We start from the raw sequence: 121,896 nt of genomic DNA on the forward strand, positions 1-121,896 counted from the left end.
CAAGGTCCCACTCGACCGCCGCAGGTGTGACAGTGCGTCCAGGTCCCACTCGACCACCGCAGTTGTGACCCCGCGTCCACTTTTGAAACGTGGAGGTTTCAGTCACTCAGTGTTATTAGTAGAAATTCACATATAACAATACCTATATAGGTATATAAGACAACAAGAAATATCATCTATAGGGGATCAGGGGGCGTGTACCTGGGGTGTAGTGTATAATACCCTATCATTTGTCTTCAGTCCACCAATGACTGTTGACCACACCTAGTTGGACTCCCTTATACACATTCAGGATTTTATAGGTAATCCGTATACATTCACTCAAGTTTCCATTCAAGGAGCCTCATTGTAACATAAAACAGATATTTTATGGTGTTTTTAGTTATACAATTTTAAAAACCGGACAAATGGAAATGATACAAATTACCAGGAGACAAAATCCAATAAAGTACAGAAGGGAAAATACAACAAGGTACCGGAATAAAATATTTAAAAATTCATGTTATTTTGGGTTTCTTAATTAGTATTATGTTTTCTTGGTTTACATAGGTGACATCACCCATTATTAGTCTGCAGGTTATATAATATATACACTTGCTGTACTGTAATAACATAAGAGTACGTGCCCCCGATCAGGACCCGCTGTGTCCTAGACTCAGCGGGTCCTGACGTGCGGGGCAGAAATTCTCCTCCGCAGGAGAACGCAGGAGACCGCAGCGGCCCGTGCCCACAATCAGGGTTCAGGGCACTGCGGTCTTTCGCTTGCATTCTCCCTATGAAGGACACTTGCTACTCCGCAGTAAACAACTGATATGCTGCGGCTCAGGAAAGCCGCACAATGGGTCAGTTTTTACTGCGGGACGCACAGTAGGCACAGGATTTCTAGAAATCCCATCCACTGTGCTTGTTCCTGTACAACGCAGCGTTTTGGAGCAGGCTACATTCAGAACACTGCAAACACTGATCGTGGGCACGCAGCCTAAAACGGGCTGTACACGCTGCGACATCGCTAACGATATATCGTCGGGGTCATGGTGTTTGTGACGCACATCCGGCGTTGTTAGCGACATCGCAGCATGTAACACCTCTGAGCGACCTAAAACGATCGCAAAAGAGGTAAAAATCGTTGGTATTGGAGAGGTCGCTCCAACACCAAAAATCGTTGACAGGTGAGTAGCGAGATTGTTTGTCGTTCCTGCGGCAGCACACATCGCTATGTATGACACCGCAGGAACGAGGAAACTCACCGTACCTGCATCCACCGGCAATGAGGAAGGAAGGAGGTGGGTGGGATGTTCGTCCCGCTCATCTCCGCCCCTCCTCTGCTATTGGGCATCCACTTAATGACGTTGCTATGACGCCGAACGAACCGCTGTCTTAGAAAGGAGGCGGTTCGCCGGTCACAGCGACGTCGCTAGGCAGGTAAGTATGTGTGACGGGTGTTAGCGATGTTGTGCGCCACGGGCAGCGATTTGCCCGTGTCGCACAACCGACGGGGGCGGGTACGCTCGCTAGCGATATCAGTACCGATGTCGCAGCGTGTAAAGTGCCCTTAAGAGTTCATTCCTCAAGCAGTGTGCACCAGAAATTTTTAAAAGGGGAACTATTTACTTTAAAAGGGATTTCCTGTCGTGGACAATCATTTTAATATATTTAATATATAATAAAATGTAATTTTTGTCTTAAAGGAACTGCACTGTGCGCTGTGAGGATTCGCCTGTGCCGGTAGCGGGCAGTCATGTGACCACAAGTATGTGACTTGCATACATGCGTTCAGGTGCAGACACCGAGAACAACTGCAGACTGTTACCTCAAGCCTGGAAAAGCCCTTTATAACACCTGAATTAAAATTCTGAAAAAAAAATATTTACACATAGATTTTTTACAGGACTTATAACCAGAAACCTTATAATAAAAAATCGCTAATTGTTTTGCATATTTTACTCTGCACCCTGTACATGAGTCTCCCAAGGAGCTGAAGATACAGGGAGAAGTCACAAGAGACCCTGATTCCAGCGATGTGTCACTTACTGAGCTGTTTGCTGTCATTTTGATAAAATCAATGTTTTCTCTGCTGCAGATCTAGCAGTTATACAGAGCTCATGAATATGCTGGACTACCTGGTAGCACGCCAAGTAGTCCTGTAATGATAATCTCCTGCTGATTACACAGTGATTTTATCAAAACTTCACTAAGTAACCCAGTAATTGACACATCACTGGAATCAGGGTCTCTGCCCCTACGTTATGCAGATTAGGTTGCAACAACCTCCTGACAGATTCCCTTTAAAAGATGAGTCAAACTCATTAAGAGGAAATGAATTTGGTGCATCTTATTCCAACGGGCGCTTCCTGAAGGTTGGTATAGAAAAACACCAGCCTTGCTTAAACGCCACCAAAGGGTTACATGACATTAGCAGATACAGAGCAGGGGAGCGGTATACGTCACCAGGTTCACATCATGCTCCTGGGTCATCCTTCATCGGCTCTTTTTTCATTCTGATGAAAATGTAGCGTTCTTATCCTGTTTCTCTCCAAAAAGGCAATAAGGGTGCAGGGCTCCACGGTTTATAATCCAAAGGCTCCACGGTTTATAATCCAAAGGCTCCACGGTTTATAATCCAAAGGCTCCACGGTTTATAATCCAAAGGCTCCACGGTTTATAATCCAAAGGCTCGATCTTGTCCTTTGTCCTGTATAAGAAAGTAATATTGATGCAGGGCTCCAGGTTTATATTCCCAGAGCTGCACTTACGTCTTTCTGGCTGCCATGGTTCGCCACTATCGTCCTATCTCTATAGAAAAAAGTGAGAAATGGCTGTAAAGCTCCAAGGAGCGGTTTGTTTAGAGCCTTTGATCATTGTGACATCACAAAGTGATGACATAGGCAAGTGGGCGGGGCACCTTTATGTAGTCAGATGCAATTTGCATACTCTATGAAGTTGGTTGGAATTTGCATATTTCATGATGCCATAAACCTTTGATGTCACCACAATCAGAACAGACATGAACATTCCATTCGGGGCCCGGCCTTCATCATCTGAACCATTCATGACTGCGGTGCACAGATGTCGAGTTCAGTTTTCTTGTCTAGTTACAAAGCAGAGACTTAGTGCTATAAAAAGCAAATGTGCGATCAATGGTTCCCTGAATTCACAGCTCATGAGCCAAAGGATCAGCCACTAAGGATTCTGGGAAAATTCAGTGACAGATGTTAACATAAATAAAAACTCTGAATTTTTAGAAATCCGGGAGAGACCCCTGGAGATGTGATGGGGGCCGCGTCTTGTGTTATACAGCCTTGTATGAAAAACATAAAATATATGAATGGTACACTCCAATAAACGATATTGTGGTTGTAGTGTCTCACAAGTCTCCTTTTGGTGACTTTGGTCCTGCGGTCATGCTTTGCACAGTACATCTCCTCTCTTAGGCTGGTTTCACACTACGTCTTTTTAACATCCGTTGAAAACGTTTTTTTAACGGAAGTACGGATCCTGTGCAAATCCGTTTTGTGTTTAATGCATTTTCAATGGACTCACGTCCACTTCCGTTTGCATTCGTTTGCGTCCGTTAGACGCAGGATCCGTCATTTTGCGTTAATTTAACATGTTTCAAAAACGCAACATGTAGCGTTTTTTGGCTTTGTCAAATTAACGTATGTCACAGGATCCTTGACATTGCGCCGCGAGCTGCAATGCATGTCAATGAGTGCTGGATCCTGCCTACCAAAAGTCGTTCAGTTGCGTTATAACAGGATCCTGATTCTGTACTGAGCATGCCCGGTACAGGGACAGGGTCTCTCTCTCTCTCTCTCTCTCTGCAAACGTGCACGCAGCCCGGCTCTGCTATGTGCACGCAGCCCGGCTCTGCTATGTGCACGCAGCCCGGCTCTGCTATGTGCACGCAGCCCGGCTCTGCTATGTGCACGCAGCCCGGCTCTGCTATGTGCACGCAGCCCGGCTCTGCTATGTGCACGCAGCCCGGCTCTGCTATGTGCACGCAGCCCGGCTCTGCTATGTGCACGCAGCCCGGCTCTGCTATGTGCACGCAGCCCGGCTCTGCTATGTGCACGCAGCCCGGCTCTGCTAAGTGCACGCAGCCCGGCTCTGCTATGTGCACGCAGCCCGGCTCTGCTATGTGCACGCAGCCCGGCTCCTAGCAGCTGTAGACACTCGTAACCAAGGTAAATATCGGGTATCCAAGGCCGATGTTTACCTTGGTTACCAGCGTATGCAGCTGTCAGAAGCCTCCTCCCAGTCTAGCTCCCCTCAATCCCGATCACATGACTCCTTTGCCCGCCCCTAACATCCAGTGCAGGATCCTGCAAAATAACATATGCGTTTGCATACGTTATTTGCTGTAAAAGCAGGATCCGTACTTCCGCTAAAAAAACGTTTTCAGCGGATGTTAAAAAGACGTAGTGTGAAACTAGCCTTATCCCGTTATATACAGCCACTTACAACAGTACATCACTCCTCTCAGCCCCATCCTGCAGTACATGGCTCCTCTCATCTATATACAGCCTCCTCCTCTAATACATGGCTCCTCTCATCTATATATAGCCCCCTCCTCTAGTACATGGCTCCTCTCATCTATATACAGCCTCCTCCTCTAGTACATGGCTCCTCTCATCTATATACACCCTCCTTGTCTAGTACATGGCTCCTCTCATCTATATACAGCCTCCTCTAGTACATGGCTTCTCTCATCTATATACACCCTCCTTGTCTAGTACATGGCTCCTCTCATCTATATACAGCCTCCTCCTCTAGTACATGGCTCCTCTCATCTATATACAGCATCCTCCTCTATGTCTCCTCTCATCTCTATACAGCCTTCTCTAGTACATGGCTCCTCTCCTCTCTATACAGCCTCCTCTAGTACATGGCTTCTCTCATCTATATACAGCCTCCTCTAGTACAAGGCTTCTCTCATCTATATACAGCCTCATCCTCTAGTACAGGGGTGGGGAACCTCAGGCCCGCGGGCCGTATGCGGCCCGCGACGACTTTTTATATGGCCCCTGGGCACATTGCTGGTGACTACTCCCGCGGCAGCCACGATCATGTCGGCTGCCGGCCCTTTAAATCACACATTGTGGTGCGCATAGCATAGGCTCTCAGCACAGTGGCCTGTACCAGTGTTCTTCCGACGTACTTTGTGGGCGGGATAAACGTGAGATACGCTCACGCTGTGTGCTCCTGTCCCACAGAAGAAGAGGAGCAGCTTTACCGGATTCCCTGCTGTATGTGCTATCTTACTCCTGTCTCCCTGCTTTTCATGCCTCACCGGGCTGTGCGAGTCCTGCCTCCCTGTGCTGTGTGACTCATGCCTCCTTGCTGTGCATGCCTCACCATGCTGAGTTAATCCTGCCTCCCTGCTGTGCATGTCTCCTCGTGGTGTGCAAGTCCTGCCTCCCTGCTGTGCATGCCTCCCCGGGCTGTGTGACTCATGCCTCCCCGGGCTGTGTGACTCATGCCTCCCCGGGCTGTGTGACTCATGCCTCCCCGGGCTGTGTGACTCATGCCTCCCCGGGCTGTGTGACTCATGCCTCCCCGGGCTGTGTGACTCATGCCTCCCTGGGCTGTGTGAATCATGCCTCCTTGCTGTGCATGCCTCACCATGCTGAGTGTATCCTGCCTTCCCTGGCTGTGTGACTCATGCCTCCCTGCTGTGCATGTCTCCTCCTGCTGTGCAAATCCTGCCTCTCTGCTGTGCATGTCTCCCGGGCTGTGACTCCTGCCTCCCTGCTGTGCATGTCTCCCGGGCTGTGTGACTCCTGCCTCCCTGCTGTGCATGTCTCCCGGGCTGTGTGACTCCTGCCTCCCTGCTGTGCATGTCTCCTCCTGCTGTGCAAGTCCTGCCTCTCTGCTGTGCATGTCTCCCGGGCTGTGACTCCTGCCTCCCTGCTGTGCATGTCTCCTCGTGCTGTGCAAGTCCTGCCTCTCTGCTGTGCATGTCTCCCGGGCTGTGTGACTCCTGCCTCCCTGCTGTGCATGCCTCCCTGGGCTGTGTGACTCCTGCCTCCCTGCTGTGCATGCCTCCCTGGGCTGTGTGACTCCTGCCTCCCTGCTGTGCATGTCTCCTCGTGGTGTGCAAGTTCTGCCTCCCTGCTGTGCATGCCTCCCCGGGCTGTGTGACTCCTGCCTCCCTGCTGTGCATGCCTCCCTGGGCTGTGTGACTCATGCCTCCCTGGGCTGTGTGAATCATGCCTCCTTGCTGTGCATGCCTCACCATGCTGAGTGTATCCTGCCTTCCCTGGCTGTGTGACTCATGCCTCCCTGCTGTGCAGGTCTCCCGTGCTGTGTGACTCATGCCTTCTAGTGCTGTGTGAGCCCTAATTCTTGTGCTGTGTGACTCATACCTCTCCCTCCCTGCTGTGCATTTCTCCTGGTGCTGTGCAAGTCCTGCCTCCCTGCTGTGCATGCCTCCCCGGGCTGTGTGACTCCTGCCTCCCTGCTGTGCATGTCTCCTCCTGCTGTGTGACTCATGTCTTCTGTGCTGTGCAAGTCCTGCCTCCCTGCTGTGCATGCCTCCCCGGGCTGTGTGAGCCCTGATTCTTGTGCTGTGTGACTCATACCTCTCCCTCCCTGCTGTGCATGTCTCCTGGTGCTGTGCAAGTCCTGCCTCCCTGGGCTGTGTGACTTATGGCTTCCTGCAGTTTATGCCTCTCAGTGCTGTGTAACTCCTACCACCCCAGTGCTGTCTGTGTGTCCCCCCAGTGCAGTCCCAGCCCCTCCTGTGATGTGTATATACGCCCCCAGCCCCTCCTGTGATGTGTATATACGCCCCCAGCCCCTCCTGTGATGTGTATATACGCCCCCAGCCCCTCCTGTGATGTGTATATACGCCCCCAGCCCCTCCTGTGATGTGTATATACGCCCCCAGCCCCTCCTGTGATGTGTATATACGCCCCCAGCCCCTCCTGTGATGTTTATATACGTCCCCAGCCCCTCCTGTGATGTGTATATACGCCCCCAGCCCCTCCTGTGATGTTTATATACGTCCCCAGCCCCTCCTGTGATGTGTATATACGCCCCCAGCCCCTCCTGTGATGTGTATATACGCCCCCAGCCCCTCCTGTGATGTTTATGATTTACCCATTTGTTAACTGCGCTCCCGACTGAGACAAACCTGGAAAAGCAGTTGTGAGAAGCAGCATGTTCAATATCGCCGAATATCACAGCCACAACAAAGAAAAGCAGCTCTAGCCACCATAGTTGGGGTGTAGGGGTAAGTTAAATTGTTTGACCAAATATATTAGGGTAAATTTCAAGCTGTTAATTTTTTGCGGCCCCCGAAGGTTGGTAGAAATTTCCAAATGGCCCCCGGCAGAAAAAAGGTTCCCCACCCCTGCTCTAGTACATGGCTTCTCTCATCTATATACAGCCTCCTCCTCTAGTACATGGCTCCTCTCATCTATATTCAGCATCCTCCTCTATGGCTCCTCTCATCTCTATACAGCCTCCTCTAGTACATGGCTTCTCTCATCTATATACAGCATCCTCCTCTATGTCTCCTCTCATCTCTATACAGCCGACTCTAGTACATGGCTCCTCTCATTTCTATACAGCCTCCTCTAGTACATGGCTCCTCTCATCTCTATACAGCCTCCTCTAGTACAAGGCTTCCCTCATCTATATACAGCCTCATCCTCTAGTACATGGCTCCTCTCATCTATATACAGCCTCATTCTGCAGTACATGGATCCTCTCATCTATACAGCCTCCTCTAGTACATGGCTCCTCTCATCTATATACAGCCTCCTCCTCTATGTCTCCTCTCATCTCTATACAGCCTCCTCTAGTACATGGCTCCTCTCATCTCTATACAGCCACCTTTAGTACATGGCTTTTCTCATCTATATACAGCCTCCTCCTCTAGTACATGGCTCCTCTCATCTATATACAGCCTCATCCTGCAGTACATGGCTCCTCTCATCTATACAGCCTCCTCTAGTACATGACTCCTCTCATGTATATACAGCCTCCTCCTGTAATACATGGCTCCTCTCATCTCTATACAGCCTCATCCTCTAGTACACGGCTCCTCTCATCTCTATACAGCCTCATCCTCTAGTAAATGGATCCTCTCATCTTTATACAACCTCCTCCGGTACATGGCTCCTCTCATCTATATACAGCCTCATCCTGCAGTACATGGCTCCTCTCATCTATATACAGCCCCCTCCTCTAGCACATGGCTCCCTTGCCCAATCCTCCCCCTTTTGCAGGATAGCACCACTATCAGTTCCTCTTCAGAACAGTTGAGCCTGGCGCTGTGATACTGGAGGCTCCGCCCTCTTCTGCGACATCATCATCGTTGTAGCCACGACCGAGCTCCTGCACTGTTAGTTCACTTTCCAGTAGTAAAGGTGGCGGAGCATATAGACAGGACAGTTAGAGGGAAAAGTGAAGAAAACCTTCTCTATGATCTGCTGATAAACACAGAGTGGCCTCTGGACACAATGAGCAGGTGAGTGGCTGATACCAGAGAGTTTTGATCAGTCAGCAGCTGTTCCCAGTGCGGACAACACATTGGTGGATGGGACAGGACGCACAGTGATGAAATCACAGCAGTCTGGAAGTTGTAGTTCCAACCTGTGCCCATATGAAACATAGAAGTGTACACTTGGTCTGTGTATACTGTCTGTCTGTGTGTACTGTCTACTGTCTGTGTGTACTGTCTGTCTGTGTGTACTGTCTGTCCATCCTGTCTATCCTATCTATCCATCCTATCTGACTGACTCTATACCTATCTATCCATCCATTCTATCTATTTATACAAAATTCCATATGCCTCATTATGAAAGTGAACACATAGAACAATCGTTTATTTATTTTTTTCTGTGTGCGGCACGGTGGAGGGCTATATACTAGGATGAGTGGGCTAGTCACACATCAGATTGCATACACTTACACATCAGATCACACTCACACATTAGATCACACACCACATATTGCTCATACAATCTCACCAGCACACACTGGCCACATCCAGTGATACCACTTGCTTCCGGCCAGCAGGTCCTAAAAGATCCACTGCACAGGGTCACATGATGCCTTCCACCCGCAGGTCCTGGAAGCTCCACTGCACATTGCACAGCGTCACAGGTCCTTAAGTCACCCAGAAGCAATCAATATCGTTGGATGTGGTGAGTGTGTGTGTGTGTGTGTGTGTGATCTGATGTGTGTGTTCCGCCACAGGTCCAGATGCGTTCCACTGCTCCCGGTCGGTGTCTAGTGAGTATGATTGCTGGGTCTTTTTTTTTGGGGGGGTGTCTGCTTTCTATAATGAAGTGTCCTGCAGTATCTTTAACTGTTTTAGCTGCACGGACCCTTCATTACTGAACCACAACTAGGTCTTACTTTCGGGGGATGTCTGATATTTAGGCCTTGCTGAAAACTCCTGCTAGGTCTTATTTTAGGGGAGGTCTTATTTTCAGGGAAACACGGTAATACCACCACTGTGCCCCTTACATGGTAAAATGCCTCCTTTGTGCCCTCTAGATGGTAAAAAATATTAATGGTAGAAAATATTAATGCCCTGAGCAAGTGCCCTACAAAAGTGTCCACATTTTACTCCTAGGAAAGTGATAATACTGCCCAATGTGCTCCTTTGATGGTTACAATACCCTGAGTGCCCCTATAACAGTAATGGTTCTTAAGTGCCTTCTCACATTTAATAATGTCTCCTAAGTCTCCCCATGTACAGCTCCCCTATACACAGTATGATGCAACTACACCTCCCCTATAGACAGTATGATGGGTCCACAGCTCTCCCAAAAACAATAGTCCACACACTGTATAATGGCTACCACAGTAGCCGACACTGATTGTCCCAACAGTAGTCCCCACATTGTATAATGGCTTCTACAGTAGTCCCCACACTGTATGAGAACCCCCAAAGTAGTCCCCATAGTATAAGACAGCCCCCACATGAGCTCCTATCCTATATATATGCCTCCTACACTGTATAACTGGGAAGGGGATCTGCATTTCCTGGGGGGTAACTTACCCCAAACCATGTCTCCCCGAAAATAAGAACTAGTGCTTTTTTAGGGGCAAAAAATAAATAAATAAAAGTGTCTTATTTTCGGGGAGACACGGTATGTGGGGCAGTAAGAGGAGCACGCTTTTTGTGCCACACACCTCGTGCAGTAATAAGGACACATACGGCAGCAGCGGCTCAGTATTGGGGTATCAGGAGGATGAGGAGTTTGTGCAGGTTGGGAATAGGTGGGACGGGGTCGGAAATGTGAGGTCAAATGTGTCTTTTTTGTAATCTCTGCAGATGAGTTGTTCCTGGAAGACGTTATGTCAGACTGGACCAGATGGAAAAGATGGGAAAAGTGAACAATTCCATCCGAAAGAACGTCAGCTGTAAGTCACCATCTATAACTGCACTGTGACCTCTTGTATGTCCTGCAACACCGATATCTACCACAATATAGTCACCATATAACGGTAATATCAGTGTCATCTGCTGAGGTTCCCCTATACCCACGATTAGGCTGCGCTACTGTAGTAATCATGGTTACCTGGTTAGGGGCCCACTCTGATGTTTCCCCCCCCCTGAGCTGAACCCCTAGCTACCTCTATATTCTAATCATGAATCATGCATGGTATCTGTTAAAGGGGCCCACTGGGAATATTTCCCCCAGGGTTCACAAAAACCTGGAGCCGGCCCTGCATCTGGCATTTGCCAGAGTTGCTAGATGGCCATTCTGACCCTGATTACAGCTCCTGTCATTGTGCCCCTTTGCTATTGCACCTGACATTGTGCCCCTTGCTCCTGATACTGTCCCTGGCATTGTGCTCCTTGAGCCGCTGCTGCTGCGCCTGGCATTGTGACCCTTACCCCTTTGCTACTACGCATTGCATTGTGTCCCTCGCTTCTCCGCTACTGCGCCTGGCAATGTGCCAGTCTTTCACTAGTTGCGCCTGGAAGGGTGCCCCTCTGCTACTTGCGTATGGTAGGACGTCGCTCGCCCTTGTGCTATTTGCGCCAGGCAGCATTCCCCTTGCCCCTTCGCTTTGGTGTGGCAACTGGCAGCATGTCTCTGCTACTGCGCTGGGCAACGTGTCCCTTGCCTCTCTGCACCTGCAGCTGACAACGTGCTCCTCTGCTACTGCACCAGGCAGAGTGCCTCTCTGCTGTAGCACCTAGCAGCACACCACTCTGCTGCAGTGCCTGACAGCGCCCCCACCGCCCCTTACCCCTCTCCTACTGCACCTGGCAGCACACCACTTGCGCCTGGCAATGGTCCCCTTTCTTTCTGCTGCTTGAGCCTGGCACTGCAGCCCACACCCCTCTGCTACTGCGACGCACCACAGGTCCAGGGCTGCATCTACAGAGTAGCTGCTGGCCAAAAGAGCGAGCTTGAGGCTGGAGTGGCTGAATCAATCCTAAATGAAAAAACTGTCTACTGCGACTCTTTTGTTAGGATCTGTCTGAGGCCGTCGGCTCAAAAAGGCTTCCTAGGACAGACTTGACACTAGCCACTCTATCCTACAGGTTCCAAAGGAACTCTGGCCTTCACTTTTACACCCCTGTACGGAGATAGAGACTTACCACAGGCAATGGGTTGCATCTACAGAGTAGCTGCTGGCCGGAGGAGCGAGCTTGAGGCGAGTGGTTGATTCAACAATAAGTTAAACATAGCAAACGAAAAGGCAACAGTATTTATCTGCCCAGGTCACAAACTGATGCACTAACCGGATACAGCAGCCCTCCTTGATAAAGATCTAGGCAGCACAGGGGCAAAATACTGATGAGACAACCACTCACAACCTACCAATGCATGGAGGGGGTGATTGCTCAGTATTAAAATTGCACAGGTATTATGCTTGTATACGGGGCGGGTAATTTAGTGCACAGTGCACCTGGCTCACAGTCTATTACTGAAGCCCCTACTATTAGATCAAACGGACTACCCAGCACTCTATCATTGCACTCCGCCGAGACAGACACCCTACCCAGTACTCTATCATTGCACTCCACTCAAGTCCTTACTTGTATGTTCCTGAACTCTCCGTTTGTTGCTGTGTCTGTGGTAAAGGTGAAGAATGTGGAATCTTCACTTCTCCTGTGTTCACTGTACGGTGTGTAATCTGCACAGTCTTGGATCAGGTATCCGTTCTGTGTGCTCCACTGGGGTGAGTTCAGCAATACTCTTTCTCCCAGGAATGTTCCTCTGTGTAATCTGTCTCCTTTCCTCAGACCCTCACCTTAGGCCTGGAATTGGTCAGCGGATCCTGAGGTGAGCTGCCCCAGCTCCAACCTGCAGAGATCCTTCCTCCTCAGTCATCTGCACTGAACAAAAAAACTGAAACTCAACTGAAAACTGACCACTTCCTGTCCACACCAGAATATACAGGGAAGCAGCTTGGTCTCCCCCTTCTGGCCTGGAGGTCTTGGTGTTGTGTGTGGGGAGTTAACCCTTTGTGTTGTTACTGTGGCAACCCTGGGGTGCCACATTCCCCCTTAGTGAAGAACAGTACTCCGGGACTGTGAAAGAAACAAACAAATTATCAACAACAATTGTATGCATACAGAGTCTCAAAAGGAAAAATACAAAAACCCAAGAAGTTCAAAAATCAGTCTCTCCAGGGCTTAGTCTATTGCCTCCGGGGCTGATGAAAATGCACTCAGTCTTTACCACAACCAGTCCTGTGGTAGGTATGGTCCATATTTAATAAAAAAGGGAAATTGTTCAATAATATGTAAGTGTTCATACAGGATAGTCTCTGTAGGTACTGGGCTTATGGGTCTTAACGTTGCAATTATTTAAACATTTAAATAACCAAACGCTTCTTACAGGTGTCTCTACTCTGGTTGTAAGTGCAGCAGACCTCACGGCCCTCGGGCCACCACCCATGTGATCAAGTTGTAACTCTCCGTGCTGCCACCTTACACCACTCTTCTCTCGCCTTTTCTGTACACTAAACTGTTACGGTTTCTCATATAAACATTATAACATATGTACATTTTATATGCAATTTCACATTAGTCTTTCTATCGTGCTGGTATCTGACCCTGAGTACTACGCTGTGACCTGTGTACTGCTGGTGTACCGGGCGTACTTAGCATAATGGTGTTGGTGGAAGTGTACCTATTTGGTGTTTCTGGTAATTGTGAAGATGGGAGATTGACTGTAGGACTGGCAAGCCCACTGGGACCAGGAATCTGTTCTTCCTCTATGGGTTCAACTTCCAGTTCTTCTTGTCTTAGGACTTCTTGTGGTACGAGTTCTGATGCTGGTTCCACCACTTGAGGGAAGGCGATCATCGGGACTACTACTGCCCCATAGTAATTTGGCCAAGTTTTTGGGAAATCTCCTAAGACTGTATGGAACACATCTTCTTCCTCCTTGATGGGTTATACCTGTATGGGTAAGGTGACTTCTGGTGTCTTCAGGGTTTTAGGACATGGTTTGAGTTGATCTCTTGACACGACAGCTGATGTCCTTCCTTCATCCTTACTGATGAGACACTTTGGGATTATCCATACTTGATGGTAAGACTGTATATGGGGTGGTTTCCCACTGATTATCCAATTTGTTTGTGCGTCGTTTCCTCTTGAGAACTTGGTCACCAGGTTGCAATGGAGTTGCTAGATCATGCTGGTTAAAGGTTCTCTCTCGTCTTCCCCTAGCTTGTTGGAGACTTTTCTCTATGCACTCTTGTACTTGGCGATACTGTTGCTGACGTAGGGTATCCCAATTGGATTCTTGAACTTCTGCATCTGGCTTCAGAATTCCCATATCTAAATCAATTGGCAGTTTACCGGGCCTTGCACGCATGAGGTAAGCGAGGGTGCAGTTTGTAGAACTCACCGGGACATGATTGTACAAGTACACCAAGTCTGGCAATTTCTCTGGCCATTGATTTCTTTCTGACTCTGGTAAGGTCTTCAACAGGTCAATCACAATATGGTTCATCTTCTCACATAAGCCATTTGTTTGGGGATGGTATGCTGTTGTGCGGAGCTTTTTACAGCCATACATGTTGCAGAATTCTTGGAAGATTTGTGATTCAAAAGCTGGACCTTGATCTGCAAGGACTTGTTCTGGGTAACCATGGGGTCTGCAAAAGTACGTCTGGAATGCTTTAAATGCTGTTTTAGCTGTAAGGTTTTTCACGGGTACCACCACTAAGAAGTGTGAGTAATTGTCCACGATGGTTAAAGCATAGACATAGCCGGACCGGCTTGGTGACAACTTGACATGGTCTAATGCGACTAGCTCGAGTGGTTGCTTGGTTACTATGGACTAGAGTGGAGCTCTCTATTCCTTTCTTCTGAGGTTGCACGGGCCGCATTTTCTACACCAAACTTCAATTGATTTCCTCATGCCAACCCAGTAGAATCTTTCTCTTAAGAGCACTTCCAACTTTTTCCAATCAAAATGACCTGCACCGTCGTGGTAAGCTTCCAGAACCATCTTGACGTCTCTCTTGGGCACGATGATCTGCCAGACCAACTCATGTGTTTTTGGATTGGTGTGCCTTCTACAGAGCTTCCCTTGGTACAGGAATAATTTACCTCTCTCTTTCCAGAGATGTTGTGTCTCAGCTGGGGCATTCTGATTAGGGTAAGCACCTTGTTGTGTAAGCAGTTCTTTCACTAGCTTCCCAGCTGGATCGCTGTCTTGTGTGTCAGCCCATCTGTGGTGTGCTAACGGGTTGAGATTTGCCTGCGTTGTTTTTGGTAGACACTCGGTTGATACTGTCCCACCTTAGGAAGGTGAAAGGCCGGTAGCTCAATTTCATCCAGACCCTCCGGTTCCTCTTCCACGTCCCGCGAGTGCGGCATCCGGGATAAGGCATCTGCATTCCCATTCTTGTGACCTGCCCTGTATTTGATGACAAAGTTGTAGTTTGACAGTCGGGCTATCCATCGCTGTTCCAGAGCACCAAATTTTGCAGAGTCCAGGTGGATCAATGGATTGTTGTCAGTAAAGATGGTAAATTCTGCAGCTGCCAGGTAGTGTTTGAAACGCTCTGTTACAGCCCAAACTACTGCCAGTAGTTCTAACTTGAAGGAGCTGTAATTCTCAGGGTTTCTTTCTGTAGGCCGGAGCTTCCTGCTTGCAAAGGCAATAACTTTCTCCTTGCCTTCCTGCTTTTGAGACAATACTGCTCCCAGTCCTACGTTGCTGGCATCCGTGTACAGAATGAAGGGTTGATGGTCTTCTGAATATGCCAGGATCTCTTCTCCTGTCAGCGCCCACTTTAACTTCTTAAAGGACTCTTCTCTCTCATCACTCCACTGGAAAGGAGGATTCCGGGCTGCAGACTTCTTTGACTGTCCTACCAGGATGTCTTGTAGGGGAGCTGCTAACTTCGTGAACCCTTTTATAAATATTCTATAGTAGCCCACCAGTCCCAGGAATTGCCTCTCCTCTTTCATGCTGGTGGGTCTCGGCTAATCTCTTATCACGGTAACTTTTTCAGGATCTGGTGCTACCCCTTCTGAGCTCATGACATGTCCCAGGTACTGTACCTTTGGCTTTAGAAGGTGACACTTGGATGGCTTGATCTTCATGCTGTATCCGGATAAAGGTGGTGTCACACACAGCGACAACGACGTCGCTGCTACGTCACCATTTTCTGTGACGTTGCAGCGACGTCCCGTCGCTGTGTGTGACATCCAGCAACGAGCTGGCCCCTGCTGTGAGGTTGCCGCTCGTTGCTGAATGTCCAGCTTCATTTTTTGGTCGTCGCTCTCCCGCTGTGACGCACACATCGCTGTGTGTGACAGCGAGAGAGCAACGAAATGAAGCGAGCAGGGAGCAGGAGCCGGCGTCTGGCAGCTGCGGTAATCTGTAACCAAGGTAAACATCGGGTAACCAAGGTGGTTACCCGATATTTACCTTAGTTACCAGCCTCCGCCGTTCTCACGCTGCCAGCGCCGGCTCCTGCTCTCTGCACATGTAGCTGCAGTACACATCGTGTAATTAACCCCATGTGTACTGTAGCTAGGAGAGCAGGGAGCCAGCGCTCAGTGTGCACGGCTCCCTGCTCTCTGCACATGTTGCAGCACAGCGACGCGTGTTGTTATGATCGCTGCTTCGGCTGCTGTGTTTGACAGCTAAGCAGCGATCATAACAGCGACTTACAAGGTCGCTGGTACGTCACAGAAAATGGTGACGTAACAGCGACGTCGTTGTCGCTGTCGTTTAGTGTGACCCCAGCCTAAGGCTTCAAACACTTCTGCTAGGTCTTGTAGATGCTCTTCATAGGTCCTGGAGTAGACTATGATGTCATCCAGGTACAGGAGGACAGTTTCGAAGTTCTTATGTCCTAGGCAGCACTCCATCAGTCGCTGGAAGGTACTGGGCGCGTTGCAGAGTCCAAACGGCATACAATTGAACTCACAGAGGCCCATCGGCGTTGGAGGAATAAAGTTAACTCTCACTCAGTAGCTGGCTTTTAGTAACTGCTAAAACACTGTTTAAACTGTCATGTATAAAAAAAAAAAAAAAAAAAAGCTATTAACCTGCAGACATGTGGTTAATCTGCAGGATAATAGCTTTCTAACGCCATTTAACCACTGCATTGAGAGACCTGCTGCCGGGAGGAAATTAAATTTATTCCTTTGGGAAGCATCATGTCTGCAGTGCATGGTGAGCGGCGGCTGTAACAATGCCCTGACTGACCACAGGGTCATCAGGGCATTAAGAGAGCCAGTGGTCAGCCCGTGCCAGGGCATTGTTACAGCTGTCGCTCACTTTGCACAAAGCAGTGACTAGTATAAATGCTGCTAGAAGGAATAAAGTTAATTTCCTCCCGTCAGCGGGGCTCTGAATGTGACAGACAGTGTCAGAACTCTATTATCCTGCAGATTAACCCCATATGTACAGGTTAATAGCATTGTTTTTTACATGACAGGTTCCCTTTAAGTACTTTTGCCCTATATTCAGGCAAGTTCACATTGAATGCACTATAAATATAGGTTATTTAGCATAGAAATATGACATCTGGGTCACATTTAGATGGACACTTCTGCAAATTCGATGACATGGGTTATGTCTAGTGATTTTTCATTTCTGTTTGATGCACCACCTGCAAATGGGTACTTGAAAAATTGGTTGACTATTGGCCTAGTTACTATTACTGCCCCCCCTAAGGCCGGAGTTCCACTTGTGTATGACTTGTGCACGTCTCGCATCGCATCACCCTGCACGGCCACACTCTCTCGACAGGAGCAGGTCGACTACATGTATTTCTATGCAGCCGAGACGCTCGTGTGTGCCCGTGCCGGGTGATGCGATGCGAGACGTGCACAAGTCATGTGCAAGTATGGTAATGGTAACTGAGTGCTTGGCCATGCTAAGGCTGCACTAAACACCCCTCCTTTGTATATGAGGCACTGCTTTTTATGCACATCAACTTAGTCCAAATAGAAAAAAGATCTTTTGTGTAATAAATAGCTAAGTCTCGTCTGTAACCATGTAGTTAGCTGATAAGAGTTGCTGTACGATGACAGACTCCCTTTAAGGGTACGCTCACACGAGCGTGAAAATCGGACGAGTGCAATGCGAGAAAATCTCGCATTGCACTCTGACCAATGTTAGGCAATGAGGTTGAGCTGTTGGTCAGCTTTTCTCGCATCCAGATTCTGGATGCGAGAAAAGCGGCAGCATGCTGCGTTTTGCTGCTACCGCCGTATCTCTCGCACCCATTCAAGTGAATGGATGCGAGAGATACGTCGGACTGCACTCGGATGTTATCCCAGTGCAGTGCGATCTACGCACAGGCTGACAGTGGAGGAGATGGGAGGATTAACCCCTCCCTCTCCTCCGCAGCGCCTGCACTCAGCTTCACAGCTGTGACCCGATCGCAAGATCGGGTTACAGTCGCATGACACCCGGCTCACGCTCGCAGCAGAGCCTGAGCCGGGGGACATTAGCATATCGCATCCGATGCTCTTGCATCGGATGCCATACGCTCGTGTGAGTCCAGCCTAAAGGGAAGCTTACCAGTTATACGCTCCTTTATTTGTAGCTAACATAGAATTAGATTGGACAGTTTTATCTCTTGACCTCTTCAGTGCAGGAGAGAAGTGGGCGTTAATGCTGTATGGTCAGCAAAAAGAAGGAATCAACTTGATTTAATAGTTTTATTCCAGGTCTATGCATTTCAGGGTTCAAGACTCCTACTTCAGGACCAAAAAGAAAAATCAACAATACGTTTTTGTTTTTTTGGTCCTGAAGGGGTCTTGAACCCTGAAACGCGTAGACCTGGAATAAAACATTATTAAATCAACAATTTTATTCCTTGTTGGCGACAGCGCGGCATTAACCCCCACTTATCCTCTCCTGTGCTGAAGAGTCCTCCACGTGGGGCTGCGGCAGCCGCCATTGTCTTTATGCTTGCTTGGTGGTTGTGACCGTCACAACATCATAACAGTGAGTGTATACTGTTACATACCAGGGCTGTGGAGTTGTAGTCGGAGCTCATTTTGGTGGGGTCGGTATAAAATGCACCGACTCCGAAAATATATAATAAATTGGGGACAGTAGTGCAATGCAGAATGTGCTGAATATTTTACTAAATAACAACATTTAGTATAATGCTTATATTTAAGTGAAAAATTTATTGTAGTACAATGTGAACATCAGAGATTTAATTATTTTTATGATACAATAAATCAAGATATTTGTATAGAACATAAAATATATTTATTGGAATACAACTTTAGAACACAAAAAACTAATTGTAAATATGTAATACAATATGTAATATATATACATCTACACACACAAGATACACTATGTAATATACAGTAGATTACATATGTATTACATATTTACAATTTATTAGTTTTTTGTGTTCTAAAGTTGTATTCCAATAAATATATTTTATGTTCTATCCAAATATCTTGACTATTGTATCATAAAAATTATTAAATGTCTGATGTTCACATACACATGTTCATGTACAATAAATTTCTCACCTAACTATAAGCAATATATGTAGGAGTCGGAGGTTTGAGTCGGTGCAAGAGAAATTGAGGAGTCGGAGTCGAAGGTTTGGCTTACCGACTCCACAGCCCTGTTACATACCGCCATTTTAAATATCTGGTAAGACCCTATTTGCGCTCTTTGTCCTCAGCTTTAATTATCTCTTGACCTTTGCAATCTACAGTACATTTCATAAATTCTTCCTCCCCATCCATCATGGGGGCCTCGGTGGTCCTGAGTGTATAAAAGTAACAGCTTCCTCTCCTTTTCACAAATACAAAGGATGCTTTGCCCTTACACCTTTGTATGGGAGCTGCCATTTACCCCTTACACCTTTGTATGGGAGCTGCCATTTACCCCTTACACCTTTGTATGGGAGCTGCCATTTACCATCACAAAAGTTGATTTCTTTTATTTCTTCACTATATTTGGACAGAAGTATGTCAGCGGCAACAGATAATGAAATCGAAAACAGACAATGTGACACATGAATTTTATTTAACAGCAAATGCAATTAAATCCTATTAAATGACTCCATGTGTACTGTACTACATGAACCCCCAGCTGGAGTAATGAGCGAGTGACTCGCACAGGGCAGCTCCTGATCCCACACACAGAATTTAACATCAATTCTATGGTTTTGTATTCATTGCACCACTCCGTAATTTAGTAGTCATAGTCAGTCCATGGTGAGAGTCTTGTAACCTGCCGCTATTGCATCATTGAATATACAGCAGTTAGCATTTTGCTAGCGAGGAAAAAAAAACAACAATCTCTTTGTATAATGGAAGGCTCTGGCCTGGTTTTGGCACCACTTTTGTCCATTGGCTTTATCAAAAAGTACAGTTACCAGGAGAAAATAATTTTATTCCTTACAGGAGCCACCGGTTTTAGTCATGGAAGTGTGGAGCCACGGTCACTGCACTGCATAGTGAGCTGCAGATGTAAGCACGCCCCTGACACTGTGACTGACAGCTCGCTCTGCAGCACATCTGTAACTGAAAGCCGGCAGCTCCAGGGAAGAATAAGGTTAATTCTCTCTCAGTAGTTGGCTTTTAGTTAGGCGGCCATACAGTATTGTAAGGTTATTAACCATAGAGCTACCAGTTAAGTGTTTGGCGATCTGAGAGTCTCTTCAGGCCATGTACACACAGTGCATTTTTAATGTTTTTGAGTGCAAGTGTCACAAAACGTTTTGTGCACATATTGCCTTCTTTACACCCCCTCCCCCTTGCAGATTAAAATAAACTGCAGTATATCAATTCTTTTAGCATTTTTCCACCCCAACTGCATTAGAAAAAAAAACATTTAAAAAAATGCATAAAAAAATATTGAACTGAAACAATGCATTTCTCTTGCCAAAACATGAAGATTTGCAAGTTGCAACCAACTACTCAGAGTGCACACACAACCTAAAAGCAATGTTTCCACATAATGTAAAAGCTGCATATAATAGTTCCAGCAAGGTGAATGCAATTTCATTAAAACTCATGGCCATAGTGCATTTATTTCCCCCCACCAATTCTTTCTTTGAATGCCTGGAAGAATGAGTGCAAAAAAAATGCATGTTTAAAGGGAACCTGTCAGGTACAATATACACCCAGAACCACGAGCAGTTCTGGGTGTATATTGCTAATCCCTGCCTAACCGTCCCTGTATCTAGTAGCATATACAGTTAGGTCCAGAAATATTTGGACAGTGACACAATTTTCGCGAGTTGGGCTCTGCATGCCACCACATTGGATTTGAAATGAAATCTCTACAACAGAATTCAAGTGCAGATTGTAACGTTTAATTTGAAGGTTTGAACAAAAATATCTGATAGAAATTGTAGGAATTGTACACATTTCTTTACAAACACTCCACATTTTAGGAGGTCAAAAGTAATTGGACAAATAAACCAAACCCAAACAAAATATTTTTATTTTCAATATTTTGTTGCGAATCCTTTGGAGGCAATCACTGCCTTAAGTCTGGAACCCATGGACATCACCAAACGCTGGGTTTCCTCCTTCTTAATGCTTTGCCAGGCCTTTACAGCCGCAGCCTTCAGGTCTTGCTTGTTTGTGGGTCTTTCCGTCTTAAGTCTGGATTTGAGCAAGTGAAATGCATGCTCAATTGGGTTAAGATCTGGTGATTGACTTGGCCATTGCAGAATGTTCCACTTTTTTGCACTCATGAACTCCTGGGTAGCTTTTGCTGTATACTTGGGGTCATTGTCCATCTGTACTATGAAGCGCCGTCCGATCAACTTTGCGGCATTTGGCTGAATCTGGGCTGAAAGTATATCCCGGTACACTTCAGAATTCATCCGGCTACTCTTGTCTGCTGTTATGTCATCAATAAACACAAGTGACCCAGTGCCATTGAAAGCCATGCATGCCCATGCCATCATGTTGCCTCCACCATGTTTTACAGAGGATGTGGTGTGCCTTGGATCATGTGCCGTTCCCTTTCTTCTCCAAACTTTTTTCTTCCCATCATTCTGGTACAGGTTGATCTTTGTCTCATCTGTCCATAGAATACTTTTCCAGAACTGAGCTGGCTTCATGAGGTGTTTTTCAGCAAATTTAACTCTGGCCTGTCTATTTTTGGAATTGATGAATGGTTTGCATCTAGATGTGAACCCTTTGTATTTACTTTCATGGTGTCTTCTCTTTACTGTTGACTTAGAGACAGATACACCTACTTCACTGAGAGTGTTCTGGACTTCAGTTGATGTTGTGAACGGGTTCTTCTTCACCAAAGAAAGTATGCGGCGATCATCCACCACTGTTGTCATCCGTGGACACCCAGGCCTTTTTGAGTTCCCAAGCTCACCAGTCAATTCCTTTCTCAGAATGTACCTGACTGTTGATTTTGCTACTCCAAGCATGTCTGCTATCTCTCTGATGGATTTTTTCTTTTTTTTCAGCCTCAGGATGTTCTGCTTCACCTCAATTGAGAGTTCCTTAGACCGCATGTTGTCTGGTCACAGCAACAACTTCCAAATGCAAAACCACACACCTGTAATCAACCCCAGACCTTTTAACTACTTCATTGATTACAGGTTAACGAGGGAGACGCCTTCAGAGTTAATTGCAGCCCTTAGAGTCCCTTGTCCAATTACTTTTGGTCCCTTGAAAAGAAGGGAATTTTGTTTACTTACCGTAAATTCCTTTTCTTCTAGCTCCTATTGGGAGACCCAGACAATTGGGGTGTATAGCTTCTGCCTCCGGAGGCCACACAAAGTATTACACTTTAAAAAGTGTAACCCCTCCCCTCTGCTATACACCCTCCCGTGCATCACGGGCTCATCAGTTTTGGTGCCAAAGCAGGAAGGAGGAAACTTATAAATTGGTCTAAGGTAAATTCAATCCGAAGGATGTTCGGAGAACTGAAACCATGAACCAAAAGAACAATTCAACATGAACAACATGTGTACACAAAGAACAACAGCCCGAAGGGAACAGGGGCGGGTGCTGGGTCTCCCAATAGGAGCTAGAAGAAAAGGAATTTACGGTAAGTAAACAAAATTCCCTTCTTCTTTGTCGCTCCATTGGGAGACCCAGACAATTGGGATGTCCAAAAGCAATCCCTGGGTGGGTAAAAAGAATACCTCGATAAAAAGAGCCGAAAACGGCCCCCTCTTATAGGTGGGCAACTGCCGCCTGAAGGAGTCGCCTACCTAGGCTGGCATCTGCCGAAGCAGAGGCATGTACCTGATAGTTTTTCGTGAAAGTGTGCAGACTCGACCAGGTAGCCGCCTGACACACCTGCTGAGCCGTAGCCTGGTGTCGCAATGCCCAGGAAGCATCTACGGCTCTGGTAGAATGGGCTTACAGCCCTGCAGGAATTTGGAAGCCCACAAGAACGGTAGGCTTCAAGAATCTGTTCCTTGATCCACGGAGCCAAGGTTGACTTGAAAACTTGAAATCCCTTACTCTGGCCCGCGACGAGGACAACGAGCGCATCCGACCGGCGCCGGGGCGCCGTGCGAGAAATGTAGAGCCGGAGTGCTCTCACCAGATCTAATAAATGCAAATCCTTTTCACATTGGTGAACTGGATGAGGGCCCAAGGGTAAGAAGATATCCTGCTTGAGATGAAACGGGGATACCTTAGGGAGAAAGTCCGGGACCGGACGCAGAACCCCTTATCCTGGTGAAACACCAGGAAGGGGACTCTGCATGATAGCGCTGCTAACTCAGACACTCTCCTGAGTGATGAGACTGCCACTAGGAAGGCCACCTTCTGCGAAGGGCGAGATAGAGAGACCTCCCGCATCGGCTCGAAAGATGGCTTCTGAAGAGTCGTCAGCACCCTGTTAAGATCCCAGGGTGTGAACGGGCGCTCGTAATATGGGACTATGTGGTCAACCCCCCTGCAGGAACGTGCGGACCTGCGGAAGCCTGGCTAGACACTTTTGAAAAAAACACGGAAGCGCCGATACTTGTCCCTTGAGAGAGCCGAGACAAGCCCTTGTCCATTCCGGATTGAAGTGAAAGAAAGAAGGGAAAAGTGGAAAAGGCAAACGGCCAGGGAGGAAAACCCTGATCAGAGCACCAGGATAAGAAGATCCTCCAAGTCCTGGGCTAAATCTCGGCGGACGTTGTTTCCTTGGCTGTCTCATGGTGGCGATGACATCTTGAGATAACCCTGATGGCGCTAGGGGCCAGGGCTCAATGGCCACACCATCAGGATGAGGGCCGCAGTATTCAGATGGAAAAAAGGCCCTTGAGACAGCAAGTCTGGTCGGTCTGGGAGTGCCTACGGTTGACCCACCGTGAGGTGCCACAGATCCGGGTACCACGATCTCCTCGGCTAGTCTGGAGCGACGAGGATGGTGCGGCGGCAGTCTGACCTGATCTTGCGTAACCCTCTGGGCAGTAGAGCCAGAGGAGGAAATACATAAGTCGAAACTGCGACCAGTCCTGAACTAACGTGTCTGCCGCCCGAGCTCTGTGATCCTTGGACCGAGCCATGAATGCCGGGACTTTGTTGTTGTGCCGAGACGCCATTAGATCGACGTCCGGTGTTCCCCAGCGGCAACAGATCTCTAGAAACACGTCCGGGTGAAGAGACCATTCCCCTGCTTCCATGCCCTGGCGACTGAGAAATCTGCTTCTCAGTTTTCTACGCCCGGGATGTGAACTGCGGAGGTGGCGGAGGCTGTGGCTTCCGCCCACAGCAGAGTCCGCCGAACTTCTCGGAAGGCTTGACGACTGCGTGTGCCGCCCTGGTGGTTGATGTACGCAACCGCCGTGGCATTGTCCGACTGACTTCGGATCTGCCTGCCTTCCAGCCACCGCTGGAACGCCTTTAGGGCTAGAGACACTGCCCTTATCTCCAGAACATTGATCTGAAGGGAAGACTCTGTCGGAGTCCAGGTTCCCTGAGTCCTGTGGCGGAGGAAGCCGCTCCCCACCCTGACAGACTCGCGTCCGTCGTGACCACAGCCCCGGCTGGGGCCGGAAAGATTTGCAAGGGAAATAGAGGCGTTCTTGTTTAGGGACGTCGATCTGTCCCATTTGCGGTGTCCGATAGAAGCGGACGCAGACGAATCTGCGCAAGGGAACTGCCTCCATTGCTGTCACCATCTTCCTTAGGAAGTGTGTGAGGTGCCTTAAGGGGTGTGACTGGGTCCGAAGGAGAGAGTGCACCCCTGTCTGTAGTGAGCGCTGTTTATGCAGCGGAAGCTTCACTATTGCTGAGAGAGTATGAAACTCCAACACGAGGCATGAGAGTGTAGGGCCGGCACCACTGTTGCCATGACTTTGGTGAAGACTCGACCTGATGGCGAAACGCAGGAAGCGTTGATGCTCTGGTGCAATCGGCACATGGAGATAAGCATCCCTGATGTCGATTGATGCTAGGAAGTCTCCTTGGGCCATCGAGGCGATGACAAAGCGGAGAGATTCCATCCGGAACCGTCAGGTTCTCTGTCTGTTGAGCAGTGTGAAGTCCAGAACGGGGCGGAGTGATCCATCCTATCTTGGTACCACGAACAAGCTGGAGTAAAAACCGCGACTACGATCTTGAAGGGGAACGGGGATCGCAACTCCTCCTGCCGTCGGAGTGTTCACCGCCTGAAAAAGTGCATCGGCTCGCTCGGGGGGCGGAGATGCTCTGAAGAAACGAGTCGGAGGACGAGAACTGAGCTCTATCCTGTAACCGTAAGACAGAATGTCTCATCCATCGGTCTTGGACATGTGGGGACCGCTCCCCTGACCTGGACCGCCATGCAGAAGAGGTTCTCTGGCTCTTCTGTGGCCTGTTGGACGATGAGGATTGGGACCTAGCTAAGGGTGCTGAGGTCTCTTTGGTTTGGGCTGGGTAAGCACGAGTCCTTTCCCTTGGACTGCTCAATCGTTTCATCCAATTGTTCACCAAACAATCGGTCGCCAGAAAAAAGCAAACCGGACAAGAGCTTCTGGAAGCAGAATCTGCCTTCCATTCGCGTAGCCACATGGCCCTGCGGACTGCCACCGGAGTGGCGGATGCTACCGCTGTACGGCTAGCCGAGTCCAGGACAGCATGCACGGCGGAGGATGAAAATACCGACGCCTGAGACGTCAAAGACGCTAATTGCGGAGCAGAGTATGACCGCATTAATCTCAGACCGAGCAGCTGAGATAGCCTGGAGTGCCCACACTGCTGCAAAGGTTGGGGCAACGGACGCGCCTATGGCTTCATAGATGGATCTCATTAGGAGCTCTGCCTGTCCGTGGCATTCTTGAGCGTTGAACCGTCAGCCACTGCTACTACTGATCTAGCCGCCAGTCAAGAGACTGGAGGGGCACCTTGGGACACGGAGTCCAACCCTTAACAACGTCAGAGGGGAAGGGACAACGTGTGTTATAAGGCGTTTAGTAAAAACGCTTGTCTGGGAAAGCCCTGTGCTTCTGGACAGCATCTCTGAAGCCTTGAGAGCCACGTCCGGACAGAGTCCTGGGTTGCGACCTCCGCCTCGTCCTCTATAGAGTCCTCAAGCTGAGACCCTTGATGAAGTCGGGGAAGATTCTAAGCAAGGCCGCTTAGCCGGTCTGGGACTGCGGTTCGTGCCGGAGTCCACCACGTAATAACTAGAGGCCACCCCAGGAGCACGCTTCGTCGCAGACCGAGAGAGGCCTGGGGGCGATCCCGCAGTGCCCAGGGCCTGTGTAAGGGGCCGGTCTGGACTGCAAGCTCCTAGTATCTTAGCAGACCATTTGTCCATAGCCTGAGTCATGGATAGTGAAAATCCAAAGATCTATTTACACCTAGGCCTGCGACTGGAACACGGGGGCATCCGCTACGTCTTGAGGAAAGAAGGTTTAATCATAATCACAGACGAGGATTCTTTACTGTACGAGCAGTGAGACTATGGAATTCTCTGCCGCATGATGTTGTAATGAGTGATTCACTACTAACATTTAAGCAGAGCCTGGATGCCTTTCTTGAAAAATTTAATATAACCAGTTATGTATATTAGATTTTATGACAGGGTATTGATCCAGGGAACTAGTCTGATTGCCGGATGTGGAGTCAGGAAGGAAATTTTTTTCCCCATTGGAACTTGTTTGCCACATTGGGGTTTTTTGCCTTCCTCTGGATCAACATGTTAGGCTACGGGTTGAACTAGATGGACTTAGAGTCTCCCTTCAACCTTAAAACTATGATACTATGATACTATGACTCAGAGTTTCTCAGCAAAAGCTGCAACTCTGTCCCTGCCGCCTGGACAGGGGACGCCGGCGGAGCTCAACCAGTGCCCCCGTCTCCGGCTGAGCGAGTGCCACATGGCCCGAGCAATGCTCACAGTGATCACTGAGGGATACATATGTACAGTCGAACTGTGAAAATGCATACAAACATTATATATCTATATCTACAGTTCAGCACTCTAGGGGGCCCAGCCCCGAGAAGAAGCCCCCTGGCGTACCGACCGCTCAAGCAGTGTGTGCTGCTTAAAAACATGGCTGTCGGCGTTTACAGTGGAGGGGGGAGCCGTGGGCGTAACCCCAAAAGTGCGGGAATCTGGTGCCCCGAGTGAAACGTGAGGGGGGCGGAGGACAGCTGAGTGTGCTCCAGCCCTCACTGTCGGCCTCAGACTGACCGTCCCGCCCTTCCCCCTGACTGGCAGGGCCGGGGGCGGGAGTTTAAGGCGCTAGGCCGCAAAAGCCAGGGGCTAGAGTTAAAACCGCGGCCGGCAAGCAGGCGTCGGTCGGCGCGGTAGTCTGTACTAACCCCGCAGGCGCTGCCAAGTCTGAGGCTAAGGTGCTCCCTGCACCGTCCCCAAGGGGACACTGAGTACCTTGCGGGGATCAGTGTCATAGAGTGATTAGTGAGGGGGGCGGAGGACAGCCCAGTGTGCTCCGGCCCTCACTGTCGGCGTCAGCCCGACCGTCCCGCCCTTCCCCCTGACTGGCAGGTCCGGGGGCGGGAGTCTAAGGCACTAGGCCGCAAAAGCCGGGGGCTAAAGTTAAACACCGCGGCTGGCAGGCAGGCGCGGTCGGCGCGGTAGTCCCGTACCAACCCCGCAGTCGCTGCCAAATCTGAGCCAAGGTGCTCCATGCACCGTCCCCAAGGGGACACTGAGTACCTGTGCGGGGATCTGTGCCGTAGAGTGCTTAGTGAGGGGGGCGGAGGACAGCCAAGTGTGCTCCAGCTCTCACTGTCGGCGTTAGACCGACCGTCCCGCTCTTCCCCCTGACTGGCAGGGCCGGGAGTGTAAGGCACTAGGCCGCAAAAGCCGGGGACTAAAGTTAAAACCGCGGCCGGCAAGCAGGCGCGGTCGGCGCGGTAGTCCCGGCGTCATACCAATCACCGCAGTCGCTGCAGCGTCTGAGGTCAAGGTGCTTAATGCACCGTCCACAAGGGGACACAGAGTAGCTGTAGATGCAGGGCCCTGTCCCTGAGATACTCCGTCTCCTGTCCGGCAGAATCCCACAGGGGCTGCGGAGGGAGGCCGGTCCCAGTGCCTGGATGACCGGATAGGATCCCACTTCCCCAGAGCCCCTAAGGGATGGGGAAGGAAAACGGCATGTGGCTCCGGCCTGTGTACCCGCAATGGGTACCTCAACCTTAACAACACCGCCGACTTAGTGGGGTGAGAAGGGAGCATGCCAGGGGCCCTGTTAGGGCCCTCTTTTCTTCCATCCGATATAATCAGCAGCTGCTGCTGACTAAAATGTGGAGCATTGTGTGAGTGTCAGCCTCCTTCAACACAAAGCATAAAAACTGATGAGCCCGTGATGCACGGGAGGGTGTATAGCAGAGGGGAGGGGTTACACTTTTTAAAGTGTAATACTTTGTGTGGCCTCCGGAGGCAGAAGCTATACACCCCAATTGTCTGGGTCTCCCAATGGAGCGACAAAGAAAGAGGTGGCTATGCATTACAGAGCTATGATTCCTAAACCCTTTCTCCGATTTGGATGTGAAAACTCTCATATTGCAGCTGGGAGTGTGCACTTTCAGCCCATATTATATATATAATTGTATTTCTGAACATGTTTTTGTAAACAGCTAAAATAACAAAACTTGTGTCACTGTCCAAATATTTCTGGACCTAACTGTATAAAGAGATCTATAGAAAAAGTATTTCTAAAGATCTTTTATCGTAAGCTAATGAGCGCAGGGACTAGTCCCCTGGGTGTTAGTTCCCCTGGCTAGGCAGCCCCATTAGCATGTCAGTACACCCCTGTGGGTGAGCTAACATGCTAATGAACACGCAGCATCAGAGGATGGTTGCGCTAACCTCTCTGCTGCCATCATGTCAGAGTCCTGGATTTTGGCTCAGTGCGCATGACCCCGGACTTTCGGTCATGCACCCTACATGGGTTTGAAGCCAGGACTCTTACACCCGGCTCCATAGTGTGCAAGAGCAAAAGTCCAGGACTCTGACATGATGGCAGCGGATTTGAGCGCGACTATCCTCTGAGGCTGCGCATTCATTAGCATGTTAGGATGTCCACAGGGACATACTAACATGCTAAAGGGGCCAACTAGCCAGGGGAAGTAACGCCCTTGCGACTAGTCACTGGTCTCATTACCATACCATGTGGGATCTTTAGAAATACTTGTTCTAAAGATCTCTATGCTACTAGATACAGGGACGGTTAGGCAGGCATATGCACCCAGAACTGCTCGTGGTTCTGGGGGCATATTGCACCTGACAGGTTCCCTTTAAGTAAAGGAGTCCAGCATTTCTGCGGTAAATAAAAATAAATAAATGCATAAAAACCCCTCTGCTTTAATCTGCAACAACCGCACAAAAAAGAGAAACCCATATACAACCTCTGGCAAAAATTATGGACTCACCTGGCTGAGGATGTTCATTCAGTTGTTTACTTTTGTTAAAAAAAAAACAAAACAGATCACAGACGGCACCAAACTAAAGTAATTTCAAATGGCAACTTTCTGGCTTTAAGAAACACTAAAAAAAATCATGAAAACAATGTTATAGCCAGTAACTGTTACTTTTCAAGACCAAACAAGGGGGAAAATTATGCAATCACTCAATTATGAGGAAAAAAAATATGGAATCACCCTGTAAATTTTCATTCCCAAAACTAACACCTGCATCAAATAAGATGTGCTCATTAGTCTGCATCTAAAAAGGAGTGATCACACCTTGGAGAGCTGTTGCACCAAGTGGACTGACATGAATCATGGCTCCAACACGAATCATGGCTCCAACACGAGAGATGTCAATTGAAATAAATGAGAGGATTATCAAACTCTTAAAAGAGGGTAAATCATCACGCAATGTTGCAAAATATGTTGGTTGTTCACAGTCAGCTGTGTCTAAAATCTGAAACAAATACAAACAACATGGGAAGGTTGTTAAAGGCAAACATACTGGTAGACCAAGGAAGACATCAAAGCATCAAGACAGGAAACTTAAAGCAATATGTCTCCAGAATAGGAAATGCACAACAAAACAAATGAGGAATGAATGGGAGAAAACTGGACAATGTCTGTGACCGAACTGTAAGAAACCACCTAAAGGAAATGGGATTTACATACAGAAAAGATAAAACAAAAAGATGACTGCCTGAAGAGAACATGTAAATTTCTACAGTCATTGATGATATGGGGCTGCATGTCAGGTAAAGGCACTGGGGAGATGGCGGTCATTACATCTTCAATAAATGCTGAAGTTTATGTTGAAAGTTTGGACACTTTTTTCTTATCCCATCAATTGAAAGGATGTTTGGGGATGATTAAATCATTTATCAAGATGATAATGTATTCTGCCATAGAGCAAAAACTGTGAAAACATTTCTTAGAAAGAAGATAGTATCATAAGGTCAATGTCATGGCCTGCAAATAGTCCAGATCTCAATCCAATTGAAAATCTTTGGTGACAGTTGAAGAAAATGGTCCATGAGAAGGCTCCAACCTGCAAAGCTGATCTGGCAACAGCAATCAGAGAAAGTTGGAGCCAGATTGCTGAAGAGTACTGTTTGTCACTCATTAAGTCCATGCCTCAGAGACTGCAAGCTGTTATAAAAGCCAGAGGTGGTGCAACAAATACTAGTGATGTATTGGAGTGTTCTTCTGTTTGTTTTTTATGATTACATAATTTTTCCCCCTGTTTGGTCTTGAAAAGTAACCGTTACTAGCTAGCATATTATGTTTTCATGATTGTTTGTTAGTATTTCTTAAAGCCAGAAAGTTGCCATTTGAAATTACTTTAGTTTTGCACCGTCTGTGATCTGCTTTTTTTAAACAAAAGTAAACAACTGAATGAACATCCTCAGAGCCAGGGGAATCCATCATTTTTGCCAGGGGTTGTATATTAAAAAAAAAAAGCAGATACCTATTGTGTTTTTTGATGCAAGAACAAAAGCAGCATTTTCGCATGTTTTAACATGGTCATAAGCGGAAGTTGTAAGTTTACACACTGCAGAAATGTCCTGCAGAGAATTCGGAAAAACTTGCAGGGAAGTCAGCCGTGGCACAAAATCATGCAGATCTGGCTGTAGATTTTCTTGTACACTAGGAAGATCCAAATCCAGAAAGAAAATCAGAAAATTATATATATATATATATATTTGTGTGAACATACCCTAATAAAGAAAGGACAAAGGGTGTTTGCAGTGAGATGTTCACTTTTTGATGTATTTTCTAATTTGTAACATCCAAAAAGCTTTAATACACAGGGACAAATTGCAACAAATAAATGAATGGAGATCACACATTGTTAAAAATTAAGGGCCACCAACACGTCTGTTATAGGGATGATCCAAAATGGGAAAAGTTTATTTATTTTCCCCAAAAATAGTATCATACTCGTTGACAACCTGTAAAATGCAGATCTTATTAGCTTCATACAATCCCTTTAGCTTAGATTCCAATGTAATAAATATAATATTCAAGCGTCGTCTCTACCTCCCTTTCAAGAATTGCATTACAATAAATATCTTCCATCTCTATATACAAATATAAGATTCAGATTTGTGCGAATAAAATACAAAAAGTCATCTAATAACACAGATTTAAAGGGAACTTGTAAGCAGAGACAAAGCAGTTCTAAGCGGGGGATGGGCTTCTCAGAGGTTTCACTGTACACGGAGTCATCAGATTTAAAGCTTTAATTTTCATGCAATGGTGAAATAGATATAAAGACGCCCAGTGCACAGCTAAATGCAGAAAGGCTGCATAAAACAAGGGGATATTTAGTACTATCACTTGCCTACTGCAGATGCCCAACCATATTAAATGTTTTTAGTAATGATGGGCAAATAGCAACTATTCGGGTTCCGATAATCCTTACCGAATACCGAGTACTATTCCAGGAGAGGAGTCCAGCAACATCCAAATTCTATAAAAAAATTACGCTTTATTCAATCCATTAAAATCCAATAAAAAAAACCGATAGGGACACGTTTCGGAACGTTTGTTTTCCATTCTACAAGTACTATTCCAGTATTCCTCATGGCAAAAAAAAAAAAAAAATGCTCAGGCTCCCCATTGACTTGCATTAGGTTCGTTATTCATGATGAATACCGGAATAGTACTTTGGGATTCATTACAAATAATCAGATCCTGAATAATTACTATTTGCTCATCACTAGTGTTTTGTCTTGTTTTCTCTGCCTTTTTTTTTTTTTTTTAAAAAGCAGAGACTCCAAAAACCCAGAGGTGTTGTTGAAAATCCACAAGTTTTGATTGGAAAGATTCTGCAAAAAAAAAAAAAAAAAGCAAAAAACTCAGTGTGGACACAACCATATTACTCCAATCTCACAAGATAGGGCGGCATCTCTAGGGGTTTTTTGGCAACACACATTAATACTGAAATCACAGGACGCCTCATGATTTTGTAAACAATTCTATCTTGTCCTGTCGGGCCCAAAAAATGTATAAATTTATATGTATAAACATGCTGTGCGTAATCTTGAAAATGGTTCTGCAAAACCAAAATGGTGCCAAAGGGCTGAAGTTCACACTTTTTTGCAATTAACGCCTCTATTTTAGCTTAGAATATACTGTGTTTTTCCAAAAATAAGCCCTAGCAGGAATTTTCAGGATTTTCGGCATAAGGCTTAAATATAAGCACTACCCTGAAAATAAGCCCTAGTCGCAAGTCGATAATGAAGTGTCCATACAGCTAAAAAAAAAGTTAAAGAATACTGCAGGACACTTCATTATAGAAAACAGACACCACCAAAAGAAAGAAGGGAGAAGACCCCGCGATCATACTCACCAGACACCGAACAGGGGGATCTGCAGTGGAATGCACACCCACACACATCAGATCACACACGCACCAGATCACACACTCACCACATCCAGCGATACGGATTGCTTCTGGCTGGCAGGGGAACCTGGGACACAGTGGAGCGCGAGGACCTGCGGTGCAGTGTAACAATGCGTTCCATCTAAGGTCCTCTGTGTTTCACCGCAGGTCCTCACACTCCACTGCACTGCACTGCGTCCCATCTTACTCTGCCGGCTGGAAGGAATTGGTATCGCCAGATGTGGTGAGAGTGTGTGTGTGATCTCATGTGTGATTGTGTGTGTGTGTATATATGAGTAGGAGTGTGCGAGATCGGATGTATGTGAGTGTATGAGTGCGAGTGCGTACATGAATGGATGTATGCGAGAGTGTCGGCCAGAAGCAGGGGAGGACCGCATGGGGCATACGTGCTGGGAGCGCCAACCCAAGATCACAGGAGAACATGGGACCCAAGAAGACCTCCAGGGTCTAGCAAGTATGATTCTCCTGGGAAGAAAGGCGGTCTGCTTTTAAGTGGGGGGTAAACTTACCCCAACCATGTTTCCCTGAAAATAAGCCCTAGCACTTCATTGCTCATTGGGGAAGGTGGTATCTGACCACGTTCAGTATTACGCACAGCATGTGAATGTGTTTTCCGTGGCTTGATGCCATAGATTTTTGGGGGCAGCTGCACGCTGTAGGTATGACCTGTCTTTCACTGCATTTTCGACATCTACGTGGCTGCCAAAATGTATGTTGACACAATGGGGGCAAATAAAAATCACAGTTAACACTTGAAAATCATGACCCCTTAGCCCAGAGTTCCCCAACTCCAGTCCACCAACAGTGCATGTTTTTAGGATTTCCTTAGCATTGCATGGGTGTTGGAATGATCACCTGTGTAAGTGATTAAATTATCACCTGTGCAATACTAAGGAAACCCTGAAAACATGCACTGTTGGTGTCCCTTGAGGACTGGAGTTGGGGACCCCTGCCCTAGCCCAATTCACCTGAAAGAATAAATAAAAGGCTGGTAATTATAGCATGTGGATGGACAGCTATATTTCCACCACATTATGTATATACTTGTACTAATGAGTCCAAACGAGCATTGAAACATTGCACTTTCCCTGCTACAATTAGCTTTACAGGAGGGGAATCCATGCTGGAGAATGCATTGACGGAGACTTCGCTCTTAACGATACACTAATTCTAATTAGTGTATTCATTTTTGGAACTTGCGCAATAAAGTATCCGTGTATTACATTACCGTGCAAAATGTCAGTGTACATAGAAAAACAAAAAAAAGTTTAGTGAAATGTAGGGTCAGTTCCTGAGCAAAAAAAAAGGAAATATTGTCTGTGTATATAATCTGCAGGTCGTCTCCCAGTAGATCACGTCATTGGAAGCCATGGGATCTCTAGTAGATGGCACCTGGTGCTTATGTGTCACAGCCTAATCAATAGCATCACAGTAAATAATATCTCGTCACTGCAGGACGGTGAACACAACCTAAAAGCAATGGGATTCCTCTGCTGGTAGGACTCAAGCCCACCAGGACTCTGCGGTTATTGCATAGGCAGCTCTGAGAATCCAATGCGTTTCATATATGGCTTTATAGATGCAAATCGTGACAATTCATCTGCGGAAGGCAGGAACGCGCTTTGTCCTCAGCATGCGGTAATAAAGGTTTTCATCCCGAAACTCAAACTCGTCTGTGATATGTTGGATGACGCCTCCTTTCAGCAGTCTCTCTCCATATTTTACTGCTTCTCCGCGGTCCGAGGCCAGTCCGACCTCAACCAGCCAGCTCACCAAATCGGAGCCCCAGAAGATTCCTCCAGACGTCCTGGGACCACACCTGTATGTCAAAGGAAGGATTCACCCATATGTTCTGTAAGTCTTGTACCAGCGCTGGGAATTTATCAGCAGGTAAAGAAAAACAGGGAGGAAACAGGACAGCATGATATAAGCGTGTTAGGAGGGTTTATCATAGGGTTAGAGAATAACACAGGCCAATGGGGAGGGGGACAGTATATTACAATGCCATACGTACCACAAACTGGAAATATTACATTGACTTTCTGGGAGGAGTGATGTCAGGTGTATTGGTGGAGGACATGAAGTGATGGCTATGGAGTGGGGTCGTGGTCATAAAAACCCCACTGGAGTGGTGGTTTTTCTGCTCTGGAGTGGCATTTTAAATCTAAGCCCTCTGACCCCTGTCCTATACTCACTTTCTGGCGTCTTTACGTTCTACTGATGCAGCTTTGATCATGCAGCGCCATCTTGTGCCCGTAAATTCTGATTCCCTGGAAGTCAGATATTACATCACAAGCTTATAAGAGCCAGAATGAGGCTCTCATAGACTTGCATGGAGTTGTGACCTCCGGTGCTCCATGAAACACTGGAGCTGCCAACAAGTAACTAGGTGTTGGAGACCGACCACAGCGGCAGCAATAGAAGATGAAGGCGGGAGCAGATCCGTATGAGAGGGGGCAGGAGACTTGTATTTAAATCGCCACTTCAAAGGAGTAATACTCATAGTGGGATAGTGCTTTAAAAGGATATAATAAACAACAGTCAAGGAAAATTACTGGAATTTTTTTTTTTTTTTTTTTTTAGAAACGAGGGGGTTTTTTTTGGTTGTATGTTTTTTTTTTTTTTAAATTCTCTGATAATGTGGCAAATTGTGGAAGCCAATGGCACCGATGGATTATCCCACAATTCAATATTGTCCCACAATTCAATATTTATTTTGTCACTAAAATTAAAAAGTTTTTTTTGGTTTTTATTTTATCCAAGCATGCAGAATGCTATACTAAATAGAGCACATCTGTGTGCACTATTGCAAGCCCTGTCAAAAAGGATTTTTTGTTTTCTTTTTCATCCCTCTGGACCAGAAAGCCACAGCAAAGGTCACGGATGGGCAATTACCTCTAGCCAAAGCCTAAAGAAGGGATCCTGTAGTTTTCAGCTATCAATTATGCTGCCACCCCAATGTCCACATAGAACCTCAGCCTGGGTTTATGCACCCTACCCCCTAAATAAAAGGGGGGAACAAAGGAGTTATCGTACTTTGCATTGATGAGGAACAAGAACCCTCAAACTGCTCTCTGCCTCCGGTATTAAAGGTAACCTGTCAGGTCCAATATGCACCCAGAGCCACGAGCAGTTCTGGGTGTATATTGCTAATCCCTGCATAAGTGTCCCTGTATACACCAGCATAGATAAAGAGATCTTAAGAAAAAGTATTTCTAAAGATACTTTATGATATGCTAATGAGCACGGGGACTAGTCACAAAGACATTAGTTCCCTTGGATAGTCGGCCCCCTTAGCATGTTAGCACGCCAACAGGGGCATGCTAACATGCTAATGAATGCGCATCGTCAGAGGCATGATCACTCTCACCTCTGCTGCCACTGCTGGTTTTTGGCTCAATGCACACGATCAGAAGGGCCAAAGATTACCGATCATGCGCACTACACCGCGTACTCCCGGCTTCATAGTGCGCATGACTGGAAGTCCGGGACTTGTGATCATGCACAGAGCCAAAAAACAGCGGTGGCAGCTGAGAGGAAAGAGTGACCATGCCTCTGACGCTGTGCATTCATTAGCATGTCAGCACATCCAAAGGGGCGTGTTTACATGCTAAGGGGGCCGACTAGCCAAGGGAACACCCTTGGGACTAGTCCAAGTGGTCATTAGCATATTATAAAGAATCTTTAGAAATACTTTTTCTAAAGATCTCTATTTATGCTACTAGATACAGGGATGGTTAGGCAGGGATTAGCAATATACACCCAGTTCTGGGTGCATATTGCACCTGACAGGTTCCCTTTAACAATTCCAAAAGAGCCATGTCTCATGACCTTTTTAAAAGGAAAATACCTCAATCTGCAAACAAAGGGGATTTGTGAAAGTAGCCAAAATAAATACTCTATAGGCGGCTCCGCACCGGCGCTGGACACTTAATTGGGCGTTTTGCAAAGAAATCAAAAGTTTTACCTGCAAAAGATCCATCGTGGCTTCATACTACATACACAGGATAATACATCATACCCATCTGTGCAGCAAGGAGCACAGTAAAGCTACTGTTTGTAATATATATTTATAATGTTTCCTAATAGATTTCTACTGTTTCATAATAAATAGATTATATATATATATATATATATATATATATATATATATATATATATATATATATATATATATATATATATATATATATATATATATAAATAAATAAATAATACAGGGTGGTCCAAAGGTAGGGGGACAGTCTGTGTAATAGGGTAAACAAACACGGTGTAAAGTGAAACTGACTCAGTTGCCCTTAGCAACCAATCAGATTCCACTTTTCATTCTTCACTGACTCTTTGGAAAATGAAAGGTGGAATCTGATTGGTTGTTAATGGCAACTGAGGCAGTTTCACTTTACACCATGTTTGATAACCATACTACTACTACTGTCCACATGTGTGTGATAGATATATAGATATATGATATATATATATATATATATATATATATATATATATATATATATATATATATATATATATATATATATACATATGCTACAGCACTTCTCGATTTTAAATCATTAAATATAAGTCATCTTCCCTTACAGTTGTACAGACAAGGGCTTGTGATCTGTAACATGGCATTATGGATCAGGTTATTGGAGGCTGGGCTGCTTCGTTATCCCTCCATAGAGCCGTATACGTCTGGCTCAGGTAGTTGTGAGGACAAACGGGACACAACACGCTTCTACAGGACAATACAAATGAGATCATGCATTGTTACAATGGGACAGAAAAAAAAAAAAGGGATGAAAGAAGCAAAAGCAAATAAAAGACAGATGAAGACACATTCATGGTTAAAACATGGCAGCAAAACCTGTGCAGAGGACATTTACATCCACAAGAGGGCGCCCTCTGTGCAGAAGAACATTGAATGCGCAAGTGAGAAAATAAAACGGCAGACAAGACTGACGGCTCATCGTGTCCCCGGTCACCACGGATCACAATCATTAATGGAGTAGAAAAATAGAGGAATTTTACTACTTTCCAACTAAAGATTGTAAATGGCATAAATATTAATTCATGCATTTCCGATGAATGGTGAAAGCTATAATGACTTATGTATACAGTTTATGTGCCACCTCCATGTAGACATCTGCTCGGACTGATTCATTGGAAGCAAATCAATCACTAATTTGTATGTATGTTGTATGTTTCAGAAGGCATTTTATAAAGCACAGTTCAAGGGATTGTCCAGTAATGGACGACCCCCAACGCTAAGTTCATGTGGCGTTGTAGCCTGCGGTCAGCGGCTCCTTTGGGGACTTATAACTGAAGCCCTGGAAGGTGGGATTTTTGAGTTTGCACTGAAGAGACGTCTTATCTGAAGCAGACCATATTTCTGTGCGCTCTTCAAATAGGTGGATACTGCTTAAAATTATGTCCGACAGAGCCAAATGTGACTCCAGCTCCATCATTAATGTCAGTGCAAATGTCTGAATCCCCTTTCCAGGGCTTTAGATGTAAGCCACAACATAGCCACTGATAGTAGCCTAAAATGCAACATGAACGTACCACTTAATAGCTTCAGTGTCCATCATAAAATAAAAAACACAAATACTGAATATTTACCTCCAAGACCAGGGAAAACAATGTGACATCAGATAAAACAGTGCCGGTCGAGAAGTTCATTTATTTTAGGATGGACAGTGGAACTGTAATGAGGGGTTATTCTTAAGTGAACAACCCCTTTAGAGGGGAATGGTCACAATGGAAAATGCTACTTACTTGCAGATATAGGGTCAATCTGTGAATAAAAGGCGTTACAATGCTGCCAGGCTGCCGTTTTGAAAGTGCGACTACTGGGAGAAAATGAAGTTATTTTCTCCCAGGAGCCGCTGGAGGTCAGTTATAGAGGTGTGCACGGAGCAATTGGTCACTGGTCACATCACTCACTGTACTGTGAGCAGCAGAGTTGAGAGAGTAGCTAACTATTCGTACTCGCTATACTCATAACAAGTGCTGTCTAATACTCGTATTAATTCCGAATAGCATCTGCAATGCAAGTCAAAGGGGAAAAACTCGCAATGTAACGAGTAACCCGAATGCCGTATGCCCTGGCACTTTGACAGCCGGCTGTGCTGCACATCTGTGCACAGTCAATCATAGTGCCGATGTGTGCGTATATCCGCTGTTCACAGTATAGTAAGTGGGTGGTGTGAATGGGAACTATAAAATGGCTTCCTGCACTGCACCCAAGATTGAAAGACAGCTGCTCCCGGGAGGATATAACTTCATTTTCTCCCAGTAGCCGCACTTTCAATACAGCAGCCGAGCAGCACTGTAATGCTATGTAGCCACAGATTAACCCCAAATTCTGCAGGTAAATATCATTTTCCAAGGCGACAGGTCCCTTTTTAAGGCTGCAATGTATATAATGATATGATCTATGTAAAATAAAAAAAAGCTGACTGAATGGACAAGAAGTCATATCTACAGACTAAAAATCAGCTTGTATGGATTCCCCTCATGGAGTGGACATGTTCCCAGTGCAAAAAAATCTGACCAGCAGCAACTATAACACTGATCCTGGAGGGTGTTTGCAGGAGTTTCTTGTATGTGCAAATCATTGTGAGTGTCTGCATTGTGTCTGAATGGCTTTACAAATACACACATTTAACTACAAAGCACGACACTTACACATGTGGACGTGTACACAGATGACAGCCGTGCAGATGATGTGGTCCTAACATTGCCCGACCGTGTCCAGACCCTCCCATCATAGGACGCAGTGTACACTGCTCTGGGACTATTTGTTATCATTGGGATTTGCATGCCCTAATGCCCTGGAAAACTCAAATGTAACCAGAAAAGCTTCCTAAACCACCACAGCCTCTTCTCTAGTGTAATATGGAGATACCTTCTTTCCCTGACGACTTTCCTGACGCACAGATCTTTGTGGTAATGTACAAACTGGTGGCAGGTCATGCGGATTTCCTCGGGAAGCCGGCTCTCCTCGGCCACAACGTTGGATTCTCTTCCATTCCAGAGGAACTGAAGTCTAAACAAATGCAGAAAAAATAATGCAGAGCGCAGCACAGACACATATTCTACTAGAGGCATGGAGGTCAGCCCTCCCACATCTATTAAAGACATAGGACAAAGTGCTTTAATACGAGGGGCTACTGATAAGTCTTTGGCTTTACCCAGAAAGAAACGAGACAGGATGATGAAAGTTTACATTTATTCCACATACTCTCCACTGATGACAACACACTTCTTACATCGGTATTCCAAGTTCTGTAAGCCTGGCAAAAAGAAGGATTTCGGTTGTGCCTCAATCCAGGCATCCGAAGCAGCCATGGCATCAGAAATGGTGTGAAATGTGGTACCCTTGAGGCGTTTCTTCAGGTTTGAAAACAGATGATAGTCAGAGGGAGCTAAATCTGGTGAATAAGGTGGAAGGTCAACCAGCTGGAAAGCCCAGCTCTGCCAGTTTTGCCGTGGTCACTTGTGCAGTGTGAGCGGAGGTGTTGTCTTGCAGGAACAAGATTTTTTGGACAGCTTGCCGCGCCTTTTGGCCTTCAGAGCTGCCTTCAATTGGTCCAAAAGTTCAATGTAATACCTTGCATTGGTGGTGGAACCCTTTTGAAGGTAGTTCACTAGCAGCACGCCCTCCTTATCCCAGAACAAAGATGCCATCACCTTAGTGACTGATTTTTGCACCTTGAAGTTTTTTGGATGAGGAGAACACTCTTTTGACTGTTCCTTGTTTTCAGGTCATACAAATAAATCCAGGTCTCCTCCATAGTGACCAGTCGATCCAGGAAGTTCTTATCAGTCTGGAAACGCTGACAAATGGACAGGGAAATTTTCACTCGTATGCTTTTCTGATCTGTTGTCAAACATTTGGGGACCCACTTTGCAGATAGCTTCCTCATGTCCAAATGTTCATAGACAATGACACAAACACATTCACGGGAAATCCCCATGATGTCTGCTATTGCTTTAGCTAAAATCCGTGGATTCTCCAGTATGAGGTTGTGCACAGCATCGACGATCTCTGGAACAACAACCACTCTCGGTCGTCCAGGATGTTCCTCATCATTGGTGCTGAAGTGGCCCGTTTTAAATTTGGCAACCCCGTTCTTAACTGTGGAATATGAAGGGCATTGTTCCCCCAGTGTCTGCGACATATCACCATGAATATCCTTCACGGACTTTCCTTGCAGAAACAAGAATTTTATCACTCCTCTGCTCTCAGTTGCTGTGAATATCACATTAGACTCCGCCATATTGTTTTCCCATGTGTGTAGAACACTGTTGCCATAAGCAACAAACACAAAATTTTTAAAACATATTAGACACATAAGGCTTTCGTGTGATGTAACATTCGTTACCATAGAAACAAAAAAAAGATCACAAAGCCAATGACTTAACAGCAGCCCCTCGTAGTACAATGATGAATGGAAGACCCTATGCTCTGGAGGTGGAAGATGGAGACGTTCCCACCAGTTGTGCTACCGATTTACAATGAAACATAGTAGCGCTTTTTATGTTCAATAAAAAAAAAAATTGCATATATACATACATTATATAAATATATATACATATATATATATATATAAATATATATACATACATACATACATACATACATACATACATATATATATAATATATATATATATATATATATATATATATGCAAAAAGGAGGGGAGCCAGCACTGCCTATGAGTGGCATGCAACAATGAGAAAGTAAAAAGTGTAATATTCACAAATACATTCCTACTGTGACAGTTCAATGTGATTTTTGGCAAATAATTGATCAATGATTTGAGCCCCCCTGCCCCGTCACAGCAAATCTCTATAAGGAGGGTCCCTACACTATATTTATAATTTATATACGTACCCTAAGGTCTCGTGTAATGCGCAGGACCGTATAAGAACAACACCTACCTGAGAAGTGTCAGAACCGCTCCCATGCTGCAAGGGCTGACAACTGCGAGTAAAAGGGCAGTCCAGGTGCCAGCTGGGGGCCAGTTCTGACATTGTGCTGGTGTGTGTGGTTCTGCCGCACACGCTGGCACCTGGACTGCCCTTTTTTACTCGCAGTTGTCAGCCCTTGCAGCATGGGAGCGGTTCTGACACTTCTCAGGTAGGTGTTGTTCTTATACGGTCCTGCGCATTACACGAGACCTTAGGGTACGTATATAAATTATAAATATAGTGTAGGGACCCCCCTTATAGAGATTTGCCGTGACGGGGCAGGGGGGCTCAAATCATTGATCAATTTGCCAAAAATCTCATTGAATTGTCACAGTAGGAATGAATTTGTGAATATTACACTTTTTACTTTCTCATTGTTGCATGCCACTCATAGGCAGTGCTGGCTCCCCTCCTTTTTGCATATATATATATATATATATATATATATATATATATATATATATTATACACACACACACACACAGTTATAGTGGCGTTACAATGCATGGGTGCAGGCACACAAGAGCAGACGGACTGTCAGCACAAAATGACTGCTCAAACGAAGGACAGGATCATGCCCCCACAGTGCCCCCTCACAGTATGCCTCCAGTACTCCCTTAATATAGTATTCTGTCTCTACAGTCCCCCCTCACAGTATGCCTCCAGTACTCCCTTAATATAGTATTCTGTCTCTACAGTCCCCCCTCACAGTATGCCTCCAGTACTCCCTTAATATAGTATTCTGTCTCTACAGTCCCCCCTCACAGTATGCCTCTAGTACTCCCTTAATATAGTATTCTGTCTCTACAGTCCCCCCTCACAGTATGCCTCTAGTACTCCCTTAATATAGTATTCTGTCTGTACAGTGCTCCCTCACAGTATGCCTCTAGTACTCCCTTAATATAGTATTCTGTCTCTACAGTGCTCCCTCACAGTATGCCTCTAGTACTCCCTTAATATAGTATTCTGTCTGTACAGTGCTCCCTCACAGTATGCCTCTAGTACTCCCTTAATATAGTATTCTGTCTCTACAGTGCTCCCTCACAGTATGCCTCTAGTACTCCCTTAATATAGTATTCTGTCTCTACAGTGCTCCCTCACAGTATGCCTCTAGTACTCCCTTAATATAGTATTCTGTCTCTACAGTGCTCCCTCACAGTATGCCTCTAGTACTCCCTTAATATAGTATTCTGTCTGTACAGTGCTCCCTCACAGTATGCCTCTAGTACTCCCTTAATATAGTATTCTGTCTCTACAGTGCTCCCTCACAGTATGCCTCTAGTACTCCCTTAATATAGTATTCTGTCTGTACAGTGGTCCCTCACAGTATGCCTCTAGTGCTCTCTTTAAATTGTATGATGCCCCCATGGTACTACTTCACAGTATGCTTCTAGTGCTCCCATTATACAATATCATGCCACCACAGTGCCTCCTCACGGTAAGCCTCCAGTGCTCCCTTACTACAGTATTCCGCCCCCATATAGTATGCCTCCACTGCCTCCCTCAATACAGTATGAAACTTGAAAACATAGTATGATGCCCCCAAAGTGCCCTCTCTCACAGTATGCCTCCAGTGCTCCATTAATGCAGTATTTCATCCCCACAGTGCCCCCTCTTAATATGCCTCCACTGCCTCCCTCAATACAGTATGAAACTCTGAAAACACAGTATGATGCCCCCTCCTCACAGTATGCCTCCAGTGCCCCCCTCAATACAGTATGATGTCCCCACTGTGTCCCCGTAACACAGTACTGACTAACAAACTTTAAAACAGAAAGACTGCTCCACTAGCCCAGTTTCCCCATAAAGTTGCTCTTGTCTGAGCAATCTGTGGTTGGGCGCAGCAGGCGCGAACTAGTGACGTCATTGAGCCTGCTGCGTGGAGACTTAGATGCAGAAGCTAAAATGGTGGAGCAGGGAGCTAAGTGCTCCATATTCAATTTCAGGCCCTCCCATCTCTTGGGCCCCATAGCAGCAGAAACACGCCACTGAATATATTAGACCAAAATATAAGATGCTACAAAAAGAATTTATCAGCACAGTCTTCATACCAATAAAACATGTTAAAAAGTAGAGAATCACTTTGAGCAGAGAAATGAGACATGTAACTCATACCTTTTCTTGCACGGAAGTATAATCAGGTGTTTATCTAACCCGAAAATGGCAAATGACAGGAACCCCTGCAGAAATAGTAACAACCAGAAGTTACAGTCTCTTTTCATATATTTTTATTAAAATAAGGTTAAGTCTGTACAGAACAGCCCTGCTGTGAAGAAATACAACTTGTGAACGCTGCTAATATTAAAAAGGGAATGTCACCAGATTTCAGAAAATACAAACTGCATGCATTATTACATAGATCTTAGACCTGATGAAACTGGAGTGCTTATTATAACAATATAGGTCTGAATTTAATATTTTTGAAAGTTCCTAAACTTTGATATTAAGTAAGAATTCTGGATTCAGGACTCAGAATAACGTGATCCTAATTATTAAAGCAGAAAAGGTTCAAAAATAAGTATCATATCAGGCTAATTTCAATGGGTTATGTCCGGTTTATCACCAGCGTACCTACCTGACCAAAGTTGAATACCGCGCAAAAAAACTGAAGCTCCACATAAAGTCTCCCAGGTTCTGGATTGAAAAGCCACCAGAAGCAACTGGACGCGTTCTGCATAGAAGAAATAACACACGTATTAAAATATATAGGGGAGTTTGCACTTTCCAATGTGTCTATATTATATGCAAAAAGCACGTGTGTACAAGCACTTACTGCAAAGAGTCCCACCATGAGAAGCAGGCAGAGCAGCACGTGTCTCGCTATCTGCCGGTCTCCGCTGTGCAGCTGCTGCTGCTCTTCTTGGGACAGGGGACATCGCAGGGAGTTGCAGTGACTGAGACATTCATGTGCTTTAGGAAAAAATACAAAACACAACATAAGGCTATGTGCGCACTTTGCGTCGTCCTAGTTGCAGTTCAAAACGCATATTTTGGCAGAAATTGCTTTTGCCAAAGTTGCTTTTGACCATCAGAACGCGGTAAATACGCATGCGTATTTACTGCGTTTTAGCTGTGTTTTTAGCACTTTTTACTTGCTTTTTCATTGCCTAAAGTCAGATGCGTTTTGAACACAAAGTCACAACAAAATAAAGTTTTAACATACAAACACTAAGAAAAAAGGGGGGAAAAAAAAAAAGACAATTATTTAAATCATAACGAAAATAGTTATATTTAATGAAATTATAGCGGTTTTATACTATTTTTGCCAAAATTAACAATAAATAATTTTCTTTAATTTTAATTGTCGTACTATTGTGTGTGTTTGTAAAGGGACATATTATTACATTATTTTAATGTCTGAAAAGCATGCGTTTTGTTAGTCCAAAACGCATAGTTTCTGCAGCTTAAAAGCAGGTAAAACGCTGGGATTATGAGGTTTGTTGCTTTTTGCAACTTCTCATTGACTTCAATGTTAGCAAAACGCAGCCCAAATGGCAAAAACAATTGACATGCTGCTTCTTTGAACGCATGGTTCATGCCACAAATTATGCAAATTAAACGCAGTGTTTGGAAACGCAAAGTGCGGACAGGAAATGCACATTTTCCATAGACTTTGCTGGAAAATAAAAAAGCATGCATTTTGGCATGAAAACGCTGTAGTTCAAAACGGACCTAAAAAGCAGCTGAAATGCAAAGTGCAGACATAACCTTAGACACAACAGTGCACAACCGCAGATATGAAGATGCGTGTCCAGTATTCCTTCCTACTTAAGGTCTACCACTAGTGATCAAGCAAACCGGCTGCAACAAATCTCTCTTCTGCACCGCAGCCTAAAAAGCATAGGACTGCAGAGCATACACTTCTTAAAGGAGACAGTCAGCCCTAAAACATGCTTCAAACTAACCCCATAGTCCCTTTAAGGCTAAGCCCGTATAAAAATCATACCTTTAGTTTATTACCCAGTTCAGGTCAAGGCTATTTACCTCCTTTACCTCCCAGGCACATTTTCGTCCCCCCCCCCCCCTCCCCATACCTGAGGTTTAAAGAGCTGTAAAATGTATATTTAGATCATTTTTGCAATACATGGGACATCATTTTTGTTTTATCGTACTTATTTTTTGCCAGTGGGAGAATAAAAGGAAATCTGGGGGGTTTTTTTAATATTTTTTTCTGACCACAACAGAAGTGCTAAGAAGGGAATTTTGTTTACTTACCGTAAATTCCTTTTCTTCTAGCTCCAATTGGGAGACCCAGACAATTGGGTGTATAGCTACTGCCTCCGGAGGCCGCACAAAGTACTACACTTAAAAGTGTAAGGCCCCTCCCCTTCTGGCTATACACCCCCCCGTGGGAGCACGGGTCCCTCAGTTTTAGTGCAAAAGCAAGAAGGAGGAAAGCCAATAACTGTTTCAAAAACAAATTCAATCCGATAAACAATATCGGAGAACGTAACTTATCAACATGAACAACATGTGCACCCGAAAAACAAATACCCTCAGAAAAAACAGGGCGGGTGCTGGGTCTCCCAATTGGAGCTAGAAGAAAAGGAATTTACGGTAAGTAAACAAAATTCCCTTCTTTTTCGCTCCTAATTGGGAGACCCAGACAATTGGGACGTCCAAAAGCAGTCCCTGGGTGGGTAAAAGAATACCTCGCGATCGGGCTGTCAGGCAGCCCTTTCTTACAGGTGGGTCACCGCCGCCTGCAGGACTTGTCTACCTAGGCTGGCGTCCGCCGAAGCATAGGTATGCACCTGATAATGCTTGGTACAGGTGTGCAGACTCGACCAGGTAGCCGCCTGGCACACCTGCTGAGCCGTAGCCTGATGCCGTAATGCCCAGGACGCACCCACAGCTCTGGTAGAATGGGCCTTCAGCCCTGAAGGAACCGGAAGCCCAGAAGAACGGTAGGCTTCAAGAATTGGTTCCTTGATCCACCGAGCCAGGGTGGAATTGGAAGCTTGCGACCCTTTACGCTGACCAGCGACAAGGACAAAGAGTGCATCCGAGCGGCGCAGGGGCGCCGTGCGAGAAAAGTAGATTCTGAGTGCTCTCACCAGATCCAACAAATGCAAATCCTTTTCACATTGATGAACTGGATGAGGACCCAAAGATGGTAAAGTGATATCCTGATTGAGATGAAAGGAAGATACCACCTTGGGAAGAAACTCTGGAATTGGACGCAGTACTACCTTGTCTTGGTGAAACACCAGGAAGGGAGATTTGCAAGATAGCGCCGCCAGCTCTGACACTCTCCGAAGAGACGTGACCGCCACCAGAAAAGCCACATTCTGTGAAAGCCGAGAAAGGAAATCTCCTTCATAGGCTCGAAAGGTGGCTTCTGGAGAGCAATTAGAACCTTGTTCAGATCCCAGGGTTCCAATGGCCGCTTGTAAGGGGGAACGATATGACAAACCCCCTGCAGGAACGTGCGTACCTTAGGAAGTCGCGCCAGGCGCTTCTGAAAGAATACGGATAGCGCCGAGACTTGTCCTTTAAGGGAGCTAAGCGACAAACCTTTTTCCAACCCAGACTGCAGGAAGGAAAGAAAAATAGGCAATGCAAATGGCCAGGGAGAAACTCCCTGAGCAGAGCACCAAGATAAGAATATCTTCCACGTTCTGTGGTAGATCTTGGCGGAGGATGGTTTCCTAGCTTGTCTCATGGTGGCAACAACATCATGAGATAAACCTGAGGTCCCTAGGATCCAGGACACAATGGCCACACAGTCAGGTTCAGGGCCGCAGAATTCAGATGGAAAAACGGCCCTTGAGACAGCAAGTCTGGACGGCCTGGTAGCGCCCACGGTTGTCCTACCGTGAGATGCCACAGATCCGGGTACCACGACCTCCTTGGCCAGTCTGGAGCGACGAGAATGGCGCAACGGCAGTCGGACCTGATTTTGCGGAGCACTCTGGGCAACAATGCCAGAGGTGGGAACACATAAGGTAGTCGGAACTGCGACCAATCCTGAACTAAGGCGTCTGCCGCCAGAGCTCGGTGATCGTGAGACCGTGCCATGAAAACCGGAACCTTGTTGTTGTGCCGTGACGCCATCAGGACGACGTCCGGCATCCCCCAGCGGCGACAGATCTCCTGAAACACGTCCGGGTGAAGGGACCATTCCCCTGCGTCCATGCCCTGGCGACTGAGAAAGTCTGCTTCCCAGTTTTCCACGCCTGGGATGTGAACTGCGGATATGGTGGATGCTGTGTTTTCCACCCACGTCAGAATCCGCCGGACTTCTTGAAAGGCTTGTCGAGCCACTGTTGGAAGGCTCGCGGAGCAAGATAGACTGCTCTGATTTCCAGAACATTGATCTGAAGGGTGGACTCTCTCTGAGTCCACGTACCCTGAGCCCTGTGGTGAAGAAACACTGCTCCCCACCCTGATAGGCTCGCATCTGTCGTGACCACCGCCCAGGATGGGGGTAGGAACGACTTTCCTTTTGACAATGAGGTGGGAAGAAGCCACCATCGGAGAGAGTCCTTGGTTGCCTGAGAGAGGGAGACATCCCTGTCGAGGGACGTCGACTTCCCGTCCCATTGGCGGAGAATGTCCCATTGTAGAGGGCGCAGATGAAACTGCGCGAAAGGGACTGCTTCCATTGCTGCCACCATCTTCCCTAGGAAATGCATGAGGCGCCTCAAGGAGTGGGACTGGTTCTGCAGGAGAGATTGCACCCCTGTCTGCAGAGAGCACTGCTTGCCCAGTGGAAGCTTCACTATCGCTGAGAGAGTATGAAACTCCATGCCAAGATATGTTAGTGATTGGGTCGGGATTAGATTTGACTTTGAAAAGTTGATAATCCACCCGAAACTCTGGAGAGTCTTCAGTGCCACGTTCAGACTGTGTTGGCATGCCTCTTGAGAGGGTGCCTTTATAAGTAGATCGTCCAAATACGGGATCACGGAGTGACCCTGCGAGTGCAGGACAGCTACTACTGCTGCCATGACCTTGGTGAAGACCCGAGGGGCTGTTGCCAGCCCGAAAGGTAACGCTACGCACTGCAGGTGTTCGCTTTCTATAACGAAGCGTAGAAAACGCTGATGCTCTGGCGCAATCGGCACATGAAGATAAGCATCTTTGATGTCTATTGATGCTAAGAAATCTCCTTGAGACATTGAGGCTATGACGGAGCGTAGAGATTCCATCCGGAACCTCCTGGTTTTTACGTGTTTGTTGAGCAACTTTAGATCCAGGACGGGCCGAAAGGACCCGTCCTTCTTTGGCACCACAAACAGATTGGAGTAAAAACCGTGACCTTGTTCCTGAAGAGGAACGGAAGTCACCACTCCTTCCGCCTTTAGAGCGGCCACCGCCTGCAGCAGAACATCGGCTCGGTCGGGCGGTGGGGAAGTTCTGAAGAAACGAGTTGGAGGACGAGAGCTGAACTCTATCCTGTACCCGTGAGACAGAATGTCCGTCACCCAACGGTCTTTGACCTGTGACAGCCAAATGCCGCCAAAGCGGGAGAGCCTGCCACCGACCGAGGATGCGGAGAGAGGAGGCTGAAAGTCATGAGGAAGCCGTCTTGGTAACGGTTCTTCCTGCTGTCTTTTTTGGGCGTGACTGAGTCCGCCAAGAATCTGAGCCTCTCTGATCCTTTTGAGTCCTTTTGGACGAGGAGAATTGGGACCTGCCTGAGCCTCGAAAGGACCGAAAACCAGACTGACCCCTCCTTTGTTGGGGCTTGTTTTGTCTGTGTTGAGGTAAGGATGAGTCCTTACCCTTGGAGTGTTTAATGTTTCATCCAAACGCTCCCCAAACAATCGGTCACGAGAAAAAGGCAAACTGGTTAAGCACTTCTTGGAAGCAGAATCTGCTTTCCATTCTCTCAACCACAGGGCTCTGCGCAAAACCACGGAGTTGGCTGACGCCACCGCCGTACGGCTCGTAGAGTCCAGGACAGCATTAATCGCGTAAGACGCGAATGCAGACATTTGAAAGGTCAATGGTGCCACCTGCGGGGCAGATGTACGTGTGACCGAGTCGACTTGTATAAGCCCAGCTGAAATAGCTTGGAGTGTCTTTAAGTGCCGCTCCATCTTCTACTGCAACTAAGGATCTAGCTGCAAGCCTGGAGATTGGAGGGTCCACCTTGGGACACTGGGTCCAACCCTTGACCACGTCAGGGGGAAAAGGATAGCGTGTATCTTTAAGCCGTTTAGAAAACCGCTTCTCAGGATAAGCGTGGTGTTTCTGGATTGCATCTCTAAAGTCAGAGTGGTCCAGAAAAGTGCTTAATTTACGCTTGGGATATCTGAAATGGAATTTCTCCTGCTGTGAAGCTGCCTCCTCCTCAGTAGGAGCTGGCGGAGAAATATCTAACATTCTATTGATGGACGCTATAAGATCATTCACTATGGCGTCACCATCCGGTGTATCCAGATTGAGAGCGGACCCAGGATCAGAATCTTGATCAGTTACATCCGCCTCATCACCCATAGATTTGTCCCGCTGGGATCCTGACCAGTGAGACGAAGTTGAGGGCCCCTCATAACGAGCCCGCTTAGGTTGTCTGGGACTGTCGTCCGAGTCAGAATCGTCACCCTGGGGTGCATGTGACACCCCCGGAGCTTGGAAGTGTTCCAGCTGAGGGGGACCAGGGAGCAATGATGCCACAGTGTCCATGGTCTGAGTTACTGGTCTAGACTGCAATGTTTCAAGAATCTTTGACATGGTCATAGACAATCTGTCAGCAAAAGCTGCAAACTCCGTTCCTGTCACCTGGACAGCATTCACAGGTGGTACACCCTGGGTCACGTCCAGCAGAGGCCCCGGCTGTGCAAGTTGCACAGGAGCCGAGCACTGCACACAATGGGGGTCAGTGGAACCTGCCGGTAGAGCAGCCCCACATGCGGTACAGGCAGTATATAATGTCTGTGCCTTGGCACCCTTGCGTTTTGCGGACGACATGCTGTTGCCTCCTTGTAATCTAGGAGGGGGTATAGCCGAGAATCACCAGCGACCGTACAGTACAAAGTATTTGCAAACACAAAATACTCAGTATACAAATGGCACAAGTGGGGGTGAGCCCTTGAGGCTGCTTACCGCCCGCTGAACAGCGGGTATGAGGCCGTAGAATCCCGTGTCTGGGTCTCCCCGTCTCCCCTCTGCAGCTCAGCGTGCAGGCAGGAATGGCTGCCGGCGTTCTGTGAAGAGGGGCGGACCGTGGGCGTGCCACAAACAAAGAGCGGGAAACTGCGTCCTACTGTGCCTGGTGTGAGGGCTGGAGTATGTAAAAACGACTCCAGCCCTCAGCGCTGATGCTCTGTACAGCGTCCCGCCCTCCTCCTGACTGGCAGGTGCGGAGGCGGGAACGAACGAACTAGGCCGCAAAAAGCCGGGGACTGTAGTAATAAGCGCGGCCGTGATATATGCACGGCCAGCGCGGAAGTCCCCGGCGCACCACAAGTCCCAGCCGCGTCGCAGTCCCAGCGGCCGGCGCGACCGTTCTCCCTGAGTCTACCCACTCAGCTAAGCTGAAGTGAGGAAATGGCACAAGCGCAGCAGCGCTGTTGTCCCCGGCGCACTAACACACCCAGCAATGCTGCGGTGTGCGCGCGTATGCACGGGGACACAGAGTACCTTGACGGAGCAGGGCCATGTCCCTGACGATACTCAGCTCCATATCCAGCGGCTTCTCCAGGGGCTGCGGATGGAGCACGGTCTCAGTGCCTGGAGACCGGTAAAATCCCACTTCGCCCAGAGCCCTAATGGGGATGGGGAAGGAATCAGCATGTGGGCTCCAGCCTCCGTACCCGCAATGGGTACCTCAACCTTAACAAACACCGCCGACAGAAAGTGGGGTGAGAAGGGAGCATGCTGGGGACCCTAGTATGGGTCCTCTTTTCTTCCATCCGACATAGTCAGCAGCTGCTGCTGACTAAACAGTGGAGCTATGCGTGCGTGTCTGACCTCCTTCGCACAAAGCAAAAACTGAGGGACCCGTGCTCCCACGGGGGGGTGTATAGCCAGAAGGGGAGGGGCCTTACACTTTTAAGTGTAGTACTTTGTGCGGCCTCCGGAGGCAGTAGCTATACACCCAATTGTCTGGGTCTCCCAATTAGGAGCGAAAAAGAAAATAGGTTTTAAAATTTGTTCTACTTTCTGTAACAATTACCTTTATATATATCAGACATTTTTATTTTTTTACGACAGGGGCAGAGCTAATAAAAGTGATGTGTATTGGCAGCAGCTCCCCCCTCCTCTGTTTTTATTTAGTTTTTATTTATTTTACATATTGGTTACACTCCATTAAACTTTTGGAAGGCATTTCAACAATTACGTTTTTGTAATCTCATCTCCCCTGTAACTATGGCTTGTATATTAGCCCCAATTACAGGGGTAATTCAGCTTCCTGCCTGAATAGTAGTGCTGAATGGTCTAAAATCCTAGAACCTAGCAGCTCCTGCTCCTTCCCTACAACCAGCATTTACATGACCACTGGGTCTGGAAGAAGAAGAGTCATCAGCGCTTCCTATTTCTGTGTACACAGTGCTTGTTCAACACTGTATATACAGAGATCAGTAAGGCAGAGACTTTAATAAACAAGTCTTTGCCTTCTCTAATGGGAGTCTGGCTGTGTCTGACAGCCGGCCGCCCCACTCCCGCAGCTGCACAATCTTATGTAGCCATTCTACAATGCAGTGACATCTTAGAACATCACTGCAGGATTGAACTTGGACCGCCTAAACATTTAAACCAATGGCCGGTCATCTGGAAGTAGTTAAGCTGTCCCTCCATTCTGCTGAAAATCCTCTATAAACCAAGGTGCAACGTTAGCAGCTCAGTGCATCATTTTGCCCCAGATTTTGCATGCATCTGTAGCATTGCAGACCACATGCACACACCACGCTCTCCTCCCTGCGGCCTCTCGCTAGGACTCAGTTCAATGTTTGACTTATGGAACCACCTTAAAACTTGACTATGGTATATCAACTTAACATGATCCTCCTGTTCAATGGGTCATAAGTTGCAAACTGTATGGGGGGGGGTTGAAGAGATCAGATTATGCAAATGCGGTTTGCATTGGGCCGGGTCAAGGGGCCTTTAAACGAGCACTGATACAATCATTAAATGTCAATCGATGCTCATTCGAACAGGAAATGTGATGGCGTAAGGCTACTTTCACACATCAGGTTTTTTCCATCAGGCACAATCCGGAAAAAAAACGTGTAAAACTGATCCGGTACCGCATCCGTTTTATCCCCATAGACTTGCATTGTTACCGGATTGTGCCTGATAATTTTGCCGCATCCGGAAAAAAAAAGGATGCAACGCAAATCTAATTAAAGCGGCGGCCGGAGGCAACGTATCTTGCAACGTTTTTTTGTCCGGCAAAAAAAAAACGCATCGCGCCGGATCTGGCACAATATGGCGTGTTTTACAACGGAAGCCTATGGACGCCGGATCCGGCGCAATGCGGCAAAAACGGATGCGGCTGCCGGATCCGTTTTTGTAAACTGCGCATGCTCCAATGTTTTGAAAAAACGGATCCAGCAAAAAAAAACAACAAAACGGACAAAATGGATGCAAAAACGGATCCACCGGATCCGTTTTTTTATGCATCTGGCATAACGTGGATATGGTTTTTACATTTTTTGCCGGATCCGTTGGATCAGGAAAAAAAAAAAAAAAGGATTGTGCCTGAATGCAGAAAACTGATGTGTGAAAGTAGCCTTAGCCAGGGTTGCTACCTATAGGTGGCACTAGAGACACTTTTCCCTTCTCCGGAGATCTAATGCACAATTTTTTAATTCTGATCCCATAATCAGGTCATAGCTCCTCCGCCCCCTCCTCTAACACTTACAGGATGTCCTATATCATCAGTCCTGCTCCATTATACATTGCCTGAGATGTATGGAGTCTGTTATACATCATTGGTCTGATAGACTAGGAAAAAAAATAATGTCATAAAGTCAAACTAAACACAGCTCAGCAGAAATTTCCCCATGCATCAGCAAAGCACAAGACGTTTTCCACCGCGCGCACAGTGTAATGGTAAGACCCTGCATACTGTACCGTCCTCAATGCTGGGAGCCTGATTTATAGTCAGCGGCTCTGGAGATTGCACAGGCTGACACACGTCTCCGTTTTCCTGTCCACAAGCGCAGATCTCTGCAGGATGGAGACACCACAATGTTATTACTGCTCTGCGGCCAATGTACCGGCTGATTTCCAACTTATATTTTCCAGTGTAACACATTTTATGCTGGAAATGTTGCTACCATGAAGTTTACAATAATTATGTACCATTATAAGAGTGTAGAGGTCAGGTAACCTGCGGCGCTCCAGCTGTTGTGAGGTGTCAGGGCATGTTGGGAGCTGGAGCTTCAGAACAGCTGGAGGGGCGCAGTTTGCTGCCTCCGATGTGATGTGCTGAAGTGTACTGGGAGCGGATGGGAATACTGTCCATATACAAAAGCAAGTCACTGAAAAAAAAACAAAAAAAAAAAACACAACAAATGCAAAAAAAATTTGCAAAGATGGATGAAGGAAGTGTGAGCATTTCTTGTCATCTGTATTTTGCCCCTGTGCTCCCCCAGTCTTTATTGTGAGGGTCTGATGCATCCTGTAGTGGTTTAGTGTATGACCATAAGCCCATAAGGCCTCGTGTGATCTGCTGCTCAGGACTCTGCTTATTAGCCGGATGGACTAATTACACTACTATATCATGAGATCAATAATTATTAGTTGCCAGATTTCAATTATTATATTAATGCATAATTACAACCTTTTTAATCCGCCTACATTTGGAAGATCTCCGTTTTCCATAGTTACATATAGTTACATAGTTACTTCGGTTGAAAAAAGAACTAGGTCCATCTAGTTCCCCCTTCCTCCACCAGTTCTACATTTAGTCACTAAGTCATTTATAACCAACAATGTTTTGTGTAGTGAGGAAATCATCCAGCTCTTTTTTGAAAGCTGTTATAGTATCTGCCATTACTACCTCTTGTGGTAGTGTATTCCACAGTCTGACTGCTCTAACTATAAAGAATCCTTTCCTATTTAGCTGCCGGAATCGCTTTTCTTCCACTCGCAGTGAGTGCCCCCTGGTCCTTAGTATTGTCTTTGGAAGGAATAAGTCATGTGCCAGTCCTTTATATTGACCACACATGTATTTATACATATAAATGAGATCTCCTCTGAGACGTCTTTTTTCTAAGCTAAACAGATCTAACTTTTTCAATCTGTCATCATACGGGAGGCCTTCCATTCCTTGTAATAGTCTAGTTACCCCGCCTTTGAACTGACTCTAACTTCTGAATGTCCTTTTTAAAATGTGGAGCCCAAAACTGGATCCCGTATTCCAGATGTGGCCTTACAAGTGATTTATAGAGGGTAACAATACGTTGGGATCCCGGGATCTAATCTCTCTTTTTATACACCCTAGAATCTTGTTTGCTTTTGCAGCTGCTGCCTGACATTGAGTGCTGCTGCTCAGCTTATTTGTAATGAGAATACCCAAGTCCTTCTCCTGTTCTGTAGTCCCGAGTTTACTTCCATTTAATGTATACGCAGTTATAGGATTACTCCGTCCTAGGTGCATTACTTTACATTTATCAACATTAAATCTCATTTGCTAACCATCTGCCCATTCTGACATCTTATCCAGATCTTTTTGTAATATTGTACTATCCAGGTCAGTTTTTAATATCCTACATAGTTTGGTGTCATCGGCAAAGACTGACACTGTACTATCAATCCCATCCACAAGGACATTAATAAAGAGATTAAAAAGAATCGGTCCAAGCACAGATCCCTGCGGCACCCCACTGCTGACTATGGCCCATTTAGAGAATGTACCATTTATGACTACTCTACTCTTCCGGCAGTGCATGGGTTTTTCCTGCTTTGATTTAAAAGCTATAATCTACCTAATACTTCTCACAGCTGAGGATCTGCTTCAGTCGATCTAGTCTAGGGAATCCTGCCAACTAATGACTTCAGCAGAAATATTTCATCAGGCCTGAGGGTTTGTTAGGCTAAGGGTACCGTCACACTTTTGAGACGCTCCAGCGATCCCACCAGCGAGCTGACCTGGTCAGGATCGCTGGTGCGTCGTTACATGGTCGCTGGTGAGCTGTCAATCAGGCAGATCTCACCAGCGACCAGTGACCAGCCCCCAGCGACGCGTGGAAGCGATGCTGCGCTTGGTAAATAAGGTAAATATCGGGTAACCAAGGAAAGCACTTCACTTGGTTACCCGATATTTACCTTGGTTACCAGCGCACACCGCTTAGCGCTGGCTCCCTGCACTCCTAGCCAGATTACACGTCGGGTTAATAAGCAAACCGCTTTGCTTATTTACCCGATGTGTCCTCCGGCTACGTGTGCAGGGAGCCACAGCACTGGCAGCCTGAGAGTGGCGTACGCTAGTAACCAAGGTAAATATTGGGTAACCAAGCAAAGGGCTTCACTTGGTTACCCAATATTTACCTTGGTTACAGCTTACCGTGGCTGCCAGAAGCTGGCTCCCTGCTCCCTGCACATTCAGATCGTTGCTCTCTCGCTGTCAAACACAGCGATGTGTGCTTCACAGCGGGAGAGCAACGTCCAAAAAATGAACCAGCACTGTGTGTAACGAGCAGCGATTTCACAGCAGGCGCCAGATCACTTCTCAGCTATAGCGATCTCACTATGTTAGAAGTACCCCTAAGTTCAACCAGATTTTTTAAAGAGTTTATCTTCCTCAAAACTGCTTCAACAACTCTTGGAAGTTTTTTCAGATTTATTTTTATATTAAATTCACTTTGCCATTCATATGAGGAGTTTTAAAGGGGTTCTCCACTAATAGAACAACCCCTTCTGATTCCACGTTTCCCCCAGGTAAAATAATAAAAAGACTATACTCCCCTCCTATTCTCGCGGTGTCCGGGCTCGCGGTGTCCGGGCTCGCGGTGTCCGGTTGTGAATTCAAGAGGGCCCCGCATCCAATCAGCGCCAGCTTCCTTCTCCCCGACTTCAGACCAAACAACAGGAAGTGAGCGCAGCCACAGCGCTCACTTCCTGTTGATTAACTCGTTTGGTCCAAAGGCGGGGAGACAGAAGCCAGCACTGATTGGACATGGGGCTCGTGTGATGTCACAACCCCACTTGAGCCCCGACACTGTGAGCCCGGACACCGCTGGAAGATCGCCAGTACGAGAGGCGATTATAGTCTATTATTTTAGTTGGGGGAAACATGGCATTAGAAGGAGTTGTCCTAGTAGTGGACAATCTCTAAATTTTTTATTTCTCGGAAGAGATTATGGAAAAAAATGTCTGTTAGAAAAAAGGGGACGTGACTTCTGTTAAATGGATCTTGAAGGAAACTTCTCCAAACTGATAAATTAAAAGGCTGCAAAACGCTTCAGGAAAAGAAAAACTCCCCCAAACACGAGCATCTCCTGAAGCAGTTTTGATTTGAAAAACTCGTGGTTTCTCAAAAGAACTCCATTTGGACACAGCAAGGCGCCCGGGTTATACGCTTTTAGCTGGGCTCATTTAGGATATGTTACCACACAATGTATCTCCTGTGCCTCCGGGATATCCACAACAGTAACACCATTGTGAAGACTGATCTGCACCAGGTGAAATTCCCACCAACATCCACATAAATTGACATGCTGTAGACCTCAGACATGAAGCTCATCAGTTTATGCTAAAGGATATTTTTTGTAGCTTGTGTATGAGATTTCTTAAAATTTCATGCAATCCGCTGGCACTAGAGTTAGGCTACTTTCACACATCCGGTTTGAGCTCTGCAGCTCAATCCGGCTGTGAAACCTATGCAACGGATGCGGTGAAAACACCGCATCCTTTGCATAAGTTTTTACATGCGGCCGGTCCGTTTTTTTCCGGTTGCGGCACGCTACTGAGCATGCGCAGTGGAAAATGCGTTTTTTTCCGCATCGCGCCGCATCCGGCATCCATAGGCATGCATTGAAAATGCGCCGCAGCGGCCGGATGCGGCGCAATGCGGTTTTTTTGCCGGAGCAAAAAACGTTGCAGGGAACGTTCTATCCAGCCGCCGCATTTATTTATTTTGCCGCATCCGGAAAAAAACGGATGCACCGCAAAGCCATCAGGTACAATCCGGTTACAATGCAAGTCTATGGGGATAAACCAGATGCGATACCGGATCCGGTTTACCCTTTTTTTTCCGGATTGTACCTGATGGGAAAAAACTGATGTGTGAAAGTAGCCTTAGATGGAACGATCTGCAGGACTCTGGTCTATCAACGAGGTCAGTAGTCTGTGGCTGCGGGATGGGAGTCTCACAAATCTTTTACCTTCCCGGATACCTGGTGCAGCTTTTGATTACCCAGGCTAGTGAGATGTCATCTGTGCAACATGCCACTAAGATGACGTTGCACCACCCCAACTAATCAAAAGTCACGCCGGGTGTTCAAGAAAGTAAGAGATTCGTGGCTAGAGACTTCAGACCTTGGCGATGGAATGGAGTCCTACAAATCAATCCGCCAATTTTCCAGAAGTAAATGTCGCTACGTGTGAACTTGCCCCTAACACAGCCAATTTAGAAGATCATTTTAGATAAATGACCCCAGCAAATACAGTGGAACCTCGGTTTACGAGTAACCCGGTTTGCAAGCATTTTGCTATACGAGCAAAGCTTGCTGTAAATTTGTAACTCAATTTACGAGCAAGCTTTGCTGTACGAGCAAATACTTTGCTGTACGAGCAAATACTCATTGCACACACTTCCGGTTCCGTACTTTAACCGTGCTCTGACCCGCTCTTGCAGTCCACACAAACACGCACATATTATGCTCTCCTTACCTTCCGTTCCATTGCTGGCCTCCTGGTTCTTGCAGTTCGCCAGTACAAGATGTGTATCGGGTAACCATCGCGACGATGGAGGAACTTCCGCTGTCAGCCACTACTCAAAGGCAGCGTGCTGACCAGAGGCAAGTCGCTCCTGCCTTTGACGTCAGCGCTCTGGCAGGGGAAGCTCTGGGGCATCGGTCGTGATTGTTACCCGATACACATCCTGCACCGGCGGACTACAAGAACCATGAGGCCGGCGATGGAACGGTAGATAGCATAGGAGCATAGTGTGTGTGTGTGTGTGGAATGGCACAATAGGGGACCAGGATGGGACATTGCACAAGTTGTGGAACGAATTGTCTGAGCTTCCATTATTTCCTATGGGAAATCTTGCTTTGCTACACGAGTAACTTTGTTAACAAGCACACTCCCAGAACGGATTGTTCTCGTAAGCCAAGGTTCCACTGTATCTGTGAAACAAAGTGAAGCTTATATTTACCTGTTCTAGGGTCTGGTGGTGTACTAGGCAGAATGGGACTCTCAGGTTTGGACTCAGTAGAGGTATCTGCGGTCCTGTTACTACTGCCCTGGGACGAATGACTCAGTATCTGGTAGTTGCCATCTTGTCCACTGCGACTCATGCACAAAAGAAAAATGCCAGATAGCATAATGGTGACACACAGGACCACCGCCGTGCTGATAATCTATATTAAAAGATAAAAATGCAGACTAATTTCCATAATGTCACTTTTTTTTCGTTGTATCCACATATTGCAGTCACTCAAAAATATCTCCCGGATCTGTGCTTTCCTTAACCAAGAATCTGCAAAAACATTAGTGCATGCCCTCATCATCTCCCGCCTCGACTACTGCAACCTCCTGCTCTCTGGCCTCCCTTCCAACACTCTTGCACCCCTCCAATCTATCCTAAACTCTGCGGCCCGCTTATTCCACCTCTCCCCTCGCTACTCCCCAGCCTCGCCACTCTGCCAATCCCTTCACTGGCTTCCCATCACCCAACGACTCCAGTTCAAAACATTAACCATGACATACAAAGCCATGCACAACCTGTCTCCTCCCTACATCTGTGACCTAGTCTCCCGGTACCTACCTGCACGCAACCTCAGATCCTCACAAGATCTCCTTCTCTGCTCCTCTCTTATCTGCTCTTCCCACAATCACGTACAAGATTTCTCCCGTGCCTCCCCCATACTCTGGAATGCTCTACCTCAACACATCAGACTCTCCACTACTATGGAAAGCTTCAAGAGGAACCTCAAGACCCACCTCTTCCAACAAGCCTACAACCTACAATAGCTCTCAGTCCAGTACACCACTGCGCAACCAGCTCTGTCCTCACCTATTGTACCATCACCCATTCCCTGTAGACTGTGAGCCCTCGCGGGCAGGGTCCTCTCTCCTCCTACACCAGTCTGCCTTGTACTGTTAATGATTGTTGTACGTATACTCTCTTTCACTTGTAAAGCGCCATGGAATAAATGGCGCTATAATAAATAAAGAGAATTTTGTTTACTTACCGTAAATTCTTTTTCTTATAGTTCCGTATTGGGAGACCCAGACCTTGGGTGTTTAGCTTCTGCCTCCGGAGGACACACAAAGTACTACACTTAAAAGTGTAGCTCCTCCCTCTGAGCCTATACACCCCCTGGTGAGCCAGTCCCAGCCAGTTTAGTGCAAAAGCTGAAGGAGAATAGCAACCCACAAGTAGAACAGAGCAAGAACCGGAACAACCGGAGACTCTGTCCACGACAACAGCCGGTGATAACACGCGGAACAAGAAATTGCCAACAGGCAACAGGGAGGGTGCTGGGTCTCCCAATACGGAACTATAAGAAAAAGAATTTACGGTAAGTAACAAAATTCTCTTTTTCTTTATCGTTCCTTTGGGAGACCCAGACCATGGGACGTTCCAAATCTGTCCCTGGGGGCGAAATAAACAGAAAAACTAAGAAGTAGGCAGAACCTAACTTCACAAATGGGCGACAGTCGCCTGAAGGATGCGTCTGCCCAAGCTCGCATCTGCCGAAGCATGAGCATGCACTTGGTAGTGCTTCGAGACGGTATGCAGGCTAGTCCAAGTGGCAGCCTGACAGACTTGTTGGGCCGTAGCCTGGTGCCTAAAAGCCCAAGAGGCACCGACAGCTCTGGTCGAGTGTGCCTTGATCCCCGGCGGGGGAGGCACCTGAGTACTCTGGTAGGCGTCCGAAATGGTCGATCTAATCCAACGGGCTAAGGTCGGCTTAGAAGCAGGGAGGCCCTTGCGCCGACCTGTGGTTAGCACAAAAAGAGAGGTGCACCTCCTGAGCGCAGCGGTGCAAGATACATAGATCCGGAGAGCACGCACCAGATCTAGAGTATGCAGCGCTTTTTCAAAGCGATGAACAGGGGCCGGACAGAAGGAAGGTAAGGTAATGTCCTGGTTAAGGTGGAAGGGAGAGACCACCTTAGGAAGAAAGTCCGGAGTCGGACGGAGAACCACCTTGTCTTGATGAAAAACTAAAAAAGGTGACTCAGAGGAAAGCGCAGCCAAATCAGAGACTCTCCTGAGAGAAGTTATGGCAACTAGAAAGGCCACTTTCTGAGAAAGACGATACAAAGAAAACTCCCTAAGAGGCTCAAAAAGGGGGTTTCTGCAATACAGTGAGGACCAAGTTAAGGTCCCAGGGATCCAAGGGCCGCCGATAAGGCGGAATGATGTGAGACGTGCCTTGCATGAAGGTGCGGACCTGAGCCAGTCGAGCGAGACGACGCTGGAACAGAACTGCTGATAGAGCTGAGACTTGTCCCTTGAGAGAGTTGAGGGACAGTCCTAGCTGCAGACCGGACTGTAGAAAAGACAGAAGGGTCGGCAAAGAGAATAGCCAAGGAGGATGGCCGGTAGAGCGACACCAGGACAGGAAAATTTTCCAAGTCCTGTGATAGATCATAGCGGAGGAAGACTTACGGGCCCGAGTCATAGTGGAGATGACTTCAGGAGGAATACCAGAAGCCGTCAAAATCCAGGACTCAAAAGCCACGCCGTCAATTTGAGGGCCGCAGAATTCGAGCGGAAAAACGGACCTTGCGAGAGTAGGTCTGGACGGTCTGGGAGATGCCACGGCATCTCTACGGACAGTTGGAGCAGGTACGGATACCAAGCTCGCCTGGGCCAGTCCGGTGAAATGAGGATGACTCGACGGCCCTCCATTCTGATCTTGCGCAGGACTCTGGGCAAGAGAGCTAGAGGGGGAAACACGTAGGACAGACGAAACTGGGACCAGTCTTGAACCAGAGCGTCCACGGCGAAGGCCTGAGGATCGTGGGAGCGAGCCACGTAAACAGGAACTTTGTTGTTGCGACGGGATGCCATTAGGTCCACGTCCGGAGAGCCCCATTTGTTACGAGGGGGACCCGGGGAAGCGTGCCAAGATGGGAAATGGACTGCTTCCGCCGGTCAAGGTCCACTGTGCGGTGTAAGGGACCGCCGCTATGGTGGGTGAAGAGTGAGCGGGTTGCTGCTAGCGATCGTCTGGAATGTCACAGACGATCTATGTACACCGATCTGCCCTAACCCGTGAGGGTTGTATGGCACAGATCTCACGGCTCGGTGTACCTGTTGCACGGGGAAGCACAGAGGTGCCCACGCACGTGTGCCAGTGGAAGTCACGAGAATATGGCACGAGGGTAGCACAGAGGTGCCCACGCACGTGTGCTTTCAATAACCAGGTGAGTCCAATGGAGACTTGAGGAGCTCACCTGGGACAGGAACACGGCCTGTTGACGGGGGTACTGCCGGAGCAGCAAGGCAGGAACACGGCCTGCAAACGAGGTACTGCCGGAGCAGCAAGGGCCAAGCCCACAAGAGACAGTAATGCCTGAGCAGTGGCGTGGCAGCACGCTGCCAGACATCCAAACATAGAAGGACGGTCGCGCGCCGCCATGATGGCAGGGGGAGCTTTTAAGGAGGTGCAGCTCCACCCGAGGGCGGGCGCGAGGCGGAGATGACGGACTTGACCCAATCAGGGTCCACGACGTCCCAGCCTGGCCAGTCAGGATTCACCACGTCACCAGCCTTGTCATCAAGCCGTGTGACGTCAGTGAGCGAATCAGGACCCACCACGCATTGCACATGCTCAACCTCCTGCCTCTGGGAAATAGAGGCGGGATCCTCGGTCTCACAATGTGCAGAGATAACGGGAATCTCACTGCTTCCCTGAGCAGTAAACCTCTGCACATTGCGCAGCCTCGCAGACCTTCGGGGCCGCTGAGCAGGAGAGTCTGCGGCAGGCCAGGAATGGGAGACCGCTTCACTCCTTGTAACAGGCGAACCACTAGGTGTCACCCTTCTGCTGCCTCTCTGAGAAGGTATCTCCTGCACACTGCGCAGTCTGGCAGACCTTCGGCGCTGCTGAGCAGGAGTGCTCGTGGCAGGCAAGGAATGGGAGACTGCCTCAGTCCTTGCCTCAGGAGAGCCACGAGATGTAACACCCATTTGCGGCAGATTGACTGAAACACTGCCGGGTGCAGGGACCACTCGCCACCGTCCACGCATTGACGGCTGAGATAATCTGCCTCCCAGTTTTCCACGCCTGGGATGTGGACTGCGGATATGGTGGACTTGGAGTCCTCCGCCCATTGAAGGATGCGTTGTACCTCCATCATTGCCAGGCGGCTGCATGTCCCGCCTTGGTGACTTATTTAGGCAACCGCTGTCGCGTTGTCTGACTGGACTCGAATGTGCCTGCCCGCCAACAGATGGTGAAAAGCTAGGAGAGCTAGAAGCATGGCTCTGGTTTCCAGCACATTGATTGAAAGGGCTGACTCGGACAGAGTCCAAGTGCCCTGCGCTCTGTGGTGGAGACATACCGCTCCCCAGCTGGATAGTCTGGCATCCGTGGTGAGAATCACCCAGGACGGGGCCAGGAAGGAGCGCCCTTGGGACAGGGAGAGGGGCCGAAGCCACCACTGAAGAGAGCTCCTGGTCCGTGGCGACAGAGCCACTAACCTGTGTAAGGAGGAAGGCCGCTTGTCCCAACAGCGGAGAATGTCCAGCTGCAGGGGGCGTAGATGGAACTGGGCAAAGGGAACAGCCGCCATGGACGCCACCATTTGACCCAGCACCTGCATCAGACGCCTGAGGGTATAATGGCGGGGCCTCAGCAGAGAGCGCACCGCTAGCTGGAGTGACTGCTGTTTGATTAAGGGCAACTTCACAAGTGCCAGCAAAGTCTCGAACTGCATCCCTAGGTACGCGAGACTCTGGGTCGGAGTCAGAGTGGATTTGGGAAGATTGACAAGCCACCCAAATTGGGCTAGAGTGGCGAGAGTGAGCGAGACACTCCGCTGACAGTCTGCGCTGGATGGAGCCTTGACTAGAAGGTCGTCCAGGTAAGGGAGCACTGCCAACCCCTGGAGGTGCAGAACCGCAATCACTGATGCCATGACCTTGGTGAATACCCGAGGGGCCGTGGCTAACCCGAAGGGGAGAGCCACGAATTGGAAATGATCCTCTCCTATTGCAAAACGTAACCAACGCTGGTGTGAAACTGCAATTGGCACATGTAGATAGGCATCTCTGATGTCGATGGATGCCAGGAAATCCCCTTGGGTCATTGAGGCAATGACTGACCGCAGACACTCCATGCGAAAATGCCGCACCCGGACATGCTTGTTGAGAAGCTTGAGATCCAGGATGGGCCGGAAGGTACCGTCCTTTTTGGGAACTAGGAAGAGGTTTGAGTAAAAACCTCTGAACCGTTCCCGAGCGGGAACTGGTACAATTACTCAGTTTGCCTGCAAGGATGCCACGGCCTGTGAGAAGGCGGCGGCCTTGGAGCAGGGGGAAGTTGAGAGAAAAAATCTGTTTGGCGGGCTGGAAGAGAATTCTATCCTGTAGCCGTGAGATATGATATCTCTCACCCACTGATCGGAGACTTGTTTTAACCAAGCGTCGCCAAAGTGGGAGAGTCACGAGGAGGCTGCCTTAGTGGCAGAACCTCCTGCGGTCTTCTGCGGACGCGCTTTTGGGCGCCAGTTGGATTTCTGGTCCTTAGCTGAGTTAGCGGACGAGGCAGGGGGCTTAGAGGACGACCAGTTGGAGGAACGAAAGGAACGAAACCTTGACTGATTCAAACCCTGGGCAGGTTTCCTGGTCTTGGTTTGTGGCATGGAAGTACTCTTCCCGCCAGTAGCCTCTTTAATAATTTCATCCAGCTGTTCACCGAACAGCCGGGAACCAGCAAAAGGGAGCCCAGCAAGGAACTTCTTTGAAGAAGCATCTGCCTTCCACTCTCGAAGCCACAAGATCCTGCGGATAACGAGGGAATTAGCCGAAGCCACCGCAGTGCGGTGAGAAGCCTCTAGCATGGCAGACATGGCATAAGATGAAAAAGCTGAAGCTTGAGAAGTTAAGGCAACCATCTCAGGCATAGATTCCTTGGTGAGGGAATGCATCTCCTCCAGAGAAGCAGAGATGGCTTTGAGAGCCCACACGGCTGCAAAAGTCGGGGAAAACGCGGCCCCCGCCGCTTCATACACAGATTTGTCCAGAAGGTCAATCTGATGGTCAGTGGAATACACAACGGTCCGGGCTGAGAGCCTAGACACCGGGGGGTCTACCTTTGGTGAATGAGCCCACTCCTTGACCACCTCAGGCGGAAAGGGAGAACGGTCATCAGAACCACGCTTTGGAAAGCGTTTGTCAGGACAGGCCCTGGGTTTGGTCACAGCGGTCTGAAAACTGGAGTGGTTAAAGAACACACTCTTTACTCTCTTAGGCAAGGGAAACTGGTGCTTTTCTGCCAGAGAGGGTTGCTCCTCTGATACTGGCGGATTGAGATCCAGTACAGAATTAATAGAAGCAATCAACTCACTAAGATCTGAGTCACCCTCGGAAAGATCGATGGGGTACATGGAGTTAGCCTCCGAGGCCCCCGTAAGGGCATCCTCCTCATCTTGCGAGTCAGCTCTTGAATCAGAGCCACGGGATGAGGAGGGGGAGGAAACCCTGCGCCTTCTCTTAGGAGGACGGGGTCTGGGACCTGATGATGAATCCTCTGTGAGCTCCGATGGACGGAGGTCAGAGGATAGGGATCCTAAAGGACCCTTAGCAAGAGCATTAGAGGCACCCTGTGAAGGGGGCTGATGCATATTCATCAAAGTCATGGACTCAGCAAATGACTGGGATTTAGACCTAGAGAAGGACTCTACCCAGGCCGGGGGTTCAGCCACAGGTGCAGAGGCAGCCGGAGAGACCACTGGGAGTGAGAGTCCAGGCTGTGGCACCGCCAAGTTAGAGCAGACATCACAATGTGGATAGGTGCTCGGTTCAGGCAGCAGGAGCTTACATGCAGCGCATACAGTATAAAGCTTTGGAGCCTTGCTCCTCGTGTGAGACATGTTGCTGGAGTAGGGACTCTGCAAGAGAATGAACCCCAAGGAGAATATACAGAGGTCCACAACCAGAGACCGGCTGTGGCTTACCAGACCGCTGGAAGCGGTGTTGTGTGCCCTCAAGATCCCGAAGCCCGGACCCCCAATGCACAGCACCTCAGCAGGGATGCAGAGTGCAGAAAGGCCCAGCGCAGAGTGAACTCTGCCTGAGAAAATGGCCGCCGGAGCGAAGAGAAGGGGCGGGACTTGGGGGCCTTCCTGTAGGAGAGCGGGAACTGGAGGGCCATAGAGACCTGCAGGGGAGGAGACACGCCCCAGCAGTTGGGAGTGTCCCTCCCCTGTGCAGGACGGCCGCCGGGAGGAGCCGTGCCGGTCCCTCTGCATGAGTGACATGCGAGGGTAGTTAACAGAAACTAGGCCTCCGTCAAAGCCAGGGCCTAAATTTAAGCGGCGAGGCCGACAAGCAGGCACCATCGGCGCGGTTTTCGGGTGAAAGCTAGAGAACCCGCCGGAAATGCCAAAATAAATACATTCAGCATACTCTCCCCATACAATAAAGAACAGGGACCCCCAACACATAAACGTCTCAGGTACTTAGCTGCTGAGACGCAGGGCCAGGTCCCTGGGGATGAGTGCTCCGGTCCAGCAGAATCCTCAAGGGGCTGTGGATGGAGATCGGTCTCCTGCCAGGCATGGAGACCGTGCTGGCTCCCACTTCAAGCCAGAGCCCAGGAGGGATGGTAAAGGAGCACGGCATGTAAGGCTCCAGCCTTGGAAATCAACCTTACAACACCGCCGACACAGTGGGGTGAGAAGGGACATGCCGGGGGTCCAGACGTGGACCCGCACTTCTTTAATCTCTTCCAAAAAAGGAAATCATGAGAATGCATGTGTGGATGTATGCCTCCTGAACACAAAGCGATAAACTGGCTGGGACTGGCTCACCAGGGGGTGTATAGGCTCAGAGGGAGGAGCTACACTTTTAAGTGTAGTACTTTGTGTGTCCTCTGGAGGCAGAAGCTAAACACCCAAGGTCTGGGTCTCCCAAAGGAACGATAAAGAAAATAATTATTAATAATAATAATAATAATAATAATAATAATAATAATAATAATAATAATAATAATAATAATAATAATAATGAGGTTTTTTGGCCACACTGACAAATTGCCAGGATTTTGTGAAGATAGCTACAAACAAACATTATGTCTTGGACATACCTGAGCCTTCCCATAGAAGAAAGCCGAATCAATGCTGTCCACATCACGTTCTCCAACACTTATGAGAATGCACACTATAATAACAGGTATGCTGCAAGGATAAAAACAACAAAGAGTGAAAAAAAAACCCCACTATGTAAGGACAAGTATTAAAACATGTAAAGGCCGCTTTAGGGTCACGGAATTCGTGACGCACATCCGGCCTCGTTAGCGACGTCCTTGCGTGTGACACGTAGGAGTGACCGTTAACGAGCGATAATACTCACCATATCGTTGCTCGTTGACATGCTGCTATATTCCCAAATATCGTTACTGCAGCAGGTACGATGTTGCTCTTCGTTCCCGAGGCAGCACACATCGCTTTGTGTGACACCGCAGGAACGGGTAACCTCCCCTTACCTGCAGCCGCACACAATGAGGAAGGAAGGAGGTGGGTGGGATCTTCGTCCCGCTCATCTCCGTCCCTCTGCTTCTATTGGTCGCCCGCTTAGTGACGTTGCTGTGACGCCGAACGAACCGCCCCCTTAGAAAGGAGGCGGTTCGCCGGTCACAGCGACGTTGCTAGGCAGGTAAGTCCGTGCGACGGGTCCTAGCGATGTTGTGCGCCACGGGCAACGATTTGCCCATGACACAACCGACGGGGTGCGGGCACGCACGCTAGCGATTTCACAGCGTGTAAAGCGGCCTTAAGTGATGTACATATCCCAAAGCAAAAAGTGTCCAGAAAGTACTTACCCCCATCCAGCCAAGGCGATTATCACAGTTGGAATATTCCCAACCTCTCTTTTCGTTAGTAAAAATAATGATAAAGATATCAAACCTAGGAAGCAAAAAATATACAGATTATTAGTGATCATAATATGTACATTTTACATATGTGATATTTACATATCAATTGCTGTATGAAGGGCATACGATTGGATAATATGCTGCCAGGATATCGGAGAGGCCATTGCTGAAGTCTTAAACAAAGAGGTTGCAAAGTGTTTAGCTATTTTTTCCCTGATGCAGCAATACATCAACCTGAACACTGCATATGATATTGATATGATATATGATATAAGATAACACTGATATTGCAACACAGCCCAGTGCAAATAAGTGAAGATGCTACATGTGATCAGGTCTGGAGGGTAAAAAATAAATGCACTTGAACGGAGCTGTGGTGCAATGTTTGACAGCCTTTGTTCTGGAGTGGTACAGAGAGGAAAAAAAATAAATAAATAAGAGATCATTCAGCTATATCAAAGCAGCCCTCAATGCTAAATTCTTAGGATTACTAATGGCATCTGCATTTGTGAAGGCCTAGGCTATGAATCGTTTGTAAAGTGTAATATAATAAGATAAACTGTCCTTTGAATGCTTTATGTATTGCTTCTCCACATATACCTAATTGCAATATTAACGGAATGTATAACCGAAACAAATTATGCTTAGGGCCAAGTAGAATAAGTTTTAGTTCATGAATAAGTAACTGACATTCTTGAATAGAGGAGATACTTATCTGTAGTTTCAAATAAGTAACTGACATTGTTCTATTGATAGACTCTCGTCTTTGTCTAGACACACTTGAATGTTTTGCTAACGAATGTTGCTAAGACTGTTCAAACAAGGAATGAACTATGCCCAAGCTAGCTGGTTAATAGATAACGTGGATGTACTGAGTAAGCTATATACTGTGTGTGTGTGTGTGTGTGTGTGTATGTATATATGTGTATATGTATGTATGTATATGTGTATATATATATATGTATGTATGTATGTATGTATGTATGTATGTATGTATGTATGTATATATGTATGTATGTATATATGTGTATGTGTGTATGTATGTATGTATATGTATATATATATATATATATATATATATATATATATATATATATATATATATATATATATATATATATATATATATATATATATATATATATATATATATATATATATATATATATATATATATATATATATATATATATATATATATATATATATATATATATATATATATATATATATATATATATATATATATATATATATATATATATATATATATATATATATATATATATATATATATATATATATATATATATATATATATATATATATATATATATATATATATATATATATATATATATATATATATATATATATATATATATATATATATATATGCGCTATGTTTTGACTACAAGGGTCAGAAGAGCACTGTGCTTCTCCCGTATAGAGATAAGTCTCTGTGTGGTCATTTCTCCTGATTCATCTGCGCAGATCTGATGTAGAATCCTCCTCAGAGACCCTGAGAGAGACCCCCTGGAGGTCTCTCCCCAACATATTCAGACCACACTAAACAATATGTTAAAGAAATAGTCTCATGTTGTCTCTTGAGCAGCTCACAGATAGGCAGTCTCCTTACTTCCTGGCATCTGGAGGGGCGGGCTCTCCTCCTCGAGTGACAATTCTGGTGACCAGCAGCTGTAGTATTAGTAGACCTATAAAGCTCAGCACAAGTCCTGCTGTATCACATTCAGCCATCAGTGGTCTGTTCTGGAGTCTACATTGTTATCACTGCATTTACATACAGAGATAACAGAGCATTTGAGAATGAAAGTCTTGATTAGCAGAACTGCCTTTAACCCCTTCACCTCCAGATTTTCCGTTTATTTTTTTGCTCCCCTTCGTCCGAGAGGCATAACTTTTTATTTTTCATTCAATATTGCCATATGAGGGCTTTTTTTTTGCAGGACGAGTTGTACTTTTCAATGAAACCATAAGTTGTACCATATAATGTACTAGAAAACAGCAAAAAAAATTCCATGTGCGGAAAAATAGCAAAAAAGTGAAATTGCACAATTGTTTTGGGGATATTTTATTCACCGTATTCACTATATGGTAAGATTGATGTGTCTGTGTGATGCCTCAGGTCGGTACGAGTTTGTGGACACCAAACATGTATAGGTTTACTTTTTTAACTAAGGGGTTAAAAAAAATATTCAGAGGTTTGTCCAAAAAAGTGGCACACTTTTTGCACCATTTTCTGCGAACTGTAGCATTTTCACTTCTTGGGATATGGGACTCAGTGATGGCATATTTTTTTAATCTTGAGCTGACGTTTTTAAGAGTACAATTTTTATAACGATGCTGGGTTCTGATCGCCTGTTACTGCACTTTGCGCAAAATTTGCGAAGACCAAAAAGAAGGGAATTTTGTTTACTTACCGTAAATTCCTTTTCTTCTAGCTCCAATTGGGAGACCCAGACAATTGGGTGTATAGCTATTGCCTCTGGAGGCCACACAAAGTATTACACTTAAAAGTGTAAGGCCCCTCCCCTTCTGGCTATACACCCCCAGTGGGATCACTGGCTCACCAGTTTTAGTGCCAAAGCAAGAAGGAGGAAAGCCAATAACTGGTTTAAAGACCAATTCAATCCGAGGAAACATCGGAGAACTGAACCATACCACATGAACAACATGTGTACCCGAAAAAACAGAAAAACCCCGAGAAAACAGGGCGGGTGCTGGGTCTCCCAATTGGAGCTAGAAGAAAAGGAATTTACGGTAAGTAAACAAAATTCCCTTCTTCTTTGTCGCTCCATTGGGAGACCCAGACAATTGGGATGTCCAAAAGCAATCCCTGGGTGGGTAAAAGAATACCTCATGATAGGGCCGTCAAACGGCCCTCTCCTACAGGTGGCCAACCGCCGCCTGAATGACTTATCTACCTAGGCTGGCGTCTGCCGAAGCGTAGGTATGCATCTGATAATGCTTGGTAAAAGTAAGTAGACTCGACCAGGTGGGTGCCTGACACACCTGCTGAGCCGTAGCCTGGTGCCGTAATGCCCAGGATGTACCCACGGCTCTGGTAGAATGGGCCTTCGGCCTTGAGAGAACCAGAAGCCCAGTAGAACTGTAGGTTTCAAGAATTGGTTCCTCGAGCCCCCGAGCAAGGGTGGATCTGGAAGCTTGCGACTGTTTACGCCGACCAGCGACAAGGACAAAGAGTGCATCCGGGTGGCGCAGGAGCGCCATGCGGGAAGTAGAACCTGAGTGCTCTCACCAGAACCAACAGATGCAAATCTTTCTGAAATTGATGGACTGGACGAGGACACAAAGAAGGTGAGGTGATATCCTGATTGATATGAAAATGGGATACCACCTTAGGGAGAAATTCCGGAACCGGACGCAGAACTACCCTGTCCTGGTGAAGGACCAGGAAGGGAGTTTGTATGAGAGCGTTGCTAGCTCGGAAACTCTCCTAAGAGACGAGACCGTTACTAGAAGGCCACTTCCCGTGAAAAACGGGAAGGGAGACATCCTTCAAAGGCTCGAAAGGCGGCATCTGGAGAGCAATTAGAACCTTGTTCAGATCTCAGGGCTCTAACGGCCGCTTGTACGGAGTGCTGAGAAGACAAACTCCCCGTAGGAACGTGCGTACCTGAGGAAGTCGTCGTTTCTGAAAAAAATACAGATAGCGCTGAGATTTGTCCCTAAAGGGAACTGAGCGACAACCCATTTTCCTACCTAGATTGCAGGAAGGAAGGAAACATAGACGATGCAACCGGCCAGGGAGAAACACCCTGCGCCGAGCACCGAGATAAGAACATCTTCCACGTCCTGTGGTCAATCTTGGCGGACGTTGGTATGCTAGCCTGTCTCATGGTGGCAACCACGTCCTGAGGTAATCCTGACGACACTAGGTTCCAGGACTCAATGCCACACCATCCGGTTGAGGGCCGTAGAATTCAAAAGACAGCCAGTCTGATTGGTCTGGTAGTGCCCCCGGTTAGCCTACCGTGAGGCACCACAGAACCGAGTACCACAACATCCTCGGCCAATTTGTAGCGACGAGGATGGCGCGGCCGCAGTCGGTCTTGATCTAGCGCAGTACTCTGGGCAACAATGCCAGAGGTGGCACCTAAGGTAGCTGGAACTGCGACCAATGCTGAACTAAGGCGTTTGCCGCCAGAGCTCGATGATTGTGAAACCGTGCCATGAAGCTGGCACATTGTTGTTGTGCCGTGACGCCATTAGATCGACGTCCGGCCTCTGTCAGCGGCGCCCGATCTCCTGAAACCCGTCCGGGTGAGGAGACCATACTCTTTCGGCCACACCTCAGCGACTTAGGAAGTCAGCTTCCCCATGTCCCTGATGTACTCCGCTCCATCCAGCATCTTCTCCAGGGGCTGTAGATGGAGCACGGTCTCAGTGCCTGGAGACCGGTAAATCCCACTTCACCCAGAGCCCTGTAAAAAGGGATGGGGAAGGAATCAGCATGTGGGCTCCTGCCGCCGTACCCGCAATGGGTACCTCAACCTTACAAACACCTCCGACATACAGTGGGGTGAGAAGGGAGCATGCTGGGGACACTATATGTGTCCTCTTTTCTTCCATCCGACATAGTCAGCAGCTGCTGCTGACTAAAAAGTGGAGCTATGCGTGGATGTGTTGCCTCCTTCGCACAAAGCACAAAACTGGTGAGCCAGTGATCCCACTGGGGGTGTATAGCCAGAAGGGGAGGGGCCTTACACTTTTAAGTGTAATACTTTGTGTGGCCTCCAGAGGCAATAGCTATACACCCAATTGTCTGGGTCTCCCAATGGAGCGACAAAGAAAAATGTAATTTTGGCGTTTAGATTTTTTTTGCCGCTACGATGTTTACCAATTAGATTAATTGATTTTATATTTTGATAGATCGCACATTTCTGAATGTAGCGATACCAAATGTGTGTATATTATTATTTTTTTTTATTTTTTTTTAACAGTTTCATTTTCAATGGGGCGAATGAGGGTTGATTTGAACTTTTAGGTGCTTTTATTTATTTATTTTACTAGTCCTCCTAGGGGACTACAAGGATCAGCAGCCTGATCGCTCTGATCAGGAGAAATGCTCCATTCTTGTTACAACTGCTCCTCTGCCAGCTGTAGCAGGAACTACGTCATGATAGCGACAGGAGTCGTCACATGACCCTGTGCTTTGATGGCTGCAGGGAAAGGCGCGTTCCCCACTGTGATGGTTTAAATCACACTATCACATTTTGACAGGGCGAATTAAGGGGTTAACAGGCATGGGTGGATCGCGGATCCACCTGTGCCTGCGAAGCACACGTCTGCTGTTCAAATCAGCAGACATGTGGGAGGAGTAACGCTGGCTCATTGCAGCAGCCGGTGGTGATCACCCTTTCACGATTTATGACGTGCCGGTAGATCCTCAGTCGTGAAGGGTTTAAACCTACAGGACTAATGATTTTCCAGGATTTATAGCAGTAGCTTGTCTGGAGCTGAGTGGGGGAAAGGGGGACCAAGCAACTGCTGTATACAAATCAATGGGCTGGAAAAAGGTGGTTAGGATGTTAGGTGATAACTCCTCTACTGTAATGTAAGTAATGTGCACGCAAGGCCAGGGTCTGGTGGTTGAGCTCCATGGAAACCAGCTGTACACTAACAAAAAAAAACCAAAACCTCTCTATGAAGAAGAATAAAAGCAGGCAGAAAAAGCAAGTAAATTATAAACTTGCCTATTTTCAGGCTAAATAATTAAAGCCATTTAATAAGTTGAGAATACCCTACAAAATCTAATAAAACACTTGCTGCAGTGGGGTAGAAGTTGCTCTACAGATCCCCATTCTAGAAATACATTAAAGGCTCTATAGTCTATACGTATCATTGCAATATACATTCTTATAACGAGCCATAAAGTATACTCAAACATTTTTATGGCGATAGGAGAATGAATATATGATAAAAGCCTGTGCCAAGTCATAGTTAAAGGGAACCTGTCAGCAGGTTTTTCTTATGTAAATATTAATATTACTGTAGGGGTGCATGTTCCACCAAAAGTGACACCTCTTTTGAAGCGATCCGATGTGCCAGTCATACTAAATTTAACAAAGCCATATGCAAATCAGGCTGTAAGTGCACTAGGGGCGTGTCAATGCACATTAAATCTACAGCCCAAGTGCAATGACACGCCCCCAGTACACGTCCACCCTGATTTGCATATGGCTTCTACACTAGATTTCTCCTCCCTGACAGAGGATCTCAGCAAAAAAGGGGTCACTTTTACTGGGGTGGGGTGGCGTGGATTACAGGGTCCCCAACCGAAATTAATTGTAGATATTCTGGAGTTTGTTTGGCGCCTGTAGCATCAGTATTACAATACCTGTCCACAGATATGTACTGTAGAGGGCACTGTACAGGATCACAAACACCAGGATCTGCCCCACAATGTTCCTTTCTTTTATGATGAAGTTCCATAGCATCATTCCAATGCAGACGATAAGCTGGAGAGACAGAAAAACAATCAGAAGATCCTACAGAGCCTAGACATATAGGAAAGTAAGCAGTCCGGGCAACGATGAGCATTTCTGACCGTCAGACGTTTTCTACATACATCACAATGAGATTTGCCTACAATATAATTGATGTACTCTGATCCTTTCCCTACCACTGAAAAAATGGAAAGACTGTAATAATCATTCATGAATTTCTGATATCCAAAGCCAGGGGAGAAACCATCCGCACAACTTGTGGGTAGACATTTCCAGATTATTGGATGCTTAAAATTAAAGGGGGTTACACCAAGTTTGGAAGTTATTTTCTATCCATAGGATATGGGATAACGTCCCCCATCACTAAAGGTTCAATCATTGGGCTCCCAAAAAGTCCCATCTGAATGGAGCGGATATGCGCACTATGGGACTGCAGAAGATAGGGGAGCATAGACTCCCATAAGAATGAATGCGCGGAGGTTCGGATGCACGACCTGTGCTCCATTCATACTGGGGTTTTAAGAGCTCTGTTCTTAGGATTTGGAAAGGGGGGGGGGGGGTCACAGCAATTAAGACATTATCTCCTATCCTATGGGTAGGGGGCAATTAAACTTTGTACAATCCCTTTAAAAATTGTTTATATAGGGAAGGCCCATATCAGACATGTGTCACTAGTGACAGTCATGTGGTTTCTGGCAACTGAACGTCACAGCGTTTGGCTGCACAAAATGCTCCCTGACTTTCCATTGTTCCTGCTGTCAGTATTCATTGGTATATAATAATAATAATAATAATATATTTATTCATCTATATAGCGCTATTAATTCCACAGCGCTTTACATACATTGTGAGCCCCAATGGGGACAGTGTTGCCAATCTAAATTCCCTATCAGTATGTTTTTTTGGTGTGTGGGAGGAAACCCATGCAAACACGGGGAGAACATACAAACTCCTTGCAGATGTTGTCCTTGGTGGGACTAGAAACCAGGACCAGGTAGCTTTCCTGCTGGATTTTCATCTCTCACCCTTTTGGACCTAGGAGGAGCTCAACTTCCACCCAGCTGCTCATCAGTATCGTCTTGGTGCTTAAATACTCCCTTTTTCCCTGGACCGGTGCTGGTGATACTATTCAGTTCATTCTAGCTCTGGTTGCAAGCAGGTGGCTTGCTCTCATCTGTAATATTGTTGCTGAACGTCTGCCGGTGTCATCTGTGGATAAATAGTTCATGCTTTTGCCCCATATATGTCCCCCTTGTGTTTTCCTTTAGTGTTTAGTGGGGTTGATGACGAGCTCATCCCACCTGTTTCCTATTTAGAGTGCAGCACTAGGGATACTTAGAGTCAGCTATCAAGCCTGGTGCATAGGTGTGGAATCTATGTAGGGTGCTAAGGGACCCCAGGAACCAGCAGTAGGTTTCGTCAGGGGTCACCATCTCCCCATTTCCCTAGACGCAGGGGTTTCCTTCCCTTATCTTTCACCGCTCGATTTGTACTTCCCCATACCTAGTGTGACAATGACTTGGCAAGTGATTAAAAAGACAACTGACCAAATTCCCACCCACCCCAAAATATTAAAGTATGATTACACCTTATGATGATGAGTATAAGCTTTATTCTTTTACCACCCATAACACATCCTAATATTGAGGACTCAGTCTCAAATGGCTTCTATATGGCAACCACCCTGGAAATACTAACTTCGCCAGTATCTCTGCAGCTCTTGGCTTTGGCAAACGACCCCATAATAGGTTGAGCTGAAGCTTTATATACGATAGGCTCTTACCTGAGCAAGAAACAGGTTGGCAGTGAGCATATGAGGAAGACGCTTATACTTCTTGCTCAGGAGTAACACAGCCAGAGACCAGATCTGTAAAAATAAAATAAACCAAATATAATGAATACGAGCCATGCAAAGTCAAATGCTGACTTACGCCCCTACAGATAAGGCATTTTATTAAATATTAATAAATCAGTATGTGGCCATAGTGTGAACTCACCAAGGAGACCAGGCTCACAATGCTGATGTCAAAGCTGACGTTCTGCAGCGCAGACACGAGGGGCTTAGGGTCCATTGTAGGAATGGTCAGCAGCCAGGCCGAGACATACATGATGGGCGCAGACACGAAGGTGCTGATCACCATTCCCGATGTGATCTGGAAGCAAAACAACAGTTTAAGGATTAACCTTACTGCATTATTGCAAAGAAGACAGAAATTATCAGCACGGGGTGTACAGTAATTACAAGAAAATTTGCAGTATTCTAAAAAGGCCAGAATAAAGCCCTGGTGCCATTTTATACTATGTGCTCCAGATAACTGAGCCATGTACGGCCATGGACACACTTTTTCGGCTCCTGTCCCCCCTCCTGCCACTGTTCACCATCCTAATTTCTTGATTGGCGTGATAACACCTCCGTCATCAACGCTGCTCTTTCAAATCTCGCGCCTGTGCAGTCATGTCCGCTTGCGCAGTTCGTTCTGCCATATATCGCAGGCAGAGCAGAAACCATAGCTGCGTGCGCCGTAAGCAATTTGCGCAGGCACAAGATTATAGACGGTGCTGTGCATGGTGTCACTGCGTCATCCTCGTACCCGGCCTAATCCTTGTGCCTGCGCATTTAGCTCACCGGCGAGAGCAGCTATGTTTCCTGCTCTGCCCGCGATATGGCAGAGTGAACTGCGCCTGCGCGAGCTGACCTAACTGCACAAGCGCGAAATTTGAATGAGCAATGTGGATGATGACGGAGGCGTCATCACGTCAATCTAGAAAGGAGGAGGACAGCGATCAGCAGCAGTAGGGAGGACAGGAGCCGAAAAGGAGCACGCCCATCTGAGCCACACAGGTAATTAGCATACGTGGCGGTCAGCTTTTATAAAGTTATTTTAGGGGTCTGCAAGGGGAGTCGGGGCCATGGAGCACCTTCATAGAATGCAGCCCAGCAGCTGCAGAAGGGGAGACTTTTAGTTTAATAGTGAAAAAACTGGTGACAGGTTCCCTTGAAGCAGAAATATAGCATTATTGCCATGTGGGGGGAGCATTACTAAAGAAGCATTATTATAGGGGGTTTGGGAGGGGGGTCAAGGGTAAGCATTATTACTACATGGAAGCACAAGGATCACACACATGTGGGGTATAGAATGCGGCACTATTACTTTGTGGAGCATGAAGAGGCACTTTTACTGTGCGGTATTGTCTGAGGAGCAACATGGGACATTACCTGGCATTACTGATTTCAGGTAGTCCATCTGTGCGGCACTATTTTTGATTAGTGGGGGGGGGGGTAGACTATAGGTACGATAGCCAAGACAAATTGTGGATCTACAGACACAGTTGGTGGTAGAAGAGTGATGGGCTGGTTGTGTAAGTGGTCACTGTAAGGCTATGTGCCCACGCTGCGGAAAATGCACGGATTTTGCCGCAGATTTCTCGCGGAAAAGCCGCGGATTTTCCAGAAATCTGCAGCACAGCTACTCCCCAGCCATTTCTATGGCATTTGGGAAATGCTGTGCCCACGCTGCGGATTTTTCCGCAGCGGAAATCGTGCGGATTTTCGTGCGGAAAAATCTGCAGCATGTCAATTATTGTTGCGGATTTTCATGCGGATTTTGCCTATTCAATTGAATAAAAAAAAAACAAAACGCAAAATCCGCAACAAAATCCGCACAAAATCCGCACCTTTTCCGGGGGAAAGCTGCGGATTTTGATGCAGAAAAATCCGCAGATACAGAGTCCTGTGGGCACATAGCCTAAGGCCATGTGCCCACGGGCGCTCGTACCTGCGGATATATTCGCAGGTACGGCCACATGTTTCCCGCAGCTGCCCGCCGGCATCCGCAGCTATTTTTTAGCTGCGAGTTTCCAGCGGAATAGCTGCGGGAAACATGCGGACTTTCACGCGATTTACCTGCGGACGTCCCGGCCTCTATCTCCATAGCGGAGGGTCGGGATCTCCGCAAGTAAATCCGCATGAATAATTTACATGCAGTTAGTTTCCGCAGCATGGACACAGACACTGTAGGGTAGCATGGGGAGTGCCTGTACATGCTAGAACCTGCGGATTTATCTGGAAAATCCAGAAAAATCCACAGGGTTTCCGCGGCAAACTCCACAGCAAAAAGCTCCCGTGGGCACATGGCCTAAGAGTGCTGGAAAAGTGAAGTCAAAGATGTCTGAGCCGCAAATAGCGGGAAATGTTGTGGTTGGAGGAAGTCATTATGACATGTGGGTCAGAGGGCAAATCTGTGAAAATGTAATTATTAAAATAGGAGAAGACGTCAACTGTGAATCACTGTATTAACCATACTAGTATTTGCACAACCACGGCATATGGGCCACGGCACCTATAGTTCATCTTTTGTGTCATGTATAAAGAGGACCCCAAAATATCACAAGTCTAGTCCTACCACGTACAATCTCAACCTCCATGTTGAACTGGTTTGCGAATATAGCAACTCCTGGGGCCACTGGGAAGACTCCATAGAGAAATGCATAGTTTGATAAACTGGTGTGGTTGACCGCAGAGTTGCTCCGATCCAGCAGTTCCACCATTTCCCTGCAGATAAGAGGCAAGACCAGCCTGGAAAAAGCCAAAAACAGAGGGTGACTTAAAGAAAAAAAGTGCAAAAAAATGGAACCTGTCACCAGATGTGTCCCCTATAAACTGCAGCCACCACCAGTGAGTCCATATATACAGCATGCTAGAATACTGTATATAAGAGCCCAGACCGCTGTGTAAAATATAAAAAAACACTTCTAATACTCACCTGGTGGGCAGTCGGGTCCAATGGATGTCGCTGGTCTCCGGTCTGGCACCTCCTCTCTGCTGCAATCTCCATACATCTACCCAGCCCAATGTGGATGACATGTCCTACGTCATCCACACAGGCCAGCATTTAAGTCCTGCGCAGGCGCACATTAACCTGCTGAGGGCAGATCAAAGTACTGTAATGTGCAGGTGCGAAAAAAGGTTAAAGACCATCCGCGCATGCGCACTACAGTACTTTGATCTGCACATCAAAGTGCGCTTGTGCAGGACCTCAATGTCTGCTTGGGTGGATGACGTAGGACATATCAGGCACACGGACCTCAGACGAAAGAGGATGGAGATCACAGCAGGGAGGAGGCACCGGACCACAGAACACCCATCGGACTGGACTGCCCCCTAGGAGAGTATGATAAAGGCGTTTCTTACGTTATACAGAGTGGCCTGGGCTCTTATATACGGTATTATGGAATGCTTTATATAAGAGCCCACTGGTGTTGGCCACAGCTTATAAGGCACAAATCTGAGTGACAGGTTCCCTTTAAAATTCATTTGTCACCTGTACAGACACAGGAGATAGAGGGGTGCACAGCTTCATACAGTGAATATATACAAGCGTGCAGACTGTCCTACCACAACACATTCACAGCAGTTATAACAGATTTGCTCTGGACGACCTTTATTTCAATGATGCAGTTATTACAAGATTCTCTAATCTCAGTAACTGAATTATAAAAACTTTTAGAAGTTTGATTGCAAAGATTAATAGTGTTAGAAACTTCTTCAGGAGCTTCCATGTTTAATTCACCCCCCCCTCCCAGACTGTCTTTGCTCCTCTGCACTGGCTGCCGTGTCCCCATCGATCTTTTGGCACAAACAATGTGATGGGCAGCGTGCCAAGGACAAAGAGTGACCACAACGGCCAACATGTGATACTGTGCATGTCAGGAGACCGGCGAGGGGCACAGCAGCCAGCGGCGAAGAAGACACGCGCCAGTCTAGGAGAGGACTGCAGGGGTTATTTAATTCCCCATCTTGGATACACATGCTAGAAGTTTTAAAGGGAACCTGTCAGGTCAAAAAAGCATTCTGACCTACAAGCTTCCCTTCCTACCCATCCCGGTGTTGTAATACTGTGTAATATGAAAGTAATAAAATACATTACTTACATATTCCCTATGTAAATGAGCAGGTCTCTAGCGCCATGGCCATCACATAGGTCTTTGGGTGTGATAACATGGATTTACATGAGCGACGGTAACGTCAGCTCCTTCAGAATCTCGCACATGCGCACTTACCATTCTCCCCGCCTTCTGATCCTGGCATCTGCTTCAGACGCGCACTGCGCATGCTTAGAAGACGCCTGCAGTTCCGGTCATGCGCAGTTCGCTCAGAAGCCAGCAAGTAAACACCAGGATGAGAAGGTGCAAGAATGGTAAGTGCGCATGTGTGAGATTCTGAAGGAGCAGACGTTACCGTCGCTCCTGTAAATCCATGGTATCATGCCCACAGCGGTGGGATACCATGGAAAGCATGCAAACGCCCACAGGGCGATAAGACGCCCATGGGGCTAGAGACCTATGCCATTTACATAGGACATATGAAAGTAATAAAATAAGTTTTATTGCTTATATATTACACAATATTACAACACAGGGATGGGTAGCAAGGGGTTAATAGCTCACACGTTACCCTGCTTGTAGGTTATAACACTTTTTGACTTGACAGGTTCCCTTTAAAGCAGGAGAAAGCCCCTGAAACAGAGAATCAATTTATTTGTGACAGAGACAGACGCGTCCAGCTCACATCGTGTCAAAAAATGTAAGTTTTGTTGGAGATTTGAGCAGTGGTATAAATGTGGGCAGCACTGGGGGATTCAGCAGGAAACGGGGGACTAGTGTAAAATAAGAAAATAGGAAGAAGCCACAGAGGATATGAAACTGGGCGCACAAAACCGAAAACTAAGGAAAGCAAGAAGATGGTTTTCTACAACGTGTAAGGCTATGTGCCTACGTTGCGTTCTGTCCCTACAGAAATTTCTGCAGCGATTTGAACAGCACATGTGCGCTTCAAATCGCTGCAGAAACAGTGCATACTGAAAAGCCGATTTCATGCGCTCTGGATGCAGCTCCTCCCATAGACAGAGCGGGGGCTGCATGCAAAGAGCACGGAAGAAGTGACATGTCTTTTTAGAACGCAGCGCTTCGGCAGCAGCCGAAGCGCTGCGTTCCAATACGCCACGTGGGCATGGATTAGGCACAATCTTCATAGATTGTGCAGGGGACGCAGGACGCATGCAGTTACGCTGCGGTGCAGAATGCAGCGCAACTGCATGAAAATACGCTACGTGGGCACATAGCCTAAATATTCCTTCAACAGTCAAGTGCTCTGCATGAATGCATTAAGTAATATAGCAGATTAGATTTTGCAGGCCAATATTACTTACTGACATATGCAGCATTAACGCATTCTGCAATTTTTTTTCTAACATCCCCCCCCATATATTCTATGTGGGGAAGACAATCATACAATCATTTAATGAAACTCAGCTTGTTCGGCTGTCTGGGAAATGCAACAGTCGCGTCTCTGTATAATCCTTGGAAAGGGTTTGATTAGAGGGCGACTTGTCCAAACAGGAATAATGATTGTGAATGTATGAGAAAGGTGAATGTGGTAGCGAATCACCGTATTATTTACGGTCTATAGAACCGATAGAAAAAGAGAGAAGCCTGGCTCAACTGTGGTTGGTGCTCAGAAGTAAATACTAGTCCAAATTAAAATCAAAATACTTCGGCACTCGTTATAAGAAAAAATGAAGCTTCAGTCTGTCCAAAATTGTGATTTTATTTATGCAGAAAAGTAAGGACAGCATCCAGACGTTTCGGCATTACACCCTCTGGCACCCATTCCTCAAGACACCACTTGTGCATATTTCTGCTATTACTCTTGTGCATTAGAGAATCTGTTACATGTCTGCTCTTGCTTAGTGTTACATAAGGAATTCTTGTGATCCAGAACCTTTATATAGTACCAGACTGGGGTGCACCGATTTTCATAACATACATCAGGTTTTCCCAGGAATATTATGGCCCTTGTCTGAAACGATGTGCCTTGGGCTAAGTTCACATTTCCGTTGTTTTGCATCAGTCACATGCGTCGCTTGACGCATGTGACTGATGCGTTGTACAACGGATGACAAAGGACAGAATTCTGTGTGCGGGGGGCGGAGTTCGGGGTGGGTGGAGCCGAGCGGGGCCGTGGCACTGAGGACGTCAGTGCCGAGGAGACTGCAGGGCTGGGGACAGGTGAGTGTGTGTGTTTGTGTGTGTGTGTACATGCTGAGTGCGGGAGGGGGCGGAGCCGAGCAGGGAAGTGTCGGGCTCCCTGCACAGCCAGGGTAAATATCGGGTATAAGCAAAGCACTTTTTGCTTGGTTACCCAATATTTATCTTGGTTACCAGCGTACACCACTTAGCGCTGGCTCCCTGCACACGTAACCACTGTAAATATCGGGTAACTAACCAAAGCGCAGTGCTTGGTTACCCGATGTGTATGCTGGTTACGGGTGCAGGGAGCCAGAGAGAGCATGCGCTGCAAAATCCTACGGATTGCGCTGCTCAAAAAACGGTACAGGCTGCGTTGCTCCTGCCCGGCGGTCAGTTAAAAAACGACTGACTGCGACGCAGTGGATGCAACGCAGCATCATCAGTCGCAATCCGTCACTAATAGAAGTCTATGGGGAAAAACTGGATTCCTGCAAAATATTTTGCAGGATACCGTAATTCCTCATGGCGACAGATTGTGACTGATGCAAAACAACAGAAATGTGAACTTAGGCTGGTTTCACACTACATCTTTTTAACATCCGTTGAAAACGTTATTTTAGCGGAAGTACGGATCCAGTGCAAATGCGTTTTCATTTCAATGCATTTGCAATGGACTCGCGTTAACATCCGTTCACCTGCGTTTGCGTGCGTTATAGTGCGGATCCGGTGACTTGCAGTTTTTTAACATGTTTCAAAAACGCTACTTGTAGCGTTTTTGAGCTGCGTCAAAATACTGCAAGTCACCGGATCCGCACTATAACGCACGCGAACGCAGGTGAACGCTGGCGTGCTGATAGACAGGATCCTGCTTTTGTACTGAGCATGCCCAGAAAGTACTGAGCATGCCCAGAACCAGTCTCGCGTGATCTGTCTCTCTCTCCTCCTCCCTCCCTCACCCTCTCTATCTCTATCTCTATCTGTCTTTCCCCCTTCCTCCCCTTCCTCTCTCTCCCACCTGAGAGCTGCGGACACTCGTAACCAAGGTAAATATCGCGTAACCACTTCTCTTAGTTACCCGATGTTTACGTTGGTTACGCGTGCAGGCAGCCCTGCTCCTAGCAGCTGCAGACACTCGTAACCAAGATAAATATCGGGTATCCAAGGCCGATGTTTACCTTGGTTACCAGCGTCTGAAGCTGTCAGAAGCCGGCTCCCAGTCTAGTTCCCCTCACTCCCGATCACATGACTCCAATGCCCGCCCCTAAACATCCAGTGACAGGATCCTGCAAAATAACAGATGCGTTTGCATACGTTATTTGCTGTAAAAGCAGGATCCGTACTTCCGCTAAAATAACGTTTTCAACGGATGTTAAAAAGACGTAGTGTGAAACCAGCCTTAGTCTTACTGTGGTATATTTATTCCCTTAAAGGGAACCTGTCAGCAGAAATTTAGCTCTAAACCTAAAAGTTTCCCCTTCTGCAGCTCCTGGGCTGCATTCTAGCAAGGTTCCTATAGTTTTTGTGCCCCCTTTTAGACCAAATTAAATACTTTATAAAGTTGTACCATTTGGTATGCAAATCTTCTAAATTATCCATGGGGGCGGGCTGTCTGGTGTCTGTTACTGTCCCTCCTGACGATTTACGCCGTCCCCCAATGCTCCATTTCATACCTCAGGACGCCGCCCAGTGCACCTGAGGTCCCGCGCATGCGCCGTGCCACTGAACCGGGACTGTGCACCGTGTGCACAGTGTGACCGCTGGTGACGTTTGCGCAGGGACGAGATTATGGGCGGTGCTGTGATTGTCATCAGCAAGTATCCGCCCATAGTCTCATGCCCGCCCTTTCCCCTCTGCCTCCAGCGTTCTGCGCAAGCGCTGGCCAGATGACCCGACGTCACCTCTTTCCCATCTTGCCCTGGAGCAGGAAATAGATGGGAGGAGCGAAGCAGGACACCACCGGTTATGAGAGGTGACGTCAGGTCATCTGCCCAGTGCTTGCGCAGAATGCTGGAGGCAGAGGGGAAAGGGCGGGCACGAGATTATGGGCGGGCACTTGCTGATGACAATCACAGCACCGCCCATAATCTCGTGCCTGCGCAGCACGTCACCAGCGGTCACACAGTGCGCACAGTGCCGGTACAGTCGCACGGCGCATGCGCGGGACCTCAGGTGCACTGGGTGGCGTCCTGAGGTATGAAATGGAGCATTGGGGGACGGCGTAAATTGGCAGGAGGGACAGTAACGGACACCAGACAGCTCGCCCCCATGGATAATTTAGAAGATTTGCATACCAAATGGTACAACTTTATAAAGTATTTAATTTGGTCTAAAAGGGGGCACAAAAAATATAGGAACCTTGCTAGAATGCAGCCCAGGAGCTGCAGACTGGGAAACATTTAGGTGTAAAGCAACATTTCTGCTGACAGGTTCCCTTTAAGCATTCATCAGGAGTATCTGAGGACGCAATGGTTCGTCTTTCTTGATATGGAATACTTATACCTGTGACGTCATCAATTATAGTATTTTTAGTCAGCATTTTCATAAGGCTTTGATCTTCTCCCAAAAACCGTCCATCACATCAGCTGATTTTTCTTGGAAATCTTTTGACAGTGTGCATTGATAAAGGCAAAAAATGCCGAAACGTCTGGATGCTGTCTTTACTTAATTTACATAAATAAAGAAGGGAATTTTGTTTACTTACCGTAAATTCCTTTTCTTCTAGCTCCTATTGGGAGACCCAGCCAATTGGGTGTATAGCTTCTGCCTCCGGAGGCCACACAAAGTATTACACTTTAAAAAGTGTAACCCCTCCCCTCTGCCTATACACCCCCCCGTGCATCACTGGCTCCTCAGTTTTGGTGCAAAAGCAGGAAGGAGGAAACTTATAAATTGGTCTAAGGTAAATTCAATCCGAAGGATGTTCGGAGAACTGAAAACCATGAACCAAAAGAACAATTCAACATGAACAACATGTGTACACAAAAGAACAAACAGCCCGAAGGGAACAGGGGCGGGTGCTGGGTCTCCCAATAGGAGCTAGAAGAAAAGGAATTTACGGTAAGTAAACAAAATTCCCTTCTTTGTCGCTCCATTGGGAGACCCAGACAATTGGGACGTCCAAAAGCAGTCCCTGGGTGGGTAAAAGAATACCTCAGTAAAAAGAGCCGAAACGGCCCCCTCTTACAGGTGGGCAACCGCCGCCTGAAGGACTCGCCTACCTAGACTGGCGTCTGCCGAAGCATAGGTATGCACCTGATAGTGTTTCGTGAAAGTGTGCAGACTAGACCAGGTAGCTGCCTGACACACCTGCTGAGCCGTAGCCCGGTGCCGCAATGCCCAGGACGCACCCACGGCTCTGGTAGAATGGGCTTTCAGCCCTGAGGAATCGGAAGCCCAGAAGAACGGTAGGCTTCAAAAATCGGTTCCTTGATCCACCGAGCCAAGGTTGACTTGGAAGCCTGCGACCCCTTACGCTGGCCAGCGACAAGGACAAAGAGCGCATCAGAACGGCGCAGTGGCGCCGTGCGAGACACGTAGATCCGGAGTGCTCTCACTAAATCTAACAAATGCAAATCCTTTTCACATTGGTGAATTGGATGAGGGCAAAATGAAGGTAAGGAGATATCCTGATTGAGATGAAAAGGGGACACCACCTTAGGGAGAAAGTCCGGGACCGGACGCAGAACCACCTTATCCTGGTGAAAAACCAGGAAGGGGGCTTTGCATGACAGCGCTGCAAGCTCTGACACTCTTCGGAGTGATGTAACTGCCACTAGAAATGCCACCTTCTGCGAAAGACGTGATAGAGAGACATCCCGCAGCGGCTCAAAAGGTGGTTTCTGAAGAGCCCTTAGAACCCTGTTAAGATCCCAGGGTTCCAGCGGCCGCTTGTAAGGTGGGACTATGTGGCAAACTCCCTGCAGGAACGTGCGGACCTGCGGAAGCCTGGCTAGACGCTTCTGAAAAAACACGGAAAGCGCCGATACTTGTCCCTTGAGAGAGCCGAGAGACAAACCCTTGTCCATTCCGGATTGAAGGAAGGAAAGAAAAGTAGGTAAGGCAAACGGCCAGGGGGTAAACCCCTTATCAGAGCACCAGGCTAAGAAGATCCTCCAAGCCCTGTGATAGATCTTGGCGGACGTTCGTTTCCTGGCCTGTCTCATAGTGGCAATGACCTCTTGGGATAACCCTGAGGACGCTAGGAGCCAGGACTCAATGGCCACACAGTCAGGTTGAGGGCCGCAGAATTCAGATGGAAAAATGGCCCTTGAGACAGCAAGTCTGGTCGGTCTGGGAGCACCCACGGTTGACCCACCGTGAGGTGCCACAGGTCCGGGTACCACGACCTCCTCGGCCAGTCTGGAGCGACGAGGATGGCGCGGCGGCAGTCGGACCTGATCTTGCGCAACACTCTGGGCAGCATTGCCAGAGGAGGAAATACATAAGGCAGTCGAAACTGCAACCAATCTTGAACTAAGGCGTCCGCCGCCAGAGCTCTGTGATCCTGAGACCGTGCCATGAATGCCGGGACTTTGTTGTTGTGCCGAGACGCCATGAGATCGACGTCCGGCGTTCCCCAGCGGCAACAGATCTCTTAAAACACGTCCGGGTGAAGAGACCATTCCCCTGCGTCCATGCCCTGGCGACTGAGAAAGTCTGCTTCCCAGTTTTCTACGCCCGGGATGTGAACCGCGGAGATGGTGGAGGCTGTGGCCTCCGCCCACAGCAGAATCCGCCGAACTTCTTGGAAGGCTTGACGACTGCGAGTGCCGCCCTGGTGGTTGATGTACGCGACCGCCGTGGCGTTGTCCGACTGTATGCGGATCTGCCTGCCCTCCAGCCACCGATGGAACGCCTTTAGGGCTAGATACACTGCCCTTATCTCCAGAACATTGATCTGAAGGGAGGACTCTGTCGGAGTCCAGGTTCCCTGAGCCTTGTGGTGGAGAAAAACCGCTCCCCACCCTGACAGACTCGCGTCCGTCGTGACCACAGCCCAGGATGGAGGCAGGAAAGATTTTCCCTTCGACAGAGAAGTGGGAAGAAGCCACCACTGAAGAGAGGTCTTGGCTGCCAGCGAAAGAGAGACGTTTCTGTCTAGGGACGTCGACCTCCTGTCCCATTTGCGGAGAATGTCCCATTGAAGTGGACGCAGATGAAACTGCGCAAAGGGAACTGCCTCCATTGCTGCCACCATCTTCCCCAGGAAGTGCATGAGGCGCCTCAAGGGGTGTGACTGGGCCCGAAGAAGAGATTGCACCCCTGTTTGCAGCGAACGCTGTTTGTCCAGCGGTAGCTTGACTATCGCTGAGAGAGTGTGAAACTCCATCCCGAGGTAAGTCAGTGATTGGGTCGGAGTCAATTTTGACTTTGGGAAATTGATGATCCACCCGAACCTCTGGAGAGTCTCCAGAGCAACGGTCAGACTGTGTTGACATGCCACCCGGGAGGGTGCCTTGACTAGGAGATCGTCTAAGTACGGGATCACCGAGTGGCCCTGAGAGTGTAGGACTGCCACAACGGATGCCATGACCTTGGTGAAGACCCGTGGGGCTGTCGCCAGGCCGAAAGGCAGTGCCACAAACTGAAAAAACGAGTCGGAGGACGAGAGCTGAAATCTATCCTGTAACCGTGAGACAGAATGTCTCTCACCCATCGGTCTTGGACATGTGGCCACCAGGCGTCGCAAAAGCGGGAGAGCCTGCCACCGACCGAGGATGCGGTTTGGGGAGGCCGAAAGTCATGAGGAGGCCGCCTTGGAGACGGTGCCTCCGGCGGTCTTTGGAGGACGTGACTTAGACCGCCATGCAGAAGAGTTCCTCTGGCTCTTCTGTGGCCTGTTGGACGAGGAGGATTGGGATCTGGCTGAGGGCCGAAAGGACCGAAACCTCGCTTGAATTTTTCGTTGCTGAGGTCTCTTTGGTTTGGGCTGGGGTAAGGACGAGTCCTTTCCCTTGTACTGCTTAATAATTTCATCCAATTGCTCGCCAAACAATCGGTCGCCAGAAAAAGGCAAACCGGTCAAGAACTTCTTGGAAGCAGAGTCTGCCTTCCATTCGCGTAGCCACATGGCCCTGCGGACTGCCACCGAATTGGCGGATGCTACGGCTGTACGGCTAGCCGAGTCTAGGACAGCATTCATGGCGTAGGATGAAAATACCGACGCCTGAGAAGTCAAAGACGCTACTTGCGGAGCAGAGGTACGGGTGACCGCATTAATCTCAGACAGACAAGCTGAGATAGCCTGGAGTGCCCACACTGCTGCAAAGGCTGGGGCAAAGGACGCGCCTATGGCTTCATAGATGGATTTCATTAGGAGCTCTATCTGCCTGTCCGTGGCATCCTTGAGCGATGAACAGTCAGCTACTGCTACTACGGATCTAGCCGCCAGTCTAGAGACTGGAGGATCCACCTTGGGACATTGAGCCCAACCCTTAACTACGTCAGAGGGGAAGGGGTAACGTGTGTCATTAAGGCGTTTAGTAAAGCGCTTGTCCGGAAAAGCTCTGTGCTTCTGGACAGCATCTCTGAAGTTAGAGTGATCGAAAAAAGCACTCCGTGTACGCTTAGGAAACCTAAACTGGTGTTTCTCCTGCTGTGAAGCCGACTCCTCTACAAGTGGAGTTGGAGGAGAAAGATCTAGCACCTGGTTGATGGACGCTATAAGGTCATTGACTATGGCGTCCCCTTCAGGTGTATCAAGATTGAGAGCAACATCAGGGTCAGAGTCCTGGGCTGCGACCTCCGCCTCATCCTCCAGAGAGTCTTCAAGCTGAGACCCCGAACAGCGTGATGAAGTCGGGGAAGATTCTAAGCGAGCCCGCTTAGCCGGTCTGGGACTGCGGTCCGTGCCGGAGTCCTCCACATAATAGCTAGAGGCCACCCCAGAAGCACGCTTCGTCGCAGACCGAGAGGGGCCTGGGGGCGATCCCGCAGTGCCCGGGGCCTGTGTAAGGGCCGGTCTGGACTGCAGGGCCTCTAGTATTTTAGCAGACCATTTGTCCATAGACTGAGCCATGGATTGTGAAAGTGACTCAGAGAGTTTCTCAGCTAACACTGCAAACTCTGTCCCTGCCACCTGGACAGGGGAAGCCGGCGGTTCTACCTGGGCCGAGGGTCCCACCAATGCCCCAGGCTCCGGCTGAGCGAGTGCCATAGGGCCCGAGCATTGCTCACAGTGAGGGTAGGTGGAACCTGCAGGTAGCATAGCCGCACAAGAGGTACAGGTTGCAAAATAACCCTGTGCCTTGGCACCCTTGCTCCTTGTGAACGACATGCTGTTGTCTCCCAGGAGAGTGATCACTGAGGGTATATAGCCACAAGCTAACAGTACAGCCGAACCAAGAAAATGTATACAAATATAATCTATATATATACAGTTCGGCACCCTAGGGGGACCAGCACCGGGTGACCGGTGTGGCTTACCGACCGCTCAAGTGGTGTGTGGCCACCAGATTCCCTGCCTCGGGTCTCCCAGAGCTGCAGCCAGAAGTCCTCCACCGGCAGAATGTGCTAAAACATGGCTGTCGGCGTTCACAGGGGAGGAGGGAGCCGTGGGAGTACCTAAAAAAGTGCGGGAATCTGGTGCCCCAGAGTGATTAGTGAGGGGGGAGGAGGACACCCAAGTGTGCTCCCGCCCTCACTGTCGGCGTCAGGCCGACCGTCCCGCCCTTACCCCTGACTGGCAGGCCCGGGGGCGGGAGTTTAAGGCACTAGGCCGCAAAAGCCGGGGACTAAAGTTAAAACCGCGGCCGGCAAGCAGGCGCGGTCGGCGCGGTAGTCCCGGTCGCCATACCAACACCGCAGCCGCTGCAGCGTCTGAGGCCAAAGTGCTCCATGCACCGTCCTTAAGGGGACACAGAGTACCTGTAGATGCAGGGCCCTGTCCCTGATGGTACTCAGTCTCCTGTCCGTCAGAATCCCACAGGGGCTGCGGAGGGAGCCCGGTCCCAGTGCCTGGATGACCGGTTAGGATCCCACTTCTCCCAGAGCCCCTAAGGGACGGGGAAGGAAAACGGCATGTGGCTCCAGCCTTTGTACCCGCAATGGGTACCTCAACCTTAACAACACCGCCGACTCAGTGGGGTGAGAAGGGAGCATGCCGGGAGCCCTGTTAGGGGCCCTCTTTTCTTCCATCCGATACAATCAGCAGCTGCTGCTGACTAAAATGGGAGCATGAGTGAATGTGTGCCTCCTTCAACACAAAGCATAAAAACTGAGGAGCCCGTGATGCACGGGGGGGTGTATAGGCAGAGGGGAGGGGTTACACTTTTTAAAGTGTAATACTTTGTGTGGCCTCCGGAGGCAGAAGCTATACACCCAATTGTCTGGGTCTCCCAATGGAGTGACAAAGAAATCACATTTTTGGACAGACTGAAGCCTCATTTTTTCTTATAATGAGTGGCGAAGTATTTTGATTTTAATATAGAACAGATAGAAACAGCAGGGTGCGGCACTCAGCTGTATCAGTCAGTCCCACAGACGATCACCTCTGTTCTTCAAGCAGGGCATACAAAACACTTGTTCTTTGGATCAGTGGGGTCCCTGTGGAAACACTGGGGTAGACAAATACTGTATATATGGCGCTGGCAGGCACCTCTGCAGGGGGGGGGCACAAAGTTATAGAGATTTGGTAAACCCACATCCATGCTTTCCAGACAGCAGGTATTGGGGTACAGTCAGGCTCCCAGTTGGCTAATTCTACCAAAACTGGCTTCACATTAATTTAACGTTTAAGGTCAACTTTACTAATGTGAAAGGTCGAAATAAAGGGCTAACAACTCCACTGTGGTGCCACAGGTGCTGTATATATACCCCACCAAAATGTGATGGGATTCCTGCAAAGGTGTGCTAATTTTAAGACCAACATTTGTCTACTTTGCCGAAATCTGCTGTAGTGATTGCCTGAAATTAAAAGAGAACCTGTCACCAGATTTGGTGACTATAAGCTGCGGCCACCACCAACCAGTGAGCTCTTACATACAGCATTCTAGAATACTGTATATAAGAGCCCAGGCTGTTGTGTAGAGCGTAAAATCACTTTCATAATACTCACCTAGAGGTGGTCCGGTCCAATGGGCATCGCTGCTTTCCTTCTAACCAGCAGAGTATGGCTGATGAGTTGTACATCACCCACACTGGCCGCATTGCGGTCCTGCGCAGGCGCACTTTGATCTGCCCTGCTGAGGGAAGAGCAAAGTACTGTAATGTGCAAGCGCGAGGAAAGGCCAAAGACCGCCCGCACATGTGCACTACAGTACGTTGATTTGCTCAGAGCAGATCAAAGTGTGCCTTCGCAGGAGCCGCAATGCTGGCTACTGTGCATGACAAGTCATCCATACTGGGCTGGGTTGAAGGAGGCGGCGCTGGACCCCCAGAGAGGGGAGGCGCTGGACCCCCAGAGAGGGGAGGCGCTGGACCCCCAGAGAGGGAAGGCGCTGGACCCCCAGAGAGGGGAGGCGCTGGACCCCCAGAGAGGGGAGGCGCTGGACCCCCAGAGAGGGGAGGCGCTGGACCCCCAGAGAGGGGAGGCGCTGGACCCCCAGAGAGGGGAGGCGCTGGACCCCCAGAGAGGGGAGGCGCTGGACCCCCAGAGAGGGGAGGCATCGGACCGGAGACCAGCGACACCCATCGGACTGCACTGCCGCCTGGGTGAGCATTATAAAAGTGATTTTCACGTTCTATAGATCAGCCTGGGCTCTTATATACAGTATTCTACAATGCTGTATATAAGAGCTCACTGGTGGTGGCCACAGGTTATAGTCTTCAAATCTGGTGACTGATTCCCTTTAAGATTAACATTTGATTACTTTGCCGAAATCTGCTGTAATAATTGCCTACAATTAAAAAAAGTTAATCCTGCTCCCCTCACTTCCTCACCAAGAGGCGACATCTAATACTTTTGGGAATTCTTGCGTGATTGGCAGGTGTCCCAATTATCACTTCTCTATACGAATGTGAGCGGAGCAGGTCTAAAACTTCAAGGGTTAAAACTTTAATTTCCCCAAAGCAGAGGTCTCCCACATGTGCCTCTCCAGTTGTTGCAGGACTACAACTCCCAGCATATCTGGACCAGCATTGCAATATCTCAATAGCTGGAGAGCCATAGGCTGCAGACCACTGCCCTGAAGCACTTGATGGCATTCAGGTATAACGAGTCTGACGGTATGTAGGGAAAGGTTACAAGTGGCAGAAATGTAAAAATTCTGTCCCGTGCACCAGAATAAGGCAGTTTCTGCAGCACGGACAGTGCCTGGATTTCAAATTAAACAGTGTACGTTTGGAACTCCAATGGTGTGAACAAGGTGCAAGACTCAAAAACATAACTAGGATAAAGAGTTGCACACACGTCACAATGTATAGGGGAATGATGAAAAGCAGAACTGCTATGGGAATACTAGACTGAAAAATACAATGAACTATCTGAAAAAAGTGAAAAACATGAAAATGGAATATGCATAACTGCTATGAGTAATAGGAATATAAGAGATGTTTAGCCATTGTATTGATCAATGCAAAAGAGCCCCAAAACCACGCCAAGGTAATCTCTATTTTTGGGGTCCCTAACCTATGTGTAACCTCACCTGCAGTTAAAAAACTTGCTCTGTATGGGAAGCAAAGTGTGTGCAACTCTTTATCCTATTGTATAATTATATATGTTTTTTGAGTCTTGCACCTTGTTCACACCATTGGTGTTCCAGACGTACACTCTATAATTAGTATGCGCTTTGTATGAGAACCCAGCCCCACCCATAGCCTTGTGTCTTATTTCACATATATAGTTTGGCCCTTTGCTTCCCATACAGAGCAAGTTTTTTAACTGCAGGGGAGGTTACACGTAGGTTAGGGACCCCAAAAATAGAGATTACCTTGGCGTGGTTTTGGGGCTCTTTTGCATTGATCAATACAATGGCTAAACATCTCTCATATTCCTATTATTCCTAGCAGTTATGCATATTCCATTTTCATGTTTTTGGGTTTTTTTTTCAGATAGTTCATTGTATTTTTCACTCTAGTATTCCCATAGCAGTTCTGCTTTTCATTATTCCCCTATACATTGTGACTAGTGTGCAACTCTTTATCCTATTGTATAGTAGATGAATTTCTGCTGCCATGTGTAAATTTACCCCTTATCCTCCATTTATTTTGGCACGTCCAAAAAACAGTGCATGGAGTGTAAATATTCATATTGTCTCTCCAGGAAAGGAGACAAACTCTAGCGCCACCTATTGGAAGTAGCAATCCTAAGTGTCCTAATTGCCCTTTTAACAAGCCTTTTCATATGACCTAGGGTATATATGCCAGATCAGAATCCCAATTTGCAGACACGGTGTTTCGGGGTGATTGCCCCTCGTCAGTGCAAAGTGTGGGTATCTGATCTGGCTTATGAGAAGCTATGTGGGGACCACGGGGAAAGACTATTCTCCTTATGGAGACCTAACAAACCAGTGTGGCTGTCAGTGGTAAGGGGACTCATAGCTGCAAATAGGAAGGAATGTGCTGAGTCTTCCCATCAGCAGAAAGTGTAGGTAGAGGAACTTTCACACACATCCGCTTATCACCACGTAGAGAGATAAGACATTTTACAGCATAGTAATAAAGCGATGGCCCCCATAAATCATACTTACAGCTTTGCGGTGATAAGTAGCAGCAAGGCAACAAAAGAAGACCTCTTCATCTTACTGGTCTGTCCCACCATGGTAAGACCCAGATAAAACAAAGCAGAACCAGAGAAAGAGCTGGCCAGGCCGTCGAGAAAATTCTCCAAGTACATGGGGATCTTCTGACCCAGTGCAAAATTAAAGGCGATGCCTATGAATACCATAAATACTATAGGGTTCTGGAAGACGCGGAGGAGGGCCAGGCCCAAGATCTTCACTTTGCCTTGTGAAGTGTTTGGGTTGTCCTTCCATTTCTGGATCTCGCAGAAGACAAAGCCCAAAGGGTTTAACATCATGAGCGACACGGGTGCCACCAAGTATATGTACTGGAGGTATTTAGGATACGTGGACTGGTACAAGGCGTCAACTAGAAAAAGCAACAAGAAAACACAAGTCAGAATATCAAATAACAGGTAAGAGATGAAGGAGCATTTATATACCAGGATACGTCTCCCATAAAGGACAAAGGGGGTAATCACATACAGTAAATTTTAGGTGGATTCTGCCAATTTTACATGGATGGAGGTCTTTTACCCAATGTGCACTGGCAGCTAAATGTCAATAGCCAAGTTTTTGGGGGTTTTTTTTGTGATATGCGCAGTCTTAAAGGGAACCAATCACCAGGAGTATTTTGTATATAACCTAAAGCCAGTGCTATACTGACACTATCAGGCTGATTCTATACATACCTGTAGTGGTCAGCTCGGATGTTTAGGTTTTGAAATCAAAGAAAGTAAAGTTTACAAAACCGGCAGCTTCTTGAGTGACAGCAGCTGAGGATCAGATAATATCTGGGGGGTATTAATAGTTATTCCCTCCCCCTGTTAGAATTAGCATAAGTATTATACAATCGATTTAATTTTTGACTTGCAGGACCTGTGCTGTGGTTATACCCATGTGACCAGAAGGGGTGGGGCCTCAGCCAACAAAGCATCATTTTTCTGTTGGCTGAGGCCCCGCCCCTTCTGGTCACATGGGTATGACCTCAGCACAGGTCCTGCTGCTGTCACTCAAGAAGCTGATGATTTTATAAACTTTACTTTTTTGGATTTCAAAAGCTATACATCCGAACTGATTACTACAGGTATGTATAGAATCAGCCTGATAGTGCCAGTATAGCACTGGCTTTAGGTTATATACGAAAATCCTGGTGATTGGTTCCCTTTAAAAGGTGGACCTGCATCTGTTTCCAGAACAGTGGTCCCCTGAGCACTGATCCACCTGAATGACATCTCATTTATCCAATTGGAGAACATGTCCCCTCATGTGTGTGAACAATACACCTCTTATAGGGAAAGTGTCACAAGGTTTTTGCTACTAGTAACATGATGTAGAGACAGAGACCCTGATTCAGAGATGTGTCACTTACTGAGCTGTTTGCTGCTGTTTTAATACAAATCAGTGTTTTATCAGCAGGAGATTTTCAATAGAGGTTTAGTAAACCTGCTGTCAAGGAGTCCTCCTTATTCATGAGCTCTGTATAACTTCACCCTACCACTGATTGGCAGCTTTCTGCCTATGCACAGTGTACACAGAGAGCTGCAAGTGGTTTTGGCTGTGTTATATAGGGCTCAGTATTCAGATCTGCACAGATAAAACAGGGATTGTATCAAAACTGCAGGAAGCACCACAGTAAATCACACATCGCTGGAATCGGGGGTCTTTGACCCTACAATATTCTGTTCTCAGACAGATTCTTTTTAAAGGCTCATTCCCAAAATTGAAAATTATCCCCTCCTTTGAGATGATTGTAGCTCTGACCACTGGGACCATCATCAATCATGAGAATGGGGTTCTGAAAGTCACTTCTAAATGGAGTACTGTACTCCGCTAACTTCGTCAGTCCCATAGAGAATGGGAGCAATGATGAGTGTTCAGAGCCCCATCCTCTGGGAAGGTTGGGGTCCAATAATGCCCGGCCATGATAATATTCCTAAAGCAAGGAAATTATTTTTCATACATGTGAATGCTTTTGCAGTAAAAAACAACCTACAAAGTATCTTACCTATGGGATAGCCAAGTGCAAAGTCATTGCTTTGAGTGGCAAATATAGGGAAGAGTCCGGCTTTGCTAAAACGACTTTGAGGGCTTGCCACTAACAAGGTCAGCACGCAGACGACCATGAACACCGAGGCTTTGGCGATGAGGATGCTGTACAGGAACGACCAGTTGACGTCGGAGAAGTCCAGGACCACCATGTTTTTGAACAAAAGTGCAGGAAGTGCAAAACGGGAAACGTAGTTGCCGAGCCCCTTCGCCTGCGTGGCGGTGATGACATTGGCTCTGCCGGCGATGTAGCCGCACAGGATGATGCCGAAGCATTCCAACAGCGCGGGGAACAGTCTGTTTATGGACATGGAGGGAGTGCCATTGGTGGTGTTTGCGAGATCACCCAGCGCCTCCGTCATATTGACAGCAGCAGACCGCTTCCACAGTTGTTCAGAGGGGTCCATATTTATGTTTTTTCCTGGTAATTTGACTCAATGGCAATTATAGCTCCATGCCAAGTTCTCTATTGAGATTCATGGTGACCTAGTATAGAACAAGAAAGACAAAAAGGGGAGATTAAAAGGACTATTATTTCCGGAAGAAGGTGGGGAGGGGGGGGGGTTACATTATTATATTCGCACGCTGCATTTTTTTTTGGTGCAGTTTTGTTGTCAGCAAGTTCTGACTTTTGGCTTCCCAGCAAAGTCTATGAGAAGTCAGATTGCAGGTTTTTTGTCTGCAGTTTATTTGTCAAAACCGAAAAAGAAGCAGCATGTTCATTCTTGCGTTTTTGTCACCCATTGAAATCAATGAGGGGATGAAAAGCTCAAGGAAAAACGCAAGCTACCAAATCTGTGCATTTTGCATGTATTTTACTTGCGTTTTGTCTTAAAAAATACAGGTCACCCACATTGTTCCAGGATAAAATCATTCCCTGTCACTGCACTTCACACTCACCGATCACCGACGCGGCGGTCACACTGCCCCGACTGTCACACTGCCCCGACTGTCACACTGCCCCGACTGTCACACTGCCCCGACTGTCACACTGCCCCGACTGTCACACTGCCCCGACTGTCACACTGCCCCGACTGTCACACTGCCCCGACTGTCACACTGCCCCGACTGTCACACTGCCCCGACTGTCACACTGCCCCGACTGTCACACTGCCCCGACTGTCACACTGCCCCGACTGTCACACTGCCCCCGCAACCTCTCACTTTTCTTTCGAAGCCGCTCATTAGGCCGGTACATAGTCACTGCTTCCCTCGCCCATCAGGGTCTGTGATTGGTTGCAGTCAGACGCACCCCCACGCTGAGTGACAGCTGAGTGACTGCAACCAATCACAGCCGCCGGTGGTCCGGTCTATATCATACAGTAAAATAAATAATTACATCATTAAAAAAAACAAAAAAACAAATTTGAATACAGCCCCCCCCCCCCCCAATTTTGATACCCAGCCAAGATAAAGCCTCACAGCTGGGGGCTGGTATTCTCAGACTGGGGAGTCCTATGGTTATTAGGCTCTCCCCACCCTAAAAAGATCAGCCAGCAGCCGCCCGGAATTGCTGCATCCATTAGATGCGACAGCCCTAGCACTTTACCCTGCTCTTCTCGATTGCCCTGGTGTGGTGCCAATTGGGGTAATAAGGAGTTAATGGCAGCCCATAGCTGCCACTAAGTCCTAGATTAGTCATGGCAGGCATCTAAGAGACAACCCCTTATACACTAATCTGTAAGTGAAAGTAAATAAACAGAAACACCCAAAACATTCTTTATTTGAAATAAGACAATAAAACACCCTCTTACACCACTTTATTAACCCCAATAGCACCCCTGCAGGTCCGACGTAATCCACACAAGGTCCCAAGACGCTTCCAGCACTGCTACATAGATGACTGCCCACTGTGAGCTCTAAGCAACAACTTAAGTGAGTTGCGCCATCAGCAGTAACATCACTCAGGTTAGCCGTAGCCACAGCTGGAGTCCTCAACACATGACCGCAAATCAGGCCACGACTGAAGCAAGCCGCAGGTGGAGGACTCACCTGAGTGACGTCACTGCTGATCACACGTCTCACTTCAGTCACGGCTGAACCTCACAGCGGTGAACCTGTGACGTCACTACCGCGACACATGCGGTATTGCGGGGCCCGCAACTGTGACGTCAGGGGTTCTGCACTCACAGCGGGCAGTCATGTTCTATGGCACTTACTGTGACAGGACAGGGATGTATGTATCAGAGCTAAATCGCCCTGGGACCTCGTGTGGATTACTTTGGACCTGCAGAGGTGTTTGGGAGTTAAGTGGTGAAATAGGGGGCTTAATTTTATTCTAAATAAAGGATTTTTGGGGCGTTTGTGTTTATTTTTACTTACAGATTAATGATGGGGCGGATCTCAGACGACTGTCATCACTAATCTAGGACTTAATAGTAGCCCACAGGTGCCACTAACTCCTTATTACCCCGATTGCCACTGCCCCACAGCAACAGGAAGAGTCGGGTCCAGCACCAGAATTGGCGAACCTTATGGATGCGCCACTTCTGGGACGGCTGCTACTGTTAGGCTGGAAAGGGCAAAATAAAGATGGCCCTTCCCACCCTAGTAATGTCAGCCCCCAGTTGTCTGCTGTACCTTAAATGGTTTTAAAAAAAAAAAAATAATTGGGGGACCTTACATCTTTTTTTTTTTTTTTTTAAATCAAATAATTATAAAAAATAAAAAGAAAGCGTGGGATTCCCTCAATTTTTCATCACCAGCGTGGTGCGGCAAACAGCTGAGGGTTGCAGCCTGCAGCTGCTGTTGCTGTGCTGGATATGAAAAACCAGGGAACCCCATGTTATTTTTTTTACCTAAAAAAAAACAACAAAAAAACACAGCTGGCCAAGCTAGCTATCCCTCTATTGAGCCATTTCTTTCTATTCTTTCTTATCTATTCAAGATGTTCTATTTTTTTTTTCCTATCTATTGTACCTATCAATTATCCTATCCTATTATATTTTATTTCTCCTTTAAAAAACACTAACAAAATTGCAGCAAAAACGCCTCTATATTAAAAAATTTATTTATTTTTTTTTTACATTTCCAGGCTCAATGGGACAAGGTGCAGTTTTGGTTGCAGTTTGTGTGCAGAAAAAAACTGCAGCATGCGCATACAGCCCTACTGACTTTCAGATCCTCACATGCAGCACAGCTCCTTTATTATTATTGTCTACGGTGTTACTGGTGCAGTAGAGTTGCAGACCCGGTCACCATCTCATCACAACTGACACCTGCTCTCTCTAATTCCTTGACAGTATACTCCTATACACTGCTCTCTTTAGATTATGCAGCGCTATACTATTGTGCCCTTATACACAACACTACGGAACAAACCCTCTATAGCAGATAAAGATAACATTTATACAAAAAATTAAACATACACTGGCGCATAGACTTTGTGGTTAGCACTGTAACCACTAATTATATATATCTATATACATACATACATATGCACACATACATATATACATATATATATATATATATATACACACACACACACACATACACACATTTTCAAATCCCACCAAGGACAACATCTACAAGGAGTTTGTATGTTCTCCCCATGTTTTTGTGGGTTTCCTTCGGGTACTCCGGCGGTTTCCTCTCACACTCCAAAGACCTAGTAATAGGGAATTTAGATTGTGAGCCCCGATGGGGACAGTGATGATCACATCTGTAAAGTGCTGTGGAATTAATAGACTGCACTTTCAGTGTCTCCCTCTCTCACACCACATCCTCATCTTGCCTCCTTATCTGTCGGCGTCCCCCAATTTTCAGTTCTAGGACCCCTTCTGCTCTCCATCTACACCTTCGGCCTTGGACAGCTCATAGAGTCCCAAGGTTTTCAGTATCATCTCTATGCAGATCTGTCTCTCTGGACCCGATATCATCTCCTTACTAACCAGAATCCCACAATGTCAGTCTGCCATTTCATCCTTGATTTCTAAAACTGAACATGGATAAAACAGAATCATCATCTTTCCTCCTCCTCACTTTACCACTCCACCAGACCTATCCATCAAAGTCAATGGCTGCTCACTCTCCCCAATCCTGCGTGCTCGCTGCCTGGGGGTAACCCATGACCCTGCTCTCTGCTTCAACCAACATATTAAAACCCTCTTCACCTCCTGCCAACTACAACTCAAAAATAATACATGGTTCTCTACATTCTGTAACCAAGAATCTGCAAAGAAGGGAATTTTGTTTACTTACCGTAAATTCCTTTTCTTCTAGCTCCAATTGGGAGACCCAGACAATTGGGTGTATAGCTACTGCCTCCGGAGGCCACACAAAGTATTACACTAAAAGTGTAAAGCCCCTCCCCTTCAGCCTATACACCCCCCGTGCTGCTACGGGCTCATCAGTTTTGGTGCAAAAGCCAGAAGGAGGAAAAAATTATAAACTGGTTTAAAGTAAATTCAATCCGAAGGAATATCGGAGAACTGAAACCATTTAACATGAACAACATGTGTATACAAAAAACAGGGGCGGGTGCTGGGTCTCCCAATTGGAGCTAGAAGAAAAGGAATTTACGGTAAGTAAACAAAATTCCCTTCTTCTTTGTCGCTCCTAATTGGGAGACCCAGACAATTGGGACGTCCAAAAGCAGTCCCTGGGTGGGTAAATAATACCTCATAATAGAGCCGTAACGGCTCCGTCCTACAGGTGGGCAACTGCCGCCTGAAGGACTCGCCTACCTAGGCTGGCATCTGCCGAAGCATAGGTATGCATCTGATAGTGTTTCGTGAAAGTGTGCAGGCTCGACCAGGTAGCTGCCTGACACATCTGCTGAGCCGTAGCCTGGTGTCGCAAGGCCCAGGACGCTCCCACGGCCCTGGTAGAATGGGCCTTCAGTCCTGAGGGAACCGGAAGCCCCGAGGAACGGTAAGCTTCGAGAATTGGTTCCTTGATCCACCGAGCCAGGGTTGATTTGGAAGCTTGTGTCCCTTTACGCTGGCCAGCGACAAGGACAAAGAGAGCATCGGAGCGGCGCAGGGGCGCCGTACGAGAAATGTAGAGTCTGAGTGCTCTCACCAGATCTAACAAGTGCAAATCCTTTTCACATTGGTGAACTGGATGAGGACAAAACGAGGGTAAGGAGATATCCTGATTGAGATGAAAAGTGGGCAAGGCAAATGGCCAGGGAGAAAACGCCTGAGCAGAGCACCACGACAGGAATATTTTCCACGTCCTGTGGTAGATCTTGGCGGACGTTGGTTTCCTAGCCTGTCTCATAGTGGCAATGACCCCTTGAGATAATCCTGAAGACGCTAGGATCCAGGACTCAATGGCCACACAGTCAGGTTGAGGGCCGCAGAATTCAGATGGAAAAACGGCCCTTGAGACAGCAAATCTGGTCGGTCTGGCAGTGCCCACGGTTGGCCGACCGTGAGATGCCACAGATCCGGGTACCACGACCTCCTCGGCCAGTCTGGAGCGACGAGGGTGGCGCGGCGGCAGTCGGCCCTTATCTTGCGTAACACTCTGGGCAACAGAGCCAGAGGAAGAAACACATAAGGAAGCTGAAACTGCGACCAATCCTGAACTAAGGCGTCTGCCGCCAGAGCTCTGTGATCTTGAGATCGAGCCATGAATGTTGGGACCTTGTTGTTGTGCCGTGACGCCATTAGGTCGACGTCCGGCCTCCCCCAGCGGCAACAGATCTCCTGAAACACGTCCGGGTGAAGGGACCATTCCCCTGCGTCCATGCCCTGGCGACTGAGAAAGTCTGCTTCCCAGTTTTCTACGCCCGGGATGTGAACTGCGGATATGGTGGATGCTGTGGCTTCCACCCACAGCCGAATCCTCCGGACTTCCTGGAAGGCTTGCCGACTGCGTATCCCACCTTGGTGGTTGATGTAAGCCACCGCTGTGGAGTTGTCCGACTGAATTCGGATCTGCTTGCTTTCCAGCCACTGCTGGAACGGTTTTAGGGCAAGATACACTGCCCTGATCTCCAGAACATTGATCTGAAGTGAGGACTCTTGCTGAGTCCACGTACCCTGAGCCCTGTGGTGGAGAAAGACTGCTCCCCACCCTGACAGGCTCGCGTCCGTCGTGACCACCGCCCAGGATGGGGGTAGGAAGGGTTTCCCTTTTGATAATGAGGTGGGAAGAAGCCACCACCGAAGGGAAGCTTTGGTTGCTTGAGAGAGGGAGACGTTCCTGTCTAGGGACGTCGGCCTCCTGTCCCACTTGCGTAGGATGTCCCATTGAAGAGGACGCAGGTGAAACTGCGCGAAAGGGACTGCTTCCATTGCTGCCACCATCTTCCCCAGGAAGTGCATGAGGTGCCTCAAGGGGTGTGACCGACCTTGAAGGAGAGATTGTACCCCTGTGTGTAGTGAGCGCTGTTTGTCCAGCGGAAGCTTCACTATCGCTGGAAGAGTATGAAACTCCATGCCAAGATATGTCAGTGATTGGACCGGTGTCAGATTTGACTTTGGAAAATTGATGATCCACCCGAAACTCTGGAGAATCTCCAGAGTAACGTTGAGGCTGTGTTGGCATGCCTCTTGAGAGGGTGCCTTGACCAGCAGATCGTCTAAGTAAGGTATCACTGAGTGACCCTGAGAGTGGAGGACCGCAACTACTGTAGCCATGACCTTGGTGAAAACCCTTGGGGCTGTCGCCAGGCCGAACGGCAGTGCCGCGAACTGAAGGTGTTCGTCTCCTATGGCGAAGCGCAAGAAGCGCTGATGCTCTAGAGCAATTGGTACGTGGAGATAAGCATCCTTGATATCGATCGATGCTAGGAAATCTCCTTGGGACATTGAGGCGATGACGGAGCGGAGGGATTCCATCCGGAACCGCCTGGTCCTTACGTGTTTGTTGAGCAGTTTTAGGTCCAAAACAGGACGGAAGGACCCGTCCTTCTTTGGAACCACAAACAGGTTGGAGTAGAAACCGTGACCCTGTTGCTGAAGAGGAACCGGGACCACCACTCCTTCTGCCTTCAGAATGCCCACCGCCTGCAGAAGCGCCTCGGCTCGCTCGGGAGGCGGAGATGTTCTGAAGAATCGAGTCGGAGGACGAGAGCTGAACTCTATCCTGTAACCGTGAGACAAAATGTCTCTCACCCAACGGTCTTTTACTTGTGGCAGCCAGGTGTCGCAAAAGTGGGAGAGCCTGCCACCGACCGAGGATGCGGTGTGAGGAGGCCGTAAGTCATGAGGAAGCCGTCTTGGTATTCACCAAACAAACGGTCGCCAGAAAATGGCAATCCAGTTAAGCACTTTTTGGAAGCCGAATCTGCCTTCCATTCCCGCAGCCACAAGGCCCTGCGTATTACCACCGAATTGGCGGCTGCAACCGCCGTACAGGTCGCAGAGTCCAGGACAGCATTAATAGCGTAGGACGCAAATGCCGACGTTTGAGAGGTTATGGACGCCACCTGCGGCGCAGACGTACGTGAGTGCGTCAATTTGCGCCTGACCAGCTGAGATAGCTTGGAGTGCCCATACGGCTGCGAATGCTGGAGCAAAAGACGCGCCGATAGCTTCATAGATGGATTTCAACCAGAGCTCCATCTGTCTGTCAGTGGCATCCTTGAGTGAAGCTCCATCTTCCACTGCAACTATGGATCTAGCCGCCAGTCTGGAGATTGGAGGATCCACCTTGGGACACTGAGTCCAGCCCTTGACCACGTCAGGGGGAAAAGGGTAACGTGTATCCTTAAGGCGCTTGGAAAAACGCTTATCTGGATAAGCTCGGTGTTTCTGGACTGCCTCTCTGAAGTCAGAGTGGTCCAGAAACATACTCTTTGTACGCTTGGGAAACCTGAAACGGAATTTCTCCTGCTGAGAAGCTGACTCCTCCACTGGAGGAGCTGAGGGAGAAATATTCAACATTTCATTGATGGACGCAATAAGATCATTCACTATGGCGTCCCCATCAGGAGTATCAAGGTTGAGAGCGGCTTCAGGATCAGAATCCTGATCAGCTACCTCCGCTTCATCATACAGAGAGTCCTCTCGCTGAGACCCTGGACATTGTGATGATGTCGAGGGGATATCATAGCGAGCTCGCTTAGTCGGTCTGGGGCTGCGGTCCGTGTCAGAGACCTCACCCTGAGATCCATGAGACACCCCGGGAAGACATTGCTGTTCCAACTGAGGGGAACCAGGGGACAATGATAACACAGTGCCCCTGGCTTGAGATGCCGGCCTGGACTGCAAGGCTTCTAATATCTTAGCCATAGTCTCAGAAAGTCTTTCAGTAAAAACTGCAAACTCCGTCCTTGTCACCTGGACAGTGTTAACAGGTGGTTCTCCCTGGGCCACCCCTAGCAGAGGCTCCGGCTGAGAAAGTGCCGCAGGGGCCGAGCATTGCACACAATGAGGGTCAGTGGAACCTGCCGGCAGTATAGCCGTACATGCTGCACAGGCAGCATAGTAAGTCTGTGCCATGGCCGTGACCCAGAAAAGTGCGGGAACTGGTGCCCCACTGTGCAGAGTGAGGGGGGTGGAGTATGCAAAGCATGCTCCAGCCCTCAGTGCTGCCGACCTGTACAGCGTCCCGCCCTTCCCCTGACTGGCAGGGCTGGGAGCGGGAAAAGAATGAGACTAGGCCGCAGAAGCCGGGGACTATAGTTATAAGCGCGGCCGCCGTATAAGAGCGGTCGGCGCGGAAGTCCCCGGCGCACTAACAGTCCCAGCCGCGCCGCAGTGATAACCATGGCAGCGGCGGTCAGCGCGGCAGTCCCCCTACACAAATACACTCAGCGACGCTGAAGTGTATAGTGGCACAAATGCAGCCAGCGCTGCTGTCCCCGGTGCACTAGCACACCCAGCAATGCTGGAGTGTTGCTGTGCGCGGTCCCCACGGGGACACAGAGTACCTCCAAGTAGCAGGGCCATGTCCCTGAACGATACTCGGCTCCTATCCAGCAGGGTCCTCAGGAGCTGTGGATGGAGCACGGTCTCCTGTGCCTGGAGACCGATGGGATCCCACTTCACCCAGAGCCCTAATTGAGGGATGGGGAAGGAAAGCAGCATGTGGGCTCCAGCCTCCGTACCCGCAATGGATACCTCAACCTTAACAACACCGCCGACAAGAGTGGGGTGAGAAGGGAGCATGCTGGGGGCACTCTTTTCTTCCATCCGACATAGTCAGCAGCTGCTGCTGACTAAGCTGTGGAGCTATGCGTGGATGTCTGACCTCCTTCGCACAAAGCATAAAAACTGATGAGCCCGTAGCAGTGTATAGGCTGAAGGGGAGGGGCTTTACACTTTTAGTGTAATACTTTGTGTGGCCTCCGGAGGCATAGCTATACACCCAATTGTCTGGGTCTCCCAATTAGGAGCGACAAAGAAAACACTAGTGCATGCCCTCATTATCTCCCACCTGAACTACTGCAACCTCCTACTCTGTGGTCTTAGCTCTAAAACTCTCGCACCCCTACAATCTATCCTAAACTTTGCAGCACAACTACGGTAATCCACCTGTCCCCCTGCTATTCATTGGCCTCTCACAAGGAACCCGAATACCCACTTCTTCCAACAAGCCTACAAACTAAAAGTAACCCTCAGTCCAGTAGACCACTGCACAACCAGCTCTGTCCTCATCTACTGTATCATCACCCATTCCCTGTAGACTGTGAGCCCTCGAGGGCAGGGTCCTCTCCCCTCCTATACCAGTCTGTGCCTTGTATGATAATTGTACTTGTCTATATATGCCCCTTTATCACATGTAAAGCAGCAAGGAATAAATGGCGCAATAATAAGAAGAATAATAATAATTAATGCTGCTATATAAGCGACTAAAATAAATACCGGTAAATAACGCTACTGGATGGGTGCCGTACCTCTGACAAAGACATGACTCCCAGCACAGAAACATCAAAGGTCTGGGATATAAGTGATATTATACAGATATTGTTTTTATTCTATGTGGGACACTTTAGCTAAAAAAAAAAAATGGAACCTGACAGCAGGATTTACCCCTATGGGGTATTAGGAGCGCTTTATTGGCCTCCTAATACTGTCTTTGATGATACCAGTATTAAAATAAATTACAATCAATCTGAATTCAAGTATTGGACTAGTCCAGGACAACTGGCGATCATTGCTGCAGAGAGATGTGACCACACCCACAGCGGCGTGACTGACATCCAAATATAGAGGGGGGGGGGGGGAGGAAGAGAAGGAAGAAACGTTATTAAAAACGGTTATGAGACTAATAAAGCACTCCTAGGGTTAATTCTTACTATCAGTTTTCCTTTAAGTTTATAAGACTCAAGAACTTTTTTAAATGGGATTGTCTAGTTGAAATGTATTTCTAAAAGGGCTTGGACTAATTAATAATAATTATAAAAAAAAAAAGGACTCCCTGATTGCCTGCAGCTCGTGTCTCAACACTTACCCGATCCGCACTGTTCGCCACATCCTGGTCCTGTTTCGGCACTAGAGATATCTGCTTCCCCAATCTCTGCCCACTGTGGTGGCTTGTCGGAGACTATTTTTTTGTTGAGTGGGCACTTTCTGGGTATGCTGGCATGCAACACAATACTTACCACTGCTGATCCTGGACATTAGAATCTCACATTTTTTTAACACTTTTTACAACCTCTCTTCCTAAAAGCTGAATGTTCTAGATAGATATAACCACACACACACACACACACACACACACACACACACACACACACACACACACAGTTTGGTTCCGGGAGTGAGCTCTTAAGCCAAGTTACTCTTATATCAAAGTGAATTTTCCCATAGGAAATAAATGAAACAGATAATTCGTTCCACAACCCAAAAATATTTGCTGTATTTATACAAACTTATTACAGTAATACAAAATAATTTACTGTATTCATATAAAATTATTACAGTACAGTAATACAACATACTGTACAGTACAGTAAAAACAAATTAAACTGCACATTAGCTTACAATAGAATTGTTGGTGTGTGAGAGATACAGTACAAGCAATGTGCTGCACTGGTTAGCCAAAAGACAGTACAATACTATATCCACAAATGCAAATTGATAGACATGCTATATAGTATATACTGTACAATGGTATATTGTGTACAGTACATATGTAGTTACCTCCAGAGCGGGTCAGAGCGCGGTGAAAGGACGGAACCGGAAGTTTGCACGGTATTTGTTCTTATTGCAAAGCATTGCTCTTAAACCAAGTTACAAATTTGTAAAAAGCTTTGCAAAACGCTCTAAAACCAAATTACTCTAATGCATTTGGGGGCAGAACCTGTGCACATCTGGTAATAGCCTACCTTTGTGCTGAGCAAGTGACTCTACTATACTCCTATGACTATATGGTACAAATAAGCGGCGTTCTGGGTAGACATCTTGCCTAAATAGCGCACAGCCAATGGAAACCGGATGAACACTGTTTAGGATCTGAAGGAAGATGATAAGTTTTGCAGTGAAGTTATCACTGTTCTACAGACAACGCAGCCATATCTACAGAGAAGAGAAAACCAGACGTTACAACAACTGAGCGGCTCATACTAAATAAAAACATAAAGATTGTATACCACTGCAATACCCATTCAGCTGCTTCATCCCCGATTGTGGGTGCTTAGTTCTCCCCCTCCCCAATATGTATACCATGTATCATACACCATAATTTATATTATATATATATATATATATATATATATATATAAAGAGAATTTTGTTATGGTATCATACACCATAATTTATGTTTATATATATATATTACTTACTTACCGTAAATTCTTTTTCTTATAGTTCCGTATTGGGAGACCCAGACCATGGGTGTTTAGCTTCTGCCTCCGGAGGACACACAAAGTACTACACTAAAAAGTGTAGCTCCTCCCCCTGAGCTTATACACCCCCTGGTGAGCAGGCCCGGCCAGTTTAGTGCAAAAGCTGAAGGAGAATAGCCACCCACAAGTAGAACCGAGTAAGAACCGGAACAACTGGAGACTCTGTCCATGACAACAGCCGGTGATAACACACGGAACAAGAAAATTGCCAACAGGCAACAGGGAGGGAGCTGGGTCTCCCAATATGGAACTATAAGAAAAAGAATTTACGGTAAGTAACAAAATTCTCTTTTTCTTTATCGTTCCTTTGGGAGACCCAGACCATGGGACGTTCCAAAGCTGTCCCTGGGTGGGAAAAAACAGAAAACGCTAAGAAGTAGGCGGAGCCTAATTTCACAAGTGGGCGACAGCCGCCTGAAGGATGCGTCTGCCCAAGCTCGCATCTGCCGAAGCATGAGCATGCACTTGGTAGTGCTTCGAAAAGGTATGCAGGCTAGTCCAAGTGGCAGCCTGACAGACTTGTTGAGCCGTAGCCTAGTGCCTAAAAGCCCAAGAGGCACCGACAGCTCTGGTCGAGTGTGCCTTGATCCCCGGCGGGGGAGGCACCTGAGTACTCTGGTAGGCGTCCGAAATGGTCGATCTAATCCAACGGGCCAAGGTCGGCTTAGAAGCAGAGAGACCCTTGCGCCGCCCTGTGGTTAGCACAAAAAGAGAGGTGCACCGCCTAAGCGCAACGGTGCGAGACACATAGATCCGGAGAGCACGCACCAGATCTAGAGTATGCAGCGCTTTCTCAAAGCGATGAACAGGGGCCGGACAGAAGGAAGGCAAGGAAATATCCTGGTTAAGGTGGAAGGGAGAGACCACCTTAGGAAGAAAGTCCGGGGTCGGACGGAGAACTACCTTGTCTTGGTGAAAAACCAAAAAAGGTGACTCCGAGGAGAGCGCAGCCAAATCAGAGACTCTCCTGAGAGAAGTTATGGCAACTAGAAAGGCCACCTTTTGAGAAAGACGATACCAAGAAACCTCCCTAAGGGGCTCGAAAGGGGGTTTCTGCAATACCGTGAGGACCAAGTTAAGGTCCCAGGGATCCAAGGGCCGCCGATAAGGCGGAATGATGTGAGACGCACCTTGCATGAAGGTGCGGACCTGAGCCAGCCGGGCGGGACGCCGCTGGAACAGCACTGATAGAGCTGAGACTTGTCCCTTGAGAGAGTTGAGGGACAGTCCTAGCTGCAGACCGGACTGTAAAAAAGACAGAAGGGTCGGCAACGAGAATGGCCAAGGAGAATGGCCGGAAGAGTGACACCAGGACAGGAAAATTTTCCAAGTCTTGTGATAGATCTTGACGGAGGAAGACTTACGGGCCCGAGTCATAGTGGAGATGACTTCAGGAGGAATACCAGAAGCCGTCAAAATCCAGGACTCAAGAGCCACGCCGTCAATTTGAGGGCCGCAGAATTCGGGCGGAAAAACGGACCTTGCGAGAGCAGGTCTGGACGGTCCGGAAGATGCCACGGCATCTCCACGGACAGTTGGAGCAGGTCCGGATACCAAGCTCGCCTGGGCCAGTCCGGTGCAATGAGGATGACTCGACGGCCCTCCATTCTGATCTTGCGCAGGACTCTGGGCAAGAGAGCTAGAGGGGGAAACACGTAGGACAGACGAAACTGGGACCAGTCTTGAACCAGAGCGTCCGCGGCGAAGGCCTGAGGATCGTGGGAGCGAGCCACGTAAACCGGAACCTTGTTGTTGTGACGGGATGCCATTAGGTCCACGTCCGGAGTGCCCCACTTGCGGCAGATTGACTGAAACACTGCCGGGTGCAGGGACCACTCGCCACCGTCCACGGATTGACGGCTGAGATAATCTGCCTCCCAGTTTTCTACGCCAGGGATGTGGACTGCGGATATGGTGGACTTAGAGTCCTCCGCCCATTGAAGAATGCGTTGGACCTCCAACATTGCCAGGCGGCTGCGTGTCCCGCCTTGGTGATTGATGTAGGCAACCGCTGTCGCGTTGTCTGACTGGACTCGAATGTGCCTGCCCGCCAACAGGTGGTGAAAGGCTAGGAGAGCTAGAAGCACAGCTCTGGTTTCCAGCACATTGATTGAAAGGGCTGACTCGGACGGAGTCCAAGTACCCTGTGCTCTGTGGTGGAGATGTACCGCTCCCCAGCCGGATAGGCTGGCATCCGTGGTGAGAATCACCCAGGACGGAGTCAGGAAGGAGCACCCTTGGGACAGGGAGAGGGGTCGAAGCCACCACTGAAGAGAGCTCCTGGTCTGTGGCGACAGAGCCACTAACCTCTGTAAGGAGGAAGGCCGCTTGTCCCAACAGCGGAGAATGTCCAGCTGCAGAGGACGCAGATGGAACTGGGCAAAGGGAACCGCCTCCATGGAGGCCACCATTTGACCCAGCACCTGCATCAGACGCCTGAGGGTATAACGGCGGGGCCTCAGGAGAGAGCGCACCGCCAACCGGAGTGACAGCTGTTTGTTTAAAGGGAACCTGTCATCAGAAATTTCGCCCAAAACCTAAAAGATTCCCCCTCTGCAGCTCCTGGGCTGCATTCTAGGAAGGTCCCTGTTATTATTGTGCCCCATGTGAGACCAAAATAAAGCCTTTATAAAGTGCTACCTTTTTGTATGCAGCTTGTGTAAATGGGACACGGGGGCGGGCCTTCTGCCGTCCGTTATTTTGTCTCCTGGTCCTGTATGCCGCCCCCATCGCTCCTTTCCATATCTGATGCACCGCCCACTGCTCCAGCCATCCCCGCGCATGCCCAGTGCTAGTCTCACGGGACTGAGCAGTGTGACCGCTGGTGACGTGTGCGCAGACAAGTGATTATGGGCGGGACTGTGACTGTTATCAGCAAGTACCCGCCCATAATCTCGTGAGCGCGCAAACCTCTCCAGCGGTCACACTGTGCTCAGTGTAGATGCTAGACTGTATGGGCTGCTTCCAGGGATGACGTCCCTTTGTCACGTGATAGTATTTTGAACACGCCCCTATCACGTGACAAAGGGACGTCATCCCTGGAAGCAGCCCATACAGTCTAGCATCTACACTGAGCTCAGTGTGACCGCTGGAGAGGTTTGCGCGCTCACGAGATTATGGGCGGGTACTTGCTGATAACAGTCACAGTCCCGCCCATAATCCCATAATCACTTGCCTGTGCACACGTCACCAGCGGTCACACTGCTCAGTCCTGTGAGACTGGCACTGGGCATGCGCGGGGATGGCTGGAGCAGTGGGCGGTGCATCAGATATGGAAAGGAGCGATGGGGGCGGCATACAGGACCAGGAGGCAGAATAACGGACGGCAGAAGGCCCGCCCCCGTGTTTGTCAGGGCAGGCCCTGGGTTTGGTCACAGCGGTCTGAAAACTGGAGTGGTTAAAGAACACACTCTTCACTCTCTTAGGCGAGGTAAACTGATGTTTTTCTGCCAAAGAGAGTTGCTCCTCTGACACTGGCAGATTGAGATCCAGTACAGAATTAATAGAAGCAATCAAATCACTAAGATCTGAGTCACCCTCAGAGAAATCGATGGGATACATAGCCTCCGAGCCCCCAGTGAGGGCATCCTCCTCATCTAGAGAGTCAGCTCTTGAGACAGAGCCGTGGGATGGGGAGGGGAGGAAACCCTGCGCCTTCTCTTAGAAGGACGGGGTCTGGGATCAGATGATGAATCCTCCGTGAGCTCCGATGGACGGAGGTCAGAGGATAGGAGTCCTCTGTCAAGAGTATTAGAGGCACCCTGTGAGGGGGGCTGATGCATATTCATCAAAGTCCTGGACAAAAGTCCCATGGACTCAGCAAATGACTGGGATATGGACTTAGAAAAGGACTCTACCCAGGCCGGGAGAATATACAGAGGTCCACAACCGGAGACCGGCTGTGGCTTACCAGACCGCTGAGCGCGGTGTTGTGTGCCCTCCAGATCCCAAAGCCCGGTCCCCCAGTCGCAGCACCTCAGCAGAGATGAAGGATGTCCCAGAGCAGAGTGAACTCTGCCTGAGAAGAGGGCGTTCCTATAAAAGAGCGGGAACTGGAGGGCTAGAGAGACCTGCCGGGAAGGAGGGACGCCCCAGCAGTGGGGAGTGTCCCTCCCCTGTGTAGAACGGCCGCCGGGAGGAGCCGAACCTGTCCCTCTGCATGAGTGACATGCGAGGGCAGGAAAATGAAACTAGGCCTCCGGCGAAGCCAAGGCCTAAATTTAAGCGGCGAGGCCGACAAGCAGGCACCATCGGCGCGGTTCTCAGGCAAAAGCTAGAGAACCCGCCGGAATAGTTAAAACAATCACATACAGCATACTCTCCCCTTACAATAAAGAACCGGGACCCCCAACATAAACGTCTCAGGTACTTAGCTGCTGAGACGCAGGGCCGTGTCCCTGGGGATGAGTGCTCCGGTCCAACAGAATCCTCAAGGGGCTGTGGATGGAGACCGGACTCCTGCCAGGCATGGAGACCGTGCTGGCTCCCACTTCAAGTCAGAGCCCAGAAGGGATGGTGAAGGAGCGCGGCATGTAAGGCTGCAGCCTTGTAAATCAACCTTAACAACACCGCCGACACAGTGGGGTGAGAAGGGACATGCCGGGAGTCCAGACATGGACCCGCTTTTCTTCAAACTCTTTCCAAAAGTCAAACAAATCAGATGAGAATGCATGAGTGGATGTATGACCTCCTGAACACAAAGCGATAAACTGGCTAACACTGGCTACCAGGGGGTGTATAAGCTCAGAGGGAGGAGCTACACTTTTAAGTGTAGTACTTTGTGTGTCCTCCGGAGGCAGAAGCTAAACACCCATGGTCTGGGTCTCCCAAAGGAACGATAAAGAAATATATATATATATATATATATATATATATATATATATATATATATATATATATATATATATATATATATATATATATATATATATATATATATATATATATATATATATATATATATATATATATATAGTAGCAAAGTAATATCTGCCGAGAAAAGACACAAGGGAAGAACAGAGAGCATCACATGCCAATGGTAACAATAGTCGTGTGAGACCGGACGGATATTATAAGATTAGGGGTAAGCTTTCATGCAAAGTGGCCCGGTGTGGAGTATCATGCCGGTATCTACAGCTTACGGCAATTTATTAAGGGGAATTTGATACCAGGTTTTTCCACCCCATCTGAGAGCAGCATAATGCAGAGACAGAGACCCTGATTCCAACAATGTATCACTTGCTGAGCTGCTTTCTGTAGTTTTGATAAAGTTAGTTTTATCAACAGTAGATTATCACTAGAGGACTAATTAACCTACTGCCATTTACTCCTTATTCATAAACCCTCCCCCAACACTGATTGGCAGTTTACTGCCTACGCACAGCGTACACAAAAAGCTGTTAATCAGAAGTGTGGACGGGGTTATACAGAGCTCAGTAGTCAGAGAACTGGTAGAAATGTAGCAGATAAAACAGAAATGTTATCAAAACTGTAGCAAGCAGGCCAATAAGAGGCACACTGTTGGAATAAGGGACTCTATCCCGTATGTTATACTGCTCTCTGTGGGTGTACCAAAAACCTGGTGACAGATTCCCTTTACATGAACTATATGTTAAAATATTAGATAGTCCACGTTTACACTTAAATCAGGAGCCTGACGAATGCCACATTGAATATTATACACCCCAGCTAGGAAAACATCAGACCACAGCTTATTGGTTTAAAGTGGACTTGTCACCTCCCCAGTTCATGAAGGTGCACCTTGTTCCCTGACTCCCCTTGCAGACCCCAGAAATACATTAATAAAATTAGCCGCCACGTATGCAAATGACCTGTTCTGGTCGGATGGGCGTGGCCTTTTTCTGCTCCTGTTCCTCCCTCCTGACGTTGTTTGCCATCCTTCTTTGATGATTGACAATGATGACGCCTCCGTCATCATCCACGTACTGGGGAAAATCGCGCTCCTACGCAGTCATTCCTGACTCACGCAGGTGCACATCGCTCTGCTCCATTGTGGGCAGAGCTGAAAACATAGGTGTGCTTGCGTGAGCTCTCTCATAATCTTGCGCCTGCGCAGAGAGCGCATCGTTTTGCGCAAACGCACCTATTTTCGGCTCTGCACGCAATGGGGCAGAGCGAAGTGTACCTGCATGAGCCGGGAATGACTGCGCAGGCGCGAGATTCAGCCCAGTACATGGATGATGACGGAGACGTCATCCACGTCATTCATCAAGGGAGGACGGTAAACAGCGGCGGAGGGAGGGGGGGGGGGGACAGAAGCCGAAAAAGCGCACACCCATCCGACCAGAACAAATCATTTGCATACGTGGCGGTCAGATTTTATAAAGTGTATTTCTGGGGTCTGCAGGGGGAGTCAGGGCACAAGGTGCACCTTCACAGAATGCAGCCCAGGAGCAGCATGTTACTTTTTTTCTGCAGGTCCCTGCATTTCCCCGTTTGTTTTGTTAACGTTTACAAAACGCAGGGACAAAAACGCACCCAAAATGCATGCGTTTTTCTGCCAGAGGTGCGTTTTTCCACTGGAGAAACAAATCTGCAGTGTGTGCACATAGCCTTATTTGCAACTGCTGTTTGATTGCCTCACTAATGCAGAATATAGTACAAATTACTGTCTCATATATATATATATTATATATATATATATATATATATATATATATATATTTTATATAATTCCCTGCTCAAAAATTCAAAAGTGAAGGAAGGAAAAATACCACAAAGAGAAGAATCAGCATCACTTGCATTTGTGAAAGCTCAATTAAAATATGAAGCTACCTAATCTAAACAGTTAACGCCAGAATTGTGTTTTTCAGTCTCACCTCCACCCCCCCCCCAACAAAAAATGCATAAACAGCAATCGAAACATCAATCCCCAAAATGGACCCGCGATCAGGACTCACTGTGTTCTGGACGCAGCGGGTCCTGATTTGCGGGGCCACGCGTCTTCTTTACAGGAGACCGCAGCTGCTTATACCGACTATCAGGGGTCAGTGCGCTGCGGTCTCTCGCTTGTGTTCTCTCTATGGAGGACGCATGTGAATCCACAGCAAAAACAGTTAACATGCTGCGGTCTGGAAACACGCACTGGAGGTCAGTGTGTGCTGCGGAAAAAACAAGCACAGTGGGCACGGGATTTCTAGAAATCCCATCCACTGTGCTTGTGTACCGCCCCGCAGCCTCGGCTGCAACCGCCGAGCCGCTCTGGTCCGGGCTCATGTGTGTAGGTGGCTCGAGCGCCTCCGGACCCGGGGGTCACGTCGCTCTGGAAGGGTGTAGTGGCGGTGCACGCAGAGGTTGTGGGGTGGTTGTGTTGTAAAGTTTGTGACGCCACCCACGGGTTGTGGTGATGGTGGACACCACCGCTGCGGTAAAGGTGCGGGGAATCCTGGGAGCGGTGTAGGGGCGCAGCTAGGTGTTGACCCCTCCGTGGGTAGGGGATGTTGGTCCCGGGGCCCGGTAGCAAGGGCCGGGGTGCAGGGGCAGTATTGCGGTGCCTGATGGCACTGGTGTACTCACGATTAAACCACACAGTCACTGGTAAACCAAACGGGGTGACGAACGGGGCCCGCAGCCGGCTGCAGTTTCTCCAGATAGGCGGACATTACCAACCTTTCTCCTGCACCTGTATGTGATCTTGGCTACCGTGCCTGGGCACGGGTAGCCCGCTCCCCGGCGTATGTGTGTCGTAGGAGCCCGTTTGCCCGCAGGCGCTGGCCCTTGGATCTCTGGCGGTAGCTCCTATCCGGACGGGTTGGGCTGTTGCCTTCAATCGTGACTTAGGTGGGAATGAACCCCTGAGGTCCAGACCGCAATCAGTTGATTTGACTATGGTGGTGGCTTATAGCCTAGTTCGGGGTCTGAGTACCCTGCCTGGTGCTCCGGTATCCAGTTAGCTCCCCAGTTCGGTTCCGGCGGGCCACTACCCTGTCCCGGTCCCTTACGGTTCCGCTGGTCGTATTCCCGGTCTCCTGCAGGCGGCCACTACTGTCTAAAAACAACCTCTACTCAAAATATTGTGTTTTGCAAAGTGTGCACAGTACCAACATTCCAAACTGTACTATTGAAAAATGAGATTTTTGGCAAAAAAATTGCAATTTTTCGAGCTACCTCGCCACGTCACGGCAAATCTCTTGAGGCAGTCCTACACTACAATATTTTTATTTAAAGTGTGCCATGCGGCCCCACATATGCAAAAATAGGACTGCACAGCACGTACCTGGTGCTTTTCAGTCTCGTCTCCATGACTAATTCATGGTTGTGGGCGGGATAGGCCCAAGCACATGCTGCTTAGAATATATAGCCTGTGGACAAGGCTGGATGGCAAAGTGTGAACAGCCACCAATCGCCAAAAATCAAGACAGATGGAAAAATAAAGAAATTGTTTTTATGCTGTTTTTCATTGTTATATAGGTTGGTCCCCATATTGCAGTGCACTTCATTTCTTTATTGTTTATTGTGCCTCAAGAGATTTGCCGTGACGTGGCGAGGTAGCTCGAAAAATTGCAATTTTTTGCCAAAAATCTCATTTTTCAATAGTACAGTTTGGAATGTTGGTACTGTGCACACTTTGCAAAACACAATATTTTGAGTAGAGGTTGTTTTTATGCTGTTTTTCATTGTTATATAGGTTTTTGGTTGGCCACTACTGTCTGCCTGCCTGACTGATCTGGGGTCCTAGGCTCCAACCCAAGCAGAACTGAGCTCCTCTCTCTCCAAACTCTGCACTTGAAATTTCTAAACTTCACTGTTTGTCTTTTAATGCCTCAGGCCAGCAGACTCCTCGGAGGGCGTGTCTATCCACCTGACTCCGCCCACCTGGTGTGCCTGTCTGACTCTGAGGGAGGCAATCAGGTCTTTTGGTTGACTGTTGGTACTAGTGATGTGTCAGTCGCGAACGATCCGACACAAAGATCCGGCTCCCTGCTGTGAACGACAAGAGCCGGATCACTAGTGTGAGCCACTAAAAATATTTAAACGGCTCTTTTCGCTGTCAAACCCCGCCCACCCGTGGCTAAACTCCGCCTACTCAACAATCTAATTGGTTGCTTGTAAGTGGGCGGGGCTTTGACAGCATCACTATAATCTTAAATATGTGTTCACCTGGGGTGAACACATTTAATAAGGAGCCGAGAATGAGCTGAAAGATCCGGCTCTTTGTGGTGAACGGAGCCATAGGAACCGGATCGCCAAAAAGAGCCGGACTGCCCATCACTAGTTGGTACCTTACTGGGGTGGGGGGTGTATGTGGTGCGTGTAATGACCTGTGACCCCTGGGGTGTCCAGGGCATCATACTTGTACTGTACAACGCAGCGTTTTGGACACCGCTAAAGCACGCTACATCCAAAATGCTGCACACACTGATCGTGGGCATGCAGCCTGAAAACTACAGACTGTGATGCAAAATACAAGACCTAAGGGCTTGTGCACACGCTGCATTTCTGTCTTTTTTTCCACATCGCAGTTATGTCACAAAACCTGAAGGATTTCCTTCTGCCTCCTTGCAGATTTTCAACAGATCTACGTGCACACATTCTGCAACCAAAGCTGCATCTCCTGGCAGGAAAAACACTGCGGCAAAAACATGTCTTTTGCTGTGGATTTTTAGAAGTTTTCTTCATTGCTTTCAATGGTGAAAATGCCAGGAACTGCGAAGAAAGATTGGACGCGCTGCAGATTTTTTCTGCAAGGGAAATATCCTGTACGTGTGCACAACACTTCAGGATTCTCATACTTTGCTGGCATCAAGATATCCTTGCAGATTTCAAAACTGCAGCGTGTGTACACAGCCTGAGACTTTCACATGTCGCTTCTTTCACACTGATTGGGAGAAGTCCCCATAGATGTGCACTGGCATCTGTTTCCGCACACAGTTTCCTCCTGCTGTGGATCCTGACAGTGTGCACACGGAACACACAGCCTCATCCGCAGAAATCTACCAAAGTGACGGATCGTATAGGCGGCACAGTGGCTCAGTGGTTAGCACTGCAGTCTAAGGCTATGTGCGCACAGTGCGTTTTTCGCGGCGTTTTTGCGCGTTTTTCGGGTGCGTTTTTGGCCTCAAAACTGCAGGACTTTGTTTCCCCAGCAAAGTCTATGAGTTTTCATTTTTGCTGTCCGCACACATCTGTTTTTTTTACCTGCGTTTTTGAGTTAAAAAAAAAAAAATGGACATGTCAGTTCTTTCCTGCGTTTTCCCCCCATGCAATGCATTGGAAAAACGCAGCAAAACGCAGATATCAAAAACGCAGCAAAACGCAGCCAAAAACGCACCAAATCGCGGCAAAAACGCATGCTTTTTTTATGCGTTTTTTCGACGCAGGTGCGTTTGTGCGTTTTTAGCGGCCAAAAACGCACAAAAAAGCAGCGTCAAAAAGACGCAGTGTGCGAACCTAGCCTTACAGCGCTGGGGTCCTGGGTTCAAATCCCACCAAGGACACCATCTGTGAGGAGATTGTATGTTCTCCCCGTGTTCGCATGGGATTCCTCCCACACTCCAAAAGATAGGGATTCTAGATAGTGAGCCCCAATGGGGACAGTGCTGCCAATGTATGTAAAGCGCTGTGGAATTAATAGCGCTATATAAATGAATAAAATTATTATTATCACGGAAAAAAAAAAACTGACAGAAAATATTTTTTTAAACAATTTATCATACATAGTAAATGCTATAGTAGTCTGGTACCGCCGCGATCGCAGCAACCCGGAGAATTCCACGACCGCGACATTTTTCCTGCATGATAAAAGTCATAAATTAAAATAAATAATAAAAAATGCAAATGCCAGGACCGCGTTTTCACCTTTTGGCATTTTTCCCCCCTGCATGGTAACATGGGGTCATCCACAACTGCAATAAATGGGGAGACGTGGACCCAAAAATGATAGAAAAAAGTTCTGGCTCTTCGAAGAAGCAGAGGAAAAATGGCAGCGTCCTGAAGGGGTTAAACCGCAGTAACCATGGAGAGGGCGCACGCAGCGCGCTCACACCTGGACAGCACTGACCGCCGCATACACACCCGCCCCATCAGGAGGCCGCACTCACACACTGCACCGCACCCCCAGCGCTGTGGCCGCCCCGCTCACCTGCTGCGGGTTGGCGCTCACCACGGAGGCTCCGCCACCTGCTCCATACCGCCTCACACTCCGCTACAAGGCAGAGGCCACGGAGGAGGCGCGCAGTGATAGGGCGAGAGGACCTGCCGTGACGTCACGGCCACGTGATCAGTCACACGTGTGGGCGGAGCCGGGACCAGTGCGTTCAGTGTTTTCTTGAGTGTTTGGGTATGAAACGTCCACCACAATGAGGCCGGATGTCTCCGTGTGCGGGGGCTCCACGGGTCACGTGTGCGCTGTGCTAATACAGCTCTGTGCCATATACCCTGCGCTGCATGCCTGAGCTGCTTCATAAAGCGGTTGTAAACCAAATCTGCAGCTTCTCTCTGTGACTGTAGCCTTGTGAATCTTCACATTGTGCTCGGTGCACGCTGTCAGGATTCTCCAGTGATAGAGCAGTGGTCACGTGACCGTGAATACTCCATATGTACTGTCCCTGCCATAATCCGGTCAGACGCTTTCAGGTGTTTTCAATACAAGAGTATTGAACGAGGTCGGAAACAGTCAAGTTGCATTCTGGTGGGGAGTGTGCATATAACGCGATCATGTGACCGCCACTCCGCCATTGGGAAAATACAGTGCGCACCAAGCACAATGTGAGGATTCACAAGTCTGCAGACATGCTGCAGTTAGTAAACCCACACCGCAGATCAGATTGCACAGCGTTAAAAAGAAGCAGATTTCTATAAATCGCATCCACTATGCTTGTACTTTACAACGCAGCGTTATGGATGCAGTGAAAATACCCACGTCCAATACACGGCTAATCCTGATCATGGGCGCAGACCCCAACACTTATGGGAAAAATTTCTATGAGATTTAAGAAGGGTCTGAGGGCATTTTCGCATTATGTTGAGAAGAGGCAGGGCTCACAATCTCCGGTCTAGTTCTTGCCAGAGGTTTTGGCTGGGGTTGAGGTCCGGGCTCTGTGCGGTCGGTCCTGTTCTTTTACACTAAGCTTCCACAACTATGACTTTATGGACCTTGTGCTCTGGGGAACAGAAACGAGCCTTCTCCAAACGGTTCCCACATAGTTTGAAGCTACAATTGTCCAAAATGTCTTGTATTCTGAAGCATTAAAGGGAACCTGTCACCAGATTTGGCGACTATAAGCTGCGGCCACCACCAGTGGGCTCTTATATACAGTATTCTAGAATGCTGTATATAAGAGCCGAGGCCGCTGTGTAGAACGTAAAAATCACTTTATAATACTTATCTAAGGGGCAGTGCGGTGCGGTGCAGACTGGTCGGATGGGTGTCTCCGTTCTCCGGTACCAGTGCCTCCTCTTTCAGCCATCTTTGTCCTCCTTCTGAAGCCTGGGTGCATGACGCGTCCTATGTAATTCACACAGGCGGGCATTGAGGTCCTGCGCAGGCGCACTTTGATCTTCCCCGAGCAGGGAAGATCAAAGTATTGTAGTGTGCCTTTTGGTTCTTGTCCTGCTACCCGGTACTGTTTGTCCTGACCTCCGTTCCCCTTACCCGACCTGATTTCCGTACCTCTTGCCTGACCTGACCTGATCTCTGTTCCTCCTGCCCATTCGTACCTCCGTCCCTCCTACCCATCCTTTCCTCCATACCTGCCTGTCCTCCGGTCTCCTGTCATATCCCGTGTTCCCCACATCCTCCCCTGTGCTTACTTGCTCTCCCGGTATCTGACCTCGGCTCTGTTCTTTGACTTTGGCTTGTTTTCTCCTCGGTACAGACGTAACATCCAGCATAGACCCTGATGATCGACTATCCCTGCTCTTGTGTTAGCGACCTCTAGTGGGCTTCTGTCTAACCACACTCAGGAGTTCTTTTCCTACCTAAGTCCCTGCGCCCCCTAGTGGTAGCTTGACAAATATAACTCAGAGTATCTACTATGTATAGCAGTGTTTCTCAACTCCAATCCTCAAGACCCACCAACAGATCAAGTTTTTAGGTTTTCCTCAATATTAGACAGGGAATAATTCCATCACCTGTGCAACATTAAGGAAATCCTAGAAACCTGATTGAGGAAAACCTGAAAACATGATCTGTTGGTGGGTCTTGAGGACTGGAGTTGAGAAACACTGATGTATAGGAACATTGTGCGTGTATCCTCGGTGCGGAAGAACATTTCAAGGAGATTGGGTTGACCTTATTGAACGTATCCTTTATTTTTCAATCTTCGTACAATAGTTTACATGTTGCTAGCAAGATCAAAATATAAATATCCAGACTAAAATATGTATGAACGTAGGTTGGTGCAAGTATAATTTGGTTACTAGAAATAATCATACATTTTATTGATTCTTAACACTTCAGACAAATGGTTATATGCAGTACATCCTATAATAGCGATTCCTTTTGAACATAGTGATAGCGCCAGCGCTAACAAATATATATATATATATATATGTGAGTTTCTAACCACAATGAATGAATTCTGGAGAGTGCATCTATAATCCTAATCCAACCAAAAACCTGTAACGGTTGGGTCATCCAAAAAGGTTGAAAAAAAGGAAAATCTGTACCTAAAGGATAATGGTATGACTGATTAGAACAAGGTGCAAGTCTTAACAGATCATGACTATGTTTCCAATATATGTATTTATCGATATCCCTATTCTCAATATCAGGCTGCACATATGACAATCGTTATACTCCGCAATGAGATCCATGTCCAGTATTATAACAGGCACACAATGAAACTGCACAGGGCCTGGAAAATTAAAGGGTAATTGTATTTTCAAGTAATGTTTCCTGAATATACTGTCCTATGGGTGTACATAGGGAATAATACAATTTATGGCCATTGGATCCTATATTTTCACTAGTTTTTCCCCTTTGCAGTTTCTACCTGTAATTTGCAATTGACTCTGAGCTGGTGGGTGGAAACGAGCTGCTATAATGCTTCCATATGCAGCATAGAGAGAACGATTTCTGCCCTTCATTTCTTTTTTTTTTTTTAGCACA

The 121,896-nt window shown here is 47.7% G+C and overlaps 1 protein-coding gene across 2 annotated transcripts; it reads right to left on the bottom strand.

Annotated features, from left to right (window-relative positions):
* Positions 1-30,652: 30,652 nt before the first annotated feature.
* On the bottom strand, positions 30,653-119,060 carry GPR155 (G protein-coupled receptor 155). 2 transcript variants are annotated; one of them, XM_075317355.1, is made up of 16 exons: positions 118,927-119,060; positions 96,036-96,562; positions 93,998-94,397; positions 78,753-78,918; positions 76,340-76,495; positions 76,126-76,209; positions 74,234-74,354; positions 67,798-67,882; positions 67,063-67,153; positions 58,950-59,154; positions 53,699-53,794; positions 44,445-44,581; positions 44,247-44,342; positions 43,787-43,851; positions 39,601-39,741; positions 30,653-34,512 (listed from the first exon to the last, which is right to left on the bottom strand). In XM_075317355.1, the coding sequence occupies exons 2-16, from the start codon at positions 96,481-96,483 to the stop codon at positions 34,290-34,292; spliced, it is 2,514 nt and encodes an 837-aa protein (XP_075173470.1). In that variant the 5' UTR covers positions 96,484-96,562; positions 118,927-119,060; the 3' UTR covers positions 30,653-34,289. The 2 variants fall into 2 exon arrangements, with proteins under 2 accessions (XP_075173470.1, XP_075173471.1); XM_075317356.1 differs by having other exon boundaries at positions 34,419-34,565.
* Positions 119,061-121,896: the final 2,836 nt, after the last annotated feature.

This window comes from Anomaloglossus baeobatrachus, chromosome 7, assembly GCF_048569485.1.
Source record: "Anomaloglossus baeobatrachus isolate aAnoBae1 chromosome 7, aAnoBae1.hap1, whole genome shotgun sequence".
Classification (NCBI taxonomy): Eukaryota; Metazoa; Chordata; class Amphibia; order Anura; family Aromobatidae; genus Anomaloglossus; species Anomaloglossus baeobatrachus.

Excerpts from the sequence above, each read along its gene's own strand:
- GPR155 (XM_075317355.1), bottom strand. The coding sequence starts at position 96,483 with ATGGACCCCTCTGAACAACTGTGGAAGCGGTCTGCTGCTGTCAATATG. Across the intron at positions 59,155-67,062 it reads TCTTCTATGGGAAGGCTCAG|ATTATCAGCACGGCGGTGGT; the intron begins GTATGTCCAAGA and ends CTTTTAATATAG. Across the intron at positions 53,795-58,949 it reads ACCACCAGACCCTAGAACAG|AGATCTGCGCTTGTGGACAG; the intron begins GTAAATATAAGC and ends TCCATCCTGCAG.